We start from the raw sequence: 126,115 nt of genomic DNA, 5'->3' as shown, positions 1-126,115 counted from the left end.
GCTCAAATGGCATATAAATAAAATGGTAGATAAAACAGGTGAATTCCACATAACTATTCAAATACTGTATACATTAAATAATTCTCATTAAAACACAGACAAAATAAGGAAGACTTTTAAAACAAATGTAGGTAGCTAAATTATATTTCTTGGTAGGTTTGTCGAAATAAAAAGATATTCAGCAGGTAGCTAAAACACTATAGCAAGTGGGCCTGTGTCAATAGGCACTGAAGTCAGTGTGATGAAGTAATACAGTGTAAGATAAATGCCTTGCTAAGGGATTGATTCATTGAACAACTAAAATGATTATCAATATTTCTCTGCTTTTATCCACAATGAAGCCAATCTGCTTTGTCAATTAGACTAATTAAATTCAATGTGATTTACTCCCAGGTAAGTGTGTATTGTGAAACTTCCAACCTGAAACTGGGGCATTTTAATGACGATACTGCCTGTAATTCACCCCCATCACGCTGTTTTAACACTTGTGTGGCATTTCTAGTTATTTGTAGTTAATAATTTCCTGGAGTCTGGCCAGTTTCAACACAGTCTATCATGAATGCAGCCCAGATGGCTGATACTCCCATTATTATGAAGACTATGAACAAGGGACTATAGCTGTAGAGGGGTGGGGGGAAATGTGGGGTTTTTTTCCTGGCAAGCAGCCCATAGCAAAAGCCCAATAAGAAAAGCCTGCTGGATCAAGTCAATGGCCCATCTAGTCCAGCATCCTGTTCTCACAGATTCCTATGGGGAGTCTGAAAACAGGACCCGAGATCAACAGGACTCTCTCTACTTGTGGTTCCCAGCAACTAGCATTCACAGGTAGAACATAGCCAGGTGCTGTGGCTCATAGCCACAGACAGATTTATCTTGCATGAATTTGTCTAATCCTCCTTTTCAATCCTTCCAAGATGGTGGCCATGACTGCCTCTTAGAGGAGCAAATTCTATAGTAAGAATGCACTGGGTGAAGAAGTACTTTCTTTTTATCTGTCCCAAGTGTCCCAACCTTTAGCTTCTTTGGATGTCTACAAGTTCTAGTGTTGTAAGAAGGGACGAAAAACTTTTCTCTGTCTACTTCCTCAATGCCATGCATATTATACACCTCTATCATGTCACCTCTTACCTTTTCTTTAAACTGAAAAGCTCAAAATGTAACATTTTCTCATAGGGGAGTTGCACCACCCCCTTGATCATTTTGGTTGCCCTTTTTTAAATGTATTCTAGCTCTACAATATTTCCTTTTGAGGTTAGGTGACTCAAACTCTGAATGGTATTTATGAACAAGTTAAAAAGTACAGGCCCCAATACAAACTCTTGGGGACTCAATTTTCTGTCCATTCCTAGTCTGCTTCCAGTTTTTTTAACCAGTTGCCAGTCCATAAGAGGATCTCTCTTATTCCACGAGTGCTAAGCTTACACACTAAGCTTACCTCTGTGTTGAGGTACTTGTCAAAAGGTTTTTGAAAGTATAAGTACACAATTTCAGCTGGATTGCCTCTATAATTCTATATCCTTGTTGACACACTCAACTCTTAATAGGTTAGTGAAACATCACTTACCCATTCGGAAGTCATGCTGGTTCCACTTTATCAAGACTTGTTCTCCTGTATCCTTGGTGATTTTATTCTTGATAATGCTTTCCACCCATTTCCCCTCATTTCCAGGATGCCTTTTAAAAGATTGGTGTTTAGGCATCAAGGCTAATTTCAAGGTCAAGTTACATATTTTCTTAGCTAGTCAACAATTTCACGTTTCAGTTCTTTAAGAACTTTTGCGTGGATGCTGTCTGGACCTGGCAAGTTTATGGGAATAGCTGAATTTGTAACATGTGATATTTATACACAGCTGCAAATGGTTCTCGTAAATGCAAAGCAAGTTTCAAGTCACGGCTTTCTGAAAGGTTGCTGGCACAAACTGACTTCAGTTGATTGTGCTGTGTGCCTATACATATTTCTAAAGTACTGTTTCTGGAGTTTCACAAATTATGTGCAGGTTTTGCAGATACTTCTGGTTTCACATTTGCTGAAGCATGCAGATACACACAGAAAGCTAACCACCGGCTGACAGTATGTGATATGCTTTAGTTGTGCTCATACACGCTTACAATCAATTTGTAAACGTTCCCTTTAGCCTCATGCATCACCTTAAAGGATTCCCACAGAAATTCCCACCTTTTTGAATACAAGGGGCAATAAATAGGCCGAATGAAGACACTGGATGCTGAGCCATTGGCTTCTCAGGTCTATTTGTTCTCTGAGTGAAAAAAGCTAAACCAGGACTGCACCACTCAGAACATTATCAGGGCCAGTTTTACATTTTAATTAACATTAATTAATGTTCAATTAACATTTTCTGAAGAGGAACCCTAGAGGAAGACTCTAACATAGGCCAGTGAATACAGAGGAATGGTGGAATGGTGGAATACAGAGGAATGTGGAATGGTGGCTGACTGTTAGGTGTAAAAATAATTATGTATAACCAGGAAAGGGGAAATGGAACTGAGTATCCTGGAACAGGAACATTTCACACTGCAATGTTCTGTTGCAGGTTCACTTGTTCCAAATTCCATTTTGCCGCACATAGAATCATAGAATTGTAGAGTTGGAAGGGACCACGAGGGTCATCTTGTCCAACTCCCTGCAGTGCAGGAATCTTTTGCCCAACATGGGGTTCAAACCCACAACTCTGAGATTAAGAGTCTTATGCTCTACCAACGGAGCTATCCCAAACATGATGAGAAGAGTACACTACTTTGAAGTCTTCCATCGCCTTAACAGTTTTATTTTTAGTTCTCTAACCCAAATCAGTATTTCGGTAATGTCAGCAGAAGAAATAGACAAACTGTTTCAGATGGCCCTGATCATAATGATATCTCGGGGCTGCCCCTCCCCTTACTGTTTGTTTCTCTATCCACAGGCCCATGGGTTGTATTCACCTAACTTTCCATTAAAATGAGTGGATCTAAATTTGTCATGGCCATGAATTTCAATGGGTCTATTCTGAGAATGAGGTTGTATTCACCTATCTCCATTACACCCATTATGTTACAGCCGTAGCATTCCCTCTGCAAATTATCTGTCTATAACCCCATCCTTCATATGTCCTCCACTTTCTAAGGAACTGCCACTAGAGTCCCTGTTGTATCCTGAAGGAAAGGTTATGAACACCTGTTATTTTCTAGAGTTGAATGCTTTCATGATCTTGGGGTATATGTGTAAATAGATAAAACTACCCATCCATTCATCCATAGTTTTCAGGCGAAACAGTTCCTAGAGTGGTTTGCTTAAGATTTTTAAAAATAGGCATTCCCTTCATTTAATCCAAAAGATATGCCACAAATGGGAGCGGAGGGATGAGGCAGGAACAGTAAAACACGGAAACCTGGGATTCAGTCCTTATGATGTAAATCTAACCGTCTGGAATCATAACTGTTCAAAGAGAGAGGAGTCAAATGGATCTGGTTTTTCAGTAGAGCCAAAGAAATGACCCAGCTCCCTTTCCTTCTGCAGCAGCCTGATGGAATGACTGCTGCCAGGTGACCCCTGTCATTCAAGTGATTACCTACATGTATATCTTTACTGGGTGGTCCTGGTAACAAAAGTAAGCCCAAATCATCTACCCTGACTACAAATAGATCCCTGGACTTTTATCTTGTAGCAAACTCTGATCGTTGGCATTCATCATCATCATCATCATATTAATAATTGTACCCTGCCCATCTGACTGGGTTGCCCCAGGCACTCTGTGTGGCTTCCAGCATATATAAAAACATAGTGAAACATTAAACCTTAAAAAAGCTTCCCTATACAGGGCTGCCTTCAGCAACTGTTCCTCATCTGTTCTTCTGTCATCACTCAAGCCCCAGGCAGCATGTAACCATCTGCATATGTAAGCTGGGCTTGCACTGGCTTGGTGGAACATTTTATTTGGCTAGCTGCCAGAGAGAAATACAAGGAGGTTATCACCTCCCAAGAAAAGGTTCTGAAAGTGCAAGTCATAGTGAAGGAAGCCTCTTAGGAACATAGGGAGGTGCCTTACCCTGAATTAGACCACAGGTCCATCTAAGCCTCGTATTTTTGACACTGGCTGGCAGCAGCTCTCCAAGGTTCTTGTTACTGTTGGTGTAGCTCATGGCTGGGAAATCTGTGGCCTGTCAAATAGTGACCATAATTAGAGAATTGCTGATAGTAAAATCTCCCTTTTTGCCTTTCTTTGGCATAGAGTGGAACTCATGGAGCCTTCATGCAGCCCATCCCTTATCGGTGGTTTCTTCCAGGTCTGTAATGGTAACATTAGGAGAGGGGATGGCAAGGTTTACCGAACCTGGGCCAGTTTACTCCAGCAGAGATCCCTCCGTGGGCCAGACCGCGCACATCAGTGCGTGCACCCGTGATTTCTGGTATCTGCATCTGCGCAGACACAATTTCTGGCATCTGCGTCTGCGCAGACACGATTTCCGGCGCCACGGAAGTGAGTCCTTGCGCCGCACTGCGCCAGTTTAGGGCAGCACGTGGGGACTTGCCGAGCAGGTGGCTCGGTTCGGGGGCAGCTCGTGGGCCGGTTAAACGGCCCCCATGGACCACTTGTGGCCCATGGGCCTTAGGTTGCCTATCCCTGCATTAGGAAGTCTAAACCTCATGGGAGCTGTGAACTGCTTGGTAGGTGTGGAGTCCTTTCAATCTAAATGTTGCTCTCCTTCCCAGCAGTGGTGGAGCTGGCTGCATGGGCGCCTGGAACGGTGGCCATGCCGTGCACCCGGGGGGGGCGATCCTCCGCGTGTGGCTGCAGCGGTGCTGGTGTGATCCGCCATGTGGCAGGGCGAGTCCCCTGTGGTGTGCCTTTTTGTCACACCCCCCAGAGATTGTACCTGAGGCGAACCGCCCCCACCACACACCCCTTCCTATGCCCCTGCGTCCCAGTTGGCCATCATGAGGGTGTACCTGAACAATTGGCTCTGTGATGTTTTGTTTTGTGTAATTAATTTTTATTTCCTTTTTTCTGTTTCCAGTGAAAATAAATAAGCATCAATGCAATTGACTGACTGCCTTTCTCTTTTGTGGAGTGTGCTGCTGATATAAGAAGTGTTAAAAATGTAACATTTTAAACTGCAGCACAAAATATATAGAAACTTGTACAGTCTAATGTTGCTAGTTGTTACTGTTGTTGTTGTTGTTGTTGTTGACTTGTACAGTCTAATGTTGCTAGTTGTTACTGTTATTGTTGTTGTTGTTAAATTTATATCCTGTACTTCCTCTCCAAGGAGCTGAGGGCTGCAAACCCCCAAAAGCCAAAACAATATAATTGGAAGCCACTACATACCTTCAAAGCTAATAACGTTGCCAGGAACAGTATCTTTCAGCCATCAAATGCCTGAGCATGGGCATAGCTGGGGGGGCAGCCTCCCCCCCCCCCCCGATCAAGTAAAGCAATAGAAATACTTAACTAACTATAATGAATTAGACAAATATACTGCACCAAGAAGGGCATTCTGCAAATGGAACCGCCACTAATAAGGCCCTGTCACAGGGCCTTCACAACAACAGAGCCTCCCTTGGTCTGTGGATCATAGGTTTATGGAACTGAATTTATCTCTTCCTTTCAATGTTGTCAAAAACATTTTAAGTGCTGGTGCTCTAAATACTGTAGTCCTGTTATTGTATTCATGGGTGTTTCATTTGTTTCTGAACTGTGACAGAAGTACCTGACCTGTATGGTTAACATTTGAACCTCAGCTTTTTCCTAAAAAAAAACGCTACATAAGTTCCAAAAAGAGAACTGCGTGCTACACTGCAAAGTAGCATCTAATCTGGTTCTTAGATATTGGCTTCTTGAAAAATGTGGTGCAACTTTCAACATTGAGAAACGACATGGTTGTTGTCGCAATACATACTGGATTTCTTTATGCAATAATAGTGATGGGTGGAGGGTTTATACATACAGTGGAGGTTCCCTTTAGTTTAGATCCCAATGAAAATTTGGTAGATCCTCTGACTGATTATCAATCTGCTGTTCCTGAATGTGGTATTCATTGAATTTTGTGGATATCTGGATTATTTGACAGTGTATGAAACTAACTAGAAATTTTCATAGGGACATTTTGTGACCGTATAATGTAGGTGCTTTTTTATATATAAAAAAGCCCTTGCACATCAGATCATTTTATATTAAAAACATTGTTCCAGTTTTGTACCTCACTTTAATGAGTACCGTTGGTTATTGTCTCTGTTTTTCATCCATGAGTTTTCCAGTAATAGCATCAGACCACAAGGTGGCGAAAATGTCCCTCACAAATAAAAATAAATGGGGCTTTTAAAATTCACATTGCAGCATCTGTTCATTTTGGAATGAGCCAAAAAAATGCTCAAGTGAAGTGATTATTACATTTACATTTCAAACTTCTTATGATTTTTGTGAACAGAAATGTTCTAGCAACAGTGAATCTGTAGTTCTCCACTCACTAGCCCCCCCCCCAATTATACACCAGCAGGGATGGCTTGTGGGGGGGAGATTTTAACTCTTGCTCCCCTATGGAAGTGTATTATTGGGGTACTATTAATTCCTGGGCCCCTCTTCTTTTTAAGAAAAGAACCATGTGGAGTTGCAGGGTGAATGTAAGAACCTTATACAGACCATTGGGTCAGTGTTATCTACATGTGCTCACCAATACTAGAGCATATTGTAGTATTTTAATTTTTTTCATCTCACAAGTAGAAGTGAAATTGACAAGCATATTTGCTTTGTATACATGATGTAATAAATCCTGTCTTTAGGCACCAGGCAAAAACATCCCTCTTCTCCCAGGCCTTTGGCTAATTAAGCAATCTCTGGTCTTTTAAACTGTGAGGACATTATTGTTTTTATTTATTACTATGTTATGCATTTTTCTGTTTTTATATTGTTAATTGTCCTGTGATCCTCGGATGAAGGAGGAGACATCTGGTTGGAAGATGGACCATTGGGCCAATGATCTAGCAAAACTCTTAGGTCTTATGAGATCCAAAACAGATCTACCAAAAATGGAAAAGAAATGCCTGCAATGTTGATCCATTGGTGTATTTTAGTACAGAGCAGATATGAGGAACCTTTGGCTCTCCTGGGATCAGGTGTTAAACAGGGTTGTGTTATTACCCCAACTCTATTTATTATTTTCATTGCCATGATCCTACACATTGTTGAAGGGAAACTCCCCACCAGAGTAGAAATCATATATCGAACAGATGGAAAGCTCTTTATTCTGAGTAGGCTGAAGGAAAGAGTAAGGTTACCGTAACTTCCGTCACAGAGCTTCACTATGCTGATGACAACGTAGTGTGTGCACGCTCAGAGGATGACCTCCAAACCATCCTAAATACCTTCACAGAAGCTTACAAAAAGTTTGGTCTAACATCCAAAACACCAAAGTGCTGCACCAACAAGCACAAAACGACCCCTCTGCAGCACCACAAATCCAATTAAATGGTGTAACATTGGAAAATGTCAATCACTTCTCCTACCTGGGCAGTTATCTTTCCATAAGGGCTGACATTGATGCCAAAATCCAGTACTGCCTGAGCTCTGCGAGTGCAGCTTTCTCCCAATTGAAGTGCAAAGTGTTTGAGGACCATGACATTCGCAGGGAAACCAAAATGTTTGTTTACAAAGCTATTGTAATAGCAGCCTTACTATATGCTTGTGAAGCATGAACCACCTATAAACACAATCTCTAATTTCTCAAAAGATTCCATCAACGGTGTCTCTGAAAAATTGTACATATCACTTGGGAAGACAGGCAAACTAATGCCAGTGTACTAGAAGAAGCAAAGATCACCAGCGTCGAAGCAATGATTCTTCAACATCAACTTCGTTGGACTGGTCAGGTGCAGATGCTTGATTATCGTCTTCCAAAGCATCTACTCTATTTCCAACTTAAAAATGGAAGGTGTAATGCTGGTGGTCAACAAAAGACATTAAAAGACTCTCTTAAGGAAAATATTTTAAAAATGGAGTATAAACACTGACAATTGGGAAACACTGGCCTGCAAGTGCTCCAATTGGAGTACAGCCTTTACCAAAGGTGTCGTGGGCTTTGAAGATGCTTGAACTCAGGACGAAACATGCTTTCAGAGGAACGTGTGGCAGACCCTCACCATGATCAACTCCTGCCCAGAAACCTATGTCTCCACTGTGTAAGGACGTGTGGATCCAGAATTGGCCTCCACAGTCACTTACAGACTCACTGTTAAGACCGTGTTCTTGAAAGACAATCTTACTCGACTACAAGTGATCACCAAAGAAGAAGACTTGGTATAAGAAAGACACCTCAGGCACCCACTGTCTTTGGGGTCTCATTTTAGGTGCAAAGTCATCTGATACATGTGCTAATAAAGGGATGTGCTTTTCCATGCAGGATGGCTAACCTGCTGTTCTGGATGAGGAAGGTGCCACCTTAGCTGCTCTTGCATAAGACTGTAGAGCAAAACTTTGAGAGCAACTAATGTGCAGCCTTGTTTTAAGCATGGACTTGTTTGTACATAGTTCAGTGTGGGCAGGGTAACCTCTAATCTGAGTTGCCACATCCATATGTGCAGTAGTTGTATACAAATACAGCCCACACACACCTGGTTAGTTGCATCACATTAGAGTTATTGCAGCATGCTGCCCGTTTTCATTTTTTATTTGACCATGTCCAGCATAATGATTATACCAGGCCTTGTTTAAGTGAGGTGTCATTGCTCAAGCCTGCTTGCAAACCCTACCCTGTAATATCATATGTGTGGGGCAGACTGCTCAAGGGTTGGGAAAATGCACTCTGCATACACTCCGAAGCATTTTCCTTTAGATGCAGAGGCTGAAATTGAGAACATGGTGACTTACAAGATAAGTCCTACTGAATTATCCCCAGCTACGTGCAATTAGGATTACAGTCTTAGAATGTCAGCTTTGAGCCAGAAAGGCGCAGATCCAAATCTTAACTCACCTACGTGTTTGAAAGGATTGATACAAGTGGAGACTGTTTCCCTCTAGAGGGAGCTTTTGAAACTGTTACAGGAGTGTAACTGGGGAATCTCCAGCTGCAAGATAAGAAATTGTGAGAACCAGAGATTGACCTTGGACCATTTAAAAATGTTGACAGGAGAAGCCATAGTGACTGTATTATGCAAGATAAGCTATTCGCTGGAACAGCTTCATAAGAACACGGATGACATGGCTTTTAAAATTGACAACTTGGGACAAAAAGTGATTAATATGAGACAAAAAGTGAGCACCAACACAGAAATAATTCAGGACTTGGTACAGGAATCTACTTCGGCAGGACAAATTGTGGAGGAGAAGGAGAAAGCTGTTGTTGTTGAACCTAAAGTAATACAAGCGGGATCCTCAGTCTTACAGAAGAAAATTGAGGACTACAAGTTGAGGCCTTTAATGATCGAATTTAGAAAAAGTCAGATTCTGAGGATCGGATCCCGGCCTGGACTGAAGAAGGAAAGTTGGAAAGATCCCTCTATGCAGGGATTAACTGACTTCTGGGACATGGACTTGGGTCTGGAGGAGATTGAAGTTCTGGGGGCCTTTGGATTTGGAGGAATCTTGAAACATGTCCTGAAACACTTTATGGATCTTAGCTTCAACTATGGAAATTTGGCTGACCTGTCCAGAAGGAATAAAAGTATTGTTAGGTTGGAGTCTTCCCGAGATCTGCTCTTTAGCATTAAAGAATATGAAGAAGACCTGCAGAAGGGACCTGGAAAAGAGTTAAGAGCCTCGGACATAAGATCTCCAGGTTGATGGACTATATGGAATTGACGGAAAGGACTGGCAGAATCCGAAACCAGGGAGAGGAGATGGTGGAAGAAGATTGGAAAATTTAAAGTTTATATATAGAAATACTGTAAAATTAATGAGTGATAGAAAAATGGTGGAATGAAATTTTATGGCCTTAGCAGAAATGTTATAAGGAGTTAAGCATATATAAGTATTTTGGTCTTAATGGAAAATAAGGTTAAAAATATGTTGAGATATTTATAATATGATAGAAAATAGAGAAAGATGGAAAGGATTTGCTGAAACAATTAATAGAAGTGGAATACAAAAAGGGAGGTGAGAGGAGGTCGAGGAAACAAGGGAATGAAAGATAGAGTATGGAAAAGGTGTGATGTATGTTTTTTAAATTGTTTTTGTTTTGTTTTGTTTAGGGTTAGGGTTAGGGTTAGGATTTTGTTTAGTTTAATGTGTTTAGCTTAATGTGTTTAGGTTGTGTTTTGTATTGTTTATATATTGTATTGTATTGCTTTTTTTCTCCTTTGTTTTTTCCCCTCTTGTCTTCTTTTCTTTTCCTTTTTTTGTAATCTTTAAAAGTAATAAATATTATTTAAAAAACAAAAACAAATCTTAACTCACCTATGAATTCAATAAACAGCACTCTCACCCTCAGCCCCCTTCCCTATTCACACTATATATGACGTATAATACTATAAATGACAGTATTAGTAATATATTCATAGGCCACAGGGATGGGCTTTGGTTCGAAAGAAGTTTTAATGCTTATGCACTATGAATGTTGATCTGTAGGTAGAATGCCAACACAAATAAATTGACTTCAATAAAGGTAGCATTTCGTTTGCTTTTATTCAACAGTTCCTCCCACAATGAAACTCAAAAGAACATTTCTCAGAGAAGTTTGTTTTTTTTTGGGGGGGGGGAGACAACAAAATGTCTAAAGTATCAACCAGTGTGTAGACTCTCTCATAGTACAACATCAAAAGGTAGAAACCTGTTACAAAATATGTAAAAAAACCCAACCCACTCAATCACAATAGTGCAAGAGGTCATGAACAATCCGTCTGGATGGAGGCAGCAAAGAGCAGACTGAAAGCAACACAACACCCTTTTTATAGCAAAGAGACACAGTTTCTTTCCACAATAAATTAGCAGGGTATTCTGTCAGTCCTTGCACAGCTGACAATACCGCAGACGAAGGACTAAAGCCAAATGGTATTATATGCTATGTAACTTTTCGGAACAGTGGGCAGGATATTGGCAAGTCAATTGAAGGCAAATCTACCAAACGCAGATATAATCAGCCAGCTGTCATGCTCACTTGTGAGGACATAAACATCAATGATGTGTCCCAGCCTCTTCTGCTCAGGACTATAGCCTTGTCTCTTGTTCATTCTCCATTCAAGAAGGTGCTTCTGGGTCTTATACTACCCAGCTTTGAATTTACACCTGCTAACCATCACAAATGGCCTTGTAAGCCTAAGGGCTGTAGTGCATTCTAAATAATGACATCTCCTGAATGGAACTGGATGCACGGGACATGTTGAATTCGAAGCTTTAGGGTGTGAATGGAAATCTGGGCACAATTCACAAGATACTGATTGTTATCTTTAGAAACCTAATACATTGGAACTCCAAACATCTAAGAGATATCTTCACCCTTATCCATCCTGCTCTGCCCAATTTCTTTCTTTAAGATCAGCTGACTTTGTTCTTACATCTCTAAGATCCGCTGTACATGTTCTTATATGTACCTGATGCATTTGTAGCATATTTAGGACATAAGAGCCTGCTGATCTTAGCCCAGGATCCTAGTCTCACAGTGGACACCCAGATGCCTGAGCAAAACCCATGCAGGACACGCAGAGAAGTATTTTCAGAGACTGCTATGAAACAGCAAGGTCCAAGCTTTAGCATCCTCTGGCGGATCAGCTTTTAAGTGGGTCTAGTTCACATATGTTCATTTGATTACTTTATACCTGGTGACTGCCACCTTCATATGGAAGTGGACTCCACTGCAAAGCTTTTGCTCAGAATCTAGTTAGGGGCTATATAAATGAGGATTCTCATCCACCACCAGGTGCTGTAGATGTGATTCCTCTCCATGATTGAGCTGTGCATAATACGTTCCTCTTCAACAAACAGTAATCTTACCTATCACCTGTTGGGAAGGAAAAGGAAGAAGGCTGGATTTAGTAGCTCTCTGTTTCTACCTCCCCTCCAAAGGGACGATAGGCATGTCCACTGCATTTTAAAAACAGCTCCGCATGTATAGATCTGGGTCTTGGCTATTAACTTACAGGTGATATGAAATGAAAATTCTCTCTGTGATGCCCATTAGAACACAAAAGACATCCTTTCATTACTCTCAGCCAGTAATGAAAATGCATGTATAAACCAGACTTAGGGCGTAAGTGAAGGGCAGCATGGCAGTGTTTCTTTGGATTTGTATCTTCTCAGGGTTTGGGGCTTTCCATCATGTTGTTTTGAATGTTCTTAGAATTCACTTCTGCACAGGGGTGAAACTTAAAGGACTGGAGAGGACCAGAGTGATGTCTGGTGATTGACAGCTGGACAACAGTACCCACCTGCCAAAGTAGCCTGCTGGGGTGGGGGGGAAACTCAGGATTCCCCACCTCTAATCTAGATAAAATTAGTTGTTTGTACTACAGCATCACATGTCCATGCCAATACACTATCCTCCATTTTGCCCATTGTGAAGCGTGTTGACAAGGTTTGACCTTGAGCTCTTCTGGAATTATTGGGTTGTTGTTGTTTTAAGGTGCATGTGCACAGGTACAGAGATACCTGTTCACATTTTCACAATGTAAAAAAGTGGTGGAGGAGTGATTGAGAGGGATAAAACTCTCCCACATGGCATATATTCTGTTAAGCTCCACCCACAGGTGGAATAGCAATGAATATTGTGGGTGAAAAAAGAGGGATGGTTGTATATTTGTGTACCAGTTGTCACACACACAACAAATGGATCTGAATGACCCAACTGCATGATAATACCTCTGTGCTGAAGTCCCATGCTCCATTTACCAACTGACCCTTGAACATTCTGCTCAGGTATATCCAGACATTTTCAAGATTATCTTTACAGTCATGTGGGGTGGAAACTTGGACTTTGTTAATTTTTGCACTTGTGTGAGACTATTGTAGACAGAGAATTCAAAGAGTACTGACAACACTGACTGCTATGCCATTATGCCAGTACATTATAAAGTAAGAATATCACACACAACTGTGGCACTCCAGTCTTTCTAAAATAAGATGTAGGTTTTGGGACAGAACATGAAAGCAGCATTGTCAACATCTACAAAAAAATAAACAGAGCACCTCCTTTCCCTATCCCTATCAAGAATATAACTTGTCATCTGTCAGAGAAGTAACCAGTCCACCCGACCATTCACTTGACCATTAATTTAAATGAAATTATTTCCTTCCAGTATCCTCCCAGTCAAGCCTGATCAAATATTATCCTAGTCCCCTCTACCGGCAGCTATAACTATGTCAAGTCTAAAGAATAATCCTGGCCCCGCTGTCAGTCTAAGTGAATAAAGTGTGTATCTGAAGAAGTGTGCATGCACACGAAAGCTCATACCAAGAACTAACTTAGTTGGTCTTTAAGGTGCTACTGGAAGGAAAAAATTTTTTTTAAGTGAATAAAGGAAGCTTTCTGGCCACCAAAATCCAAGGAAATGTGCAATTTTTAAATGTTTTGCCTTGGAGATGATAAGAAGGTCAATCCACTTGTCCTTCACCCAGTGGAATTCCCAGTGGTTCCGTCTACACTTGTGGAGAAGAAAAGCTGTTAAAATGTTTCACCAAGTGTCATGGACATGACAGAAAACCCAAGGGATGCTGTGGTGCATCTCTCATTCCTTCCTCCCCCTCAGTGCTTCTGCAGAGTACCTGGAAGAGCTCTTTTGAGGACTGAATTGCAAGAGTTCAGGTAATGTCAAGCACACAGTAGGGGGAGAAAGACTGTCAATAAGACTAGAGTTACACCTTTTGAGATGAAAAAAAATATACCATTATATCACTGTAAGATTAGTGTCAGAGACGAAGGCAGGCTTGAATCAGTTGTAAGCCTATATACTATATGCTTAGTGTGCTTCTACCAAAGCCACCAGTTGGCTGTAAACAAATCCCAAAATAGGTTCCTCTCTAAGTATATACAAAGAGGATAAGGAAACCCTACGGCGCTCCAGATTCTTTCCGGCTTTTCCTACAGCAGGAGCAACATGCTGTTCCCTCTTCTTCAAGGCCTGTTGATTCTTCTGTTCCAACTGCAGATGGACCTTTCTTTTCACTGCACAGCACAGTCCTTGGGGTTATCAGTGTGTTCTTCCATTACATCTGGATTCAAGTTCTTCTTCTGCTCTATCTCCACCTGATAAGGAAGAGGAAGTTGGGAGTTGTGGGAAAAGAACAGTAAAATTTCTACATCAGCCAATGGCAACCTGCTCTGAAGCAGGGATGGGGAACCTGGGCCCTCCACCAGCTATTGTTGGACTTCAGTACCCAAAAGCCTCAATCAGCATAGGCAATGTTCAGTGACAATGGAAGCTGTAGTCGAGAAACTTCTGAAGGCCGTCAAGTTCTCCATCTCTGCTCTACAGTGAAGACAGTGGACATATACCCTTCTACACATGAGACTCTCATCTGCAAAAGTGGAACAGATTCCAATCATAGCAACCCCATCAACCCTCATTGTTGTTGGCAAAATTGCAGTGGGTGAGGAGATTAGCATGGAATCAGTGTCATAATGTTCCATTTGATGGGAAGAACCCTCAAGCCTGCTGGATTGAAATCAGACAGTGAAGGAGCTCAAGGAGGTAGGGACTTAGTACAGTAATCCCAGCCTTCTTTCTGCAACACCCACATCACTGTCCTTATAGCAAAAATGGGAGGAGTATCTGATGTATTTTTCCTCTCCCTCTGCCAGGTTTATGAACATATAAAGGTGTCTTCAACAGAGTTAGATCATTGGCTCCATCTAGCTCAGTGTTGTTTACTCTCAGGGGATCGCAACAGTTTCAGGCAAGAGATCTTTCTGAGCCGTACCATCAGATATCTAGAGTTGCCAAGGACTGAATCTGGGGCCTTTTCCATTAAAGGCATATAATCTACCACTGAGTTACAAAGCCTACTTCAAAATTTATGGTAGAAGACTTATATAAGACAACATGGAGAATCTAGTAAATAATAATAATAATAATAATAATAATAATAATAATAATAATATATTATTTATACCCCGTCCATCTGGCTGGGTTTCCCAGCCACTCTGGGCGGCTTCCAAAAGAATATTAAAATACTGTGATACATCAAACATTAAAAGCTTCCCTAAACAGGGCTGCCTTCAGATGTCTTCTAAAAGTCTGGTAGTTGTTGTTCTCTTTGACATCTGGTGGGAGGGCGTTCCACAGGGAGGGCGCCACTACCGAGAAGGCCCTCTGCCTGGTTCCCTGTAACTTGGCTTCTCGCAGTGAGGGAACCGCCAGAAGGCCCTCGGTGCCGGACCTCAGTGTCCGGGTAGAATGATGGGGGTGGAGACGCTCCTTCAGGTATACTGGACCAAGGCCGTTTAGGGCTTTAAAGGTCAGCACCAACACTTTGAATTGTTCGCTGCAGTTAATGATCCCGATAGACATACTATAAAATAGTTTCATTTGCAAACAAACAAACTAACCCCAATTCACTTACTCCCTGGAAGAAAGCTGCTCGTTCGTACCTTGTAACTGTAATGTGCTGAATAGTTGACCCACTTCCTGACATCTGTCTTGCCTTCCACAGAGATGGACCGGATGGTGGCTTTGGATGCTGAAGTGGTTGGCATGTCAAACTCCACATCCACATAGCGGACAAAGTTAGAAGGCACTTCCCGGTCTGAGCCAAGCTCCAGGTGGCAGAAGAAACAGTGTGGGTGACCAGAAGCTACAAAAGGGCAAAAGAGCATGGAAATTAAAAACTTTTTCTTTGAAATCAAGCCTTCAGAAGGCTTAAAAGCAGAACAAAACAGGAAAGCCAGCTTAATTAATTAGATGGTTATGAGTCAGAATGCTGTTGTCATGTCATTATTGAAAAACGAGAATCAAACTACTGGGGTTTCAGTATGATGTGAGGTTTCAGTATGATGTTACAACATATTCTAGAAGAGTATTTAAGAACCTCTTGTAAGAGTAACTGAATGACTCTTCCATGCTTTACATCAGTCTGTTGATAAAACTGTTACAATAGATACTGGAAGGAATCTGGACAAACTCTCAACTATTATTAGCTGATGGAATCATTTGGATCATACTAAGACATACAATATTATACTGTTTAAAGCTCTAAATCAGTAATGGGCACGCCCACACCCCTCTAATAAAAGAAAGACCCCACACGTTTAAAGACAAGTGTGAGCCTTCTAACTGTCCAATCCATATAACACTATTAAAGCTCGAAGTCCTATTGAAATCAAGGGGGCTTAGGCAATATTTCAAAGAGAATTAAAACATTTATTTGGGGATGGCCTAGTTCCCACTGGCAGTATTTCTCGAGTCAAGTGCTGTGTTTTCTTGTTTTGGAAATCTAGGGAACAGGAGCTTTGGCATACACTTCACCATAATGTAGGGATGGGGGGGGACCCACTTGTTCACCAAAAAACACCACCGGGAGACAGATTTTCAGTGGAAGTGGCAGAAGGGAGCCTGCTAATTTTTTTCTCCCATTTGCTCTTCTGCTGTAACTCAATTCCCAGTTGCTTTTCTCCTCTGAAGCTGCAAATAAATGCCTGCCTTTGTAAATCACCCCTTTCATTGATACTTTTCAGGAAATAGTCAATTAGAAGATTCTTAGATGTGTAATTTATTGAACAAAACGTTGGACTCAGTGTTTGCCAGCCATAAAGCAAAGTTGATATGCAAATATAGAAGAGCCTTATGTGATTTGCCAAAGGTCCCAGAAAATGTTATTAGAAATCAGAATTGGGAAGCATCTTTGGCTGTTTACATCAGAGTTGAATAATTATTTTCTAGACCGCAGAGGATTTACACGAAGTGATGACAAACCTAGACAGCATCTTACAAAGCAGAGACATCACCTTACCGACAAAGGTCTGTATAGTTAAAGCTATGTTTTTCCCAGTAGTGATGTATGGAAGTGAGAGCTGGACCATAAAGAAGGCTGATCAACGAATAATTGATGCTTTTGAATTATGGTGCTGGAGGAGATTCTAGAGAGTCCCATGGACTGCAAGAAGATCAAACCTATCCATTCTTAAGGAAATCAGCCCTGAATGCTCACTGGAAGGACAGATCCTGAAGCTGAGGCTCCAATACTTTGGCTACCTCATGAGAAGAGAAGACTCCCTGGAAAAGACCCTGATGTTGGGAAAGATTGAGGGCACAAGGAGAAGGGGATGACAGAGGACAAGATGGCTGGACAGTGTTCTCAACGCTACCAACATGAGTTTGACCAAACTGCGGGAGGCAGTGGAAGACAGGAGTGCCTGGCGTGTTCTGGTCCATGGGGTCATGAAGAGTCGGAGGTGACTAAACGACTAAAGAACAACTACAACTATAACTACAGAGAGCCCCATATACCCTTTAGAAAAGGCAATAAAGGCAAAGAAAAAACCCACATTGGGAAGTCACTGATTCAGTACAGCTGGTGCAGCATTGTAGGTAAGTTTGTGGGTTGGAACTCTGGAAACCCCCCGTTCAAATCCTGCTGCACCCTTGAATTTACTAGGTGACCATAACAAGCCATATTAGGCTTAGGTCCCCAAATGCCTGCTTTAATGCTAGTGATCTAATGTCAGATTCCTGTTACATCCAATATACAGGAAGTAGTCAGCACGTAAGTTGTGTAGATAACATATTCCAATGCTGACTTTTGAAAAGCATGTTTTTGTCTGTGACACCAACATTTTGACAAGTGTGTTCTGGAACAATTTTCAGACTAACATTATTTTGTGAGTAGGATTCAATCACATGGCAACAAATTCAGGTTGTGTGATTGCAGTGAATTAGGTCATCTTGCACTGCAAGAAGCCTGATTTGCAGTAAGGAAAGTGACAGAAAAACAAACTGGAAAAGGTGGGATAACAGTTGCTTGATGTAACACCATATGACCTCTCCATAAATCAAATTGAATGCTCAATTACGGTAATAGTGGATGTCATATAACCTCCCCAGACCTTATGCAAGCGAAAACCTTGGCAGAGGCACAAAGTGTACATCTGGGTAGAGCTGTTCATGTTCCCTCTTTGCCTTTTAGTATTAGTAACAGGAGCACAGGAAGATGTTTCTTTAGAATCAGGAACTGGGTAGTATGGGAGAAGCATGTATGCCTCTATATCTGCACTGTTATTGCTAATGCCTCCTATCTATAGTGTGGGCAGGTGAAGGATCAGTGCAGGTTGAGACATGCATGAACATGGGCAGCACAGATTAGAATGTGACCTAAACCTATAATCCTAAATATGTAGGTCCTATTGAAATGTGGAATCTTCCTCGGTCAAATATATATTGTTTAAACTGGAATGTATTTATTTTTATGTGTGTTATATAAACAGTGTGAGCTTCATAGGAAAATGTGCTTTAGCATTTTCAGATTCAGATATTCAACATAATGCAATAGGGAGATAGGGGCATTCAGTACTGATGGACATTGATTAGACACCAGTTTTCCAGTCTTCAGATACAAAGCTGTGGTTTAAGTTGTGCTGTCCTTTGAAATGCATTGTATTTCTCCACAGTCAAGGCAGAAACTCCTTCGATGAATCAATGTTTTCTTAACACTCTTTGTTCGGCTTGCCTGTTGACTGACTAAAAAACACACTTTCACGCTGGAGCCCTGAATCCTGTCCAGTTGGGACTGAGACTCCTCACAGGCTGGAAACAAGGCTTGTTTTATCAGCCAGCATCAACATGTTGCTTATGAATCAGGGGACTGCGTTAGAAGTTACCAAGCTGTTCCTGGAACAGTCACATAAATGCTCCTCACGGAATCCAATTCCACAGCATAGGGCTGCTGTTGTTTTTTTGGACTGGTTCTGTGACATAGATTATATAAAAACAGCTGCCCCTCAAGCACAACAACAACAGACATCTGTGCAGTGACAACACTTGCCTTGTGCTTAGCAGGGGAAACTTTCACGCATAACTAAAGCAAGGCTTAAGTCGGGCCAATTTAATGAGATGCCAGAAGGACCCATTAAGCTAAGGCTATGTACACCTGCTTGGGAATATAATGGGACTTACTTCTGAGTAAACAAGCATAGGATTGCACTGTATTTTGGTATAGTCATCACCTTCACATTTTATAGCAAAGCAGCCCAAATTATGTATACAAAGAAAGATGTAGCTCTGCTCATTAGCAAGGTAGTAAATCTGTGTCTGGGATGAACCACTACAGACTGCAAGTGGGGACTCACATGACTGACTCCTACCAATAAACAGTGCCCCCTGAATTAAATCAGATGTCAGGGAGAAGGGTTTATTATAGAATCCCACCTGCCCATCAAGCTCTCTGTGTTTGGAGGCTTTGGAATATAGGAGTTTTATTCATGTCAGCTTCTACCTGCAGCCTAAAGTGGTTCAGCCCGGAGAGATTTACAACCTGTCAGAACAAGGCATAGGAAGAAGCCCAGCAGCAGATATGAAGGATGCACAAAGTTAGGATTCTGCAAAAAAGCTAGGCATATGCCTTTTGGCTTAACACACTTATACCACAGCCAAATCATAATGGTGCCAGAGCCAATGCCTGCAAGCTCTGACTCTGAGCTTTCTTTCTTTCTTTCTTTCTTTCTTTCTTTCTTTCTTTCTTTCTTTCTTTCTTTCTTAAGCTCTGGAGCCAAGTGAGGATTCCCAGGTAAGATCCTCCCTCTATTGTGTGGGCAGGTAATCCCTCCCCTACCTGGCCTGGTCTCCTTGGCAACGCTTCCCCCAGGTGGGATTGGACAACTGACTGAGGTAGGCGGAGACCTCCAGGTATCCCACCTGAGGGAAGGCAAAGCCAAGCCTATGCTGTTGGAGCCGCTCCAGATCTAGGGGCTGCACGCGTCCACACAAAGGGCGCCCCCCGTTTTAAGCGGGGAGCGGTCATTCTTAAGGAAGTCTCTAGCCCTCCTAGATAGGAAGTTGTGAGGAAATCCTTCTTCCCCAACATATGCAGAATGTCAGTTTTGGTCTGTTGTCCTCTTGCCCCGCCCCAGTCCCATTTCAAAGCAGAGAAAAGCAAACAAACCAGCCATTGATGCAATTCTTACCTTGTCCAGGACATACGGTCCCTGGATTCTAACACCTGTTATTCAGATTCCTTTTGATCGAGGTTTTTTTTGGGTTTTTTAATGCTTTTATTGTCATTTTGATTATTGGATGTTTCTCCTTTCAGTCTTTTTAACCTCTGCTGAATGGGTTTTTATTGCTGTGTCTGGTATATAGTTTCTTAATTTCTCACTGGATGTTTCAGTTCATGCTTGCCAAGTTGCCTTGAAGCTTTTAGGTTGAAATGTGAGGTATAAAATGTTTTAAAAATACATTTTCATATAATAGGGCTTTTGTTTTTTGCCACAGCTTGTGATAGAAGGGAGAAAGAAAAGAGTTGGAGGACAGTGAGACTAGGCTTTGAATGGTAAACGGGATGAGGAGAAAAACAAAATACTGAGAAAAGAAGAGAAGGATAGTGGGGTCCATCCTGCCTTCTCATTTTCGATATTTTTACCTAAACAAGTATCTGGGCAGCTTAACTAGACCCTATGCATGTGCTGCTAAGTTTTTCTTGAAAAGGTTTCTCAAACAAACTTCTCCAACAAAGTTTTTCCTGTATCACCTTATACATCATACATTTAAAGCACTCGTTTACCACTTTAACAGTCTTTGCTTCCCCAAAGAATTCTGGGAACTACAGTTCCCTAAGGGTGCTGGGAATTGTTGCTCTTTGAGGAGACTCCTATAAACTCTTGGGGTAAGCAGAGCCAGATTCTGGGGGATGGTGGGAAGAAAAGCAAAACGAAAAAAAGGGGAGGCAATTAAGAACCATGAGAAGTGATATTCAATACAATCAAGTACTGTTATGTTTAATTACTACTATTACTGTTGCAAATTTTCATATCTTCAAAAAATGTAATTACTTCGCTTTATGCAGGCATTCTGTTTGCACCTTCTGACAGAACACTGTTTGATCCATTAATGTTGCACGTTACTCCAATATGACCCAGCACCCAAAATACAACTTTCCCCAGTATTATTACCCAGTTGAAGCACGAGTACCCACCAGAGTTTTTGTCAGGCAGCCGATTTATCCTCCACACGATGGAATTAAAGGCATGCTCATATTTGGCAGTTCCTAGTGTTACTCTCATTACTGGCTCAGAACCAGACACACTGGTGGATCCAAAGCTGGCACTTTTGTTCACCTTTGCTTTCAAAGACTTTTCCCCGAGGACACTATCTCTGCGGAAGTTTTTCACCCACTCCTGTGGCACTGGGTAGCGGACCATCACATTTTCACAGGGGACCTGAGTGAGAGGGTCTCTGTTGGAGGAGAACCCCGGAGACATCATCAGCCAGCTCTGGAGCTCCACCTCGGCGCCGTTGATGCTAGCTGCAACCCTCAAGGTGAAAGGCAACGTCTTCTCGGAAAACACGCTTCTGAAGCGCATCAGTTCAAACCTGCAGGCGTCCAAGGGGTTAAACTGAATGACGCGGGCGCTGGCAAACGCCTCCTCCTCCACGCAGGAGTGGAACTGGCAATCATACAGCTTAATCCACTTGGTGGTGGTCGTGGGCATGATGTCCTGCCGCGAGACGATTTCATTCCCTTTGACAAGGACATCGTTGAGACCCAGCCTGCATTCCGCCAGGCCAGAAAGGAAAGTGAGAACGTGCACTCGGGTCAACACATTGTGCTGCAAAATCCTATTGTCTCTTTTGGCCAAGGTGCCATAGAACTCGTCCTTTACATCCACAGTGATTTCCTCCTCTTGGTAGTTCAATCCCACTGTGCTCAGGTCTGTCGACGAGGCAGGCAAATCCATTAGTGTATCCTGGACCGCCCTGATGAAGCTGAGGAAGTCTTCATAGCTGGTGGTTCCCAGCTTGATAACCTGCTCCCTCTCCGCTATGTGAGAGACAGCAGGCTTTGGCTGGTACTTCCTCTTTTCCTTGTAGGTGATGCGATCTATCCTCACACTGTGTATCCTCCCATTCTCATCATAGTTCTGGAGTTTGGGTTCTGAAATCTCATGGCTGATGTCAAGCTTGAATTCCTTGAAAGGCTTTTCCAATCCCTTCTCGTAAAAGAGCTGCAAGTACCTGCTCTCGGTCAGCTTGACGTAGATTGGCCCCCAGTGCCTAGATGACATGATGTTCTTCTTTTCTGGTATCCTCAGCATCATTGGCCAGCCATCTTTTCGTGGAGGTGGCCCCAGAAAGGACACGGTGCTGTATAGCTCCGTTGGCACTGTGGGGTCATCGTCGGGCAGAGTAGGACTGCTCAGCTGATCTGGGTCCCCAATCTGGAGTTGCTTGAGCTGCTCGACAGCATCTCTGTGCCTGAGGTGTTTACTTGGCTCATTAAAGCTGATGCAGTCAGGCTCCTGGTGGAGGATAATGAGGGAGTCTCTCTGGTTTCTGCCAGAAATGGGAGAGGTTTGAGAATGCCTGTCCCGTTCTTCAAAGAAAGAGCTGAAGGGGTTGATAGGAGAAGGCTGAACATCCCTCAGGGATTCGTCAAGGAAAGGGTTAGTAGCACTCCAAGGGGGTGTCCCACTAAACGAAGGCAAGCTGGTTATTGAGGAAAGGTCTAGTTTCTGAATTTTAGGGAGGTCTGCCAATGCACTTCTGGGGCGTTCCCTTTTCTTAAAGGATGAGGAGAGGGTAAGAGAGTTCACATCTGTGATCTGTGTTGTTGTGACTGCTGCTGCTGCTGCAGTTGCTACTAATGGTGGGGAATCTGCTTTTACGGGGGATAAAGTGGATGGAGAATTGCAGCTGACTTCATTGTCATCAAAAGTCACCCAGCTGGGGAAACGAGCTGTTGTTGGGGTTTCACTATGGCCGTTTACAGATGTGCTATTCAGCTGCCAGCTGGTGGCCTCCATGCCTAGCTCTTCATCTTCGAGAAGGGATGAGGAATTGTCTATATGGAGAAATGAGAAGAAGTGTCAATCCTAGGATGCAAGTTCTAGGCATCATAGTATGTTTCATCATGTCTACAATGGGCGGTATGCAACTAAATAGCTGTGCTAGCACAAGGATTAGCACTAGCACAACAGTATTTCCTCCTCTTCTCCACCCATGTGCATCCCACACCATCTCTAAATTTACTAAGCAGCCCTGTTTAGGGAAGTTTTTAATATCTGATGAATCACTGTATTTTAATATTCTGCTGGAAGCTGCCCAAAGTGGCTGGGGAAACCCAGCCAAATGGGTGGGTTATAAATAAATAAAATTTTTATTACTACTACTACTACTACTACTACTCTTGAGAGTTGTGGAGGGCAGATTTAGAGGTCACACGCGGGAGCATGTTCCATTGTGCTAACAGAACCTTCACTTTAGCATTACATTGCATACAGACCAATGAATGTCATAATTACAAACACAATGCAAGTACAATAGCAAGGTTTTTTGGGGTTGGGGACATCATGCTAGACAAACTGCTTTTGTCTCCTTTAGAAGCGGGAAACCACTTACAGAAATAAGCAACCTCCTTCACAAAAGTTCATATGGAGCTAGACATTCTGATTCTGCTTTCTGTTCAGATTTTGCTTGTAACTACTGGTCAGATTCATGGAGCCAGAAAATGTAATTCTACTGCACAGACTTTTACAAATGATAATAAAACTGTTGTTTGCTTATTTGCATTTACAAGTGCTTTCATCAACCACATAAATCTGTCTCTAGCCAATGCACAATCCTTGACAGCTTGTCATGTTCTGTGGAGGAGAGAATAACAACAGATGAGGAAGCCAAACTTCCACCATTAATTTATGAAACAGATTTGAGATAAAATATATTTCAATAAATGAAATACAAACTATCATAAACTCTGTTCTTGACTACTAAACACGTCGCTGTTAAACATCTCTATAAATGGTCAGTGAAGGGTTAAAGGAATTGGGAACCTAAATGGTATAATGCAGGTTTTACTCCCCATGACTATGAAAACCACACTGAGAACCTGGATTGTGCGGTTAGTTCCTATGCGAGAAGCATCTCATCTCATACGCCCAGGCAAGCCGTATGATTACTGTTTGCATTTGCCATGCAGCTCTGACTTTTCAAGATGGCAAACATATTGCCAGGAAATGCATGAATAAGGGCCCTTGTTGTCATGCCACCTTCAGAACTATGAACCTTGTTGAGCCAGAATAATTTAACAGTATGTCCAGAAGGTGGTGCCATAAAGCCAGACAAACCTAAGAGACCTCTTCCAAAATTATACACTTACTGCAAAACATTTACCCCACGACCACTACGACACCAATTAATTGGTAGATCTCAAAAGTGTACACAGCGAGATTTTCACAGAAGCCTACTATGTTGCATTTGCACAGTCTATATAGCTAAAAAAGCCTAAAATATTTCCCAGAGATGCCATGCTCCACATCTTTCTCTTACTCAGGAGCATGCTTGCAGGATCCTACAGGCATGTATGAAATGTCCTCAGAGAGTACAATGGAAAGTTGAGAGAAACAGAAGATCAAAGTGCAATGCCCATATTGCAAATGAACACTCCTTCTCTGTGCTTTGTCAGTTTTTGTGCTCTGCATTGGACACCCAATGATTTGATTTGATATCAGGCCTTCCTTTTGAACCTTCCAGTTGCTGAAAATAACACAGGTCTCTGGCTCCTTGGACCTGAGCTTATGCTGTACCTGCCTAATTCCTTTTGGTATTCACCTGTTGCTTGACCTCACCTCTAGATTACATTTTGAACCTGGGCCTATGCTCAACCTCCCTGAGGGCACCCACTGTAACATGACACTAGATCATCCTTTTAGTCTTCCCTGATGAGGGTTTTCAATAATTCCTATTTGTAATGTTAAAGTTCTGTAAATCAAAACAAACAAAGCCATGAACTATTTTCTTAGAATACCTGCCCCCAATCCACAGCTAATAGCTACTGAAGGCATAAAATGAATACAGTGGTACCTCGGGTTATATATGTTTCAGGTTACATACGCTTCAGGTTACAGACTCCGCTAGCCCAGAAATAGTACCTTGGGTTAAGAACTTTGCTTCAGGATAAGAACAGAAATCGTGCTCCGGCGGCGCAACAGCAGCAGGAGGCCCCATTAGGTAAAGTGGTGCTTCAGGTTAAGAACAATTTCAGTTTAAGAACAGACCTCCGGAACAAATTAAGCACTTAACCCGAGGTACCACTGTACTACAGCTTTGTAGTATTTTTCAACAACAAAAAGAAGAATATAGCAGCCTTGCCAACTATATCTGTGACCTTGAACAGAACACGGTGTGGGTGGGGAAGAGCACTCTGCTTGGAAAAGAGTGCATTTCCTAACTACACAAGGACTTCAGTAAATGCAGCTCATCATCCAGCAGAAGCGCTTTCAACGATACTGTAGGCTGCTTGGGTAGAAAGCTGACTTGGAAGGTGGTGGGGAGGGGCTGAAGAAAACTGATAAAAGAACCCAGAGCTAGTAGAAAACTTGGTTCCCCAACCTCTTTATCTACACGGTGCTGGCAAGAGAACTATTTTAATTAGCGTCTAAATGACCTCCAACTCAATATTCACAGAACTTGAGGGCGGCAAAGCTTTTGATTATTCATACAGGGTGAAGATTAGCAATAATAACTGAAGTAGCAAGCTGAAAACATGTGCAGACACTTTATTCTATTTGCGGCTGGTTCGTACTTGTAGCCTGCCCTCACACAAGGCTCCTGGGTGGTTCTGCAGGCTCTTTCCCCACTGTAGCTAAAGCTGCAGCTGCACTCATGGCCCTTCAACCTGCTGTCACAGGAGGTCTTTTATGCCTCCCATCTCCAGGGCCAAGAGAGGGGAAAGCAGGGGCCTCATGTGCAAACATATACAGACCTGAGGTTCCACGTAAATGTCCAATTGGGTGAGTGAGGCCCTGGAACATTACATTTTAATAATTTAGGTAAGCCACCATAGGGAACCTTTGGGTCCACACACATACACCCTGACCGAGGAAATCCAACAGCGCGAGAGAATATGGGATGTGCCATATTTTAGCTCTTTTTCCATGCTCAGGTAATTTGGCTTGACAGGGAAATATTTTTGGAATTTGGTCTTGCATTCCAAGGCTCCATGGGAAGACTGTTCCATTGTTGCACACACCCTGCCCTGCTCAGGGAAGCAATTTATTCTCGCCACAACTGGTGAGGTAGAAATTAGGCTGAGAGAAAGCGCTTTTGCTCAAGGCCACCCATCACGTTATACAGCAGATACATGTTGCAATATAAGGATGCCCCCACATGAAGCACTCAGGAGCCAAGCCGTATTTTAAGTAGTGCTTAATAATAATAATAATAATAATAATAATAATAATAATAATACCCCACCCATCTGGCTGGGTTTCCCAGCCACTCTATTCCAGTTGCAGTCTTGCGTCATCATAAAGCTGTCTTCTTACATCCAGGAAGCAGCATACATAGGTGGGATTACACACAGGGGAGAAGCCCCTGCGTGTGTGTGTGTGTGTGTGTGTGTGTGTGTGATAGACAACCATACCTTTTTATACCAGTTGGCTACAGACCAATTAGGCAACTCCCCATATCTTGGTTTCCTGATGCTGACTCATCACATGATGCTGAGTCAACATTTCTACTGAACACAGAGTGTTAACTCCTTGATACCCACAACACTCTAACGGGACATGCCGTCGGATGTTCCCTGTCCCAGTCAAAGCACACAGTTACCTTTAAGCCTCATAGGCTAGAATGCAACTACAAGTTAAATCCCAAAGCACCAGGGAAAGAAGGGGATCTCAGATGCTGCACAATAACATAATAAGAGTACTGCTAGATCAGACCAAACGTCCGCCTGGTTCAGTATTCTGTCTCCCAGTGTGAGCTACAAAGAGCCCACAAGGACATAAAGGCAAGGATGAGGAACATTTCTCATCCCAAGGACCATATTCCCTTCTTCCTTCCTGGGGCCACATGACTTTGTTTGGTGGTGCCAGAGGAAAAAGTGCACAGAGCAATGAATGTAATTTTTTTACCTTTGTAAGAGACAAATAAAAAGCACTATCAAGAGTTCAAGGACACATTCCAGCCGGACAAAAATTATCTAGAGGGGTTCAAAGCAGGACTGGTGAGGTGTGTGGCTTGGCCAGATCCCCCTGGAGGGACACATTTGGGTCCCTGAGTCTTCATTTGCCATTTATGACATAAGGAAACATCCTGGATTGGGACCCTCTTGTGTCTGTGGAATAGGGGCTTTAACTCTTTGTCTCCTGATGTGGTTCCAAACAACCTCAGGCACCATGTGTCTGCTATTATGTTAAAGAAAAGTTTCCTCTTGAATGAAGGGGAGACTATGCCCCCCACAATACGAAGAGCAGGTGAGGGAGGCCTGACCTGGATTGAGACCAAAGCTCCCCTACTCCCAAGGTTCCAGTCTTTACCCATCTTGTTCAGCCTTAAGCTAGTGCACTAATAAGAGACAAAAAGAATCTTGTGGTATATAAAAGACTAACAGATTCACTGGGGCAGAAACTTCCATAAGGTAGAACCCAATTCATCACTTGACTGAGCTCTTGAGATTCAAAGTCTCCTTCCATTCAGCAGACACAAACATGCTGAAAGGACAAGCTACCAGCCTGCTAGGACCTCAGACCTGGCTCATATCCGCACACAGCTTAATATCTGCCTCCTCACATATTCCTATCTGAGATGGCTACATACAGGAGTTTCATTGCTGCCATTAAGACCATTAACAGGCTGCTAATATCAGATAGCTGGACAGGGGAGATAACGCATCATACATATCTCTTTAAGGTGCAACTGGAGTTTGTATATGGAGGATTCATCTGTTGTTATTTCTAGTCACTGGTTGGAGTTCATACTTTCAGGTAGTGGAATGGCAGGTACAAAGTCTTGAAAGGAAAGGAAAAAAGCACAACACAGAAGATATCCACCAGGTATTAAAGGACGGAAGCCACAGCACGTTCAGACATAACTCTCTCTTGTTCTGCTTCTGAAAACACAGAACATGTTTGCTTTAAAATATGACCAAGGAAAGTATGGTCAGTATAAGATTGATTTGTTCTATCAGGGATTCTATCTACATGCAGGAAAAAACACACGCTATAAATAAGTCAGAAATTAGATAGTTGTAACAAAAGGAGGGGAAACCTATGGAAAATCACGTACAAAAATTTTTCTGCTCTCTGGCGCCAACTGGTGTTGCATGTTTATAATAACACATTCAAATCATTGTTTTTTGACTAAAATAGCTGAGTCCCAGCTCTCCAGTACAACTCCAATATGTTTACACAGTGACTATTTTGTTATTATGACATTCTGGTGGCTAAAATAACAGACAGGGAGTTCCAGTTCAAGTCTTAGCCAGGTGATTTCTGCAGGCCAACTACAAGGAGATCAGAGACAATACGAGCTTTTGTACAGGAAAAAGCTGTAAAGAAACTTGCCTTTGCTGCACCTGTTTTGCTGATAAACTGATAGCAGGTTTGCCAGATCAGCCAAAATCAGCAGTTCCAAAGCAAGAGAGGGTTCCTTATCAGTACTTTTGGCGATTGGTTGGTATACGGGTTGCAGGAGCCACAGCAAGGTTAATTTCATAAATGGTGAATGACACTCAAAGCTGGGATTTAGCCATATCTAAGAATATAATATATGTGGATAGATTTATAACTTCTTCAGAATTTCACACGACAGGAAAGATGGGGGGGGGGGGGCAGCAGCCATTTCTATTTTCAAAACATGCTTTCACAACATTGCCCAGAGCAGTTCTCATTGGTTTTCCCTTGAACTCAAAAATAGTAACACCAGTTTCCTGCTTCTGGTGCCCGGGGTATTTCCTAAGGATCAAATGTTAATGCAGAACTGTATCTTCTATCTGCTGAATATGACAAACAAAATCCCTGCACAAGATGAGAAGGAAGTAGACAATTTACATAGTGTCGTTTTTGAAGCTTTCTGTAACAATAAATTGTCACTGTTTTTTGGGTTGAATATATGCTATATGGTAATTTACGGACCTCATAGGTATCTACAGCCATTAGCACATAGCAAAATATGTATTTTATCAAAGGATTTGTTGAACTGAAATACAATTAAGAAGTATGTTAATACTGTAGTGAAATACAATTAAGAAGTATATTAATAGTGAAATAATTATTAAGCTCTAACTGTATGTAGGTTTTATTTGTTTTTTATCTTATATTTTGGAAATGTAGATCCAGGTTTTTTTTTTCCCTTTAAATTTTTTTGGGGCCCCCTAGAGAGTGGGGCCCTAAGCTTTTTTACCTTATAAGTAAATCCGGCACTGTTTGTAAATACATACACCATTTTATTTGCATGTTGCTTTTCTATAGTTAAAACTAGGCTCAAGGCAACTTACAACACGGGGCGGGGGAGGGGGAATAATTACAAACAGAACAGAAATCATCATAAACAATATATAAAAGATCAAAATATACACCACCAAATTGAAACAATTTCCACATAAATCATAGAAAGATCTAAAATAAAGATATAAAAAATATAAATAACAGTGGCAACCCCCACCAAAAAATCCCCTTAAATAATACCACAGCCCAAGAGTCTAACAGCCAGACAAGTCAGTCAGGGCCCTGTCTTCCCAGGCCAGGTGGGAAAAGGCTTGCAAGAGAGGAAGCAGGTGTTCCAGGACTCACAGGCAAGATGGTCAGTGGCCTGGCTGCCTGTGACAAATAGTCACTGGCCTGTCTGCATGTGGCAAGAATATCACTATTCCTTTCACTTAATATTGCAGTCTCTGTCTCTGTCTCTCTGACACACCCCTTGTAGGTGAAGACACAAGACTGAGGAGAGCTCAGTGAAGCTAAGAGCAGCATGGCTGGTTGACTCCTGGGGTGGAGAAGCACTGTGAGGAATGATGTGGTGTCCAGTGGCTGCTCCTCCCTCCCTAAGCAAATATGGTTGGCCTGCGATGTTGTTATTGCTTTCAATACACAAGCAATATGCATCTGATTATGACACCCCCTGCTTTGCACTGTATTTCCTCTGTATTGACATGAATGGGGTGGAATAACACAATGGCAATGTAATTCACATAGCAAGTTATGCAATTTTGCCACAGTAGACAGCAAGATGAATAACGTACCTTTTGGCAGAGGATGAACTGCAGCAGAATGGAAACACTACTGTATGCAAAGAAACAGGGTGGAATGGAAAACAAAGTCTTCTTACATCCCTGGTGTAGAACTAGAAACTGACTAGGTATAAGGCATCTTCCTCCTATGTTTCTACATATGCAAACCAACAGAGGACAGAGCGATAAGTGGTTGAGGAATATCAGTTAAAAGACTCAAAGGGAGCGAATACCCTCCTTATAAAAGAAACCATTTGAGTTCTATGATGGAAAGCCACTGTAACAGAGTAGGAGCAAAGGGTAGCCATACTATATATGGCCTAATACTCCATGTCACTCTTGTGTGAATGGTTCAACGCTTTTTCTGGCCAGTGGTCAACCTGACACTTTAAACCCATGGTCCTGATATGTGGCAAACTGCTCACAAGCCTCAGGCACAAGAACAAAAGGGATGATTGCCATGCAAGGAGCTGAAGAATAAAAGTCACCACAAAACAGAAAATTCGTTGTGTTTTCCCCCTCTCCATAAGCTTTCAGCAGCCTAGGTGATCCTTGCATCAACTGGTGCAAGTTGCTGGGTATGAGATTAAACAGTCTTCACAGTAAGGCTCTGTTCTGCTAAGAGGAAGGCACATTTGTCAAACCCTCACCTTGATCAACTCCTGCCCGGAAACCTATGTCCCCACTGTGGAAGGACGTGTGGATCCAGAACTGGCCTCCACAGTCACTTACGGACTCTTTGTTAAAACCATGTTTATGGAAGACAATCTTACTCAGCTATGAGTGATCGCCAAAGAAGAAGAAGAAGAGATTAATATAGATAAGTGGAGGCAGCATTTTTTATCATTTCCCACTTGTCAAGTTATTGCAAGGTTGCTGCCTAGCTGAGCTGGGCACAGCTGCCTTGAATATGAACAACAATCTTAAAATGCTAGGCAGAAGAGACTAGCATATAATTTATGGCCATAAATTATGTCCATTCTTCCTTGCAGTAATAAACTTTAAAGCTATCACCATGGAATTTTTGTTCAGATAGAGAGATAATTCAATTTCATTTTTGTTTGCTTTATATTGCCCATAAATTAAGAAGTAGCTGAACTAGCGGCTACACGCTATAATAACCCAGAGCAGGACAAATATAACTCATTATTCCATATAATGAGAACAAGCATGGTGTTGATGTATGAAAAATTTACAGCCAAATGTCAGAGAAATTACTTAGGGTTTGATGGGGTCTATAAGAAGAAAGAGTATAATGAAGACACCACAAAAGAGAATCAGAAAATGTTCCATAAATGCAGTTGTAGTAGGGGGAAATGATATTAAGTGCTTCGACTCCACATATCTGTGCAATAGAGCCCTGACCCCATGGCTGGAAAAAGCTGCTTGGGAAGGAATGATTGAGAGCAGAAACATGAAGGAACTGGACTCTTTTCTCGTTTACTAGTTCCCTGCACCAAACTGCTTCGCCAGCAGCTTTTCCCCATGTGAATGTTTCAAATGTGCATCTATGACAGGGGTAGGCAAGCTAAGGCCCATGGGCCAGATGTGGCCCAATCGCCTTCTCAATCCAGCCCACAGACAGTCTGGGAATCAGCGTGTTTTTACATGAGTAGAATGTGTGCTTTTATTTAAAGTGCATCTCTGGGTTATCTGTGAGGCATAGGAATTCGTTCATTCCCCCCCCCTCCCAAAAAATATATAGCCCAGCCCACCACATGGTCTGAGGGACAGTGGACCAGCCCATGGCTGAAAAAGGTTGCTGACCCCTGATCTACTGTATGATGTCAAATGCATATCTAAATCCCCGGGAGGGTAAAGCTACTTTGGGGTCAATTTGGGGCATCTCTCCACTGCTTCTCCACTCTTACCTCTTCTCTTACCCAGTGTTTTTTCTTTCTTTCTGGGACTGGATATACCTGGGATTCCTGCATTGAAGGGGTTGGACTAGATGACCGTTGGGTCCCTTCCAACTCTTCAGATTCTATGATATAGTTACAGTTGTAGTTCTACATACAGTGGTACCTTGGGTTACATATGCTTCAGGTTACATAAGCTTCAGGTTACAGACTCAGCTAACCCAGAAATAGTGCTTCAGGTTAAGAACTTTGCTTCAGGATGAGAACAGAAATCGTGCTCCAGCGGCGCAGCGGCAGCAGGAGGCCCCATTAGCTAAAGTGGTGCTTCAGGTTAAGAACAGTTTCAGGTTAAGTACGGACTTCCGGAACGAATTAAGTACTTAACCTGAGGTACCACTGTACTCAGGTAGCCCTGTAGCTCTGTAATGAGCTTCCTCTCTGATTTGAACCTCACCTAAGGCTAATATTCACAGAAGCATAATGGTTCTACCTAAAAAAGAAGTCCTCATGGTTGCTTCTCTCTCCACTGGAAAGCAACCATCCCTGTCACATTGTGTTCTCTCCTTCTTTCCTGGGTCACAGTCCAAAAGCCAAACAACAACATCTCACCAGCAGATTTACCAATGACAGCTGTAGCGTAGACAAAATTCTGGCACAGTCTGGCAATTTTAACAAACTGACTCAGGGCAGGACTGACCTTCCAAGTCTTCTTTACAGTGGGAAAGAAGACCTGTTCAGAGACCATCTGCTTCTGCTCTGGGAAGCTTTCGCACTGCTTTGAGCCTGTGCCAGGTAACATGGGTGGAACGTCATTTAGAACAAACATACTGGAATTGGTTCCCACCACCATAGCTTCAGGCATTTCACCAGCAGCATCTTCTTTTAGGCTCCAGCCCACATTTAACACAGAATTAGGCATGTGTATGCCATGGACTGAACTCCAGGGGCTTCCTCCTCAGTTGTTATGCAGGGCTGGTGGCCAGCTCCTGCAGTTCATCCAGAAGCAGACTATTTCTCGGAGATTATAGTGATTCAGTCTGGGAACAGAAGTTTTATTGATCATCCACTGATTCCAGCCCCTGCCCTCCTGACTTCTCACCCACAGTAGCCCTCAAGCTTCAGGGGCAGTACATAAACACACACACAGGTTCCCCTAGGACAGATGGGGAACCTGTGGCCTTGCAAATGTTGTGGGACTCCATCTCCCACCATCTCTGTCGTGCTGGGGGGGGGCTTATGGGAATTGGGAGTACAGTGGTACCTTGGGTTAAGAACTTAATTTGTTCTGGAGGTCCGCTCTTAACCTGAAACTGTTCTTAACCTGAAGCACCACTTTAGCTAATGGGGCCTCCCGCTGGCACCGTGCCACCGCCATGTGATTTCTGTTCTTATCCTGAAGCAAACTTCTTAACCCAAGGTACTATTTCTGGGTTAGCAGAGTCTGTAACCTGAAGCGTCTGTAACCCGAGGTACCACTGTATAACACCTGTAGGACCATAGTTTCCCCATCTCTGCCCTAGGATCTGCCTCTAAGCAGCTTTGGACCCGGTTATCTCAGAGTCTGCCTGCTTCTATATAAACCTTCCTAGCCATTCAGATCAGTTACAAAGCCCTTGCTCTCTGTCACAGGAGAGACATGGTCTTCTTGGTAGCCTTGCTAGGGGCCTGGAACTCCCTGCAGTGGAAATTTAACCAGCATGCAAAACACTGCTTTTCTAGCTGACTTATAAATAAATAAATATTTTTTAAAAAATTGTATACCACCCTTCATCTGTAGATCTCAGGACGGTTCACAACATAAAATTACAATATAAAAACCACAAAAAACATGATAAAAATAATAACCAAAGCAAACCAAACCAAACCAAACCAATAATCTCCCCTCCCACAACACATTTAAAAGGGCATTGTATGTCAAATCAGCCAAAGGCCTGGTTGAAGAGGAACATTTTCACCTGGTGCCTAAATGTGTATAATGAAGGCACTAGCCGAACCTCAAACCACAAACAGGTGGGAGCCGTTGCAGAAAAGGCCCGTTTTCATGTTGCCACCCTCTGGACCTCACATAGAGGAGGCACATGAAGAAGGGTCTGGGTAGGCTCATATGGAGAGAGGTGGTCCTTGAGGTACTGCGGCCCTGAGCCATTTAAGGCTTTATAAGTCAAAAACAGCACTTTGAATTGGGCCGAAAACTAATTGGCAGCCAGTGCAGTCCTGCAGCTGTAATTGTAGTTTTTACTGAGATTTGCTCTGCTGTTGTTTCTGTTCTGCTCCTCTTCTTTATTTTGACTGATATGAAATTGATTATAAAATGTTATTCTTTGTTTTGTTGTATTTTGCATTTTTCCCCCCTGCACCACTTTGATACTTCTTAACAGGTATAAGCGGGACACAATTATATGAATCTGTTTCAAGCTAGACCACAGATCCATCTAGCTTGGCATTATTTAAACTGAGTAGCAGTTGCTCCCCAAGATCACAGGCAAAAGACCTTCTCATCTGCTTCTTGGGCTTGCCAGGGGTCGAATCTGAAACCTTTTGCAACATGTATATTTTACATCTTAGCTATAGTCCATTCCACCGTTCTGTTACTTCTTCCTTAACAGCATGGTTTCAGAATGAAGGAACCTTCCCTGGAAATGAGGACCTTTCCAAATTTCCATTGCCTTAACACAAACACACACAGTTTTTACTCACTTGTTGCATAAAATGCATCACTGTAACTTTTTTGTTGCATGGGAGAAATGTATTATTATGTAATATTTCTACTGAAGGGACAATTACCTTTTCTCAGAACACAAAAACAAACATTTTCTTGGTTGATGGGGAAATGTACTGTATTTTTCGCTCTATAAGATGCACCAGACCACAAGACGCACCTAGTTTTTGGAGGAGGAAAACAAGAAAAAAAATATTCTGAATCTCAGAAGCCAGAACAGCAAGGGGGATCGCTGCGCAGTGAAAGCAGCAATCCCTCTTGCTGTTCTGGCTTCTGGGATAGCTGTGCAGACTGCATTCGCTCCATAAGACGCGCACACACATTTCCCCTTACTTTTTAGGAGGGAAAAAGTGAGTCTTATAGAGCAAAAAATACGGTATTTCCTCAGTCTCCAGAGGCCAGGCTGAGGTCTAAGAACCATTGAGATAATGGAACCAAAAAGAAGTCACTCTGGCAACTTGGGCAAGGTGCAGCAATAATATAAGTTAAGAGGCTCTATTTTGCTTTCTCTACAGCCAGGCAAAACCAAGCACCTGGGAACCACTTCTTGTAAGTTTGCATGATTATAGAACAATTGAGCCTGGAACCAGGCTGCTTGCATGCATCCCATTATTCCCCTCCTTGGGAACCTGGGACACTTGGGAACAGAAACACTGCATCTTATTTACATTTACGGAAATCTTTGCAGCCCAGACCTCAAGGCTCCAAAAAAGAGTGAAGGACATGTGCGTTGATGATGCAACACTCATAACAAGAGAGCTATTCATCCCCTGACCTTCATCTCTGAAGGAAAGGCAAACTTCTTGCCTTAACTTGGGACCCTTCTCTGACATGGGTGCCCATCAATCAAACAAACCTCAATAATAAAGTCTCACAATGACTAAAGCAGCCACTCACAATGGCAGGAAATTAACAGAAGCCAATATCGGACTATTATCTTCCATTCGTCACTTGGGATTTTGTTGGCTTCCTTTTATTTGTGCACACACAAAGCTACACAAGTTCATCAGATTACCAGGGGTCACATCACAGAAATCCAGAAAGCGGAATTAGGCAAGAGGCCACTGTTTCCTCTCTCACAACATTCAACGCTCACCTTCTCCTATAGACAACATGAGCACATAAGGAAGGGAGGAAGTTCATGAAAAGGAAAAAGTAAGTACCAAGCCTATGATTTCAGGACAAAGCTGACCTGCAAAAGAACCACATGATTCAAGAATGAGCAATTCATAATATCCAGGAACAAGATCTGATAATTACTTTGGGACTGCATGGTGAGAAGTAGACAGGAAATCCATGCTTCCTTCTCCATTTCACACCACAAACAACAACATTAATTTCCTTTTAGGCATTGGGGACATGTTACTCCTCGATTTTTAATCCTGGCTATAGACCACTGGGCTCAACAACTGCAATGCAAACTACTACGCTACCCTGTTCTGTTCTGCAACTGGGAGTGTTCAGATTATCTATGACAGGCACAGTCAAACTCAGCCCTCCAGATGTTTTGGGACTACAACTCCCATCATCCCTAGCTCACAGGACCAGTGGTCAGGGATGATGGGAGTTGTAGTCCCAAAACATCTGGAGGGCCGAGTTTGCCTATGCCTGATCTATGATCTGGCATTCAGCCACAGCAAAAACTTACTGGTATAGTATTATAGAAAGCAGTCATTTGTTGTACCACTTTCAGCTGTGATTTGCCAAGAACACTGAAATGTTCCATTGAGAAGTACCTGGCCAACCTAAGCTTCTCTAGTGACAGACCAGAGAGCAGAGCCTTCAAAGATGTCAATGCTATGTCAGCAGGTTCATATGGATGTAAGTGCTCATTCGGATAAAGTGATTAATTAAATCTAGAAACATCTTGCTTTATCCCAGTGTTCTCAAGCAAGACAACACTCCTCTGCTGATCCGATATACACTGGGAGTGTTCCTCCACCATACCTCCTTTTTTGACAATTATACCTTCTCTTTCAAGTCTCTGCTTTGCATCTGCTCCTTTTTCTCCAGGATGAAGATGCTTCATTGAAAAGCAATTATACCGCAGACAACACAGCCATCTGCAAGGCAGGCTCTTCTGAACAACTTCACAGGATAAAAATAATAATGGTCTCAGACTGTTGCTATAGCAGCAAGGCAAACAAGATTCAGTGGAACAATTTGCCATGTTGGTTCTATGAGACCATCAATTCCAAATCCCTACCCAGCCCTCAGTGAGTGTCTCCTAATGATGCAGAGCATTGCTGTTCACCATTGGGTGAACTGCTGCACAGTAGCAAGAGGAAGAGAGGTAATTAAAAGATTTAAAAAACAGAGAAAAGAATAGAGCCACACATAGCACCAACTAAATCACAAATAAAATGCCTTATTTGGGGGCACATCACAAATCACTGGAAATGAAGCAGAAAAGCTAAAAATGTATTAAATTCTCTGGTAGTTTCTTAGGACCAATTATATTACAATACAGACTGCTTCAGTGTTAGCAACAAACAACCAGGCCCAGACAGAGGGGAGACGAGAGGGAGCACATGTCTTGGGCAGCAGGATGGTGTGTGTGTGACTAAGCAGCATCCTGCCCCAGGGTATGGCTACCTTCCTCCTCTAATAAGCAGAACCCGGCTGGAACATAAGGAATCATAGTGTGTGTTCTGCAGTGCATCTCTCTCACACATACCATGTCAGAATAGCAGGAATGTAAAGGCCTTATTGTCAGGCCTTGACAATAACAACTTCTTCTTGTTCTTTGGCGATCACTCGTAGTCGAGTAAGATTGTCTTCCATGAACACGGTATTAACAGCAAGTCCGTAAGTGACTGTGGAGGCCAATTCTGTCCACAGTGGGGACATAGGTTTCTGGGCGGGAGTTGATCATGGTGAGGGTTTGCCACACGTTCCTTCCAAAGCATGTTTCGTCCTGCGTTTGAGCATCTTCAAAGTCCTTTGGTAAAGGCTGTTCTCCAATTGGAGCGCTCACACGCCAGTGTTTCCCAATTGTTGGTGTTCATACTACATTTTAAAAATATTTCCCTTGAGAGAGTCTTTAAACCTCTTTTGTTGACCACCAGCATTACATTTTCCATTTTTAAGTTTGAAATATAGTAGTTGCTTTGGAAGACGATAATCAGGCATCTGAACGACATGACCAGTCCAACGAAGTTCATGTTGAAGAATCATGGCTTTGACACTGGTGATCTTTGCTTCTTCCAGTACACTGGCATTAGTTCGCCTGTCTTCCTTTCTCAAGTGATATGCAATTTTTGGGGGGAGACACTGTTGATGGAATCTTTTGAGGAGTTGGAGATGGCGTTTATAAGTGGTCCATATTTCACAAGCATATAGCAAGGTTGGTAGTACAATAGCTTTGTAAACAAGCATTTTGGTATCCCTGCGAATGTCCTGGTTCTCAAACGCTTCAATCGGGAGTACACTGTCTGGCTATGGGCCACCCACCTCTTCAAATAAGCAAAACCCAGCAGTCCTGCTTATTAGAAGTGGTAAGTGGCCATAGTAAGGCCCACCTCTTTGTCTGCCCAATGAAGAGGAAGGAGAGAAGCTGTGGGATGGAATATGAACCTGTAAGCTTCCCTCCTGCAGGGGTGGCAGCAGTAGAGGGCGGTGGAAGAAGGGGAGAAACGCAGTGGCAGCAGTCACCCAGGTAAAAGTGAGTTTTAGTGGACAAGTTAGTTCTTCAACAGTGGTACTTGTCATAATTCTAGAACAATGTTGGCCTCAAAGTCTAAAATGCCACTTGTGAAGGTTAATGAATTGACTTTCTTATAATAGCCTCATTTCTTTCTATGAAATGCATTGGAAGTGGAATAGGAAGACAAAGAAATGCACTGTTTTACATGGTCTGTGCTGCAAAAGTAATGGCTGAGCCACGAGGGAACGTAATATGGATGTTTTACGTCACTAGAGGAGAAAGGGAAAAGGATGAATAAGCCCAGGTCAAAAGTGAGCAAGCCAGCTGAAATCTAGAACTGCATCCCGTGTTCTTTGAAACCAGATTTTTAAAGTCAAGACATCACTTCTGCACAGAAGTCAGAATGGTAGGTGATCGTAAAAGCTGGTACAACTGTGGAGCTTGATCCTAGCCTTTCAGAGCAATCCACCACTGAACACATGATTAAATATGTGTCAAGAAGATTCCGGGCATCACATGGCAGGACAGAGTCTCAAACAAAGATGTGCTCTCCCAAGCCCACATGCCCAGCATGTTCACACTTCTGTCTCAGTGATGTCTATGCTGGCTTGCTCATATCCACAGAATAGAAAATGACAGGGTCCCCAAGGACATGCTCTACGGGCCTGTTGGCAGAATAATTCTGTGTTACAAGGTTGTCCGCAAATATGACATGAAGGCTGGCAACATTAACCCCACCATATGGGAATCCCTTGCAGATGATTGCAATGCCTGGAAACAGACAGACAGGTAATGTAACACTGATCCTGAAAGATCTACATTGGCTCCCTGTTTCTGAGCACAATTCAAAGTGTGGTGCTGACCTTTAAAGCCCTAAACAGCCTCGGCTCAGTATACCTGAAGGAGTGTCTCCACCCCCATTGTTCAGCCCGGACACTGAGGTGCAGCTCCGAGGGCCTTCTGGCGGTTCCCTCATGTGAGAAGTGAAGTTACAGGGAACAAGGCAGAGGGGCTTCTCGGTGGTGGCGCCCGCCCTGTGGAACGCCTTCCCATCAGATGTCAAGGAAATAAACAACTATCTGACTTTTAGAAGACATCTGAAGGCAGTCCTGTTTAGGGAAGTTTTTAATGTTTGAGGTTTTATTGTGTTTTTAATATTCTGTTGGAAGCTGCCCAGAGTGTCTGGGGAAACCCAGCCAGATGGGCGGGGTATAAATAATAAATTATTATTATTATTATATATTATTAATGTATCAACAACAGTGACCAGAGGAGGAATGACGCTGGGAGGAGTGCAGAGAGCAGAAACGCCATGGTGTACCTGTAGTAGCAAACCAGGTACTTCCATCTGTCCCATCTGCAATAAAACATGTCTCTCCCATATCGGTCTCTACAGCCACAGCAGGCGATGTAACTCTCCAATGCTTTGACTTTATTGCCAAAGGCGCACTCTTCTATTGTCTCCTGAGCCAGATGTAGGCCAGCCCAGCTTTACCAACAAAATACATGGTGCATCCACAACATCACAGGGTAGGTGTTGATACATTTCCACCTGACGGAACTGGATGTATAATCATCTTTTGAATATTTTTAAATACCTGTTCCTAACTGTTTATCAATAAACTTTTATTTATGTTTTTTGTAAACCGCTTAGAGGTTTTCTGACAATTGAGTGTTAAAGACATTTTCTTAAACAATGAACAAATAAATAAATGCTAACCATGGTTAGGACTGGAAGTTAAAAGGGGGAGGAATTCACGTGCAAGGAAGAACAGAACAGGGGGTGAAGCACTCAGACTTAGGCAATGTATTAGAAAACTGGGCAGTGTTACATTTGTGCTAGACCTAAATGTCATCTATTATTTTCAATGAGTTTACAACTCTGGATCCTGTGCATCAGTACATAGGAAGCTGATATACTGAGTCAGACTATTGGCCCATCTAGCTCATTACTGCCTACACTGCCTACACTGGCAGCTGCAATCCAGGGTTGCAGGCAGGAGTCTCTCCCAGTCTTACCTGGAGATGCTGGGGACTGAACCTGCAGCCTTCTGCATGCAAGCAGATGCTCTATCACTCAGTTGCAGCCCTTCTCCATATATTTATGCAGAAGTAAATTGTTAAGTTGTGGGTGAACATATCAGACGACACAGCGATTCTTCAAACAGCTCTTGTTTATTCACAGGCCAGAACAGAACTGAAGGGTTCAGCCAGCCTGCTTATATAGAGCTCCACTAGAACGCAACAGTAACCATTTTCTGTAACTATCCAATCACTGAACGTCACTTTCGATCCCTTATTTGCATATGTGGACCTGAACTATCTACAGTATCCCCCCTGCTGGCCCAGGGTGAGAACTTCAGTACATAACATAAATCTCACTGTATTTAATGGAGCTTTCACCTTAAACCTGTTTAGGACTTGTGGCCAACTTCAGTTGTTTCAGTTTATTTACTTTTTCCAATTCATCCTCAGAACACCTTACATTCTTGGAACATGCCATTTCTAAACGTTGCTACTATGTTATAGACAGTAGGAGGAAATAGTTTTTTCCAAATCAAAAGATAACATTCCACTTTTTGTTCAGATTCTGGAAGCTGGGCTAATTCTTCTTATAGGAATTCCAGCACTTACAAGTCAGAACAGAAAAGCTGCTAAATCAGCATTCCTGAGAATATTTCAACCTTTATGTGTCTGGCCACAACCGGACCCTGTAGGCTATGAGAAGGCTATAAAAAAGACAAGAGGGAAGAAACAAACTATTCTTGCTTCTAAGGAATTGAGTGTTAAAATTTTAGAAGGGTGTGGAGCTTGGAACTAACCATGCTCACACTTTTCTTTTTTAAGGACAAAATGCAAACACACACAAAAACCAACTGGATAAACTCTAGCAAGCCACCACCCAAAAGGGAGAAAATACTACTTTCCCTTCTAACGAGTCTTTTAATGAAGGAAATGTATTGCATTACAGAGGTACGCCTACAAGTATTTTGTGTATTACAAAAAACGAAGGGAAAGTGCACTACTTTGTAAGTAGAAATCGAACAACAACATTACTAGATAAGCTACAGTGAATTATTCTGGATTTATATGTTGCTGTTGTTTAGTCGTTTAGTCGTGTCCGACTCTTCGTGACCCCATGGACCAGAGCACACCAGGCACTCCTGTCTTCCACTGCCTCCCGCAGGCTGGTCAGACTCATGCTGGTAGCTTCGAGAACATTGGATTTATATGGGTAAAGGTAAAGGACCCCTGGACAGTTAAGTCCAGTCAAAGGTGACTACGGGTTGCGGCGCTCATCTCGCTTTCAGGCCAAGGGAGCCAGCGTTTGTCCACAGACAGCTTTCCAGGTCATGTGGCCAGCATGACTAAACCACTTCTAGCGCAGCGGAACACCATGACGCAAACCAGAGCGCACAGAAACGCCGTTTACCTTCCCACCACAGCAGTACCTATTTATCTACTTGCACTGGCGTGTTTTTGAACTGCTAGGTTGGCAGGAGCTGGGACAGAGCAACGGGAGCTCACTTCATCGCAGGGATTCGAACCACCGACCTTCCAATCAGCAAACTCAAGTGGCTCAGTGGTTTAAACCACAGCACCACCCATGTCCCTTCTGGATTTATATAGCATGCACATATATGTGTACACACACACAATCCTTGCACCTCATACAGCTGTCACCTCACAGTCTATGCTCAACGGGTTTTCTCACCACGAGGGCCCTTTAAGCATTCTCTCAGCTGTGTGGGTGCTGCTTTTCTGCAAGCACTTCCCATGTGAATAGTGTAATATGTAAATAGCCCAACCCTCTGGCAGGGTGCCTGTTTCTGTGGCTGGATCCTGCATGTGCAGCCCCTGCCTATGTTGAGTCACTAAAACATTACCTCAGCTGCACAGAGTCACTGTAAGCCTTGGCTGACATCAAATTGATTCTGTTAAGTCAATATCCTTTGACTTTCCGCCTTCTCTAAGATGGGTCAAAATCACAACTCGTCCATTTTGCCCAACCTTCGTTCTGAAGTTTTTCTAGAAGGTGCTGAGCTGTGATATCACACACCATGTGACTTGGTCCATAAAGCCTGCTGTTCTTTCAATGACACTTCTCAGCCAGTTCCTGTATTATATAGTGAGTGACTAGGTGCAAGATTCTCAAAGCAGAACTGGAGGAACACTGTTATCCACACCATCAACATTAAGCTTCAGAATCCTACCAAAACTGTTTTATTTGGCCCGAAATGTGAGGTTAGCAGGTTATGCATCATCTAGGTCAGGAGTAGTCAATGCAGTGTCCCTCCGGCTGTTCAAAAGTATGTGGTGAAAACACAGTATGAACCAAACCTAAGAACATGCCTTATGAATAGATTTTAATTTTCCCAGGTAGTCTGGAATAGGGGTGGCCAAAGTGGTTCCCTCCAAATGCTGCTGAGCTCTAATTTCCACCAGCCACCATGTTCAATGATTAGGAATGATGGGAGTTGTAGTCCAACAACATCTGGAGGGCACCACGTTGGCTATCCTGATCTAGGTTCTCCTTAATTAGCAAGCCCCTTTACTGTGTTCCCAAGATTGAGAAAAGGAGGTTCTCTGACCAATCAGTTCCCACCATCCTACAGTTCCTTCCAGCCATCAATTGTTCTGTTTGTAAGAATCAGTACACCCTGCAAATACAAAACATCCTATGCCTCTTCACTGTTTTCATGAAACTTCTGGATTACACCTGCTTCTGATATAAGCATCCATCTTACAAAGATGCCTTGCACCATTTTGCAGCCCATCCCCACCAACCCCCCCCCACCTAGCAAGCAACCACCTGAATGAACAACTAAATGTATGAGTCAAGACAGGTCCAAGCTGCCATTCACCTCACCCTCTATGAATCCCTTCCTCGTTTAGGGCAAAAAATGCTTCCATTTGTCCCTGGCATTTGTATTCTGTGGCTCATTGGTTTTATTAAAAGTTATAAACTCTTTCCCAAAAATAATCAGCTGATTTACAGCAATGCACAACTACTGAACTAATATAGCCTCACACCTGAAAGCTTGACAATACAGCGTTCGGGGTTGTCTGCATGCATTAATATCTATACCTCAACAAACTAAATAAACCAGGAGACAAATACAGAGACCAGTATTATCCATCAATGTCAGAGGATGAGCAATGAGGATTCAAAATAAAGCTTGAATTAGAGAACATATAAACAGGGCTTTGAGTAAGACTATTGTCTTCGGAAAACCACAACAGCTCCAAGTCGTCCCCCCCCCCCCGCTCTGCATGCATGACAATGATGGTAGTGAAGGGGTTGAGGATAACATCTGAGAATGTACTGTCCAGCACTAAACAGCTGATTCTACATTTTGCCTAACTAGCCAACATCAACAAGAGAAAGCAGTAGTCCTAAATAGAAACTAACGTCTTAAGTATTCTAAACATTTATTCCAACTGTTAAATTTTGAAGCACCACCTTTTAAATTTTCTAGACATACTTCAGAGTTACTCTTAGGAGGGGGGTGTTCCAGTGTAAGCAATGGTCGATAGAAGCACCAAATCTTTGTGGTATTGTTCCCAAGAGTCGCTCCCACCATTTAACAAAATCCAAATTTGTCACTCTGAGCTCCTTGGAGGAAGGGTGGAAGAGAAATATAAGAATCAAAATGGTGATTGAGTTTATATCCCTGTTTCCTCATAGGGCAGACTCAGGCACGCAGAGCCAAACTGATTCTCAGCATATGCACAGAATTTCTTCAAGGGGGGGGGGGAAGCGTGTCAACCCTTCTGCCATGCTATGATTTCATATATTGGGAGTGACTTGTGGAAACGCTTCCCTGCAGGGATTAACTTCCACAGAAACGATGAGACAGTGCTGAAGCTTGCCTGAAAGCTGGGCTTATTAGCATGGAACCCTTGCTTTATTAGGTGAGATGGCTTGGCTTGGATGGTCAAGCAAGGGCAATGGTGCAGTTAGGTAATTTTAGGCTCTGAACTTAACTGTCTTATGCCCCATCCTCTTTAGGTGGCTATGTGCATGACTTAAAAATTAGGTAAACAAGCCCTACTGTGTCTGATGGCCCTTGTCTGGATGTTCTGCTGAGTGGGGCTCTGGGCATCTGCCCTGAGAGCACCACTGATTAGTGGTGACTTAAATGCATCTCTGTACATGCTCTGAAGTATATTAGTAATTTACATGGTCCTGGGCAGAGCCCTAGCACTAATAACAGGACTGGATGCCGTCCAGACTCCAATTGAAAACAAAAACAAATTAAAGCCACTAGCAATTACTACAGATTCACATTGTGCATTCCCACCCAACATTTCACTTTAAAAAAAGGAGCAGAGTGTAGTTTATGTAACACCCCTATTTTCAAATATCTACTCCAGCCACAGGAGCTAGAGGCTCTTTTTCACCAGCTGTATATTGTACTTATTTACTCTGCAACAACCTTCCACTGACTTTAAGGTGACTCTCTTTTAGAAACATTCTGACCTATCAAAAAGACAAAAAGGAAGGAATTCTTCAGGGGTGAGATCACATAATTTGATGGAGCTCAACTTAATAAATATGTGGCATTACAAGTTTGAGAAAGCAATATGGTAAAGAGTAGGTGACAGAATGGAGAAATAAAGGGTACCCTTGCCGTTTGTTTTGAAAATTCACAAAAATGTGGTGTAAACCTGGCACCGTGTTTTAGGGAATTTTCAAAACACTTTTGCACTGTAAAAAGAAGCGTTATCATTTATTGCATTAAAATCTTAACCCCACAGAGTGTCCACAAATGCTTTGCCAGAATTTCCACGCTCTTCATGGTAATCAGGTTGGCGATCAAAGCCTTGATTAAAAATAAGAACAGGCAAGGCCTTTCTTGTTTTTGAAGGAAACTAGTATCAACCTAACAACATGAGCTTGCCTTCAAAGGACCTTTGCTTTCCTTTCCTTGCTTGGGGCATCACTTCCAAAGTTCGGGTCATTTATGAATTCCATGATTCATTACTCCACAAACCACGGCAATGAGTGTTCAACAAATATTAAAAGTCAGAAGTTACATCTCCAGATAATGCAGTCAGGAGATCTAACCAATTCATACATTCACTTATTTACAAAACCTAAGACCCCAACAAAGTTTTCAGAGTTTTAAAAATTATTAATAACAAGTATGTCTATGTAAGTATGTGTGTGTATCTATTCATACTTATAATTTGAAGGCAACCCTGCATAAGCTAGAATCTACATTGACTTTTGTTTTGAATTACTCTCCCTGCATTCTTTTTCACAAACTAGGAGTCATCTTTTACACTAGCAGAGGAAAGTCCCACTGAATTCGAACAGCCTTTCTTCCAGGTATTGCACAGCATAGCATTGCAACCTCAGGAAACCTCTAACAGAAAGGTGTTCTCACAAGTCATACCTAAAGCACCTTTTAGTATGGAACTCACCACTTTGGAATATTAAGGTAGTACAGAACATGGACGGAACCCTTTAAAAAAAATATCAAAAAAAACAACAATCAATCAAAAATCCTTTCTAGTCAATGGGGCCATCAGTATTTGACTACAGCTGCAGAGAAATGCAAAAACTGATTTAACATCGCATTTGATTTCCCCATGAACACACACATAGACAAATGTAAGATAAAAAGACACTTGCCATTATAGCAGGAATTATCTTACTGTAAGAAGAGCCCAGCTTTTCTCCCCTCCCCCTTTCTTTTCGCTTGCTTCTTTAAAGGTGAGAAGGAACCAACAAACAAACCCTGGACCATTCCATTCAGCATGGTCTTGTGTGCTAAGAGCATCAGGATTTCTCTGGGAAAGAAACCAGACCAAACCACTACACCTTGAGCTCCTTTCTAGAAGCCGCCGCATTTACAGGCTAACTTTCTCAAATGCTAGATCCATGAAGAGTAGCTTTGTAAAAACGGCGTCGATGTGCAAAGGGCAACCCGCTCGCATCTTTCTGGGTTCCCGGCTCAAATGTCCAGTTGAAAGCAAACAGTCCAGACCCCATTTCAACGCTCTCGGGTTACAGAGTCAGTTAAGTCTTTCAGCACTACAGCTTCAAGTGTATTGCAGGCAACGGGTCAACACACTCAAAAGTTTTCTTTCTCTCCCCCCCCCAACATCTGCTTCTTGTTTTGCCGCTTCCCATCTTGCTAGCCTTCTCCGCCTCCCCCCCCCCCGTTTAAAATCAAAGCAAGCCAGGCGACCTTGCCGCTCTTACCCCAGGGAGATGGCGCTGTGTGTCAGTTTAGCCTTCAGAACGACTGCCAAGCCAGCCGGGGCTCCCTTTTGCTTGCGTAGTGAGGCTGCCTTGTGGGAGTGGTGTGGGGAGGTATGCATTATACATGCTTGAGCAGGACCCGTGGCTGTTTGCCTGCCTGTCAGTCAGCCCTGCTCAGTTAGTGTGGGCAGGGCAGAAGGGGGGGGGGGAGGGAGGGAAAGTGCAGCAGGTTACTCTCAAATCAAACAAGGCACACCCGTGGAGGATAGAAGGAAATGGGCAGCAAAAGAACCACCTCCAAATCCTTGGAGCTTGGATAACCTTTTGTGTTGTGGGCATGCATGTGTGCAGCAATTTCTGAAAGGGGCAGAGAGGGGGGGGGAGGGAAGGCAGTTTGCCCCACCCCCACTTTTAAGACACAGAAAAGCCTGTGCTTTAATATCAAACATGGCAGGCTATGGTTGCCCTGTGGTGTGGGAGAGAGATGCACTCTGCATATACAGTGGTACCTCAGGTTAAGTACTTAATTCGTTCCAGAGGTCCGTTCTTAACCTGAAACTGTTCTTAACCTGAAGCACCACTTTAGCTAATGGGGCCTCCTGCTCCTGCCGCGCCGCCGGAGCCCAATTTCTGTTCTCATCCTGAAGCAAAGTTCTTAACCTGAAGCACTATTTCTGGGTTAGCGGAGTCTATAACCTGAAGCGTATGCAACCTGAGGTACCACTGTAATCAAAAACACCCTCAAATTGTATCATTCCATTGCCACAAATGACAGTTTATGAGGAACTAGGCATTTCTTTCATTTCAGTTTTTAAAGTTTTAAACCCCCTTAAAAATTTATCTGTCTTGGGTAACATTAAATTCAGACTTTGTCTTCTGGGCATGTTGGACTGATTATAAATCCTGCTTGGTCCTTTAGCTCGTCTTCTATTCTGCCACTGGCAGGTGGCATTTTTGATAAATGATATTTGAGGAAGGATAACAATTACTTCCAGCTAAAACACAGACCACTAATCATTTGGAGAAACATCCTAAAGCAGCTTTGTTTACAGTGCCATCAGCACCAATCACTCCTTTCCCCCAGCTGACAACTTCAATTAAAATCAGGATTTAAGATCTACGCTGTGTGTCTGCCTATGACAAATGAATACAGTGGTGCCTCGCAAGACGAAATTAATCCGTTCCGCGAGTCTCTTCGTCTTGCGGTTTTTTCGTCTTGCGAAGCACGGCTATTAGTGGCTTAGCGGCTATTAACGGCTTTAAGAAAAAGGAAACAAACTCGCAAGAACTCGCAAGACGTTTCGTCTTGCGAAGCAAGCCCATAGGGAAATTCGTCTTGAGGAACGACTCAAAAAACGGAAAACTCTTTCGTCTTGCGCGTTTTTCGTCTTGCGAGGCATTCGTCTTGCGAGGTACCACTGTATATTAGGAGAGAGACAGAGGGCGACTCTCCCAAAGTTTGCTTTTCAGTCTTAAACCTTTGCTAGACGAGAACCACCTGCTGACTTTTAACTATTGACCCAGAAGGGGATCCCAGCGCTCTCCTGCTGTATTCCTCCCAAGAGACACTTAGCACTACTGATATTCTGACAGCCCATACACAAGATTCCCAAAGCATCATTTGGGAAAACACTGCACGTGTATATTCACAGTATCTATGCCTTTCTGCCAATGATAAGGAAAAACAAGTACTTTGTTGCCTGCAGCAGATCCCAGATCTAATCCCTGGGAGCTCAGAACTGTCTACACTGACAGCCAGCAGGGGCAAGTGCTCGGATCCTGTTTGTGGGTTCCACAAGAGCATCTGGTTGGCTGCTGTGAGAAGAGGATGATGGACTAGAATGGCCACTGGCCTGCTCCAGAAGGGTCTTCTTACATTCCTATGTTCTAATAATCTGGAAGTACTTGACACTGAGCTGACATCAGAGACTCGGGTGCTTCACTGGCTTGGAATGCTGTTTTCCAGCTCAGGCAAGTTTGTCTGCTATGGCTGCCCTAGACAGAGATAACCTGGTCACTGTGACCTGTGCTCTGGCTCCCTCCTACTTGGATTAATGCAATACACTCAACATGAACTTGCCTTAAAACTGACCTGGAAACTACGATTAGTGCCAAGTGTGACTGTCAGAGTATTATCTGGAGCGGCCATCAGGGATCACATAATACCGAAAGATCTTCAATGGGTGTCTATAAGCTTCTGGGCTGAATTTAAAGTACTGCCACCTAAACAACTTGGGACTCAAGCATTTCAGAGCAACGCTCGTCCCTGTATTAGCATGCTGGAGTTCCTGGATCCGGGGATGAAGCCCTTCTCATGGCTCCACATTTGAAAACTTTGGCTTAATGCAAGCCAGCACTTCTGCGCCAAAGCCAGCACATGAGGGAAGGGGGTGGATGAAAGAGAGGTACAAAGTTGTGGATGAACGTCTGAAGGTGGCTAATATTTGACTGTGGTGCAATAAGAGGCGGTGTCAGCTGAACAGTGTGCTGACCATACTTAGAAGAACCAAAAGACAGACTCAATGCAAGGCTGCAGCCCATGTTGTGGAATATGTAAGTTTGGTAACACCACCTTGTGGCCACAAGAGGGTAGTGTGACTCACAATATACCAGAAAAAGGGTCAACTATGGACATCTGTGTAGGGGTGCCATTTAGAGCAGTGGTGTGCTGCATCCTCTACCTTGCGTTCTTCAGACCACATGACCTATTTTGGGCCACTTCATAGGTTCAACATGCAGAGCAACTTTTACTATAAGCATTGCATGGGTCTACATACCATGGTTCTTCTAATACGTTGATAACAGTGCTGTGGTTGTTATGAGGTAATAAAAGAACCCCCTTGATAGCTAGCACCCTTAATAGACCCTCCAGTTTTGCAATTCAAAACATATTTCATGTTCTGAATATGTTATCTATTGCTTATCCTTCCCAAGGGAAGCCCAAAGTGGCTAACAAAACAGATTGGTTGCAGAATGTCAATGTCAAAACTTTTGCTCCCCCGAAAATCTCTTTGCCCCCACTTCTAACCAGTCTTAAGCAGCAGCCCTGTAAAAATGCAATAAGCTTGATTTCCTTAAACACTTGGAAGAGCATGGCTTGCTTCCAATATCTGCTCTTCTGTTCAGAACTGCAATCTGTGGATGGGCCATCATATTGCAAGAATTGCCTTCGTTGTGGGTAAACGGTTTATATTTTACACACGGAAGAACTCACTACATTTGGCAACCAAAGTGTGCAAACAGGGTATGGGGGAAGAAAATGATTCAGGGGCAATATTACATGTTCTCCTGGTCTTTTGTGGTTTTTAGGTACAAGAGCTAACATGGTGCTCAATCAATCAAGTGAACTTTGAATTCTATGACAGCTAGGCCCCCCTCATTAAAAAAAGAGAAGAAAGGGAAGAATGTGTTGGGGTTCTTCCCTAGCCCCAAATATATTGTGCATTACTACTAATTGCTCTCAGAGCAGCAGCAAGGCAACAAAAGATTTTCAGAGTGTGAGCATTACGGCTGATTCATCGAGGTCAGAATCTGAAAGAAGGCTGGGGCCAAATAAATCCCCCATCACAGCAACACCAACAGTTTAATGAAGATGTGCTCAGTCACCCTTATTAACAGAGATTACGAGGCAGAAGGGCTGCTCTACTGCTTTTTCAGTGAAGGCACAATGGAGGCTAATTTCAAAGCAATGCTTTGCTCAACTCCCTTTAAAATTCATAACCGTGCCACAGAGTTCATCCCTCGGTTAAGAGACGGAGAGTCAAGAAAGACTGAATAAAGGGAACCGTTTGCATTTTTAAGAAGTGTTTGCTCACCTGCAGCTGTATTTAATAACAGGGAATTACATTGTGTAAAGCTGTGGACAAGGATGGCATTTGCTTTGGCTAATGGGTTGCCACAGAAATGCCTCTTACCACGCCAGTGGAGAATTTTTTTCAAACTTCGTGTGGGGAAAAATAAGCACTCCTCTTTCCAAAGTTTTACATATCTGAGCAAGAAAAGAGCTTAAAAAGCATTATAACTGGGTTGTAATACTTTTATAATAAACCAACTAATTACGAATGAGGAAGGAATAACTTGAAAGAAATGAAGGAAAAGGTTCCACCACTGCAGTTAGCTCAGCTACTTTCCGTTTCCAGAAAGATAAACTCTGTACCCATAAGACAAACTCTTATCTCCCACAATTCTTATCTTGCTAGCACAAGGCTCTATAAGAGAGTGCCTGTCAGTTCTTAATGTTGTAACAAAAATAACTAGGGTTCTTCCAGCTTCCCATAGGAGTTTCCAACCAATTAAATATGCATAAATCTACAGGCAAGGACTGTTTTGTTTTCAGATGAAGCATACATGTGCAGAGCATTTAAAAGAGACATTTCACCCTCTCTCACATCCAGGACAGGATACTCCTTTTAGAGTTGCTCTTGCCACCATAAGCTTTTATAAATTAGAGATACATGTATCCTTACTATCTCATTGATTGGGAGCACCTATTCAGTCTTTCAAAAGATTTTTAATTGGCTAACCAAACTGATTAATGAAGTAAGCATTGCAGCTTTGCAAAGATATTCAGTGGCCCTATCATAACTATCAAGGTCTTTTTCACTTGCACAGCTAATATCATGTCTGCGATCACCTTCCAAAGAAACTCTTCTGCCATTTGCATAGTCCATACTGGACAGACATAAGAGAATAAATGGACACAATTCTAAGACCAAAAAATAAAAATAAAAATTAGAAATGTACTGAAATGAAGAGCAATGGGGGCAGGTTCTATTTCCTGTATGACTGACTTCAAGTTATTCACAACCTTCCCACCCACCGAAACATCTCTTTGTTAGAATTAGTTAACAAATTTGGCATTATATATCTTAGCTTAAATGTGAGTTCTGGATAATTCACTCACTACAGGGTGCAATTCCCCTCATTTGGCATTATAGCAGTTGTTTACGATTCATGCTCCAATGCTGAAGAAAAGAATGATTGTTTAGGACAAGTATAAACCCAAGGGTACAACCTCTGTACCCATTCATTCCCCCACACCACAAATATATTCACACACCCATACTACACAACATCATCACCCGCCATCACAACACTTGCACCACCCACACAAAATTGCAATTCTAGAAAAGATAGGATTTGCAGAGCCTTGCAAAAAAGTGTGTGTGTGTGTTTTGGGGAGTAGTCACTTGTGTTGCCTGCCAGTTCCATGCTGCTATCCGCAGGGATGGGGCAAGCAGAAGGAGAAGCAACAGGAAGACTGTAGCCACTACATGGTCCCAGTTGGCATGGGGAAAGGGGAGTTCAGGGAGAAAGCAAGAGCACTGAGGCATGGGCAGGTGTCAGGCATATTGCAAGTTCACTCATTGGTTTTCCCTAAGGCTAAAGACTGATGCAAAGGCATTAGGACTAACAGGAGAGATTGTGGCATGGAAGGCATTGCTTTACACTGTTCACAGTATCTGCCTGTGAAACACACCAAGCTGCTTTTACATACTTCAGAAAAGTGGGGTGGGGCAGAGAAAAGAAAAGGGAAGGGGAGACTAAGCAATAGCTCCTACTGAAGAAAATGCCTATTTGTTTCATCCTCTGAAAAGGCTAATAGCTGAAAAGGTTTGCAGGGAATCCTGCAGATCTCCAAGGATACCCCATAGTTCACACTGATATTACGTTGCTTGAGGCAACCGAGCCTCTGCAAACAAATCAGCCCGGGAGCAGGAGAAGAAATGAGTTCATGAAAGCAAAGCCTCCAGAGCCCCTAAGTTCTTTTGTGCAAAGCTTCCCAACCAGATCCTAATACTGCACGATTAGAGAACACCCTGCCACAAAGGAGGCTCTGCAAAGCACTATGGGGGAATCTAACTGCCCCACTTTCAGAGCCAAGTCTTTTTACAGTACAGGAAAGGTCTGTTTTGCAGAGCTTCGGAATCAGTGACAATGGCCATCACCTTGCTTTCGCCCACCTCGTTCTAACACCCAGTCCTTAGTCCTTATACAGATAGTATTTACTTTTTCACTCAGAGGCATACAGGTGCAATTCCACTAGCTAGAATCTGTATATAAAACACAAGGCATGTGTTTTTAATCTGTATATAAAACACAAGGCGTGTAATCTGCTTGAACATGGATGTAGAAGTCAGCGGCGTAGCGTGGGTTGTCAGCACCCGGGGCAAGGCAAGTAATTTGCACCCCCTAACCCGTGGATTTGCGCCCCCTAACCCTACAAATCTATGCCTATGAATGATGGTCCCTCCCTCTCTCTCTTTCTCATATTCCAATTGACTCCCATTTCCGCCGATCGATCCCCGAAGCTCTCACCCAGCGAAATTCGTGCGTAATTACGCTTCGCCATCCCTAATCCTGCCGCTTCCACCGGGAAATCATGACAGTGCGTTTCTCCTCTCCAAACTTTCCCCGGCCCTTTGCCGGCCGGCGCAGCCCTTTTGGCTACAAGCTCCCCTCCTTCTCTGCCCGCTTCCGACCCCACCTCCCCGTCCAGCCTCCCTACCTCCTGAAAAAAGGCGACGGCGCCGAGCAGGACACCCCCGCGGCCATTGGAGAGAGGCGGGGCCGAGGGAGGCAAGCCAATGGGCGAGGCGGGGGTAGGTGGCCACGGGGGCGGGCGCTGCCGCAGTCCTCGGGTGGGCAAGGTAGGAGCAGGCGGAGGCTGGCCGGCCGCTCTGACAATAGGGGCGGGCCGAGGGCAAGACACGGCTGGGCCCTCTGGACTCGCGCCCCCCCAGATGTTGCGCCCGGTGCGGCCGGCACCCCTGGCACCCCCCACGCTACGCCACTGGTAGAAGTCAACACTCTGCACAGGTGTTTCTTGCGCACTGCAGAGAGTTACAGGTGAATAATAATAATAATAATAAATTTTATTTATATCCCACCCTCCCCAGCCAAAGCTGGGCTCAGAGCGGCTAACAACAGTAAAAGGGAGACACTAACACAATTTGCACTCCAAATTTGCTGCTGTTAACACCACTTGTATGTACTTGTTGACTATTCCCCCCCCCCCGTCTTTAATGGGAGTTAGCTGCACCTTAAGGATGAAGATGAGACTGGGGAAACGATGAACAAGTAAAAGGTTATAACATCCCTCCTCTCCTGTGAGCTTTTTCAAAGAAGGAAAATCCAATCATGGATATGCAGTTTGACCTTTTCTGAGTGACGGAGGTATACCAGAGGATACATTCATGTTGTTGTTTTTTTAAAAAAAGAAGACTGTGAGCACTTAACCAGTCTATAGCTCACAAGTAAGGACATGCAGCAGTGAATGCTGGACTTTGGGGGGGAGGAAGAATTGGTGCTCAGTGGAAGAGCACATGCAGAAGGCCACAGATTCTACCCCTGCCATCTCCAGTTAGACCTGGGAAAGACTCCCATCTTCAATCCTATAGGGCTGCTAACATTGGAGACAATACTGAGGCAGGTGGATCATTGGCCTGAAACAGTTTAAAGTGGCCTCCTACAGCCCCAGGACTCAATACATTTATCAGGGATTGTCAACATTCACATGGAACTATTCACATGCAAGTAATTTCAAAGTGATGTATGGAAGTTAGTGATGTATGGAAGTGAGAGCTGGACCATAAAGAAGGCTGATCACCGAAGAATTGATGCTTTTGAATTATGGTGCTGGAGGAGACTCTTGAGAGTCCCATGAACTGCAAGAAGATCAAACCTATCCATTCTTAAGGAAATCAGTTCTGAGTGCTCACTGGAAGGACAGATCCTAAAGCCGATACTTTGGCCGCCTCATGAGAAGACTCCCTAGAAAAGAACCTGATGTTGGGAAAGATGGAGGGCACAAGGAGAAGGGGACGACAGATGAGATGGTTGGATAGTGTTCTTGAAGCTACAGCATGAGTTTGACCAAACTGCGGGAGGCAGTGGAAGACAGGAGTGCCTGGCGTGCTCTGGTCCATGGGGTCACGAAGAGTCGGACATGACTAAACGACTAAACAATAACAAATTTCAAAGCTCCTTATGATCATTGCCCTTCCATGAGTCCTGGGAGTGAGGCCCCTTCTCATAAGTAACTTGCTGAAATGGGATTTCAACTAAGCCAAAAACACAATTTGCGGTCCACTTCAGTACCTTCAGTGGCTCTTCCATACTAAACATGATGCAGTGTAATTTCAACATTAAAATGAAACAGAATAAAATAAATATCCTGCAGTCCTAAGCACACTTATATTACTATTCAAAAAAAGGTCCACTGAATTCAACAGGTCACACTTATGAGGAAACATGCTTTCAATTCTGCATTAAATCTGAAGTGTGATCAATTATTTCCATGATAGCATCAGGAAGGTTCTACTCTCTCCCGTTTCCAAAATCGCTGAAGGCAGCCCAGGGGTTAAATTGTCTGCATTCACACCATTCATGCAGATCTATGAAATTACGTCTTTGCTCCAAAACCTGCTTCAGGGCACTTCAGGAAATTACAGTAGTGCTCTTTTTAATTTCCATTCCCATTTCTGCGCCTCTGCGATAACTATCTGTAAGCCTCAAGGCTGGAGCCAGTAGGTGTCTGTACAGGCGCCTACCTACGTACTCGAGTGCAGCCTGGAACTCAGATTTCAAGCCAACTGGTGATTTCAGCCAAAGAAGCCAGAATCCCAGTGGCAAAATGCAATGCTTTGTTCTCCTCCAGAGTGTGTGAGCTTGTTAATGAGAAGGGGAAGTAGGAAATTATTGCACTATATAGGATCTATAAAAGCATAACAATATAGATGAGTCACTAACTGTATTAAACACAAGTCACCAAGAACAAGTCAAAATGCACCTTGCACTAAAGGAATAACCCTATTGATCGTGATATTGTGAACAGGCATGCCATAACCTTGTGTGCCAGTGTAAAGATGGGATACATGCTCGTACATAACCCAAAGCCAAGTCCACCAGAGAAACTCTTGATCAGAGCAGCACATCCTCTTTAGTAGCGCTGCGTAGGCAAAAGCTCAAACTTTGCTGCCATTTGTGTATGTAATGCAGAGATCACCCAATCTGCAGTAAACACGCACAGGAATTTCTTTGAAGTTTCACTCTTAATAGCTAACCCACTCTTAACTCCAATCCGTTATCAAGTTTTTTAAAAAAAACACACCAAAAAAACCCCAACATCAGTGAAGTGTTGGAGTTTGAGGTAAGAACTGCCCAAAGGATTTAAAATAAAAGTCATAGGGAACCAAATTATTGCCACTGAACTAGAACTCAAATCTCTCCACTGGAAGCAGCGGATTCAGCCATTCAATGAGCATAAAATGACTGGGAAAGAGCGAGGAGTCTCCTACTTTTCTTCTTTCCAATTCCAACAGGCTCTGACTGTGAAGCCTTCCACCTGGCTAGGAGTTCCACACAAACTCTTCTGGGTCGTAACAGCCCTGTTTCCCTGCTTTCGTGGACCTACGGCAAAAAGGGCATTTCCTCCTATCCTTAATTTCTGTTCTCTCTTGTCTCCTTTTTCTCAGGACAGAAGCAAACTCCTAGGGAAACTGGAGCATAGGAAGATGCCCTATAATGAATCAAGCCATTGATACGTCCAGTAGTTGGCCTCAGAGTGAAAAACAAACTGTTCCTCTTATATTTGCAAGGAGGTTATGCATGAACAACATTAGAGAAAGACCACCTACAGGAATGGACAATTAAAAAATGGGTTAAAATCCAGCAAAACAGGGAGCTTAAAAGATCTAAAAGTGTGAACACTGCATGGTCCCCTGGCTGTTTTTTAACAAGAAAGAAAAGAGGTAATTTGATTTCAATAATAAGATCAGAAACTTTGGGTTTGACATATAAATACAAAGATTTATATATTAGGGCTTTCTCGTCTCCAAACAGGTAAGTTAGAATGACTCATATTTGATACAAACTATCATACAGAGCAAGAATTAAATTGGACATCCCTAATGCATTATTATACCCATCATTAATGGCCAGCTTGGATTCAGGGCATCTAAAATGATGCACCACACACACTGATACTCAATCTTAGTGACATTTTTCCCCCAAGTGGAAAAAACACTGCAACAGACCCTGTCTGAGCATCTAGGAAGAAATCATACAAGAGGAGAAGCCAACATCTGAGCCTACAAGATTTCCCCCTGACTTTCCCTTCTCCTTTTACACTAAATCTGCTTCCAATTAGCTTAAGAACAGCTAGGCCTAAAACCGATCCTCTAAACCTCTCATCATTGCTAAACCACATTCTTGTGCTTCTTACCGGTACAATCTCCTCATCCTTTCCCATGCTTTTGAGGCAACCACATTATATTGCAAAGAAGCAGAATCTCTTATTTCAGCATGAGAACCCTCCCTTCCCCCCCTCAATGTGTGGTCCTGCCCCTTCCTGAGGATAGAGAAGGATCAAGCACTACTTGATTATGATGGGAAATGCCACCTTTGTGTTCATAGTTGGCAACGCACCCACTCCAATAACTCGAGCATATGAAACGAGTTACAAGTAATAGCTGCTAGTGCTACTGCTAAAACCTCACCAATTTGATCTCCAGCCACTTGAAAGATCACATCAAGAGAGTGCAAGATTCTCAGTCATGTATTTAATTCACCATGAGAAATCAGCTCACTGTGGTGCCCTAAAACTCTTCAAACATACATTTCTGCCCTGCATAGTGCAGAGCTTTGCCCAGTCCTGGCTTACTCTTAGTCATTTTTGAGCCACTGAAGTCATATACTGTCAGGGAACTGCCATCAGTGCCGGAGGGAGAGAGCAAGCTCCAGAGGGATTCCAGAGAGCGTCCCGGGATGGGGAGAGGCAGCCCATCTTCTGGGGAAGAGAAGCAGCGTAGCACCAGTGGAGAAGGGGGGCAGATGGGAATCGGCGAGGCGGTCCCTTGACTCCTTGCCGGGGACCAGCGGGGAGAGTAAGGGTCCTCCGCTGCCTATGCCCTCCTTGCGCAGAAGGCTTCCGCGCAGGGAGAGTAGGAGGAGACTAGGCGTCAAAGAGCTTCTTTGCTGGAAGAAGTTTAAGAAACGCCCACTGACGGATTCTGCCAGCGATTGAGACAGCCACAGGTGAGTGGCTGTCCGGACAGAAAAGGTTCACTCAGGCAACCCAGCCAGGTGTTGGCACCGGCTTACGCACGAGCAACCCCTAGAACCATTACATATACCCTTTAGAAGTCAGGCTACTTTTTCAGTGGCTGTTGCTCACATTTTCCAATTCCTTGTTAGTAAAACTAAAAGGAAGTTCCTGGGGATTTAAAACCGCTTTCCAGGGTGCTCGGTATCTTGCAGTTGTGGACCTGAACAATTCGGTGCTGTGTTGCTCTTTCCCTCTCAATCAGAAGCAGAAGACCAAGAATTTCCACACAAAATCTGACACAACTGTGCCCTACTTCAAACTGAACTCCTGCCCATTGCAAAGATATTTGACTTTCCACATTGCATGGCAGAGCCGAGACCCAAAGTAAGCATGATAAATCCTGTAAAGACACTTTTATCTATTTGCAAATCCTTCCCACAATATTCAGATAGCGCTAGTTGCTTGGTATGTGACTGTGTAAATTTTACCTAGGAAAGGTGGTCTAAACCTAGGGCAGCTATCCTTGAAGCTTGTCAAAAGTTCACCTCACTGCCCTGAAGTAGGCCACATATGAATTGCACATGAATTAGCCACAGACCACGTCCAGCTTTTAATTTGATCAAACACAGGCTTCATGTGCTTTAGTGTAAATATTTGTGCTTTCTACCTCTGGGCATATCAGGGGCACAGCTTAACATTCCAGCAAGGCAGAATCTACTTCTGATTATTTTTTATCATGCAAGTCTGCCAATTTGTTTCTCTCTCTTGACCAAAACAGATGTAGCTTTAAAGTAGCTGTGGAGGACTCAGATTTTAATCAGACCAGCCATGCCCCAGCTACTTTTTATCCTACAGGAGCAAAATCTACAGAGGAAGCAGGTAATCTATCTGTATTCCACCCCACCCCCCAAGTAAGGCTCATATCAGCTGAGGAGGGGGAAGGGATTTAGATTACAAAAATGGCACAGACAGAAAGGGTTATACAACTCCCCCCTCAGATCTGCTGCTCTGACCAAAAGTCTGCCCCCCACAACAGCTGAGTAAAAGTTGTTTTTTTAAAAAAGTCAAAAGATCTCATCACATATCTCCACAGGTTGTCTTGATTCACTCTCTGCTTTTTCCTTTGTCTTAGGGCCAAAGTATATGAAAGTTATATAATGCCTTTAGCCCTGGGGTACATGTTTTTCCCCTCCCACAATAAGCAGCCATCATGGGAGGGGGGAAAGGTTAAAGTCCTCCCAGGGCCACAGTCCTCATCTGGCCTAGGAAAGGGCACAGCAGGAAGATCAGGGCTAAAGACATAAACGTTATCATGTCTTCTTTAGCTCTTAAAAAAAGATTCTTGCCCCCCCCGGGGGGGGGGGCTAGAAGTTTCTCCTTGTCGGTGAAGGAAAGGTGAATGTGCTGAAGGAACTAGAATATTTTAACTACAGATTAAATTGATTTGTAAAACATTCTCATAAGTCTCACAAGTGGTCTTCTTTGACAACTGGCACAGCCGGGGTGGCCCTGAGGCAAAATGGGAAGGTGCCACCTCACTGCCTCCTATTTGCCAAATCCTCACTTACCAGGGTCATGCAGTGGTGGCTTCCGGAGACATCTCACTGGAAGCCACCACTGCTTCTCTCAGCTTCTCCTGTGGTGGTGGGGTGGGCGGGGCTCACACAGGGGCACTGCCCTGTGGGATTCTGAGGTGGCTGCCTCAGTCCATCTCATGGATGGGCCATCCCTTACTAGGGCCAAAAGACTGATACCGATGCACCAGAAAGATAAGTGTACGGCTCCATTTAATCAGTGGACTGAAGATATGACTACACTTGCAACTTATGAACAGACTGATTAGAGATGTAGACTTTGCATGGACACATATAAACACATCTGGAATACTTTTACACAAAATATAGTAGGTTAAAAATAAGCATATATGCATCTGGATAATAATAAAACCTGCACATCAGAGAAGTATAAACGGGATTGTAATTGTTAACTCATATAATGATATAGTATACCTTTTATTTATTTCACTTTTTATTCTTGTTTTATGTTTGTTTGGTTAAACTGTTCTTTAAAAGACTTAATAAAACAGGTAGGCCAGTCCTGAGTTCAGCAAGAGCACCAAGAATAACTAATAGTTGACTGAGCCATCTTCTGAAGCTCATATCATGATACTGCATTTGTAATAGGCTGATCCAGGATTCATTGCAAATTTAGATTCCAATGTTAACAGTTTGTTTAGGGAAATGTGACCAATGAAAGAGGAAGGAAGCACAAAGCTTGCTTACCGGTTGAGTCTGCTGCAGATGCTCTGCCACTGGTCAGGTCTTCAGTGTTTATGGACTGCAGGTCAGTATAGGAAGGTGTGAAACTGGGGCTGCTGGTGTTCTCAGAAGTAGTTGTCCAACTGTTGTCTGACGTGAGAGGCCTTCTCTCAGAAGATCCCGAAGAGGGACACGTCCAGCAGAATGTTTTTGGAGAGAAGGCTTTAAAAAAGAAAGAAAGAAAGAAAGAAAGAAAGAAAGAAAGAAAGAAAGAAAGAAAGAAATTTGTGGAACTAGGCAGCCTAAAAAGGGTTCTGGAAAGGTGAGTCATGACAAAAGAGGGAATTGGATGGTGCAGAACATCTTATATCAAGTTTCCCTCAAGCCAGGAAATGCTGCCTGAGTATTCTGCAGGCTAGCTGGTTATTTGATGCTATCAATGCTCCTCATTTGCTATAAGCCTTCTAATATAAAACCAAAACACTTGCTACCATGTTGTAGACTGAGGAATGCTGTGTATGTCTGTCCATGCGTTTTGTGCTTCGAAAAAAGATTTCTGCAACCTCTGTTAATGTCAGAGCGTAAATGTCAAAGTCCAAGGCCTTGTGCTGTTTACTGTGGTGCAAGACTGTTTAGCAGTAGCTGCTTGGAGACAAGATCCGAAAGGGGAAAGAGATAATTGCTTTTAATATTTATAGACGGGCCTGGGATCAAGTAAATTTGATGAGTCTGAGGCTCTGATTGGTTGGAGGCTCTAGTCAGTGAAGAATGGGCAGTTTACCTGTCAGTCAGGAACGACAGTTGATGAGGAAGGTGTGAGGCGAAGAACAGAGAAAGTTGAAGCGAAAGTGGACAGCGAAATCCTGAATATTATGGTATATTTTTCCCCAGTGTGTTAACAATGCTTTGGTGGCTGTGATCAGAAGAAGGCAGTCAGTGGCTGAGTTAGGCTAATAGGCTGCAATGTGTAAAGGTTTTAACGGAAGAGGACACATGCAGGTTTTTTAAAACAGGGGAAATGTCCAAGAAGCCAGAAGTACAACCATAGGAGCTTTGGGGTCAGAGGCAGATTGTACCCAGTAGTTAACTGGGTTTTGAGTGAATTTGGCTGGGGAGGAATGTCAGGGAAATTGGTCTGAGGTAAAAACCTTTTAGAGGCAGGTCTCAGCAACAGCGTCTCTTGAGTCCTTGGAAACCATCATCAAGCACGTGTGGATCTCAATATATCAGCTTTTCCTTATGTATACAATTAGCCCTCTGATAAACAGTCTTAGTTAACAGTTTGGTCCATCCCCAGTACTGGTGACAATCTCACACCTAATGCTAGGCTACCAGGAAGTTTTAAGAGTCTTTTAAAGGAATTGGTGCCAGCAGAAAAGGGTCACATTGGAGAACACTGTGGGCCAGATTCAACTAACCTGGTAGGCTAATGGAAGTCCTGGAAGAGGACTTCTGCTAGTGTAACAGGGCTTCCCCCCCACCTCCATGCTTTTCCCCCAAATCTGCTCTGGGGAGATCAGCCTGTGGGGAGAAGATGGGAGAGAACATTCCATCCAGCAAGCAAAAATATTTGCATTGACAGAATAGTAGTGCAGTGTTGAATATCACCCTAAGTTACAGTGGCTGGTTCTATATAATCAGTGCAAATACCTAAATGTGTGTTTACAGAAAGCAGGAACTGAGGGAACCCATTTCCTATACATGTGTATACAAAAACCTATGAAAACCGCATACCTGCCTGCTCTGCAAAGAGACTATTAATACATGGGATGCGAGGAGAGCTGGGATCCTCATCTCCTCTCTGTACACACTATTTTAGAATGTCTGAACAGAGATATGTTTCCATATAAGCCTCAAGCGCAAACAGCATCTATAATCTGAAATGTCCAAAATCACAGTTAGAAGAACGTACCTTCATAGTATTTAGAAGCAAGCTCTACTCACACCATATATTTAAAGAACTATTATACCACTTTAACAGTCATGGAGAATCCTGGAAACTGTAATTTGTTAAGGGTGTTGGGAATTACAGCTCTATGAGGTTAGCACCACGGTTCCCAGGATTCATTATTACTCTTAAAAGCAATGCTTTACATGTATGACGTGAATGAGATCTAGAATAGCTTGCTTGAGAATTCTCTCTCCAAATTTGTTTCAGTTATATTACATACATCCTCAATCTTCAGCTACCTGAACTTATAGCAAACTTTTCCTCTAGCAGCGAAGATAGTACAATTTGTTCCAATTTTAGCATGCCATCAATCTCTCATCATTTTCAGTTATTGCTTTCCTTCTTCCTCAGCTGTACGATTCTCTTACTCAAGACTTGCCAGTTTCAGAGCGGATAGCACAATCGGCATTATGTGAAGTTTGCTCTGCTGTGAAAATGCCTCCCCAAGAATGTGAGATAAAGTCCTAGTTACTTGAGCCACTTAGAATCAGACAAAGTCCTTGAGAGGTGTGTGATCCAGATGTCACAATAGGCCATTTCTAGCTCTACTTTTCATACCTCGCTACATTCCAGGGTGCAGCTTTGCCCAGCAGTTTATCTGATTGAACTGTGATGTCAATATAAGAGAGAATTGAAACAGAGCCGAATTCCTTGCTGCATTGGTAGCATAAGCAATCAGGGTACCATATGAGTTGTATGACTGACATGGCTATTTCCCATGCCATTGGTGACCCTTGCCAGGACTAGTGTCACAATACATTTGCATAATTAAACATTTTTTTGGAGGGGGGAAAATTAAGTGTTATTTCTAAAATAACACTTTTAGCAAATTCTTTCAAAGAAACCAACAACAAAGCTTTAAAAATTCAACAATTAGCATTTAAAAAAAGAATTAAAATCACAGAACAGGGGTTTTTAAATCAAAATAATAGCACAGTGGTGGAACACTTCCCCTGCAGAAGGCCCCTGGATCAAAGCCTGACATCACCTAAAAAAGGATCAGGTAGCAGGTGTTGAACCACTGCCAGTCAGAGAAGACAACAGTAAGTTAGATGGACAAATAATCTGACTCAGTATATTTCCTGTGTTGCTAACACAGGAACTCATATTTCCTGTGTTCCTAAAATCATCAGTAAAAATCATCAGAATCATATCATCCCTTAAAAATTCAGGATAATAATAATATATTTACCCAGTACTCTAAAGTTAGCAAAGTATGTACCAGTCAAGTATCTCTGGAGGAGCAAAATCTCACAACAAGGGTATCACTACTGAAAATGCCCTTTCTCCAGTTGCCAACATCTCAACTTTGAAGGGAGCAACAACACAGTCTCTGAAACAGTTAAAGAGTAGGTAGGTTTATATGGAATAGCAGATAGTCTTTTAGACACTCTGTGCATGTGGTGTGTGTGTGTATGTGATTCACTTGCGATGTTGACAATAAACAAGCCAAAATATCTGTGGAATGCGTGGGAGCAAGGCCTAGGGGATGGCTTCTTAATTATTTTAGCAAGGGACTAACTACCCTGCAGAACAAAGCCGTAAGAGCTCTGGTATGTAGAAGCCTCAATAAAATATCACAGAAGCCCCCAAACTGTGTCAGGTTGGGTATTATTCTTGAGGTCAACGATCTAACCACACGTAAGCTGCATCAATGCAGCCTGTTGCTACTCCATCACAGGATCATTCCAGCTCGGTGTTATTCACAAGAAGTGGCTCTTGAAGGTTTCGGACAAGAGCCTCTCTCAGCCCTACCTGAAAATGCCAGGGACTGAACCTGGAATAATTTGCAAGCATTACTGTAATAGACTTCAGTATAGTGTGACATTCCAACCTGTATGTGCATTCTCTGGTGAAGTGCTAGGCCAGGGTGCATCTTCAAACTGGACCCATGTGCTGAATGATGAAGACAGATCAGGCTTTGGAGACGGGTGGTTTTCAAGCAAACATACGGACACAGAGTCTGCAGCAGTTTTGTCCATTCCATCTCCCAGCTCTGCATGTGCAAGTGTCTGAAATTCTCCATCCAGGTTTTGGATGCCTTCAGAAGAAGTATCAGAGGAGGACAGAAACCTTTCAAGAGGTTCTCCAGCTTGGCCTGCAAGAAGAATCACAATATAATGTTGAAGCAACAAGGAATTTTTAAACATCCTTTTTCATCATTTGTAAATGTTCAATGTGTATAGGGCAATGTTACAGCTTTATGCTTCTGAGTGAAACTACCTGTTATAAGAAACACAGCACCCCATGTTGAGTCATTCTCCTTTCCACCATTAAAGAGACTTTGTAATGCATAGTACATGTTATACTGTGCCCCAGTGTCATTATACTGAGCAAGTATCCATCCCTGCCTGAAAGGATGTGAAGGTGGGGTGGGCAAATACACAGCTTAAATGCAGTTTCCACTACTCATTCTGGGGCTGGTTGGTCTTGGGAGTGAGGGACTTGTAGACCAGCAATATCTGGAGGGCTGCAAACTCCTCATCCCTGAACTAGATGTTACATAGGAGAAGGAGAAGCTCGGCACAAGGCTGCTTCCCCTCCCTAGGTTAAATTTCTTATAACACATTGAGGTGGTATATAAAAACTGAACATAGCTACCCGCATGTAATCGAATCCTTTAGCTACTTTCATCTAGCCTGTCTTTTCAAGGAGCTTAGGGTGACCCCATTTTAACTCCATAACTACGCTTTAAGGTAGGATAGGTTAATAGAGCATTTTACTCAAGTTCTCCCTGTGAGTTGAAGAAGGAATTCAACCTAGTTCTGAGTCCGAAACACTCTATCCCAGAGTTGGGAGACCTGTGGCCTTCCAGATGTTGCTGGACTACAGCTCCCATCATCCTTGACTATCAGCCAAACTGGCTGGGGCTGATGGGAGCTGGAGTCCAGCAACGTCTATAGGACCACAGGCTCTTCATCCCTGCTCTATCCATTACTTCACACTGGATTTGCACTATACAGACTCATGCTAGTAAAAGTCACAACTACTGCTGAAGCAGGGCTGGCCTGCCCATGAGGTAGACTGAAGCTGCTGCCTTGGGTTGCAGAATCCCATGGGGGGGGGGAGGGTATTCTTGCTGGTGGGACTGTGCAACGGTGACTTCCAGCCAGATCTTGCAAAATCTCATGGAACTCTGGCAAGATCTTGCAGTGCTTTTGTGAGCTCTCACAATATCTCATTGGAAGCTGCTGTGAGACCTCAGTAAGCAAGGCTTTGGCAGGGTGGTGGAACAGCTTCCCGTTTTACCGCAGGCAGTGAAATGGGATAGTCCACCCCTGAGCACAAGCAATTCCTATTCATGCAAGGAGCTCCTCCATTTTAGTAGGCCCATGTGCGACATGCAACTGGGAAAACACAAAACCCCATGGGAGGAAGACCCATCAGTTTGTGCCTATCCTGAATGAATGGAGAAGAGGCTGCACTTCTTAAAAACAAAAAACGCTTATGTTTAAGTACAACCCACAGAGGACTTTGGATTGGAGTAAAAGAGTTGCCTTGTTTCCTTTGACTAACTTATTTATATCAAGATACAGCAACAGCCTATTTCATCAGAGGGAAGGAATTTGCCTACCCTGGGAGGCAACTGGTAGCAGCAGCCCATCGTTGAAGGAGACCCACTCTGATTGCTGGGAAGCAATTACGTTGGCTAGTGATGTCATGCTCGCTGCAAGTCGCTACTCATCTTCACATCACCGGCAGACAGTAGACAGCAGACAGCCCTCTTTGTTGCAAAGTTGTCATTTTTTAAAAAATCATTTCATTCCTGACACAGCAGCTGTAATGAGGGGGGAAAAAGATTAGAAATCCACAATTTGATTGTACAAGGGTATAAATGGCTACTAGTAAAGATTAGTGTCTCTGAATACCATTTGCTGTGGAAAACATACAGGAAAGTGCTATTGAACTACAGAAGGAGAGAGCAAATTTCAGGCTTGTGAGCGCCTAACAAATGGGTAGAAGGGGTAGGATTTGGGGGTTGGGTATAAGCTTAGCTTTCCTTTTTTTAAAAAAGGAAGCGGACATTTCTGAGGGACAGGGAAGGATATTGGGGTATGCTTGCTTAAGCACTTTTCTATTATTTCATTCATTCCCCAAGTCTGCAGCCTTTGCAGAATAAAACACAACTGGCTGGTTTGGGCATGTTTTATTCCGAAGTAACTTCCTTGAAATAAAGATGTTATGCCAATCTTATTGGAGATTCAGTAACTTCTTGTGAAATTCCTAGAGATGTTTTGGCTGGGCAGGGATAAAAACCAACTATTACTAGTCTTGTTTCAAATGGCAAAATGGATTGGGTTGGCCCTGAGCGATTCTGAAGGAGGTCTACTGTTGCTTGCATATGGAATTTGTGTAAGTAAGTGTAAGTGTAAATCAAGTAACCTATGTTTTTCTGGAATTGGAACTTTGGCTCTTTTGACCAGGTAACATTTAAACTGAGGGAGATTAAGGCTACTAAGTAAATTCAAAAGTTTTCCCAAATATAGTGCTCTCCGAATGTTTTTGGGGCTGCAACTCCCATCACTCCTGACCACTGGCAATGCTGCCTGAGGATGATGGGAGTTGGAGTCTATAGCATCTGGAGGGCACCAAGCTGGGGAATATTGTCCTAGACTAAAGAGATTTAAGTGGAGATTAAAATAGTTGGATTATACCACAATCTTTCCTCTCTATTTGCTCCGAGTATCAGTGTGTTCAAAAGGGATTGTTTACCTCTATTTATTTTGCTGAAGTTGAGAGTTTCCACTTGGAAAAATCTAGATCTTGAAATTCCAGTTCCAATAACTACATGGAGTTAAAGCTGGTCTTCAAAGAAGACCCTTATGGAACAACAAATCATCTTCAAGTAGCATCCTTATGGAAAGTAAAAGATAAAGGCAAAGGGACCCCTGACCATTAGGTCCAGTCGTGGCCAACTCTGGGGTTGCGGCGCTCATCTCGCTTTATTGGCCAAGGGAGCCGGCGTACAGCTTCCGGGTCATGTGGCCAGCATGACTAAGCCACTTCTGGTGAACCAGAGCAGCGCACGGAAACACCGTTTACCTTCCCGCCGGAGCAGTACCTATTTATCTACTTGCACTTTGACATGCTTTCGAACTGCTAGGTTGGCAGGAGCAGGGACCGAGCAACAGGAGCTCACCCCGTCACAGGGATTCGAACCGCCAACCTTCTGATTGGTAAGTCCTAGACTCTGTGGTTTAACCCACAGCACCACCCGCGTCCCAGTCCCACCCGCGTCCCACAATACCAAATCTGGGATCTAGGTTTCTTGCTACAAGAGCAATCCCAGCTCCTTCCTAACAACCTCCATAACCAGATTCCAATACCAAGTGCATGTTTTTTATAGCACAATTTAAGCAGGAAGCCCCCTTTGTAACCAGAGGTTTCCACTGATAAACTGAATTTGAAACCACAGTCCTGTTTGTCTATGCTGCCCAGCTATCGAGTGTTAAAGAGTTTAAAAGTGCAGAGAAGAAAGAACTCGAAGAGTTTTGCAAAACCAACCAGCAAATGGGGTCAGCATTAAACCAAGGAATTGCTGTATGTTCCTTGGAGAGGTAGGTAATTGTTCTCTGAACTACATAAAATAAATACCATAACTCTGCAGTATCACTTCTTAAAATAATCTGGTAACTAACATGTCCCAGGGAAAGGGGCAGTGTTAGGTTTCCTAGGGAACCCAAGCCCCGTTTTTCAGGAGGCCCAGATCTCCTGGCCCCTACTTTTAATAATCTTTCTATTTCTACCGATAACTTTTTGTGTGTGTACTCAATACTTTAAGGCAGTGTAACGTTCTGATGGGAAAAGAGAGCGAAGAGTGATTTACTGAAAACTTCACAACTGCGAAGAAAACTTGCCAGCCTGTTTCCCTGCCAGGGACAAGGAAGCTGGATAAGGATGGATAATGTGGGGGTGGGAGGAGGTGGACTCTAGCCAGGTGGACTTAATTTGAGTCAAGAGTTAATCAGAGCTCAGCCCCAGAAGCTGTTTTTGAAGCCATGGCTCATACTTGTGGTTTAAACAGGCAGGCTAGTTACAGAGAACTCTTTTCAAGACATTTAAGGTCACAGGCAGCGTGTGCTCTTTTTGGGTTTGCCCCTGAGAGAGGGAGGGATAGACTGACCTCAATATTTTGCTGTTTTTCCCACCTGACCAACTGAACCATTCTTTTGGCTTGCTGAAACATCTGTAATGTGAGTAATTTTTTAACAGAGCATTGCCCTCTCCCAATGCAGCCTAGCTGAGAAAGTCCTGAGCGAAATCTGAAGAGAGCAGGATGTGAACAGGCAAAAGGCTTTATCAAAAGTTTCACACGCTCAGGGAGCTGAGGAGAATGCTCTCTTTTCTTTCAGTGTCCAAGAAAAACCTGTGAAAGGAGAGAGGATGAAGCAGGTCCGTTGCGGAGGTAGATTTGTTTCTCCTCACTGTGACAGTGTTTACCTGTCACGACTCCCTTTCCACTTCCATAAAAAAGAAACATGCCAAATATATCCCCTCCCATAACCAAATGAAAATTCATCAAGACTGAGAGTTTAAACATGGAAAACAAAACTCTTGGTCTTTTAACGGCTAAATTCTGACAGTATTCCTTGTTGCTTTTGGGCTGAAGTGAGCAACAGGTGTGACTGAGTGCCACGATTCATCTTCATGTTAGGCCATGCCTGAAAGAAGGGTTGGGTATTTCATCTGCAAAATGAAAACAGCTCTTTGTGCCCAAAATAGTCTTAATGGAGGAGTATCCAACCACAGAAGCGACTCATAATATATGAGCAAGACCCTAATGACCCTATGAGTCACTGAACGCCCATACAGTAGCTCTGAGGGTTTGGATGGCAAAGTCCCAGCACAGCACAGGGGCATAACTTTTCCTCTTTTTCCAAACCCTGGGATCTAACTCAAAAGACTAGCAGGCAAGCCACTGCAATGCTATCAAGGCCGGTGTCAGAAGTCAGCATGGTTCATGCATCCTGCTGATGGCCCACACCCCAGCAGGAGAGGGGGTTTGTCCAAGGGGTGTCCTAAACCATCACTCCTTCACAGACAGACCCAAGTCATTTAGGTGCCCAAGGCAAACAGTTCAAATTGTGCTCTCTCTCACAACAATCTGCAAGCTGCTGTTGTCGTCAGGCAGCTGTCAAAGTCCCAGCATCTCAGTAACGTCAACCACTGATACTTACCCTGGGTTTGGAAGCTGCCATTTATTTTCCCAATATGCTGCACAGTGATGCTACATCAGGGGCATTGTGGGAAATGAGAAATGCTCCTGTCCCTACCCCAATACTTGTGGGCTCTTTGCCCCCTCAAACCTGGAGCTGTCTCTGCCCTCAATAGTGGTAAAAGTAATATTATTTTACCACTCTGGAGTAATCATTTGCTGGAGGCCCTACATGCAGCAAATTTTAGATAAACTGCAAGGTCAGCAGGCTGTCAATTCAGTTTATCGTTATTTCACATGTGCTTGAGATTTCGGTCATTGAGTGATGCGCATTTTCAGATTCTTTGCTAAACTGGCCCTTCATTTCAACTCCGAAGAGTAACAGGAACATAGGAAGTTGCACTATATTGAGTCAGATCATTGCTCCACCTAGCTCAGTGTTGCCTACACTGACTCGCAGCCGCTCTCCAGGGTTCAGACGGGATTCCCTCCCCCGCAGCCCTACATGGAATTCAGAGAGGCAATGAAAAAAATGCACAGTGGTGGCAGGAAGAGGTAAAGAGATAAGAGCTCATTTCTGTACCCACTTCACTGTACTGTCTTAGTCTCAAGTCCTCCTTCAAGCAAAGCCCTGCCCGCAAGTCTGTAAAATTCCGAAATAACAAATATTTTATAACGTGGAAAAGACAGCAACCCATCGGACAAAGCAAGTGAAGTAGCAACATGAAACTTTTTGCTGCAAATATCAGGAGAGATTTGGGATGAGGAGCCAGCACGCAGGTGACACCTGGTCCTACCTCTTGCTTCCATCAGATTCTAGGAAGACTAGAAATCCTAAACTAATGTTTGATATCAATAAAGGACTAGATGTGCACTTAAATGAAATTTAATCCATTTAAGATGCAAATGCTGTTGGTTCAGCGAATCATCTGATCCAGGGTTAGATGTCGCACTCCCCCTTAAGTCTCACAGGTTGTTAGCGCTTGTTGATCTGGCACACCTACACGGTTGAGTATCAGTGCCTTTAACCAGCTTTGGCTGTTGCACACTTTCCCGGAAAAAGGGATTTGGCCACAGCCATTGTGCTCTACAGAACTGGAAAAGTATAACAAATGGTCCACAATATCATTGCCAAACTCTTGATCTCTGCTGTCTATTTTGTTGTTCCTTCAGCTTGTAAGCTGCCATGTTTTACAGCAATATAGAAAGAAGGTATACAAATTAAAAGTGAAATGAAATGAAAACGGTCTGCTACTGGGTGATCAGAGTGTAATTTCACCCTATCTTGTCTTGCTCATTTCTGGGCTCTTAAAGCTGCTACTACTTTCCTGCAAAGCCTCAAATGGCTTGGGACTGTGGATGCCCTAATCTGAAATGCTGCACTGACCTGAGATTTGGTGGGTGTGTATGAAAAACACAAGTTCCTACAGGTGTGGTGGCCCTGTCAGCATAAGACTTTTGGCATCTGGTGCCTCTTTGAAGAGCAGGAAGCTGAAACAATCTTTTTTGGCCACAAAAGCTTATGCCCCCCTATATTTATGGGTCTTCAAGGTGCCATAAGAATCTCAGCTGTTTCCATTGCATTGGTTGACCGCCAACATAAAGTGACAACTTACAGCACTAACTGATGTGGATCTGCTGAGAATTCAACCCCACTGTGTTTGGAATTATGGCTCTTAACCAGGTACTGTAGCACAATAAGAATCAAAACGTATTACTTCACAGCAAGCAGTGTTCTCCCATTAGAGACATGGCAGGAAACTATTGCTTTGACCATTAAAAAGAAAATCCAGTTATGGAAATAATCAGCTTGAAACATTACTTATTGAGTCTCGGTGTTTTAACATTGATGCTGTATTACAGCACATCTTCCCATTACATAATGGCACTGAAAATTAAAAGACAGTTTTCGTAGCAAATGCACAGCTGGTTCGTCAAAGCTCAAACAAGATTACTGCTGTATGGCATATATCAATGGCATGGAGAGGATTGTAGACCCAAGTATAAACCTTGCTTGTTAAAATGCTCTAAACCAGCCCTCCCAAACCTGCAGATATCTTTGGACTAAAACTCCCATTATGCCTGGCCAGGGCAGATGGAGGGCAACAAGCTGGGGATGACTACTCTAAACCAAGGGCAAGATCAAACAGGGCCAGGGCACATAGGTTATGCACATGGTGGAATACAGGAATAGGCCACTCTACCACATGAAATAAGAATTGAGATATATTCCTATTTCCCTTACACACTTGGCAGATCCAGCTCTGCTTTGGGAAAAACTGTGTTCTCTTTCCTACTGCCCTGCTCAGCGAGATAACACACTGGACTGTGATATTCCTCGTTTGAAGGCTTGAAGCAATACTTCATCAATACTACCCCCCATCACAGGCCACACAGTATTTTTCTCCTGTTGTTGCAAGAGCAGCAACACCACTCCCTGCCAGTGTTGGGATATTCCATTCCACCTTAAGAACAGACGTGTGGAATTGTTGTATGTCACATGTCTGTTTACACTCCAGCACAGCTTGCTGGGTACTTCTGTTTGTGTATAGCTTTTGCTTTTGCTGCCTTGCTTTGGACACGAAGGAGATCAGACATGTAAATATGCTCACACAACTTCTCCTACCACTTCTGTTGCGTGGCGTTTACTCTGCTGAGTAGCATGCCCTAGCTTCTGAAGCTTGGGTAGCAGATGCTGCACCAAGGATTGGAGGTCGCCTGGCACACCGGCCGGTGGGCTGGAACCAGCTGGGGACCTGCCAATTGTCCCTGTTTCCTTGGTTGCATGCCAACAGCCAGATCCCCTGAAGGCATTTTAGTAGTGGGCAGCAATGCTGGCCTATATATCCATGAAAACCAGGGCTTTCTTTCAGCCGGAACTTGCCAGAACTCAATTCCATCATCTCTCAGGTGGGTGCCATTACTGTTCTAAGAAAACAAGGGAGGTGTTCATGGCACCTCTTTTTCTAGAAAAATAGCACTGACAAAATCTCTAGATTTTATACATTTATAGATCCATGGGTGGAAGTAAATTAAGATAGTGGGAAGCCATTGTAGATGGAAGCTTCACTCCCTTTCAAAAATGGCTGCTAACCTACTGCTAAGATGGTCGTCCTAGGGCCCATTGGGATGGACTGCTGAGAGGTCCTTCTCAGCCTCTGGGGCCCTTGGCCACTGCCCAACCTGACCAGTCACTGGCACTCGGTCTGATACCGCAACATCCAGTGCTACACAGTGGTATCTCCAGATGATGAAGTCAGATACTGATATACATTCCTGCACTGGTGTTATTAATTTGCAACAATTAGTAAGGCTGGAGGGATAATGGACATGATGGATTAAAAATGCATAGAAAATGGTAGGTGTGGTTATTCTAGAGGCATATCCTTCCCCACTAATGGTCGGTCTCAGTCTCACTCTCCCTGCCCTTCCCTGGCAGTGCTTGTGGGCATTTTCTTATTTCATTTACAATTCATGCAAAATTACTTTCTTCACACTAGGACTGAGCAGAAAAGACTGCAAGCAGAAAAAGTCAGTTCGAGTAGTAAACACGAAAGAATGTGATGCTTCCCACACGGAACATTTTGACAAAGCAAATGGAAGAAAGCCTCTGTAAATTGGGTGGTATAAAATATGTATGAGCAAAACTGCATTTCTCAAAGTCTTCTGCAGCCAGGGAGAAAACCTCACCTGTGGCAGGTGGGTGGGAGCCTTTGTACTAGACAGTCTGTCAAGGGGGGGGGGACTAGTTCACTGTTACATAACCAATTCATTTCTCACAGTCCTTGATCTAAAATTCTCTCTTTGCTGGGTAAAAATGGGGAACAACAACATAAATATATGCAGCAAGTCAAAGCTCTCAGGTGGCAACAGATGACCGTACCTACTCTTAGAATCACAGAATTGTAGAGTTGGAAGGGACCTCAAAGGTCATCTAACCCAAACCTCTGCAATGCAGGAATCTCAGCTAAAGCATCCATGACAGATGGCCATTCAACCTCTGCTTAAAAACCTCCAAGGAAGGAAAGTCTACAAGCTCCCAAGTGAGTCTGTTCCACTGTCAAACAGCTCATAGTGTCAGAAAGTTCTTCCTGATGTTTTGTCAGTTTCTCCTTTCTTGTAACTTAAATCCATTGGTTTGGGTCCTATCCTCCAGAGAGGGAGAAAACAAGCTCCATCTTCCATGTGACATCCCTTTAAATATCTCCTCTCAGCCGCTTCTCCAGTCTAAGCATACCCAACTCCCTCAACTGTTCCTCACAAGGCTTGGTTTCCAGACCCTTGATCATCTTGGTTGCCCTCCTCTGCACACGTTCGAGCTTGTCAATATCCTTCTTAAATTGTGGCACCCAGAACTGGACACAGTGTTCTAGGTGTGGTCTGACCAAAGCAGAATATAATGGTACTATGACTTCCTTTGATCCAGACACAAATCTTCTGTTGCTGCAGTCTAGAATAGCATTAGCTTTTTGTGCTCATGCATCACACTGATGACACATGTTCGTCTTGTGGTCTACTAAGATTCCTGAACCTTTTCACATGTACTACTGGCAATCCAGGTGTCTCAACTTATATTTGTGCATCTGGTTCTTCCTGCCTAAGTGCAGAACCTTTGTCCCTACTGAAATTCATGTTGTTAGTTTGGGCCCAGTTCTCCAATCTGTTAAGGTCATCTTGAATCCCAATTCTGTCTTCTGTAGCATTAGCTACCCCTCCCAGTTTGGTGTCATCTGCAAATCTGATGAGCACCCCCTCAATTCTTTCATCCAAGTCATTTGTAACATTGAACAACAACAGGTCCAAAAAAGAATGCTGCAACACCCCATTTGTTGGGGGGGGGGGGTTGAACTCTTGAAGTGCAGTATTAACATCCCTGACCAATCCATGACAAGATGGTTTAAATCCCCAAGCTGTTCCAGTAGGACAAAAGGCTGAATTTCTGAAAGTGACACAATATTGCTATTTTGAGGGCTTTCAAAAGGTTTGCAACAGAACCACTACATTGATGAAAGATATATACGAATCTTGCACAACTGAAGGTGATGCACTTACAGAACTAACCAAGTCCCCACATGTATCCTTCAAAGTACTATTTTGTGGCCAAGGAAACCTTTTTGAAAGTGATTTTTTTAAAGTTTACACATGTGCAAAGCACCTATTGGCCCAAGAATGATGCCATCTGGGGTGGGTGGGGGAATGTTGTGTGGAGAGTCTTTGTGAGATGTTTTGTCTAGCAATAACAGAGGGTAAGCCCAGCCTGCTCCCTTTTGGTGGAGAAGTGGGCAGCTGTGAGAGGGCTGGTGAAGACAGCTAAGAGGCAGGGCTGTGAAGTTGTTTTCCTTCCCTTGAGAATGCTAAGGTGATGCCTCCTGAAGAGCAGCCTTCTCCTAGCCTACTGAAAACATTTTTGCCTGAAGAGCTGCTCTCCTGTGTGAAGTGCAGACCCTGACCGAAGGAGCTGTCAGCATTTTGGAGGAGACCCCTCTTTCCTGCGCTTCCCTAAAACCGCCATTGTCAGGGATAGATGACTGACTGATATTCAGAGGTTAACAAGACAGACCTATGATGCAAGCAAGATATGCAGTAATTTTATTTTCCTTATTTAATCAGACACCAGACCCGTTACAAAGATTTCTCCAAACGTGACATGAAGGCTGATAACATCAACCCCGCCATACGGGAATCCCTGCCTGGAGGCAGTCAGGTCATATAGCAATGACCAGAGGAGGAATGACTGCTGGGAGGAGCACAGAGGGAAGCACAACCAGACACCTTCACCTGCCCCAGCTGCAACAAAACATGGCTCTCCCATATCGGCCTCTACAGCCACAGGAGGCCCTGTAACCTTCCAACAGGTTAACTTCACCCACAATGGACACTCCTCCATTGTCTCCTGAGACAGATGGATGCCAACCTATTATTTTCCACTTGGGATGAATTCCAGAAGGGGAGTGGATATTCCAACTTTGCATGGGCAGGTCCTGAAGAACTAGAGAGATGCATTTTCCCCATATGTCTCAATTTGGGGGAATGTCTAGGAGTCTTGAGCTACCATCAGTAGGACCTGGGCTTACTCAAAATCCTTTGCTGCCTCAGGCGAAGGATGACATGGTGCCACCCATACTTCAATCCCAACTTCACACATAGAAGCTGACCTGACAGGCAGTTGAATCTTATTTCAACACCGGTAATGGGGTAATATCCTTCCCTAGACCAGAGGGCAGCACGGCATGCACAGCTTACTCCTACCAACACCTTGCCATGGCTCCTGTCTTACCTGCCAAAACAATAGGGCCGGGGCCAGTTATAGAACCTCCAGACTTGATGGCAGTGCTTGTATTATTTATTTTTAATTCATTTCAGCCACTTGGGGACGGACGGACAATAATTAGCTGAAAAGCAGGATAAAAATCTAATAAACAAACAAACCAACAAACCAATGGCTACATGGAGGCTCCTTGTTGAAAGAATATGGAGCTGAATACCAGTTGTTCAAAGGCACTGGTAGAGGGAGCTGTTGCCTTCCAGCTCTGGTTGTGGGCTTCCCAGAAACATCTGGCTGGCCCTTGTGGATCGTCAAGACCCCAAGTTACTGCAGAGGAGCTTTGAGGGACTGGATTCTGGAGTTTTTGTCTGGCCCAGGATGGCTCTTTTTACATTCGTACATTTAAAGCATGGCCTTGAACCAATGTTTGGTCCCAGATGGAGGCTTAATACTGAGCTATCACAAGTGTTGTCAAGGTCGCGCTTTGGGGCAGAAGTCCAAGGCCTTACTCAGAAGAATGAGCAAGAGGGGCTCCCACATTTTTCAGGGCTAGCTTACCACATTTTGAAGTGAAGTATTCAAATCTAAATGCACCATCATCTAAAAAACACCCCTGTCCCTAGACCATTACTGTAAGTTCATAGTCTAAGGCTCCATCTGCACTGTAAATGAAAGCAGCACCATACAGTCATGGCTTCTACCAAAGAATCATGGGAACTGTAATTAATTAAGGGTGAAGAGAGCCATTGGGAGACCCCCTATTTTTCTCACAGCAGGAGTCTGAGCGTTTTTCTCTCAGAAAGATACTTATCTGTTACTTTTTCCATACCAAGCTTTCATTCATCTTTGGAAATTGATGAATGCACCTGTTTAATTTAGTTCAGAAGTTAATGTGAGAAATGCTATTCACATTACTGTGAGAACTTTCTAGCCACAGGGCTGGCCCTTGCAAGACAGTCTGGTACCAGAGATGGAAAATCCACACGGCACCCCACTTTCCCACTGACATGAGGCTCACAGCTCCCTGGAAATTCTCTTGGGCAAAACTCATGAACAAGACGTGTACAAAAGACTGATGACCTATTGATGGATTGTGCTCCAAAGGTAAGATCTGCCTGTTCTTCTTAATGGCTCCTCAACTTCAATCCAGACAACAACAGTTTTACCACACACACACAATCCCATCTCTACCGCCTTAGTTTGCCTAAATGGGATATTTCTGATTCCTAGCACGAAACAGAAACCAAGGCAATTTCTTGCATTATATAACTGCCTTTTCCTTTTCGCTAAACTCCAGGAACACCACCTAAAAACTCTGGTATGTGAAAGGATAGAAGTCAATAATGGATGCATTGAGAAGAGAAGGGGAGGAACTCCCAACACATTAGCGACTTGCATTTTTCTGAAGCCCTGCGGGTGCTAATGTCTGGGAAGATAATGCATTCCGGAAAGAGACAAGAGACACTAAAGGGTTGCTAGGACCAACGAGAGAAATAACCGCTTTCCCTTTAAGCAGGTGCTCGAGCAGATTCGAGTACAGAGTGAAGAGAGGAGAGTGCTTGAATGGGGCACCATCAATCGCGAGCAACAGAGCGCAGCTAAAGTGGGAACATTTAGGTGAGGAGACAGGGAGAAAGATCACCCCTCCAAAAGCACCCGATCTCCAGACTGAGAGCCGTCCCCTAGGAGAGTTTAAAAGCAACAGACAGACAAACCCAACAGCGTCCTTGTGTCACAGGCTATATAATACAAAGAGCGATTCCCACCGCCGATCGTGGGCGATCACGGATCTCCCTGGCTACCGGGTCTTCCCCGGTGCCGATTTCTAGCAAATGATTTACAAAAGGGGGGTAAAAAAAAGCCAAGCGTAAAAAAACACCCTCTATAAACGCAGTGTCCCTTCCTTCACCTCCACCGCGCCCTACCCAGCGGCGTTCGCCGAGCTACTTTCGAGGCAGGCGAAGTATCTCGGTCTTCTTTGTTTGGCTGCGAGGGATTTGCACGCTCCAAGCGTGGTGCTCTCAGGTCCCCGCCAAGCAGCCGGTGCAGTTTCGCAGGCTGAAAGTGCTCCGCGGAGCCCAGGCGAAACCCGGGCGGAGATCTGGACGCGGCGACGCGCACATGTTCCCACGGCGGGGCGAGGCTGCGATCACACCGGCAATATCTGCGGCCGTCGCTGCCTCCTTGGCCTGACCCTGCCCTCCACCTGCCTCCTTTGGTTTGCGGGAGAAGATCAGAAAATACAAACGTGGTGTGCAGCAAGAGATCGGGTTACCTTGGAAGCGCCACGCAGTCTCTCTCTCTCTCTCCCTCCAGCAAAAAGATGTGCGTGCTGAAAGGCTGTGGTGGGGAGATGGGGGAAATTTAAATCCCGGCAGGAAAGTTCAGCGGTAGCGATCGAAGCGGAGGAAGCCAAGCTCTGCCATCCCCTCTTGGAGCGAGAGGGCTGCACTCCTGGCGCTCTCCTCCCTTCCCTTCGAGGGAAGGAACCCGCGCAGGGGAGAGTCTCCATTGGGCAGGATCCGAAGCCGGGGAGAGCTAAAGATGATCGGGATTGGCTGGCGGGGAAGGAGGGTGTGGCAAGGCTGTCCCAGGGTGTTTCCTCGCTCTCTCGACCCCCCCCCCCCCAGTGCAGCCTCGGAGATGTCGAAGGGTTGACCGTCTATTTTCATTCTCATCGAAGGCTTTAACTGTAAAATGCAAAACAACCGCGCGCAATCCTCCCCCGGCGTCGTCATCGGTGGTATATTATAAATGCACATAACATTTCACAGAGTGACATAAAAAACCCAATGGGATTAGAAATAGAGATATGTGTTCCGAAGATGTTATTATTAAATAGAACGAAATAATAAGAAACCTTCGTTAGATGCCCGACCGCATGTTGGAGGTGTCACACCGAAGCACACCAGCCAAGCAAATCAATTGCCCTCTGCCACAAAAAAGCTAACAGCAAACAGCGCTGTACAAGGAAACCAGCCAGCAGATCGGAAGACCATATGAAAAGCCCGTTTTCACCCTCCCAGAACAATTTTTTAAACGAAGTTTGGTGCGACTCATTCAAGGATAAGAGTGTTTCTCTTCAGGCAAGCATCGTTACAGCTAAGATGTTTTAATGTCAGCTTTGTTTTAATTCGACTCACCCTGTCCATGATTGATGCTGTATTCTAATTTCTGGAGTTTTTCTGATTCTTGTCGTTTTGTCAGTGGTAATCACCCTTTGAGAACAGCTGTTGAAAAGTGGGTTATACTTTTTGTCAAATGAATAAATGGACAAAGATGTAAAACTGATTATGACATAGCATGTACATGATTGTATGTAAGAGCTACATGAAAGCCAGTTTTGCACTGAAAACGTTTGTTTAGAACTGCAGTGACTTCCAAACATCTGGATACAGGGAAAAACAAATGTTCACACAATTTTCTGGCAACAACAGTGTTTCCTACAGTTATTTATTGTATTTCTTACTCTCCCTTCACCAGAAGGTCCCATGGCAAGTTACAGTATATACAACTGCAATTAAGACCGTAAAAACAACCCCACCCACAACTCCCATAATATAATCCATACAGCATATTGCAAGGAGGAGAGTATAAAAAATATTCTTCAATTCTCAGTGGCCTCTCTGCCCTTCTAGTACAAAGACAGTACCGTACTACTAAGATCTAACAAGGCTGGTTTAAGTTGTGTTAAGAGTGCCACATACAGTACAATAAAGTGCTTTGGTGGAATATAAAATATAGATGATAACACAAGGTGCCAACTGCTGTATAAAGTGCTAACAACAACTCATAAAGTTCAATATCAATACCATAATAGGTATTGATGGTGGTACTACACATTCCTTTTCCTTCTTGTGCTGTTCCACACAGGAGAAGTGTCAAGTGTGAAATGGTCCACATACATTTTTTAAGCCACTTTCAGTTTCTATTTTAACTTAGAACAACACGATGTTAATTGGAGTTGTGTCACACATGACAAAATACATTGGGGCAGACCTGGTACACACCCTCATTTAGCTATGCCTGAATAGGATTCGTAAAGAAATCATTATCCCTGCAGTTGACCTTAGGGGTGGAAGGCAGTTGAAAACCAAGAAAAAAATGTCCTGTACAATCCACAGCTCATCTTACGGTAAGAAGTTTGGAATCCAGTTACTGAAGTCAAGACTGTAGTTTCAACTGTTTAGGTTGTCATGTGTGAGCAAGGATTTTGCCCCCACTCTATTAAGCATTTAGTATTCCTCCTTCATCAGAAATGTTTCCATTATAGCTAGTAATCAATATTCCGCTTTATATGCCAACCCACATAATGCACATAGACTTACTGACTTTTCTTGGTCACCGCAAGATCCAGTATTTTCTACCATGCACAATATTATTTACTCAGAGACTAGAATAATTCAACATTGCCTATGAGCTCAACCATTCAAGCACTTTCTTGCCCTTTAAATCAGTATTCTAGGAGAAAAGAGAATGATTTTTTTATTTCTATTTCAGCAATGCCAACATCTTGTAAGATTCCCTTCTGTTCATTACAAGCAGCTGGTGTTGTTGTGAAAACGAAATACATTAATGTGAAAATGCGGGCAATTTATTCTCAGAATTTCCACCTCCTTATTGTGCAACATTTTTTAAAAAATTACATGATACCCCACCCTACAGTAAGAGGTACACAGTAAATTGCACGTTTTTATCCTTTGACCACATATGATTACACAGTAGCCCATAAGATTAGGAAGTCTCCTGTTTTGCCAGTGGGTAAAAGGTGTGGGACATGGGTGGTGCTCTGGTCTAAACCACTGAGCTTCTTGGGCTTGCTGATTGGAAGGTCGGCAGTTCAAATCGGCATGACGGGGTGAGCTCCCATTTTTCTGTCCCAGGACCTGTCAATCTAGAAGTTTGAAAGCATACCAACGTGTGTAGATAAATCGGTACCGCTGCAGCGGGAAGGTAAACGGCATTTCCGTGCGCTCTGACTTTCGTCATAGTGTTCTGTTGCACCAGAAGTGGTTTAGTCATGCTGGCCACATGACCTGGAAAAGCTGTCTGTGGACAAATGCCGACTCCCTCAGCCTGAAAAGCAGAGATGAGTTCTTTGGCTTCAAACAGGGTCTTTTGACAGCAGCATTCTCAAGCATTGAGGGGTGGTTCCACCTCCTCTGTTGGATCCAAGAATTCTTCCTCTAACCTCCCACAAGAGGAAATCCTCAGGACTGGCTCCAGGAGTTCCTGCCCGCTCCTCTAGGTCTTTGACCTGTGGCATGTCTGGCTCATTCTCTGAGGACTCTGTGTCTAGTGCCAGGTCATGGGTAAGCATAACACACACCATACACAACATTTTATTTAGCACTTGTAACTGGACTACTTGCACTAGGTGAGAGGGCAGGAGAAGATGATGACTTCATGCCTAGTGAGCTAGAAAGGTGCCATTGCTCTGAGGAACGGCATGTTTTTGCATGTTTAACATTTCAGCAATTCAGATGGCAATTCACATCAAGTAGCAGAAGCTGTGGAAAACTGTATCTGCAAACCCTCCTGCTTCATTTAACCACAGTTCCCTGAGATTGGACATAATGGAAACTGTGGTTAGTTCAGTAGTTAAGAGGGAAGGTAGTAGGTGTTCAGAACTTTGGAGATTCTCTAAAGGAAGCCCTATGCACAATGCATTGGCAGTAGTCTAATGTGACTGCTACTACAGCACAGATAACAGTGTCTAGGAGAAGCACAGTTGGTGCACCAGTCTGAATCTGTGAGAGCCAATTCATGCCACTTTGACATGGATCTAGCACTACCTCAACCCAGGGCTGACCCAATACATGTTGGCATGTACTCCCCCCACCAGAGAAGGAGTGAGTGAAGATCTACATCAGGAACAAGGGTGGGAGGAGATCAGCAGTGCCTCCTATTTGCCATGAGGCCACTATAGAGGGGACAGATCTGGCCTCCAAGGAGCACACCGTAGCTGTTGCTGCTACTATGGCAGCAGCAGCAGGCAATGCATTCTTGGAGGCCAGATTTGCTGTCCCAGTGGATCCTGTTGCCTGAGGCAGCTGCTTCACCTCATGGGTGGTTTCCCATACCTAACTGTGAATCTGATCTTTTAGGGCGAGTGTATCATCTACAATATGCTGGACACTATCTTCCAGATCAGCTGGAATCTTACCAGCAGTACCTCCGTCTTTAGTTTATTGGCCTTCATCCAATAATTAAGCAACTTAAAACATTGCTTTTGCATATCCATTGCTTCACCTGAACCTGATGAAAATAATAAATAGAGCTGGGTTACAAAATGCACTTGATTCAAGCAGAGACATTAACGACAATGAAGCCAATGGGTCTAGCATGTGACCTTGCTACACAGAGTCTGCATACTGGATATAATACTCCCCAGAATAGTCATAACAGGTCTTATATGTTGTGAACCACCCTATTATCTTTGGATGAAGGGCAGTATACACATTTAATCACCTTCAACAGGCAAGGGTTTGTGGGGAAAGATCCTTGTAGGCCAAAAGTTCAAAAACCACTGAATTAAATAGTTGTTGCCATTGTGAATTATTAGTGTAGGTTGAAAACTGTTAGTCCACAACTAAGGCCAGTTTGCCAGTTACCCAGCACCTGGAGACAATCAGCCACGTCGTGTATCCACAGCAGTGACCAGAGGAGGAATGATGCCTTCACCTGCCCCACCTGCAACAAAACGTGCCTCTCCCATATTGGTCTCTACAGCCACAGCAGGCGCTGCAATTCTCCAATGGTTTGACTTCACCTCCCAACAGTGCACCCTTCCATTTTCTCCCAAGACAGACGAAGGCCAGCCCAGGTTCACCTGAAATATAGACTTCCCATCACTGCTAAATACTTCTTGTTTGCATTCCTGCGTTCTCAGCCCAGCTTGAGGAAGAACACAATTAAGTTGGAAATTATATGTTGTCTCCAACACTTCTCAGCCACCACACACAATTAGAGCATTAGCTAACCATCTGTTTGGGTTTGTTCACGCTGGAGATGGAACAGGCAGCAATACTTTGAGATTAACCTCCTGCTAATTCGGGGGGTGGGGTGGAGGAGAGAATCCACGTAAGCATTAGTACTACTTTTAGGAGTATTTTTTGAGTACTGGACAACTAAGAACCTCAATGGGGAATCTTTAGCAAAAGCGGGTGGGGAAGGCAGACAGCTGTAGAGTGAGGTCATATTATGTCATTCTTTTCAGCATTCTTATATCCCACTCCCTTCTGTGCATTTTTCTCTCCAGGCAGGAGCAAAGTCGACACATATTAATGATAAAAAATAAAGTAAGACTGGTTGGCACAATCCAGTTGAAGCTGAGCACCTTTCAGTCACGTTCTTTTCTCTGGAAGAGGCTTAAAGCAGAAGCTTAAATCTGCCATTTCAAAGAAAAGCACCCAGAAAACGCCTAGCGTTAGCTGATTTGTGCCTATAGATTGTTTTGCACAGCCCTAACACATCCCAAATCACTTTTAAGAATTCAGTTCCTCAAAAGATATTAGTCACAAATACAATCTAACAACACTGGAAACCTCAGACCGGCGTAAGCCAGTCCAATAAACAGAACCAAAACAAATAGGAACACAAACTCACCCAAAGCCAATTTATTTTGAGTGCAAAGCGCCAATGAAAACAAGACAGTTAGAATTTATGGCCAGGAAATCTCAGCAACACAAGATTTTTTTATTAAAAAAATTAGCCTTGCCACTATCTGGCTTATGTACCATATTTAGGCAATTGATAAACAATATACATTGATATTGTGTTAGTTTGAGCAGTTGGCTAACAACCCAGTGTGCTGGGGCTGGAAAATGTGCAGCCGCATTTCTCAAACTGTGCTCCAAAGACCACCAGGACACTTCAGCGCTGCATCCCACCTGCCTTGTCATGCCGTGGCTTTATTGTTGAGCGGTGGGTAGCAGCATTTCCCTGCATGTACAGTGCACAGGAATATGTAGGAGATGAATTGGTAAGAGAGTAAAGCTGCAGCATGCAGTGTGTCAGAGTGGGAATTAGGGATGCGGGAGAAATTGTATTCAGTTCACATTTAAAGGTGAATTTACCTAATCCACACTTTGCAAAACAAGATGTGAACCTTCAGCCTCTGAATTTCACACTTCTCCGATTTCTGCAGTGTAGTTCTCCAGACGAATAATGGCTACAAAGAATGAAATTTATTGTCTCCGCCTTTCCATTCCTCTCTCTCTTCTCTCACAATCCCTATATTGCCTATAACAGCAATGTCATGCTTTGGGTATGGCTAATTTGTCTGAACAGTTCTAGGATTTGAAAACTGAGTCTCTGTATATTCTATTGAGAGAGGGAATTTTTTTTAAAAATGCAAATGCTATGGTAAAATGTGCATTGAATAGAATAGAATCACAGAACATGGGTAAAAGAATGTATTCAGGAAATTTGCAGGAAAACTGCATATCAAAATGCATACATTAGGATAAATGAACACTAAAATGCTACTGAATTTTAATGAGGTTTGTGTTATTTTTTAAATAATTTTTTTTCCTACAAGCTGATGTAGAAATGTACAGAAGTGAAATTAAGAATGTGAAGAAACTGAAAGAAAACTGAGTTTGACATACCCGCCCATCTGAGAAGCAGAGGAAACGGATGTGGCAACAAGTGCCAGGGAAAGAAGACAGCAAACAGGAAGGAGGGAGACAGAATGACTGACTGAGGGAGAAGTTGTCCTGTGATCTGCTGCTGATCCTTTTGACCCTTCCACTTCACGTGGACTCACTCCCCACATCCTAATTCTTCCCCCTCTCCATCTCCTGCCAAACCCAGAAGCTTCTCCACCCTCCCTTTAAGGGCAAGGGCAAGAGACAGCATTGAAGGAAGCTAGAGAGCCAAAAAGGTTACTATTTTTAAAGAGTAATCTAATAAACTGGGAAAAGAAAATGAAACTGGGGACAAGAGATAGAGCTTTCATAGGAAGATGTGAATGTGAAAGAAGTAGGTTGAAAGGAATGAAAGCTTGGGGGGAAATAAGTGAAAGCTAAGTGTGAAAAGAACAAGGAGATGAAATTACAGATCAGTTAAAAACAAAAACAAAAAACGCCAACCACTTTGAGAGGAGTATGTGTATATTGGGTGAGGGTGGTGGTGGTGGAAGGTAGATAAAATAAAAAAAATAAAATGCCCTCCCCACTAAGAACTTCTGGGTCAGCAATTCTGCATAAAATGGGGAGGCTGAGTCACAAAATCTCTCATGCAGTCTGTACTTTTCTTCAAGAAAGATGAACCGTGGGCAAAGAATTTAGCAATTTAGAAAAGGGATTACTTAGCAATGGGGGCGGGGGGGGAGTCTTTAATTGCCAGCTCATTCTGCCAACCCCTTTCTGCTGCCATTTTGTTATTGGCACCGCCATTTTGTGATGGGTGGGCTTCAGTCTCATTTTAGCCAGCTCAAGTGGATCCTGGGAGCAGAAAACTAGAGAACCCCTGGCTTTAAGCATAATAAAGTGGGGGGGGGGAGGGAGGTGTTGCAGGGATGTGCATGCTACTGTTGCCCTCCAAAAGAGGCAGGCAACTGTGTGAATTAGTAAGCCATGAGTATGTGGAGAGTCCCCACATGTTTTGGAAAGCACCGTTCTAAAACATGCAAGGAGCCTCTTCACACAGTTGCTCTCAAAACTTATGGAGGGCTACAAAAATGAGAAGGGTGGAGCTAACATGTTCATTCATGTGCCTCTTTCCCTGTGTTTGCTATACACAGTTCCAGAATTCCCGAACAGAATTAAGGTGAGCTAACAGGCTTCATATTTAACAGTGCAAAAAGGCAGGTTAAGCTTCTTTTCCAGTCCAGAGCATCAGTGCCTAGGGGGGAAGTAGTTAAGGAGAACAAGTCAGCAACACATCAAAGGAAGATCCTTGGAGTTTGGACAAACGGGGGTTGCCAGAGCCAGTGTGGTGTAGTGGTTAAGAGCGGTAGATTCGTAATCTGGGGAACCGGGTTTGCGTCTCCACTCCTCCACATTCAGCTGCTGGGTGACCTTGGGCCAGTCACACTTCTCTGAAGTCTCTCAGCCCCACTCACCTCACAGAGTGTTTGTTGTGGGGGAGGAAGGGAAAGGAGATTGTTAGCCGCTTTGAGACTCCTTTGGGTAGTGATAAAGCAGGCTATCAAATCCAAACTCTTCTTCTTCTTCTTCTACAGCTGTCGTTACGTAGAAAAGTGGCAATCATTACCATCACCATCTTAAAAACATCAACAACCCCAGAACAGTTCATTATTACTAGCTAAGCTTCCCCCAAATAAATTGATCTTAAGATGTGAATGAAGGAATTCTACACCAAATGCAGCATGGGATCTTTTAGAAGATATTTGCTCTCTTTTCAAGTGTCAATTATGCCTGATTTGACATGCCAAAATAAATAAAAAATGCTGGCCACAAAACCAGCGGTAGGGGTTCATAACAGTCACACAGCTTTTATATAATAAGAGCACTTGTAATAGCAATTTTCCTGTTCTCAGTCTGTTTCAAGTTCATCACCTTTATAGCTCTTTCAACTTTGTAAGGTAAGTCATTACATTATTCCAGATTGGAGGTGATGGAGACTGAGACAGTGGCTTGCCTGAGCTCAGTGAATTCACAGGTGATTTGCTCCTGTGATTGACTGCTATCTTACTCCCTCTCAAAGCCAATCCTAAATATTCTAGGCATTTGCAGGAATCATATTACATTCTTTCTGGCAAGATTTAACAAAACCCCTTTCTGCAATGTAATTCTAAAGGTACAAACAAGGCTATACAACAGTGCTGATTTTATTGGGTGGGATTGGGGGTGGGGAGATTGTAATAGGTATTGAATCATGGCATCTAGTTCCCATGGTGATTGGCAGATGAACAGCAACATGTACAGAGAGATGCATATAGAAGTGTGTGTGGTGATGTTTCTCCCAATCTTGGCCCCATCTCCATGCACACGGTCATATTCCTTCTGCTACACCCATTCATCAACTGTGTGCATACGAGGAATATATTCTGTTGATGCATAGTTGCATATGTGCAGGTCATGGACAGTAGGTGGAGGACATATTCCCGTTCTTCTGCACATTACTATGATAATGTGACAGCGCTCCTGACTCTTCTCTTCCTGTGCTCTCTTTACATGCAAAAAAAGCACTCTTCACAACTTCTCTTCCTCACAGTGCACCTGCTGCTTTGCAGAATATAAGGCAGGCACCCTGCCTCAAAAAATAAAAGCTCACAAAAGTCACACTCTTAACATTCAACACAGCGGAAGCAACAAGAGGAGGGAAGAAGAGGAGGCAGGTGAAACAGGGAAGCAACACATAGGTGTTTCAGTCCTCCCAAGGTGGAAAAGTTGACTCAGACGGTAACACTGCAGTCCTATGCAAGTTTAGGTATACATTAAGCCCCACTGAGCTCTGTGAGACTTACTCCCTGGTATGCGAGCATAGTATTGTACCCTAAGGTTGCAATCCTATGCATATTTACTTGAAATCAGCATTTACTGCCAAGTAGGCAAAAATTTTATTGTATTGTTAGGCACTAAGTGTATCTGTTCAACTGGAAAAAAGGGGGTGGGGATTTCTCGTTCAGCTGCATGGGTCATAGTTTTTGTCAGAAATGCCAGTTCTTTTTAAACGTAAAAAGGAAACACAACTTCTCTTACATCATTACAGGCCAATCACAAAAGTGGCATCTTTATTCAACAAGATATAGTACAAAATGAATCTGTACATCTTTCTATTAACAGGATGTGTTTACAGTTATATTACACTTTTCCAGCCTTTATACTGCATCATCTTAAATACAAAAGAAAATTTACAAAACCCTTTATTCACTTTGTGATTTAGGCCAGCGTGAGACAAAAGGACTCTTCTCACTAGCCTTCTCCAACTGTATGCATTCAGTTGCAGCTCTCAAATCATGCCAACGCTTCAAAAAAGAAAAAGGGAAAAAAGTGGAAAGTAACCTGTTTGCCGTGCTGTTTAAAATATTAAAGAATTGCTAAAGTAAGCTTCCGTTCTTGTAACTTGGGTATGTGGGTTTTAGAAACAGCAAATTAACAGAGTGCAAGCTGTTGGCCCCAATCCATCTTACTTTGGACTTTCAGCCTGATCCTATGCTTATTTACTTGGAATTAAGTTCATTCGGTTCAACAGGGTGTATTCTTAGGCAAGCGTGCATAGGATTGTAACTTAAGTTTCACTTAAATCAGCGGAACCAGTCAGTTGCACCAGGGATGTGTGGGCTAGGGGTACATGACACTGGTGTGCTGGTGCTTTGTGTCCAAGCACTACTGCCTTGGTTTATACATACCACCCAGCCTCGTGTAATGATCAGTCACAACTAACTTCTTATTTGTTGGTTTAAGCAAGGGCTTGTTTAAAATACCTTGTGTCAAAGAAAACCCGAACTGGGCTCAACAGTGATGGCTACCTTGAGATGATGGACTGGGTGCTCTGTATTGTTTGGTTTGTTAAAACATAGTGGGGAAACAACTCTCTTTCAATTTTTCTCATCCCCCAGTTAAGTAGTTAAAATATTAGAAGGCAAGCTTCCCCCACTTTATTTCCCCAAGGGTGTCAATCACAGAGTGAAGTATTTTCACACATACAGCCACATTATGGAAAAGCAGATTAAGAAGCATCTGTGACAGCTACCATGAAGAGAAAGGCAGAGCTGAGCTAACCCAACACAGATTTGTGGTGGGACATCCATTGCTACTTCAAATATGCTGTTTATTCCTGGTTTAGTGATTTAAGACTTGAGTAAACCCTTCACTCAAACACTGTCACTTAACGTGTGAAAGGAGAAATTTCTCATACATATGGATAGCACTAATTACATCCAGGGAAGCAAAATTCCAACGATATATAATTATAGTCTCTGAAACATGCTGCTGTTCACGTTCACAACATCTGGTACAGTGACAATTTTCAGAAAAGAGATGGATTAGAAAGACATAAGTTTCAGCAGATCCTTAGCCAAGTCCATTTATGTTCTGATCTATCTTGGATAAAAGAATCACAATTTGAATTCAACAATTTGATCCATGTCAAGCAATTCCATTTAGCTTAGATAATTTAAATCTACCTGCCCCTCTAAATAGCAAGAGGATGCTCTCTAAAATCACACCCCATGACAAAAAGTTAAAAAGGCAAAGCCTGCTTTACTAGCACCAACTGAATGCAAGCAATTTTATATTGATAGATGCTAGTCTTAATTTAAAAGGAAAATTAAAAGGTTAGTTCAAAACAAGAGGATGTTCAAAGATACTATATGTGGATAACCTAGACCTACTGATCTTTTCTTAAATCCCTGAGTTTGCTTGATGGTTCCCCCATATAACCTGCTGTCAGCTACATCAAATCTAAATGGATGCTATTTAAATAGCTTCAGCAATGGCAAAATCCATAAGGGAAACACACTTATTACTTATCTTGCATTTTAAAGGAGGAAAATAATTCAAAAGGGGAGATCATGTGTTTTGCTTATCTCAAGGTTTAGCTTTAGTATGGATGTGGTTATGAGGGCTACAGTTGCTATATCAAGTGGAAATTAAAGAGTGAGTCAACTATTATGTTCTTCAAGTGAATCAAAACAAATTTAAAGTGGTACAATTAGCAATTCTTTAAAAAGCTCCACAGAAGCAATAAAATGAGATAGCGGAGGGGAATATTTTGGAAATTTTGGTTATTTTGAAGAATTATGCAGTTACTAAGCTGTTCATTTCAAAGAAAGTATTGATTTTAAAGTAGGAAACAACTGTATCACAATTTAGTCTCATTTGAAATCAAGCACACTTTTCTGGATTTTACCCTGTAGTAATTAACAAATGCACGAGCAGAGACCATCACTTGCAACTGGAGCCTTGAACATTTTCAGTTACACCTCCCACTTCCGAAGAGGCAAGCAGTTTGCTAAAGCTGTGGCTTGCCTCCAGGGCTGTGAAAGCTACTGAAACGCTAAAGGAATATCCCCCCCCCCCACAACCCTGTTGTTCCTTTGAACTGCAGCCTGTATGTAGGACCCAAACTATGGTAAGGTTTTAGTTTTCGTTTGCACCTTGTCTATCTGATGTGCACATTTTGGGGGAAAAAAAAGCTTTCGGACCACCTACTAAGTTGTCCAACCTCATAATACTGTTAAGCCGCACCCAGCTTCTAGAAGCTCCTCTCACAGATTCCAAGACATGTTAATGGAAGAAAATCTTGCTCAATAATATTCTAAGATTTCAGAGCCATAAGGTGTCTCTCTTTTAATGGAAGCCCTTGCTACTCCAACTATGCTTGTCTACTTGCTTACTAACAAAGACTGTTGGCATTTGAACAAGGCAAGATAAGGTGCTTTTGAGAAGCATGCAACGTATGCAAGTCCAGACTCTAAACAACATTTAAATACCACATTGCTTTCAATGGTACCAACAGCTTATATAATGATGCTCTAGAAACAGAACCTGTATATGTTACTGTAGTAGTTAAAAAAGGAACATGTTTCTGTGCATCCGTTCAGCCAGAAAATTATCCTTGCATCTTTGCTTCATGTAGTGACTTACTAAAAGAGCAATGGGTTAAACAGCAAGTGTCCATAGTTGTCTTATAGCCTGGAACATGTTGTTTGATTTGAGGCCAAAGGAAAAACATGTTGAGATTTGTTTTCGTACTACAACAGCTCTTATATGACATCAGAGTCTGGGGATCCTCTCACCCCTGAAACATATTCCTACTCTCTAAGGAGCTTAAAAATAATGTGTGCTGGAGCCAAACTGGTATAAATGGTGTGGGTGTTATTAACTGATACATTTAGAGTCGACTACTATATGCTAATTGAGTGCTTTGCATCTCACGATAGCTAATGCAACAGAAATGGTAGTAACCAATTTTTAGATATGTAGATTGAGGTTACATTAATAACCCAAAGTTGCACAGTCTCCTACACCTACTGCAATCATCCTGTTTGGGCATTTGAAACCTGTGGGAATGCCCTCTTCACACAATGTATGCCAGCGTTGTCTTGCCATTTTCAGCTCAGTCTGAAGGGGGCTGCTTTCTATGTGCACAGGTTTTCCAACACAGGGACAAGATTGGATTCCCGCCTCCGAGGATGAAATCCTATGTGCATCGAAGAGATGATCACACATGAGCTGTGGAATGCTGCAAATGCCTGTGTTGCCATGGGGCCAGGGCTAGTGCCATACATTCCTGCAGGGCCCCTTCATGCATTTAGAAATGAATGCTTGAATAGAATTTGCAATATCAGGTTAAGACAAATCCGGCTCATTAGACCTGAATTATGATGGACTGGAAAAGCAACAGAAAAGAAAGACTGCCATAAAGATGCCTTCCGAGCTTAACAAAGCACTGGCTTTTTCTCCAGCCCACTGTTCGGCTAATCTTGGCATATTTGTGGAACAAGAAAAGAAAAGAAAAGAAAAGAAAAGAAAAGAAAAGAAAAGAAAAGAGGCTGAGTGAGCTTGGGTGGGGTGGAATCCTTACACGTCTCAGACAGGCTCTTGCAGTGTACATAATTCAAAAAAATCAGAATTCTGCACACGTTGCAGAGGACTTGTTCGTTAAATTATTTGTCATTTTATAAGTGCAATCATACTTCATCCACTGCTGCTAGGAAGAATTTGCCCAAGTGGGGAGGGGTAAGCACAGATCACTGAGAGTAAGTATATTCATATTTACTGATAGTCTTTTTATCTGCTTCTTATGGACTGATATATCCAAATGAAAGCACCCACAGACACTCAAGGGTGGGAAATACTATTAAGGGATTAAGATGGTATCGAAAGAATTGGGAAGAGAACCAGAAAAATAAATCAAGTTTATCACAATTGCAAACATACTCACATGGCCTTTTTTTTTTACTTAGAAGAAAAGCAGAGGCTTGACTTTCTGGAACAAAGACTCGACTATAAGTTTCCTTACTGTGTAGGCCAACCTCCACCACAATCATCACCTGAACTATTGAGACACAACTGAAAAAGGGCACTGAACAATCTGGTACAGCAGGCATCACTTCTGAAGTAACACACTCGTGTTTCACAAAAGCTGTTTCGTTATTCCACTGGCACTGAAATAACGTTCAACTCCGCATTGAAAAAACATACATATCCCTGAAAAAAGAAAGGTAAGAGTCCTAAGCGACTTTCGGAACGCAACACTCTTTTGCACCTCCCTTGCTGATGTGGCCCATTCATGGGGTGTCCTAAAACCACGCAAAACAGTCCCGGCTGGAAAATCCAGTTCACTTCGCTGAGGCTCCTGCTATTGCGGTGGCTGATGCTCTGGGGGAGGATCCTGGAGGGGCACAGCTGGCCGGGGCCCTGCTGGCCTGGGAATTGCCTGGTGCTGCCTCTGCCTGTAAGCAATGACTGTGCCCAAGAGTAAAGCAATGATGGTCATGAGGTAAAGGTCCCACTCAGGTCCCAAGAGCTGGTCCATGTCAAGGTGTGAGAACACTTCTTTGATCTAAACAAAAAACAGACAAAGCGAGAGGCATTCAGTCCTCAGCTGCTGTCCACAATTTCAATAGCTTCCTGCCCCTTATGTGAACAAGAATGCTAAAAGATAAAGGTAAAGGTACCCCTGACAGTTAAATCCACTCACGAACAACTCTAGGATTGCGGCGCTCATCTCACTCTACAGGCCAAGGGAGCTGGCGTCTGTCCACAGACAGTTTTCCGGGTCATGTGGCCAGCATGACTAAGCCACTTCTGGCGAAGCCAGAGCAGCACACAGAAACGCTGTTTACCTTCCCGCCAGAGTGGTACCTATTTATTTACTTGCACTGTGTGCTTTTGAACTGCTAGGTTGGCAGGAGCTGGGACCGAGCAACGGGAGCTCACCCCGTCGCGGGGCCTCGAACCGCCAACCTTCCGATCGGGAAGTCCAAGTGGCACAGTGGTTTAAACCACAGCGCCACCTGCATCCCTGAACAAGAATGTTACTGAGTGTCAAACCTTGCCTTTTTGATGGGCAACTTATCTGTGGCAACCTTGCAGCCAGGTTATGTTCTTTCTTCAAGGACCCTGGAAAGCTGTTTAGTGTATTTCACCTCCCATGTATTACATGTGCTGCAAGTTTTATTTTTAACTCGAGTTAAATTTTATACCTGCCCACTGGCTACCACCACCTACAGCTCTGCAACACCCATGGGAACACTTCTCTCCCACTCTTCCTCAACAGGAATATAAAGTGATCAGTCTGAAAGGTGGTGGGATGAGTGCACAGCTTCAGCTTGGCATTCCTGCAGCTTACTGTTTCATGATTAAACCCCAGTTGACTGTAGCAGAGTGCAAGAGAAATATGAAGGCCCATTTCTAAGGGGCAAAAATGAAGTGCCCCAGGGCTTTCCTGAAAACAGGCCAAGTTAAGAGTCCCTATCCAATGGGAGTACTACCAGTTGAAATGAACAAGAAAAAGGAGTCATAACCCTGACCTGCACAGGTTTAGACTCTTTTTCCCCACACCCAGCTTGATGGTTTTACAGCCTAAGGACCCCATAGATAGCTGGATATTAGTAATGATGGCTAAATGGAGTCTCCCTTGTCAGAGGAGTTATGACAATGAATACCAGTTCTGGATGCTGTGGGGGAAGGGACAGCATGGGATGGAAAGTGCCTTCATGCTTCACTTGTGGGTTTTCTAACAGCACCATGTTGGCTACTCCTGCAGATTTCAAAGGACTCTCCAGTATAATGATGAATAAGGGTCTTGTGAAAACACGAACAGTCTGGATTACTACCTAAGAACTCAGTCAACCAGGGTAACACCAGGATGTCAGGCACTGCAACAGGGGCAGTGGGTCAATTTTGGGTAAAAAAAGGTAAAAGGTAAAGGACCCCCAGACGGTTAAGTCTAGCCGAAGGTGACTATGGGGTTGCAGCGCTCATCTCGTTTTCAGGCTGAGGGAGTCACTGTTTGTTCACAGACAGCTTTATGGGTCAAGTGGCCAGCATGACTAAACCGCTTCCGGAGCAACAGAACACTGTGATGGAAAGCAGAGCGCACAGAAACACCGTTTACATTCCCACCGCAGCGGTACCTATTTATCTGGTGATAGGTTGGCAGGCTCCATTCTTAAGGATCAAACCTATCCTTTCTTAAGGAAATCAGCCCTGAGTGCTCACTAGAAGGACAAATCCTGAAGCTGGGACTCCAATACTTTGGCCACCTCATGAGAAGAGAAGACTCCCTGGAAAAGACCCTGATGTTGGGAAAGATGGAGGGCACAAGGAGAAGGGGATGACAGAGGACGAGATGGTTGGACAGTGTTCTCAAAGCTACCAGCATGAGTTTGACCAAACTGCGGGAGGCAGTGGAAGACAGAAGTGCCTGGCGTGCTCTGGTCCATGGGGTCACGAAGAGTCGGACACGACTAAACGACTAAACAACAACAACAGGTTGGCAGGAGCTGGGACAGAGCAACAGGAGCTCACGCCATCATGGAGATTCGAACCGCTGACCTTCTGATCAGCTAGCCCAAGAGGTTCAGTGGTTTAGACCACAGTGCCACCCACGTCCCTCAATTTTGTGTATAGTCTACTTCGCTAGTTGAATGGGAGCAAGTGTGACAAGGAAACACTTTTACAGGCGAAGTGGGACAGAAGCCAAGGACAAACATTAACCTCCAACCTCAAAACTTCACATTGCCAGAAACTGTTCTATCTACAGGCAAGTGTTCCTGCACCTTAAAGCTGTTTCCAATTACAAATCTATACTTCAAGCCAGTCACACAGAAGAAGGGGAAGAGAGGTACTTATGACCAGGAATGCACCACCATCCAAGTACCTTCAGTATCATTCTTTTCCTATAAAAGCTCTGCATTACTTACATTGGTTTCTTGTACATACTGGAAGGCATAAATGATTCCTAGTTTGCAGAGTGCAAGGAAGACTGGGACTTGAGCATCTGGACTGGCATCAGCTGCCATGTCATAGAAGCGTTTTGCGAGGTGAATATCCTACAAAATACATACAATTAAAATATATTCGTGAACGACAAAAGCAATTAACTTGAACTTGTTGGTGCCAACTTCTAAATAACAGCAGGAAGCTGATATTCCCCCCCACCCCAATATATTGCATAATAAATATGCAAGGCACTTTCATTAATGGTAACCTTGTCTCCATTTAGCCAGATTGCAAAGTCCTCCCCTCCCCACCTGCCGCCCAGTGCATTATGTACAAATGCCTACAGTAGATGGCAAGAGATTCTTACAACTGACCATACTGGAAATTTTGCTGCAACAAATTTCACAACGACCATGTCTCCCAAGGTGGCTCACCTGCTTGATACCAAGTCCTTTCTCATGCATATAGCCCAGGTTGAACATAGCTTGGGCACTGTGCTGCTGCTCCGTTGCCAGGCGGTAGTGAATAAATGCTGTTTCGTAATCAACTTCAGTTCCAAAGCCATAGAAATGGTAATCGCCAAGTTTCAGTCGAGCAACAGTGTAACCTATCAGCAAAAGAACAACCACGATGAAGAGAAGAGTGAGCTATATGGCACATTTCTTTCAGTTAGCCAGGGTTTGTAGGTTTCTGTCCCAGACCAATAACCAACTGTAGGGGGAATTTCATTTCACCAGAAGATTTTCTGGCACTATAGACAGAATTTGATTCTGCAGTATTTAGCTGAACACGCGTGCCCCGTTATGCAAATGCACCCTGAGAATACGGTAGCCTTCAGAAATTTCATTTCAGAAATGACTAAGTTTGGGATCTAGGTGATTACAGCAGCTACTGTGCAATGAGCCAAGTGCAATGACATGGCAAAAGCAGACCCAGTATCAGTTCAGCTCGGTAATATGCAAGATTTCTTAGATCTGAATGTATTTTGCAACAGTCAGAGAAATGTGGCTGCAGGGAAGAGAGGATTCAGGTGGCACAAAGCAAGACTTTAACCTATTCACGATCTGCTTCCAGCTACTGAACAGACACAGCAGCAATACCAGTCTAATCAGGAAACTGCCACAAGGACTCCTCATGTGTGCTATGGCCGAGGAACCAGAGAATTTGAGCTATGACTCACCTTGGGAGGCTGCTCTATTCCAGTGCAGTAAGGCTCTGGGATAAGTCTCATTCTCTTCTATTATGCTGGCCTCTTCTGAGGAATTAGAATAAATGTTGGGAGAATTAAACACACAAGTCATATTTAATTTCCAAAGGATTAAGTACCCACATGATTCAGGTGAGTAGGGGTGGGCACAGCCTCCTAGTTCTGCTGCACAAAGTTAACCAAATTATTTCTGTCATTCACATCACACAGTCACCACCCCTTGCCTGCATCTAGTCTGCCAGACCCTGATGGTCACAGTGGTTGGTGGCAAGAACCTACCAAAATCAGGAGCTTACACTAGGCCCCCGCACACCAGCAAGTATAGATGGTGGGTTTGTGTTTTACACTTTCCTTCATGGGACTGATTTTCTGCCCCTGTGTTCCCTGTGCAAGATGCCATTCTGCATCTAACAGCCTGGGGAAAAACATATTTAAAAATAAAACAAATGTTTCCGCTCATGAAATCTTCTCTTCGGAAGCAATCCCGTAAGAGCAAGGCTTGAAAACCCTCAAATATCCAAAGGCAGCAAGAACACCTACCCTCCCTGGTTGGAAAGGAGGCTTCCCAGTGTTTCCTTACTGACCTGAAAAATGCTGAAAAACAGCAGGCCCTGGTTCTATTCTAAAAATAATATATTGTATATTATAATCCTGTTTCTTCCCCTCCTCCCCAAACTGCAATTCTGGTCCAGTGGGAGAAGAATTCTCTCCATAACTGATAAATTGGCCTGTAAGGTAAAGGTACCCCTGCCCGTACGGGCCAGTCGTGTCCGACTCTAGGGTTGTGCGCCCATCTCACTTAAGAGGCCGGGGGCCAGCGCTGTCCGGAGACACTTCCGGGTCACGTGGCCAGTGTGACGAAGCTGCTCTGGCGAACCGGCACCAGCGCAGCACACGGAAACGCCGTTTACCTTCCCGCTATAAAGTGGTACCTATTGATCTACTTGCACTTAGGGGTGCTTTTGAACTGCTAGGTGGGCAGGAGCTGGGACCGAAAGACGGGAGCTCACCCCGCCGCGGGGATTCGAACCGCCGACCATGCGATCGGCAAGTCCTAGGCACTGAGGTTTTACCCACAGCACCACCCGCGTCCCCACAGCGCCACCCGCGTCTGTAGTTTACTTTAAATTTAGAGCCGCAAAAACACTGGGATAGAATGCCATGGTGACGGAACACACACGGTGCCTATACTAGTTTTCAATAGGAAGCTTGCTTAAGAGTAGCATGATAATGGGTCAGTTTAAACAGTTGCATACTTCAGCGATTACCTAAAAAGCCCAACAATCCCACTACATTGCCCAAGATTAACACAGATCGTCTTTTCAATTGCACCCGTTCATTAAGTTTCAACAAGTAAGAGCATGTGAAATCTGTGCATTGTGACTGCTTCACATGCAAAATATTGATTTCCTGGAAGAAGTGCAAGCCCAATGGTTGGTGCCCAATGAAACTAGTAGGGGGGAAGGCAGAGAGGGGCCAACAGTAGGTGGAACCAGAGCTAAAGGCAGGCAGAGTAAACTTATTCTAGGTTTGCCCCCATCTTCACTGAGATTAAGGAGAGGGAAGCTCCCTGGATGGGATGTAAAGAAGAAGGCAAGCAGGTGGGAAGTTGGCGGAGCTTAGTGGGGCAGTGTCCCATTTGCACTAATGGACCAACCTTCACTGAGTGCAAGGTCTCAGTTTGGACAGGCATTTGGGGGGAATGAAGGGACATTTTTACTATAGCATTCTATGATTTTATCCATAATGGAACATATATAAATTATTCTGTTTAAGTTATAACTCATGATTTGTCAAGAAGCTGGCTGTTTCAGGTTGGTTATTTCTAACCCCAGAAGCGTATCATTACATATGAAGCCATCTTCGGTGTTAAAAATCACGGCATAGCTAATCAGCACCAAGCCAGTAATGTATACAAGATGTAGTCCAATCCCTTACTTTGATCAAGAATGAAGGCAGCATTGCTTTGTGCAACCTCATAGCCTTGTTCCGCCAACAGCAGATACTGAACAACAGCAGAATTCGTATCGCCATCTTTATAGCTGTTGTAGGCAGTCATAAGCTTCTCAGACCAACGGCCTCGTTCACATACGTTCTTAAACAGCTGCAGAGAACACACACAATACAGCTGTAACTTTTTAAGCTAACCACTTCGAATACATTGAGGAGACACAAACAGGTATTCCTGCAGACCCTTCATTTGTGAGATTCAGAATGCATCAAGGCATAAAAGGATCAGGGTGCACAGCCATTCAGCAGGGAAACGAGTGACAAACACTACATAAAAATTCATTCAGGAATTTACCTGTTGCGCAAATTATCTGCCAAGTTTACTTTAAAGCAGGGATGGGGAACATGCAGCCTTCTAGATGTTGTTGGATGACAAATTCCATCTTCCCTGACCATTGGCCATGTTGGCTGGGACTGACGGAAATTGGTGTCCAACAGCATCTGGAAGGTAACAAATTCCCCATCCCAGCTTTAAAGACTTCAGATTTATATAACCATATTTTGTTGCTCTCAAGTTATTGACTTTGAAGTGTTCATCTTAATTTATATTAAATTCTAGTGGAAAGTGTTTAACTTAGAAAGTGTTCATGTTTTTAAAGTGGACTGAAATTTAAGGACAACCTTGTACAAGTCAGATGAAGAACAGACTTTATTCTTCAAAGACCAGCAATCTGCTAAAAATAATTTTTATAAATCCTTATTAAAGCATAACTGAAATAAAACTTAGACACCACTTAATTGTGAAAAAACCCTCAAAGAGGGGAAAAACCGTTACTGTACATTCAAATAATTTAAATCAGCAATAAACTAAAAACAGGTTAAAACACACATCAACATTGTATGGATATGGGTAGACTATATAAATAAAATTATTTTTAGCATGCACCGAAAAGAGTACAGATCTAACAAAGAGGGAGGAATTCAACATCCCTCTATGTGGATTGCTCCACAGCACAAGCATTGCAACCTGCCAAATGCAACGTCTCCCTCTTTCCATCCTCCGGATGCTGTTCTGGGAGTTCTCAGAGACAATTTCAGAGGGCATGTGGGGGAGAGAAGCCCCGCCGTGCAAGTGCAAGTCCTCATGTGGACTTCTGCTGATGGAACTCATTAGATGAATCCCACCCAGAGCAGTCAGAACACTTAAAGCAAATTCAACCCCATGAGCAAAGACTGCTGCTTGATTGTACCTCCGACGACTTTGCTAAGGCCTTGCCTGTAAGTCTGCAAAGGAAGGGAGTTAATGCTTACCTCCACAGCAGTATGACAGGAGCGCATGACACCAGTGCCAGTGGCATGCATTTGTGCCAAGTTATAGAAGGCCAGAATATGCCCTCCTTGAGAAGCCAAGTTAAAATACTTATAGGCTTGCTTATAGTCTCTTTGGACTCCAATTCCATCTGCAAAGAGAGAAGTGACAATACAGGATTAGGGGCAGCTAGAAGGATTGAAATTGATGCCACTTGGCTTACCAGTGTTCTCCCCATAAATCCAAAAGTACAAAAGCTAAATGATTGTAAAGTGTAAAAAGTAACTTTTAAATATACAACACTAGTAAATATTAACTGTTTATCGGGAAAGCACATTCAGTTCTGAAAGAGCATTAAGTATTAGGCCTTCTGGGTATTAAAAGTAGTGAGTTTCTTACAAGGATTGTACTGATTATAGTATACTGCTGCAAATGTTTGTCTGGGCATCTGCCATGGATGCTTTAGTTCAAGATCCCTTCCTACTCTACTAGTCTATGATTCTTTGTAGAAGTTTTATCTCGCCTTTCACTTCATTAACCAAGGTGGATAACCCAACACACAGCCCAATCTGAAAAAACATTTCACGCCAGAGTTCTATCAAGTTCAACAAGGCCTACTTCTTGATAAGCAGGTCTGCAATCTTTAAAATAAGCAACATACACTGCCTCCAATCCTTATTCAAAGTGTGATAGGAGTCCCAATCTGCAAAAAAACCTTGAATAAACCCATAACAAGAACCTGAGCCCTAGTGAATTAGATCAAAGGCCCGTTTAGTTACAGTGGCCACAGATACCTACAGGAAGCACACAAGCAAAACATGAGTGCGATAAGACTATCCCTGCTCATGATCCCCAGCAACTGGTATTTCAATGAATACTGTCTCTGGCACTGAAGACCATACACAGCCATCATTTTATGCATTTATGTATTGCATGCATTTATAAAAGTATTTCTATACTGCCACAACACAAAATGTCAAGGTCTTGTACAGCACTAAAACAAGGGTTGCCATATTTCACAAAGTGAAAATCCAGACAATCAGCAGCTCAACAAAAAATGTTGAGCTTTTTGGGGGGAGGTCGTCCAAAAATTTGTTGAGCTTTTTTCTGCCCCCCCCACGATCTTCTTAAAGGTAAAGGGACCCCTGAACATTAGGTCCAATCGCAGACTCTGGGGTTGCTGCGCTCATCTCACTTTATTGGCCAAGAGAGCCGGCGTGCAGCTTCCGGGTCATCTGGCCAGCATAACTAAGCCGCTTCTAGTGAACCAGAGCAGCGCACGGAAATGCTGTTTACTTTCCCACCGGAGCAGTACCTATTTATGTACTTGCACTTTGACGTGATTTCGAACTGCTAGGTTGGCAGGAGCAGGGATCGAGAAATCGGAGCTCACCCCGTCGCGGGGATTCAAACCACCGACCTTCTGATTGGCAAGCCCTAGGTTCTGTGGTTTAACCCACAGCGCCACCTGCGTCCCATTCGTGATCTTCTTAAGTTTTCAATTTGTCCAAATGCTTATTAAAGCCATCTAAGGTGGTGGCCACTACATTGCCTGGTAACAAATTCCAGAGTTTTACGTGCTGTGTGCAGTAGTATTTTTCTCTGTCTCTGTGCGCGCGCGCGCGCGCGCACACGTCAGTAACATAATATTTAGTTTCCTGTTGTTCACAGAAAAGAGAAAGTACTCAGGTCTGTTCTTTGAAATGGCTTCAATAAGAAGGATATCTGTTCAAATGACCAAATACAATACAGCAGGGGAAATAAATTTGATGCCACTGGGGGAGACGGGGACTTATGTACATTGTATGTCTACTGGTTTTGGCCTGTGCCAAAATTGAAAATGAAAAATTACAAAGAAAGTACAGTGGTACCTCGGGTTACATACGCTTCAGTTTACATACGTTTCAGGTTACAGACTCCACTAACCCAGAAATAGTACCTCGGGTTAAGAACTTTGCTTCAGGATGAGAACAGAAATTGCACGGCGGCAGCGCAGCAGCCCCCATTAGCTAAAGTGGTGCTTCAGGTTAAGAACAGTTTCAAGTTAAGAACAGACCTCTGGAATGAATTAAGTACCGTATGTTCCAGCGTACAAGACGACTTTTTATCCCTGGAAAATCACCCCAAAATTCAGGGGTCGTCTTACACGCCGGGTATACGTGGAGCCAGCTGTTGGGAAGGAGGAGAGGGAGCCGGTGAACAGAGGCGACCCTTCTGCCGTCGCAGAAGGGAGGGAGTTCTGCCCACCAAACACCTCGCCTCAGGCTGCTGTTGCTGTGACGGCAGAGGCAGCGGAGGGGTGCGCTCTCTGCCCCTGGCAGTGCTTAGCAGGCGGCCAAACTCTATAATTTAATAGCAAAAGTTGGGGGGTCGTCTTATACAACCAGTCGCCTAATACGCCGGAATCTACTGTACATAACCTGAGGTACCACTGTATTTTTACTCTTAAAAATCCCACCATTTTTTGACTGCAACTGCCACCTCCTGGTCACCAACTAGTACTGCAGACCCCAAGCTGTAGTTACTGAACATAGGCTTAAAGTCACTCACTGTAATACATGGAGCCCAGCTGAAGCTGCCCATCAACCCATCCCTGTTCTGCTGCCTTCTGGAAATACTTCAAGGCTAGCTCATAATTCTGCAAGAAGACAAAGACAACTGATAATCAGGATTGTTGGAGTTCTACTTCACTTTGAAAGTTTTACCAGACACTTTTACAGCTATTACTGGATATTATTATTATTATTATTATTATTATTATTATTATTATTACTACAGTTAATTTATTAATTGCCTTCTAAGCCTGCATCTCAAGGCAATTTCCACACAATATAATTAAAACAGTTAAAAATGCAACAACAAATACATTTAAAACAAAACTAAGACCCTAACAAGTGTAAAATTGTGGTAAAGACCCATTTGTCCAGCTTGGAAAGTTGGTCAGAACAAAAATGTATTCAGCTGTTTCTGGAAAGTGTGGATAATGGGCAACTGATATATCATGGCAGACAGATATTGATACTAGAAGGGGAAAGCTATATTGAACTTGAGCCCTGGCAATCTCAAGTTACCCTACGTGGGCTTCCTGTCTACTCTCAGATCTAGCAGAAGCTCCCTTTCCTTGTGATTAAATGGGATTCCTTGTGATTTATGGGACAGCCCTCTCTCTCCTTCTTGTTTCCAACACATCCTCAAATATGACCTTCCGTTATCCAGCACTGTCACACAGAACAGCCAACCCTACTCCCCCACCCGGCTCTCTTAAGCAACTCTGTATTTTCTCCCTTGCTGTACTTTATTGTTTTGATTCTCAGAACTTCCTCATATTCTCAAAACCTACATTTTCTATGAAGCCTTTGGCAAAATCCCATAATCCCAATGCCCAAGCGTAATTAATCACGACGACATATAACTGAAATACATGTTCTTTCCCTGTTTACCTCTGCCTTTCCTCCTCTTCACCCCCTGGGTCAAATTATGGGCTGCAAGCCCTGCCCTCTTGCACCCTAAAGCACCACGCAGAGCGATGGCACTACATAAATACAAACGGCTTTAATTTTTCAAGGTAAGTGAGTCACTTATTTTACACATAAACAGCTCTTTCCTAGAAGATTAGTGCTGCCACATTAAAGTGCCAGGCAGACTTACCACTGGAACACCTCTTCCGTACAGATAAGCCATCCCTAGGCCACTCTGCCCTACTGGATTGCCCTAAAAAATGAAAGGGAATAAATTGGAATGCAATTAAAAGTTTGAATCTAGATCTTCACCACATATTTCTAACATTCTGAAGAATAAAAGAACATATGTTTTTAGGCCTTCAAAAAAGCATCACAATGCCAAGTTTAGGCCTATTGTATGTGCTCTGTAAAATTCTTGATTCCACTGAAAGCTAGGACAAATTTGATGTCAGACACTTGATAGCTTCAGGCAGTGATGAAGGTATAATTCTTGGGCTGAAGGCATGTGAAAAGGAATGAACTGTTATCTCAAAGTGCTGATTTTGACCTTCAAAGTTCCAACTAGTTTGAGAACTTATTATCTGAAGGACTGCCTACACCTGTACAAACTTATGCAGGCATTAAGATCTACCTCAGAGGACTTGTTCATGTACCTGCAGTTAAGCTGGGGCACGAGAAACAACCTTTTCTGTGACGACAGACAGAACTGTGCAACTCCCTCCTTACAGAGCTGCCGATTTTTAAATGGGCCTTAAAAATTCTTCCTTTTTTCAGACACTGGTCCTGTTGGTGTTCCATTTGTTTTAAACTGCTCTCTGTCTTTGGTTATTGGTTATATGACTGCCACTATCAATTTTGTATAGTATTTCTTTTTCTGTAAACTGCCTCTGACAACGTCCAAGAATGATTTCATAAATAATTCTTGGCTTGGCGGCCTATGTACCATCAGCACAAGGCGTCATGCGCCTTATTGACTGGGACCTCAAACACTGTACTTTTATGACAACTATGAAAATTAAAATGCTCATTTAGTAGAAACATACCATATCAGCAGCTTTCTTGAAGTACTGAAGAGCTGTCTCATTGCTTTGAGGTACAATATCACTTCCTTCTGAATACATCTGGAAGAACAAAATGTAAATGAAGATTTTTTGGAAAAAGAGACATGAGCTGAGAGACTCTTTCATGCATAATGAAACTTTAGTACACTTTACTCTAACTTCCGCTCTAAGTAAAGCAGAAACATTGCTGCCCAACTAACTAAAGTCTTAAAAACACTTAAAGGAAAAACTTTTCGGTGTGGGGGATGTAACATAAGAGCAGCCCTGCTGAATTAGACCAAAGGCCCATCTTAAGCACCCAGGTTCACCTTTAGATTATTATTTTTTTAAAGCAGTTAGCCAGTTGTTTTCAGTGAGAACCCAGAATAACTTCTCAAACGTACTGTGTGTCTTACCTTTCCCAAAAATGCCATAGCATGGGAGTTACCAGCAGTAGCTGCTTGATTGAAGTATTCAAAAGCTCGCTAGAGAATGGAATGAGAGATAACATCCATAACTCTTGCTACAAAATTCCAGAACTCAGTTAAATGTGCTCTTTGTTGTGTTGTTTGACCTGGAAATCTTGAAAACTTGGCAGTAATAACAACCAGCTTCACTGCTTACTTAGCCAAGTGAGCAGGTTTGTATTAGTTAACTAAATTCATAAACTGTTTACCATAACATAATGTCCTGAATCAATTTACAAGTATAAAACATGATGATACAGTAAAGAGTACATAAACCTAACTGGCGTAAAAGTACCCGATTATTGGTGCTGCCCAAGTGCTCAGTAAAATGAAAACAGTTTTTCCTGGTGCCATAACAATGGAAGAGTTGGTGCCAGGCAGGCCGCCCTTGGGAAAGCATTACAAAAGTAGGGAAAGTCACTACAAAAATGGCCTATTCTCTCATTGTCACTTTCCAGAACGTCTTTGGGGGTGGTGCTCAGAGAAGGCCCTCCAATGATGATCTCAGGGTCAGGGCAGGTTTATATGGGGAAAGATGATTCAGAGCCTCAAAACCACAACTTTTAGAGGCTGGAAACAAATTGGCAGTCAATGAAGTTGGGCCAGAAACCAGTGTTACATGTTCAAGCCTTCTTGTCCCAGTTAGCAACCAACCTGCAGCATTCTGCACTAGCTGTAGGTCCCAAATTATCTTTCAAGGCAGTGCCACATTTAACGCAATACAGCCGTTTAACCTGGATGTTTCCAGAACAGAAACAACCCAAGCCAGGCTTTGGTTCAGATACACAATGTAAACTAGATTCTCATTTCAGACAGATGTATGATCTTCTATATGAAAGAGCTTAAACAAGAGCTGAGATACACCTTGTGCATTAACTGGAATCTTGCTCCTTGCATGTTCACTTTCCTAACTTCAAGACTACTATTAAATACTGAAATTCTTTCGTGTTTATTATCAAACAGTCATAACACAGCAACAGAACAGATGGCTGCTGCGTTATACATATAGTATTCCAGTTTCAGCCCAGTTACTTTTTATATGCACCCAGTTACTTTTTATATGAACTGCCCTGAGACCTCCAGGTATAGGGCGGTATATTCATTAATTAATTAATAATACTATTACAATGCAATTAATGTGCAACTAAAACTGATTGGCTGTTAATTGATTACTAATGGTGCAGCAATAAAACTGCCAGCACATTTGCAAAGCTAAGCAGGGACCAGGATAGTTTCAAATAGGATGGGGGACCGCATTGCAGGACACTGGACTAGATGACCCTTCCAACTAAGACTCTATGAACCATTCACTGCATTAACAAAACAGCAAATGAACCATACCTGATGATTTTGTTCTACGCCTCTTCCGCCATGCAGATGCAACTGCCCAAGTCCAACCTAGAACATTAATTGAAAACTTGTCATGTATATTGTAGAATGATCAAAACATATTGCAATAAGGGAAAGGAAATACTTTGAGGAGGTGATTGCCCTGCTTCATTAAACACAATAACCTGAAGCCAGCAAGCAGTGATAAATTACTGATACCGTACATTAAAATAGGGGTGGGCAACCCTTCTGTTGAGGGACATGTTTGCTCAGGGGTCATCTGTCAGGGACCAAGTCTCAGCAGTGGATTGAGCCCTGAGTCAAAAGGAGGCAGACCGTCTCATTTTCTCCCTCTCTCCCTCCCCAGCAAGCTCATCAGAACTCTGAACTGATCACTTGCAGAGGGCCTTTGAAACCAGGCTGAGGGCCATGTGTCGTCCTAGGGCTGCAGACTGAATGTTTTAGAGCAGAGATGGGCAAACACACACATAAGTTGAAGCAGTTTTGCCTAGACATGACATTTATGTTTGAACACACTTATCTTCTTCTTTTTTAAAAATAAAATAAAATTCCTTTGGGTTCTACCCATACAATCCAAATTTCCTTTTCAATTCAAGCCACTGTTTCCTAGCCTGTTTAATACTTACCTAAATGCAATGATCAGATTCGAGAGCCTGACTAAAGAAAACCTTCCAGTACAACACGGCCTCAGATCACACACAGGCAACTGGCTTGCACTGCTTTACCAGTATGCTATGACTTGAAAACTTATATGTTTTAGAAAAAAGGATTCTAATGCTGGTTGTAAGTTGGATGTCTGCAGGTTATGAGTGTAGTATTATCTCTGATTGTTTTTCAGATACAAAGTTGTTCAGTTAATGCTGTGTCATGATGTATCTGCCAAAAATTCGGTCAATCGTGAATTTCACAGTGAACTTTGGACAACAAGAGCCTCTTGGATGGGCAGTTCCTGCTTAAGAAACATAAGAAAAGGCCACTGAATGTGCTGAAGACAACTTTCTTTAAGTATGCAACAACAGCAGCAAGAATACTTATTGCAAAGTATTGGAAGACACAAGATTTACCCACCCTGGAAGAGTGGCAGATGAAGGTGATGGACTATATGGAATTGGCGGAAATGACTGGCAGAATCCGAGACCAGGGAGAAGAGTTGGTGGAAGAAGATTGGAAGAAATTTAAAGACTATTTGCAGAAATATTGTAAAATTAATGAATGTTAAAATGATGCTGGATTGAAATTAAGTGGCATTAGCAACAAGGTTAATAAGAATATGCAAAAATGGATTGATAATGGATGAAATCATATAGCTATAATATGTTAAGATATAGAGTTAAGATAAATGAAAGAGGTTAAGGATTTGCTGAATTGATTATGTAAATGGGAATACAAAAAGGGGAGGTGTGAGGAGGTCAAGGAAATAAGCAAATGAGCTTAAAGATTTCAAAAAATGGATTTGTTTTTAATTTTTTCCTATCTATTTGTTTTTTGTATTTTCTTTTTTTTCTATGTATTTTTGTATTTTTCCTTATTTCTTCCTTTTTTTGCTTTCTTTTTATTCTGTAAACCTCTGTTTTTTGTAAAACCTTAACAAATATTTTATTAAAAAAATGAATGTGCTGAAGACAAACAAATGTGTCCAACTCTGAAGTGTGCTGCACAGAGCACAGGTGTGCTGCTGAATGGACGCATTCATGACTTTATAGAAGGACAACACACACTTTTAATTAATATGACTGTCACTCACATTTTGAAAAAGTGAAGGAGACCACAATCATCTCTGTTCCTCTACCTTTAGAGGTCATGCATTCCTCCCTAAAGCTCTCATGTGCTCACAATGCCACAGACAAACTGGGGAACCTACGATCCTCCCAGTGTTGCTGGACTACAGCTCCCATCATTCATGACCACTGCGCACACTGGCTGGGGCTGATTGGCATTGGAGTCCATCAATATGCAGAGGAGGATCACAGACTCCTATCCCCAGTTTAGTTGCTATGATACAATCTTTCTCACCTGCCCCAACATGTCAACCTTTTATTGTTATTGCTTTTAAAAACAAATATCATGTACCAAATCCTGTAAGCGGTTCAAAAAAATGTGAAATAAAACTTTAACATTGTTGCTGAAAATGAGTATTTAAAGATATTAAAAAAACCAACAACGATTAAAATCAACAGCAGCTGAAAAGAAATAAAACACATGTATTTTTCGTATGTCTGGACAGTCATTTTAAGCAGGCACCACATAGAATACAGTGAAGGCCTGATGTCAATAGACAGGGAGTTCCAAAGTGCTGCCAAACTAATAAAAGAACAATTTCTTATAATGCGGAACAAATATTGTATGGAACCTGTAATGGTGCCAGTTCTGCAGATCAATGAGGTTGAGTGGACACATAGGGGGCAAGACAATCCCCCCAAGAAAACTGGTCCCAAGCCATTAAGGCCTCTATACAGCAATAGTAACTCCATGAACTTGGCCCAGTATCCAACAGGCAATCAATGCAGTCCTTCGAGCAGAGGTGTTATATGACAGGGTCTCATTCATGTCAGCAACTGTGCTAACTGCAGCTTCCAGATTAATAACAAGGGAAGCTCTACATAGAGCGCTTTGCAGTAATCTTATCATGAAGTCAGTGATGTTGATGTGTGGCCTATAGCTTTCTAGCGCTTTCCTTATATGTTGCTGTTATACCATTCTCCAAGAACAACCATTTTCCATTCTATCTAACCATACCTGTGCTTGAACATCTCCTTTTTCAGCTAGGAATTGGTAATATTGTATTAAATCTTCCTCTAGCATCCCACTTGCCATTCCTGGATTTTCTACTTCATCTGGAAGACGAATTCTCTGCACCACTGTGCCCCCTGTTAGAGAGATGTCACTAGCCACTAGAGAGAGAAGAAGAACCCTGGTTAGCAGTTACTCAAATACAATTGCTCAAAAGAAACAGAGAGGAACCATTCCAGTCAGATTCAGGACTGTTCTGCACAGCACACTTGCCACCAAGTGCAGAATCAAATGGCTGGCTGCAGTTTCCTCTCTGTGTGCCCTAATAAGTGTACCGCAGCTGCACACATTTGCACATTTTTATGCACAAACTTAACACCCCTTGCACATACACCTAAAAAACCCAAATGTGTGAACTTCCCCTCAAAAATATACAAAAGCCCTATAAAAGAGGACGAGGAGTTACCAAGCATGGGTTGCAAGAGATTAAAAAGAAAACTGTAACAGAACCATACCTTGTGTGTTAGAAACAGCCAATAAATCTGAAATGAAACCTAAATCAATATGATATTGTTGACAGTAGAGACTGAATCTCTTAAAACTAGGCTGAGCTACAAAAAGTATCCTATGCTTTTGCCACAGTGCAGATTCTAGGTTCAACCTAAAAATCAGAGCCGGCACACCCATGAGGTAGGGTGAAGCAGCCACCTCCGGCAGTGGAAAAGCAAGAGGCAGCATCCCACCTGGTCCATCACTTCTGCTGGCAGTGGTGGGGCAGGCAAAACAGAGAGGAGCAGCACATTTCTGTTTCACCTCAGGTGGAGAAGCGGGATGGGCCGGTCCTGCTAAAAATGCATAATGGCTATTGTACAAACTTCACTTTATGTGAAGAGGCTAATCTTATTTCTGTTCAAGGCACACTGAAGAACAGAAAAAGATATCCATACTTTCACATACTGACATCAACCTTGACAAGCACACAGTTCAGTGTGGACATTTTAGTTAATGGGAAATATATAGATAGATGTTTAAACAAACATACACATACCATGATTGGCTACTAGACGGTAATGTGTGAGAGCAGATTCACAACTTTGAAGGACTCCTATCCCAGCCCAGTATCGGTAGCCCTAGAAAGAAGCCACTCTTGTTATTCCAACTTACTATTAAGACGACAAAAAAAAACCACACACCACCACAATTTGGGAATAGTTCACAAATAATAATAAAAAAAGATCTTGCTGTTTTATAACTGAATTTATTTCAAGCAGATGGTGACAGAGAGAAAAGGTGAAAGACAATCATATTCAATGTCCTAGGTTCAGATTTTGTTTTCATGAAAAACTATGAACACAGTTACAACTCTGGCATATTTGAACATGGAAGGCTTTCTCAAAATCATCCACACAGTGGTTCCCTGCATAATAGCTTGCAGCTTTGGCTTATGAGAACCCACCGAAAACCAAATTTTATTGCGTCTTTCTCATCCTGCATATGTGACCAAAATCTACCACATGCAGGAATGTCTCATTAAAAAAAAATAATAATGAGGAAAGTTAACATGTTTGTGTAGACAACTGGGAACAAAAGGCTGCCTGTGCTGCGAGCAGTCTCATGCAGCGGAAGGGGAACTGGTGGTTTGGACCAGACCACCAACGTATCTGTAGCAGAGATTCAAGCAAGGCCACAGAAGTGCATCTTCTAGAATCACCACTAGAAGGGGGAGGTGGCACAGCATTGTGAGTATTGGAGGAGACACACAGCCATGTACTCCACAGGCTTGGAGTGCCTTGAAGCAGCAGTTCTCCAAGTCCCTTCTTTGCCACTGCACAGCTGTTTCCATAATAGCTAAACCAGGGTGTGAACTTACATCATCCTCTCACAGTGATCTCTTACCTCACCTCTGCCCCCTGGTGGTCCAGCTGATCAGGAAAAACAGCTGAGCAGTACCAAAGAGAGCTTGAATGTGAGTGTGCTTTTGTGTGGCATCCCTGCCCACTTTTGTTTTAGCCTCTGCCACTGCTGGCATGCACTCCTCTGGGATGACTCCTCAACTGTGGTCTACGGAGAGATGTTGACGATTCACAGCTGCACATTCTTAGTGTTAAGTTAGGAGCAACTGCACTATTTATACAGCAGGATTTGAAGCAATTATTTTATGCCAAGGGACTGATTTAAAGACCTTTAGAAACAAGAGATCCCCGAGTTGGAAGGGACCCTGAGGATCATCTAGTCTAACCCCCTGCAATGCAGGAATATGCAGCTCTCCCGTATGGGGATTGAACCTGCAACCCTGGTGCTATCAGCACCATGCTGCAACCAACTGAGTTATCCAGCTGGTCTCAAGTACTAAACATGGAAATGTTGCACTTAAAAACAGACTAAGCCATAAAAATAAAACGAATGCTTCAGAACGGAACACCTTGTACTTTTAGATATTGTAATATGCTTTCCTTTTGGTAATATGATACATTGCAGGTTTTATTCAATTACTTGTGTGTTAGATGACAAATGGACTTACCAGAATCATATGCGCTATCAAATTTCCTCCAAGGGCACCAAAAGTGTAATAAACTAGTGCCTACAGAAAAAAAGCAGAGGCTGGTTAATAACATTGTTTTTACTGGCATATTCATCAGAAAAAGACTTGGGGAAACATCAGTAGAATTGCCATACCTTTGCTTGGCTGGAATCAACACCAAGGCCAGAGGCATAGAGAAATCCAAGAGCCTGAAATGGAAGAACACAGTTCACAATTGGCAATTTCAGGACTGGTTTAACTACCATTACAACCTGCTTTACAAGGTTACTGTGCTTATATATTTATTGTTAATACAAAGTATGCAGATAGCAGGATTATATCCATGCAATATACCTGACCTTTCAGGCGCAGTGCAAGGGTTGCTTATCTGGCTTGAGTAAGTCACAAGGTTTTTTTTATTTATTATTTAATCTTTAAGGTGTTACAAGAAACTTACACAACTACTCTTTTGGAAAATATGGATTTTTGCAACAGTACGTAGCTTTTTAAGTAAAAGGATTTGAAATATTGTCCACATAACATGTTTATGTTAGTGTCAACAAACTAGGCATTTCACAACAGTAACCAGGCAGAACATTAAATTTGAAAGCAACATAGTACGGTACACAAGCTAAAAGTTTATTATGGAGATTACTACCCTTAGAGTTCGTTTGTCTGTGAGCCCATCTAAAAATAGGCTTGCAGCGAGAATAGGAGGAAAACCTCACAACAATGCAACCTTTATGTTCCTCAATGGGCTAACCCCCTGCCCCGCCAACCTCAACAGAAAAGCCACACACAGGATTTTATTTTGGCTCCAACTCAGTGAAGATTAGGTGGATACCAAAAGATGTGATATGCTTGTTGAGAGATTAAAATGGAATGGAAAGTCAGGTTTTACTAATCTCAGTAATAAATTTGCCGTTAAGGAAAAAGTATAATTTAGACAAGTAATTCTGCATCACTTTAACGACCTCGTTTTTCCTTTCTGTAGAGGAAAAAAACCTAGCTGAAGTCTATGAAGCTCTTTAAAAATGGTATGAACATGATGCAGACATAGTTCTTACTGAAACCACCTGTCCTGCTTGGCTGACCCTGAGAACTGCTGCCATACCTCTCAGAGCAACTGAGCATGATCGATGTGAATAGTTGAACATGTGCTTTGATACGAGCAAACTATTTTAGGTAACACCAAACGAGCAGGCAAACCTTACATCAGCCATAGGTGCCCTGGAGGTATATGAGGCCTTATAACACAGAAACAGTGACAGCAAAACAGGTTGATCATTTCTTTTGGCAGATTGCATGCAAGGAGGGCTGCCAACGAGCAGAGGAAATGCACACTCCTTAGAACAAACCACACAACGCAAGTCATATGCAATTTTACAAACGTTCAAACACTGCTTAACAAAGGAGGACACTTTAAGGTATACATACTGTTTGCCCCTTAGGAGACCCTTCTTCAGTCAGTTTCTCAAAGAGTTCTTTAGCTGACCGAACGTTTTGCTTCAAGTAGTCCCCAAACAACATGGCGTAAGACACTTTTTCCATTGCTTTTGTATGATTCATGTCAGCTGCTCTCATAAGATACTGATAGGCTCTTAAAGAAAAAGAATAGGTGTGAACATAAGTAAGTATCATCTGCAAAGTGATGACACCCAACTCCAAATCCACAGACACCCAGCACCAGCGATTTCATGTTGATAGTAAGCAGCATGGGGACAAGACAAAATTTTGTAGAATCCTGTAAGGGCACAAAGTTGAGCAGCAACAATCAGCTATGCAAGGCAGGGGTAGGCATAAAATGGTGCTCCTCTCCCAACACAGTGAGATACCCCCAGAGCAGAACTTTCCGAACTTTTCATGTTGGTGACACACTTTTTAGATATGCATCATTTCGCAACACAGTAATTCAGTTTTATTGGAAAACTGGAGGTTAAACTAACCCCTTTCCAGCCCCGGGAGGTGTGTGGGGAGCGTTCAGGTGACACAACTACACACTGCAGCTGACATGCTAATATGTTGTGACACATAGTTTGGTAAGCTCTGCCCTACAGAATACCATAGTGGAAGGTACTGAGAGCCACGGAGAGGTCCAGCAGAACCAACAGAAAAACACAACATTGCCCAGTTCATAGCATGGACCACCCACCACTGTAACAAAGTAAGTTTCAGTCACAAAACCAGGCCAAAACCTACACAGGAAAGGATCCAAGGAGCCAGTATCATACAACAAATGTTCTTTGCTTGTTTCCTAGATAGCCAGAACCCAAGTAGTTTTAGGGTATGGAGGCAGTTCCTCCGTTCTAGCATGGAAGACCTACACATGGAAGCTCCCACTTGAGACTGTAAACAACTATCTCTAAGGCATGCCTGGTGAGAATGTAGAAAGAAGCCTTCTCAGCAGCTGTGCCCAGGTTACGGATCCTTCTTGGGCTTTTCTGCCACCTATCCAAGATTACAGTTACTCATATACTTGGATGAGACAAGTTAAACTCATTACAACAGTTCTTTAAAATTTCACTTGCTCCCCGTAAGTGCAAAAGTTCTATGAAGTTGGATTTGAAACCACTGCATTCCTCTTTATGTATTATTTGCAATTGAAAACAAAATTTTAGCAGTATAAAATAAAGTTGGCCAGTCACATTTATAAATTTAAAAACTGGCCTAATTCTCTTTCTCTCTCACACACATGTAACTCACTCTTTCTTCTGGGCCTTTTTACTGCTTTCATTAAGGATTTTCATTCCAGTCTGGTAAACATCCTCTGCCTCTTGCATTTGTCTTCTCCTATTAGATTCTTCTTCAGCTTTTTTTTTTTTAAAGAAAAGTATAAAAAAGAATAATTAATACTTTAGCCACCAAGAAACTGCTCACACTGTTCTCAGGGCAGCTATCTCGGCTGATACAGAATGCCACAACCTACATATTTCACACTGGGTTCCTGTGCTTTTAACAAACCACTGTGCTTCATATTTCTTTGTCTTGCAGAAGGCAAAAGGGGAAAGGCTCAGAAGAAAACAAAGTTAACCATGAACTGAAAATAGTCAAAAGTATACCTAGCACAGAGTTTGGTGATCATGTTAAAAAGAGTGACAAGCATCTTCTTGAACTCTGTAAAGTAAAATCGTATCCTCCTCTTGAAAAAAAGAAATTATGCTTGCTTCCACTTTTTTCATGTAACTGTTAAGTGAAGATATATTTACTGCTTCATGGTGACCAGAGCAACTTTTATTCTCCCAGTAAGGTTAATTTACAGTTCCTTAACACCAAACTGCATGCTGCTGTCAGTTCCAAGTTTTGTCCCCACAGCTTTTTCTTAAGTAAAAAGCACCCTTTTCCAGCTACTTTCCCCACCACTGTGGGGGAAACAGTGGGAAAGCAGCTAGATCAAGGGAAATTCACAAAGCAAAAAGGCAACAGTGACCTCATCTTTTGTTTTCAACACTGGGTACTTGGAGGTTCCCCAAATAATCTGGCTAATCTCCTGTTAGAGCCATCTAAGCCACTGGCCACCACCAGACCTTGGAGGAGCCAAATCCACTTATTATTTTGTCTGTCCCAAATAACTTCAGCAGATGACCCCCAAGTCCTATTGTTATAAGAACAGGTATTCAATTTCTGTCTCAGCACCATTCATTGACTTAATCTCATGCAGCTCAAGAGATGGAATCTCTTAGCATAGCTGCCATACTTACTTTCACAGAAGCCCCACTTTTGATCAGCCTTGTAGTCGTAGGTTGTTGCACACCAGAGTCTACCGTCTTCCCTTCCATCTGCAGTACATTCTGAGTATTCCTTCTCCAGAAAAAGAAAGGGGAAGTAGCATGGCTCACCATCTGCAGTTCCTCCAATGGCTGTCAAAACTAAAAACAGCAACAGCAACAACAACCCAACATATCTTGCATTATTAACATATCTTGAAGGAAGGAGCTCAACTGCTGCTAAGAGTTTGTTTTTACCCAGCTTTTTAGTTAAAATAGAACATGTGGCATCTTTTGGTATTTTCCTTTCAAAATGTAGAAATTGTCTATAAGATTGCAACCTAAATCAAAGTATCAATTTTCAGTATGGCAATCTTATCCCAACTTCCCTGGGAATAAACCCCACTGAATTCAATAGGAGTACACATAGTTAGGATTAGTTAGAAGCTCTGGAAATTACAATAATTCAGGAAATCACACACACGAGACTGGTAGTTCACTAATTAGTAATTATCGCCTGGCAGCAAAAGGACCACATGTGTGCAAAGTTGTTTACACCATGTCTCATTGCTGTTGCATAGCGATTCAGACACATTAGGCAGCTCTGAACACTCTCACATACAGTGTACATATTTCCTATTAATTATCAAGCTGAAAAGCAATTTGAAATTCAGAAGAACTCAATAACCAGGAGAAACGAAGCACTGTAAAGTGAAATTCTCACTGACACACCTATTATAAGGCTATTGCTTGATTAAGTTGATTATAGAGGAAATCTCTCCCACATCTACTTGAATTCAACAGGTCTTTCTGTGCTAAAGACATAGGGGAAGGCCTGCCAAACCTTTGGGGCCAGGGGGGTGGCAGAAATGGTTACCACATTTAAGGAGCAGAAGTGGAGGTAGGACCAGGAAAAGGTGCAGGCATGCAATCTGCACCTCTCCTCTGTGATGGGGGCTGTTCAATCCTAGCATCTAATGAAATCTGGGCATATGGAACTTCTACTTGTGCAACTTTCTCTTCTCCTCCCACCCTACAGCTCCCGGTATGCCCCCAAACTCCTGCTCCAGAGGGCTGGGGGACCCTCTGGAGCAGATGGGGGTTAGGGGAGAAGGGAGAAAGTCCTGTTGCATCTGCTGGTGTGACAATGGATATTGCCAAAGTTTCTTAACAGAAGAAGAAAACAGCTTTGGATTTGTGCAGCTTTAGGTTTCTACGAGTCGTTTTCAGATGTAACGCTAGACTGAAAGTTACAAAGTCAGTGATTATAGTTGACGTGGCATTAGGAGAGAAGTTAAAATCAGGCAACACATCCTGTGTTTATCATGCATGAAGCACATCTATTCTCAAGCATGTTATAATTAGATATTTTAAAAGGTTTCATTACAGTTTAGTGACTACTGCTTTGCTTGCAGTTTCAAACCTCTGGGAGATTCCAGGTTCAATACATTTTATTAACACTGGATATTCTTTGCACTGAGTAGCTGACAGTAATGGACAAAAACTGTCAGCCACTTGCCAGTTAAACTACAATGGTGACTCGTGTGTATACTAGTACTACTACTACTACTACCCACCACCACAAGGGAGTGGGTGGCGCTGTGGTCTAAACCACTGAACCTCTTGGGCTTGCTGTTCAGAAGGTCGGCGGTTTGAATCCGCACGACAGGGTTGCTCTGCCCTAGCTTCTGCCAACCTAGCAGTTCAAAAGCACACCAGTGCAAGTAGATAAATAGGGAGCCCTGTGGTAGGCAGGTAAACACTATTTCTGTGCACACTGGCACTCGTCACAGTGTTGCATTGCACCAGAAGCGGTTCAGTCATGCTGGCCACATGACCCAGAAAGCTGTCTGTGGACACCGGCTCCCTCGGCCTGAAGCAAGATGCGTGCCACACCTCAGTCACCTTTGACTGGACTTAACCATACAGGGGTCCTTTACCTTTTTTTACTACTATTACTGCTACTTATAGTTATTGTTGTTATTATTATTATTATCAACAACAACAACATATATGAATCAATTTACAGATACTGTAGAGTGTGTTTCATTTTGAAACGTAAGAGTAGAATGCAGTTAACTGTGATAAAAAAGCAATGTTGACTGTTCTTTGGAAATAAACAGATTTTTGCATATCTTTACACTTAAACCTCTCTAATGCTCTCCTAGATCAATGTTCTAGAGGTGGGAAATCTCTGAGAGTTTATACACATTCACTTTCCTTGTACTCAGTTCCATGTTTAAGACCATAACAGCGCAATCTTATATCTTCAGCTGGCTTTATTCTCATATAAAGAGATTGCAACCAAAGAGGCTCTGCAGACTCACAAGCCGCTTGCCTCTTGCCACAAGCCTTCCTCTTATTAAAGCTAGAACTGGTGCAAAGCAGCGCTACGACTGAGCAATGAAAAGCAGACTTATTCCTAAGTAGGCTCCATCAACATTTTGTACAAAGTTAACAAGTCTTACTTTTCCTCACCATGAACTAACAAGCTGAAAAACAGCCTTCCATTCCTACCCCTAAAGTTCAAATCCTCATAAATGCCAACTGGTCTTTAAACATTTGAAGATTCTCTTTTTGCCAGTTTTGTTTAGATCAAATTTCCATGGGAGGCTGTGGACTCTCCTTCCTTGGAGTTTGTTAAGGAGGGAGAGTTGTTGAGCTTTTTTTGCCCAGACACTGCTGCTGACTGCAGTATTCTGGATATGTCTGGGAAATTCTGGACGTATGGCAACCCTGGATCTTTAGCTGAGATTCCTGGACTAGATGACCCATCCAGCTCTATGATTCTATGATTCTAAACCAACCGATTCTGTAGCCCTGTGGTGAATGCAAGGAATGAAAGGGGGTTGACTACACAGCTAAACAAAGCAGTACCACTTTAAACCTGTATCAAAAGGGACTATTAGCAATTCTGATGCCACAATTCCATACCCTTACTTATTCCAGCTTTATGTTCTATAATGAATAGAAACAAACTTCGACGAGAAGAATTGGATCTTCTACCACTGAAACTGATGCAACCCAAGGAATAGTATTTGTCACCATTAATGGACTGAATAAACCACATCAAGCCAGTGAAAAGCTGAGACCACAGGTCACCATTTCCTACTATTCTTGAGATTTACCAGTTTTACTCTTAATTTTTTTAATTCAACTTGTGATAAGTTATAAAACTTCAATTACACAGCTCCAGCAAAAGAGTATTCTTGCAGGGAAACACAAGCCCAAAACTTTTTTTTTTTTATTTAGTCATTAATTCACTTTTATCTTGCACAGGGCAACCCAAAGCAACTTATAACCAACCAACCAACCAACCAACCAAGATTACCTGCTTTTTGTGCTTCTACCTCTTCCAAATCCTTATTTAATAGGGATGACAGTTCTAGAGAATTCAGCTCCTCCAAAGTTCTTTCCTTTTCCTCCTCTTGGCTTCTGAAACTCTCTCCATCTTCAATGTGAGACTCAGGTTCATCAGAGTCAATGAAGATCTGACCTGCTACCACATGGGTTCCAGCTGAATGGTCTTTCACCTGTTCCTCAGAAGGCAAGGTTGTCTAGGGAATGAGCAGCAGGGAGAATAAAGTAGATAAAAGCTTCTGATCATCTCATATGCAGAAGATTTTTGACAAATGCAAACAAAGCTGGAGTTTTTCATATTTAGGCGTACACTGAATACATGCAAAGAGTCAAAGGGTTTGAGCATTCTTCTTCTTTTGAATATGTGCCCTGTTCACTCACTCAGACTTATTTTCAGAATCTAGTGTATTCATTTAACATGTAAACCTGTTCTCTACTCACAGCAGCTCATCTATTTCCTACTACACTAGCCTACCCCAGTCCCAAATTTTCTTTGGGTGAGATCAGATTATGACCATTTTCTTGTGCAAAAGAACTTTGGTTTCTCCTCTCCATCCTCAAACCCCTGCACCCCCCCCCCCGATCTGCTCTGGAGGGTATCCCAACCTGCCATAGCAGGGACAACTGGAGGATTTGGAACAGAATGAAGACTCTTTGCACTACTGGATGTCCATTCATGCAATGCTGGATCTTGCCCACCATTTTTAAAAATCCATGTTGAAATTACTGTTTCTGCTCCATGTCAAGGAGCAATTATAATTATAGTCTAAAGTACTTGTGTGTATGTATGTATATTTATTGCTCTTTTTACATTCCACATAATAATTCTTTTGTCACATGTTGGTAACTGGAAAATTCATATTGGTTTTCATCAGCAAGAATCACACAGAGATTCTGTGCTCACCTTTGATTCAAAGGGCTCCTCTTGAGTTCCTTCTTCATCTGCAAAATTAAATAGTACTTTAATAGAAGTTAGATGGAACAAAGGCATGTAAATTTTATTGAACAGAACGGGAATCCCCTGGAAAGTATCGGCCACACAAAGCCTCTGTTTAAATTTGTAACTTTTTACAGTTTCAAAAACAAAATATCTGAACAAATCATGCTCCCATTAAAAGCGTGGTAGAACACTTATTCTCCCATCCCAAATGTCACTCAACAGTTTAAGCTGATTGTAGATATTGGTATCTTTTATTGGCACCTGATCTCTGCAATGTATAAAATATATTCTAGAAATAATACACTGTATTAGAGACAAGCTCTTAATTTTATAGCTCTACTAATCATAGGTAAAGGTAAAGGTACCCCTGACCGTTAGGTCCAGTCATGACCGACTCTGGGGCTGCGGTGCTCATCTCGCTTTACTGGCCGAGGGAGCCAGCGTACAGCTTCTGGGTCATGTGGCCAGCATGACTAAGCCACTTCTGGCGAAGCGGAGCAGTGCACAGAAACACTGTTTACCTTCCCGCTGGAGCAGTACCTATTTATCTACTTGCACTCTGACGTGCTTTCAAACTGCTAGGTTGGCAGGAGCTTGGACCGAGCAAGGGGAGCTCACCCTGTCGCAGGGATTTGAACCGCCGACCTTCTGATAGGCAAGCCCTAGGCTCTGTGGTTTAGACAACAGTGCCACCCGTGTCACAGAAGAGCAAAAAAATATCATTTCATAGAAGAGCTCACAGAAAGGACACTGATAACATAAGATGAGCTTTCTGAATCAGGCTGGTGGCCCATCTAGTCTAGCATCCTGTTCTTACAGTGATCAACCAAATGCTCTGTGCTGTGTAAAGAAATACTTTCTTTTTATCTTATATTATCTGTTTTCATAAAGCTTGCAGGTTAGCAGTGAGAACTTTGGTTTCATTTTACCTATAAAAGTTAAACCTGCTGCTTTACTTAACGTCAAGCCAGTCATTTTGAGTCTTCATGGAAGAGATGTAGAAACAGCGCGGGGGGTGGGGGTGGGAGTCACCTAGTGGCAGACAGTGCAAATCCTAAGTAGATATGATTTCATCAAGATTTTTAATGAGCAGTTCTGCTTGCACTGGAAAAAACCCTGCTAGAGAACTGCAATGACGATACAAGGTCTATTTTTCTTTGAAAATTTATTTGTTTTATAACTATGAAACTGAAGTGATTATGTAATAAATTCCATATATAAGCAGACTAATATTAAGAAGATGTATAAAGAGAGAAAATATCAGGTTACAAATAATTTTAAATGGAACCCACTGAACCACCAGAACTGGTAAGTGTATTTTCATGTGTATCTTTAAGAGTGAAGCAAGCAGTGTTTCATTCTCATTGCATCATGTTAACATCTCTCTGAAGGAACAAGCTCTATATTAAGTTGTAGACAAACACAGCTGATTGTTAGCAAATAGATGTTCTTTCCAAAGCAAGGAGAAAAACAGGTCAAGTTTATTTAGTTGGTTTTTTTAGTACTTATACAGTTTTCCCCTTAAGTTCAACAATTGATTGATATGTGAAACAAAAATTGGTGGAGAAGGGCTCATTGACTCTGTTACTGTTCCCAGCATTAAACTCCTAGAAAACAGATTGACATTTTATCTGCCCAACAAAAAAAGTAAATTTCTTTTAAAATAATGTGAGGGACCCTATAATTATGAGTATTGATATACAGCTATTTGGAAGCTTACTCTGCTCGTATTTTGACTCTCCATTATATGTTTTGGAAAGTGGTTTGTCCATCTATGGGTTCGGTATCATTGCCCAGTTTGATGCGACCACCCAATCTGGTGTGATGAGTCCAAACTGTGGCGTTTGAGACAACTCTGAAGAGACCATCACCCAATTTGGCACAATAGTTCCTGAAACGTAGAGGTGATCTATATTTGGTTATCATCATATGACATTTTGAATCCAGATGGTGGGCTAAAACTTTCAAAACTGAGAAGTGTCTTTTCTGCATTCTGGATAGCAGTATGATATAACATGCTCATTCCCATCAGTGTTCTTACACTTGCAATTACTTGTAATGTCTTCCTGGTTTTTGTTTGAATATAGTATTAAAAATATTTTACAAAAACAACAACACCTGAAAATACTGTAACCATATTTGGCATGAAAGTAACAGAGCTGTGCACTGGATTTGGCCAAAGCCCACACTGAAACAGGCTGATCTGGGCTTGGACCAAATTGAGTCAAGATAACCCCAGGTCAAGTCACCTTGAGCAATCTGGGACTGGGTGGGAAGGAGAGTCAGCCAGCATCTGCAAAGGGCAGCCCAGGGCTGTCTGCAAGAGGACTTTCAAGGAGTTCTGACTGAGTGTGCCTGATCCCAGCAGGGGAACACACACACAGGGTCAAACTGAACTGAATTGAACCCTGCACAAAATAGCTGCTGGGATTTGCAGGAAGAGAAAACTTAACCCCAGAATCAGGAGAGGAGAAGAGCTGGCTGCTGTCCCTGTGCTGAGCCAGTGCCAAAGGACAGTCAATCTCTGGGCTCCAGGGTGATGGTGACATCTGATGTTAGTGTCAACTGAGGGGTGAGTGAGTTGGTCCAGTGGTTGCTTCCCATAATGCAGCAGCAACAACTGTTAGGCAAGTGGCAGTCATAGAGTGGGAGAAGGTGGCACTGGTGGCTGTGGAAACAGCTGGGGCCTGAACCACATTGAGCAGGGACATGTTGGGGGCAAGAATGTGGGCGTGGGGAATGCCAGAATGGGGATGCCAAGCAGGCCTAGTATAGAAGCCAAGCATGGGCAGCAGTACTGCAGGAACTGCACACCAAGGGTGCAGTCCTGGTAGCTGCAGGGGTCTGCTTTGTCGGGATCCTTCTTGCTTGGAATGTGTTTAAGTAGAATTCAGAAGCCCTGAATCCACCTGCTCTCTGTAGTGTGGTCAGGAGTAGAGTGAAAAGAGATGTTTCCCAGGCTAGGTTGGGAGCCTGGGTTTCGGGTTTGTGTGTGTTTGTCTCTGTTGGAGAGCTCTTTTGGGGGTGGCGAAGCAGTGGAGACATCTTGAAATGTACATTGCTGTTTAAAAAACCCCCAACAAAAACCAAACCTGGAACAAAGATAGGCAAATTACCTCTAAAGTCAAAATAGCTAAGGTCTCTGATTCCTTATTTCCAGGAAGTACTATAAATTTTCTCAAGGTTGAAGAGACAGAAACTAGATGTCCTTGTCCCTGAAAGGTTTTATGAGCAGACTTCCTGCTGGATCACATGACTGATGCTTTCAAAACCCATCTTGGGTATTTGTCAGCATGTTATTACAGTATTCAAGGAAGCCTATGACAAATTGACCATACACACACTCTGGAATATCTAGAGCCAATTCCAGATTTCAGTCTTGTCTTGAGCTGTGCACTTTTGCCAACTGGTCTTTTTAAATATGCTTTGAGTGAAATCTAATGAAGTCAAGTAGACCGAATGAAATAAATGAACTTGAACTTAATTCCATAGATTTTAATTGGCTGACTCTGAATACAATTTAGTTGGCTATCATCCTGTGTGTTAAACTTATGAACTGCAAAATGCAAGGACTGTACAGTGGTACCTCGGGTTAAGCACTTAATTCGTTCCGGAGGTCCGTTCTTAACCTGAAACTGTTCTTAACCTGAAGCACCACTTTAGCTAATGGGGTCTCCTGCTGCTGCCACGCCGCCCGATTTCTGTTCTTATCCTGAAGCAAAGTTCTTAACCTGAAGCACTATTTCTGAGTTAGCGGAGTCTGTAACCTGAAGCGTATGTAACCTGAAGCGTATGTAACCTGAGGTACCATTGTAATGTAAATCTACATCCACACATAAAAATGTGTTATTTTGTGGGAAAAGGTTAGCATAAAAAAACCTGATTCCAAAGTTAATTACTGTATGCCAACCAAAACTTCACAAGTATTAAAATGCTTGTGCCAGAAGACAGGAGGATGACACATTACATGTTAATGGGCTTATCCAATGAAGTCATTGAGTCTGCAGAACCACTTGCATTCATGTCATGGAACTTCTCTACCCACCATACACCAACTGTGGCCATCCTTACCCTCACAAATCTGTTCTGGAGATTCCCTCAACCCTCCAGAGTAGATTGGGGGATGAAGGGGAGAAGAGAGAAGTGAGGTTCCATTGCATGAGCAGCAGTTATTGTTGGATACAACACTGTCCTTTTTAGTGTCTTGGTCATTGTAAAGGATAAAAAAAGAACCCTGAAACACACTTCCTGCATAAAACAACTAGCCACATTGCTTGATTCCTTTCTTTTGCTTCACAGAACTGATTATTCTAAAAAAATACTTATGGGAAAAGTCCAGATGGCAAGTTTAAAACAGGTAATCATATCTTTGGTTGAGATAAGTTGCCAAGTGGCACAGAAAGTTGTTCACAGTACTAGTAATTAGAACTTCCACATCAAATTGTTCAACAGGATGGGAAAAGAAAACGACCAAAGAATCTTTAAGCTGAGATAAAACTATAAAATTGAGCTACGGTGCATATGAAAGAGGGATTATTAATTGTGTTCTGGTTTTAGCTACATACATGCAGTGGGGGTGTTGTTTTGCTTTAAAATTTAACATACATTCAAAGGTACACTATGCATTCAAAATAACCAGTTACTTGCAACCACTGCCCCTGGGTTAGCTATTCAATATGCAGACACTCTCCAGCCCCATCTTTCCTCAGCTACATGCCCATCCAGACATTATCTCTGTACAAAGATCTGTATTAGCTGCCAATCTGAAATTCAAAGGGTTACTTTTCATATATAAAACCCATAACAGCATGGGATCATTTACTTTAGGATTGCCTTACCCCATAAATGCTCACTTCGATCTGACACAAAGTGTTATTCTGCACTTGTAAGGAATCACTTTCATTATGTCACTCTGGAACTCCCTGTCCACTGACATTAGGCAGATGCATGCATCTGCTGTATTGTTTTCAGTGCCTACTAAAAACTTTTTTGTTTGGGCAAGCCTATCCAGATATTTAACACTAACATGTATTTTAATACATCATTTAATACATTTTAACTAATGATTTTATTTGTGGTTTGATTTTTGTTGGATTAACTTGTTTTTAACTTTGACTTTTATTGTTAACTTTAATGCATATTTTATTTTATGTAGACCACTGAGAAGTTTTTACAATTACAAATTCCATTAGATAAATGAATAAAGCTGTGTCCCACTGACCAATGTCATGAATCTCTGAGTGCCACCTGTTATGAGTATCCTATTCATTTGGGCTCTTTGCTGCATCACCAGCAAGCGAATTCACTGCCTCCTGGCAGCTCACCCACAGGAACAAATGAACCAGAGAGGCATACAAAGTAATCACTGGGATGCCAAAATTCACTTACATAAGTATGTGGGAGTAAAATCCAATGTCTTTTCCCATGGTTCAAGCAAGTGGCTTACCTGCTACGTGAAATCCCCTACAGTCCAATAGAGTCTAGGGTCTTCTCTCTCTTCTGCCCAAGCCATAGACACAACCCTTATTTAAACAGAATATGGGCTACAAGGAAACCCTTGCCCATATACACATTCCATGTGTGCACTTTGTCAAGTTTAAATGCACTTGCCTCCCTGCCACTCGCCACCAATCTATTATCATAGAACGTTAACGTCTGTTAGGGAGTAGGCAACGGCAGGAGGGCTCTGTTACTTCGGGTAAGTGGCAATAGTAGGTAAGTGACAGGTGTTACGCATGGGAATTAGAAGAAAACACCTTCAGTCAACTCATGAAATGTCAAATGTGCTACTATGCTGTACAACATAAACCCACCTGAGTCAGCGTGAGTGTGTGTGTATGGGACGCGGAAGAGAAGAAAGGCAGCAATATTTCAATTTAAAAGTAATTTAGGAGACAGAAGAAAAGCAGCATTGGGCCAGCCATGGCCCCAAAGGCTGCATCTCTTGGTGCAACCAAGTTACAACAGTCCCATTTTATTCACACATCTAAAGTATCTTCGCCCCACTTGCTAGCCCGAATCAGCTCACAGAGCTCAATTAACAAGACCTCTCCTTCCCTCGGGCTTACAATCTACCGCAAAACAAAAAAGGGGATGGGAGGGAGGCGGCGGCGGCAGCAGCAGCAAACTCAGGCGCTAGTTTTTAGTTCCCTAGCGATCTATGGCAGGGTAGGTGCAAGTAAGCAAGAAGCTGCATGCAGCAGCAGCTGCTCCTTTTCAGGGGAATGGATGAGAAGACCAGGCTGGTCTCCCCCAACTATTGCTCTCCAAATTCACCGGGAAGCACAATGCCAGGTGCCCTACGGAGCATGACATGGCGAAGGTGAAGCCTAATTTGACAAGGCACCGTACAAGCAATTTCAATGAGGGTGATGCTGACCCTGCAAGACAGGTGGGGGTGGGTGGGGGTGTAACGGGGGGGTTTCCCCTACTAAAGCCCCCCCTCCCTCGGCCTCCCTCTCAGCCCCTCTGTGGTGAAGGCCGCCCCCCCCGCCCTCTCCCAACCGCCTGTCACTCCCTCCCCCTCCCCAAACTCGGCCCCAGGAAGGCGAGGCCCCGCCAGGAGCGCCATTACTGACCAGCAGCGGCAAGGCCTGGAGCCGATAACAACAACAACAACGCTAACGCCGCCGTGGCCCACAGCAGCAGCGGCGGCGCCGCGACCCGCCTGGCCGGCTCCATCCCTGTCTCCGAGGGTTCCTTCCCCCGCCGCGAGAAGAGACACCAACGCCGCTGCGCCGTGAGGGGAGCCCCGGCTCCCGCCCCCCGCCCCGCCCACTCGAGCAACCACGCGGCCAGCCAATCGCGCGCCACCGCCTCAGCAAGCCGCCCGCGCCAAGCCGGGTTCCTAGTGGCCAGCCGCCGGCGTCGAAGAGCGCCGCGGTCCCATTGGTCGAGCCGTTCCTCGACATGGCCTGTCGGAATTGGACGAGAAGCCGCCGAGGCCGACGCTCGCGTCACTTGCCTGCCCGCCCGGCCAATCGGGTGCGGAGGAGGAAGCCGCAAAGTTCGGCGCCCAAAGAGATTTTGTAAGGAAAGCATATTGCTTCCGGTTTCCTACCGAAGTTCCCCACCCATGGGAGCCCGGCTAAATTAATGGAAAGCCGTGAGCCATGAAATATACCGCTGCTGAAGAGCACGGCATTTACAGGGCGTCTCTAACCCTCTCTTGTTTTCATACGAGTGCCTGCACTGGTGTCCTTCCACCACTTCTGCCCCTTACATGGAGGATCCGACTAAGAGCAATCTTGAACCGGAAGTATATGTATCAAGGACATTGAGACTATAGCCCTTTGATCTCGCGGAGACCTCGCCTAACACAGGCAGGGCAAAGCGAGAAGCAGGAACAGGAAGGAGTACAATAGCCAGAAGGCATTGTGCGAAGGCGCGCGAGTGTATCGAACGCGTCCATCCAGGATACCCTTCCCAAAGGCCACGTTAAGAAAACTACATTACCCACAATGCCTGCAAATAATTAGAGAAACGAAGCTATAGAGACACAAAAGTGTAGAGTCAAACTCCGTCGCCAGTAGACATAAGTAAGTGGAGTGATACACCCACTGTCTGAAGCTGCTTTCTCTGAAAGCCTGGTTCTGAGCTCCTACCAATAACAAACTTAGTTGGTCTCTAAGGTGCTATCTCTAAGGAGATATGAAAGGAACATTTCGTACAAAGATTACCATAATAAAGGACAAAAGTGGAAAGGACCTAACAGAAGCAGAAGACATCAAGAAGAGGCGGCAAGAATACACAGAGGAATTATACCAGAAAGATATGGATGGCTCGTATACCCCAGGTAGTGTGGTTTCTGACCTTGAGCCAGACATCCTGGAGAGTGAAGTCAAATGGGCCTTAGAAAGCACTGCAAATAACAAGGCCAGTGGAAGTGATAGTATTCCAGCTGAACTATTTAAAATTGTAAAAGATGATGCTGTTAAGGTGCTACACTCAATATGCCAGCAAGTTTGGAAAACTCAGCAGTGGCCAGAGGATTGGAGAAGATCAGTCTACGTCCCAATCCCAA

General features: G+C 43.1%; 2 protein-coding genes across 2 annotated transcripts; both read right to left on the bottom strand.

Annotated features, from left to right (window-relative positions):
• Nucleotides 1-13,431: 13,431 nt before the first annotated feature.
• STON2 (stonin 2) lies at nucleotides 13,432-77,659 on the bottom strand. The gene is made up of 7 exons (XM_053377757.1): nucleotides 77,463-77,659; nucleotides 65,341-65,544; nucleotides 63,601-63,864; nucleotides 59,840-60,037; nucleotides 21,039-22,904; nucleotides 15,508-15,710; nucleotides 13,432-14,163 (listed from the first exon to the last, which is right to left on the bottom strand). The coding sequence occupies exons 2-7, from the start codon at nucleotides 65,426-65,428 to the stop codon at nucleotides 14,080-14,082; spliced, it is 2,703 nt and encodes a 900-aa protein (XP_053233732.1). The 5' UTR covers nucleotides 65,429-65,544; nucleotides 77,463-77,659; the 3' UTR covers nucleotides 13,432-14,079.
• A 9,201-nt stretch (nucleotides 77,660-86,860) lies between these two features.
• SEL1L (SEL1L adaptor subunit of ERAD E3 ubiquitin ligase) lies at nucleotides 86,861-125,148 on the bottom strand. Its single transcript, XM_053377751.1, has 21 exons — nucleotides 124,671-125,148; nucleotides 118,057-118,094; nucleotides 117,124-117,349; nucleotides 113,787-113,954; nucleotides 112,792-112,897; nucleotides 111,526-111,688; nucleotides 110,244-110,297; nucleotides 110,089-110,148; nucleotides 108,616-108,697; nucleotides 107,574-107,728; nucleotides 104,829-104,885; nucleotides 103,437-103,505; nucleotides 103,024-103,101; nucleotides 102,168-102,230; nucleotides 101,070-101,157; nucleotides 98,522-98,670; nucleotides 97,199-97,364; nucleotides 95,234-95,308; nucleotides 94,488-94,660; nucleotides 94,035-94,163; nucleotides 86,861-91,669 (listed from the first exon to the last, which is right to left on the bottom strand). Exons 1-21 carry the CDS (start codon nucleotides 125,131-125,133, stop codon nucleotides 91,466-91,468), a joined length of 2,766 nt encoding a protein of 921 aa, XP_053233726.1. The 5' UTR covers nucleotides 125,134-125,148; the 3' UTR covers nucleotides 86,861-91,465.
• Nucleotides 125,149-126,115: the final 967 nt, after the last annotated feature.

The sequence above is a fragment of the Podarcis raffonei genome, chromosome 1 (assembly GCF_027172205.1).
Source record: "Podarcis raffonei isolate rPodRaf1 chromosome 1, rPodRaf1.pri, whole genome shotgun sequence".
NCBI classification, from domain to species: Eukaryota; Metazoa; Chordata; class Lepidosauria; order Squamata; family Lacertidae; genus Podarcis; species Podarcis raffonei.
This window is presented reverse-complemented; position numbering and strand designations above follow the sequence as displayed.

What these genes read in the sequence shown, in the direction of transcription:
- STON2 (XM_053377757.1), bottom strand. Translation starts at nt 65,428, where the DNA reads ATGACATCACTAGCCAACGTAATTGCTTCCCAGCAATCAGAGTGGGTC. An exon ending in ACCAGAGAATGCACATACAG is followed by an intron (nt 60,038 to 63,600) that starts GTTGGAATGTCA and finishes TCTTTTTTAAAG; the next exon opens with CCTTCTCTCCAAAAACATTC. An exon ending in ATCTGCAGCAGACTCAACCG is followed by an intron (nt 22,905 to 59,839) that starts GTAAGCAAGCTT and finishes TTCTCCATATAG; the next exon opens with ACAATTCCTCATCCCTTCTC.
- SEL1L (XM_053377751.1), bottom strand. Translation starts at nt 125,133, where the DNA reads ATGCTTTCCTTACAAAATCTCTTTGGGCGCCGAACTTTGCGGCTTCCT. An exon ending in ACGGAAGAGGTGTTCCAGTG is followed by an intron (nt 101,158 to 102,167) that starts GTAAGTCTGCCT and finishes GTCTTCTTGCAG; the next exon opens with AATTATGAGCTAGCCTTGAA. An exon ending in TGCCTTCATTCTTGATCAAA is followed by an intron (nt 95,309 to 97,198) that starts GTAAGGGATTGG and finishes CTAATTCCTCAG; the next exon opens with AAGAGGCCAGCATAATAGAA.